Here is a 144179-nt window from a genome sequence, read left to right as displayed (position 1 = left end):
AAAGAAGAAGAAGTAGAGAGTCTGTTACATTTAGGTCGTTTAGGTCCAAGTCTGAGTTAGAAGGTAGAAAAGGGTTCCAAAGACAACCCGGTCCCACACTGTCTCCATGTCAACCCTGCCAGGCGCTTATGTATGAAAGAATGGTATCTTCAGGAGTCCAAAAAATTCTGCTGTAGGGACTTCTCTAAAGAGCTTGACAGGAAAAAGGGAAGGAAGCATTAATCAGTCATTGCCTTCTGGGAGCTCACAGTCAAAAACAGACATACAAGAACAGGACATACAGATAGAACAAAAGAATTAAGAATGTATAAAGTATTTATCCATTTACATGATGTGTAAATCAGAGGTAAAGTTGCTTTAGAAATGGATCCCCTAAGATTAATGACATAAGATTAACAAGTAGATATTAGTTATGGTAAAAGATAGATGTCAGATTGCCTTTTTTTTCTTGCTTTTTTAAAAAAAGATTTTATTTATTTATTTGACAGCGAGAGACACGGTGAGAGAGGGAACACAAGCAGGGGGAGTGGGAGAGAAAGAAGCAGGGTCCTTGCAGAGCAGGGAGCCCGATGCAGGGCTCGATCCCAGGACCCTGGGATCCTGAACTGAGCCAAAGGCAGACGCTTAATGACTGAGCCACCCAGGTGCCCCACAGATGTCAGCTTGCCTTTGAAATGGCATGGTTTGGGACAAATTTATTTTAGAGCTTGGGACAATTTTACATTAGGGGTTGGCCTATTTTTAGATCACCATTGAAGGCTGGATCAAGGAAAAGGATCCGGGGTGTTGTGAGTTGCCCGGTGTCCCTCAAAATTGTATGTGGAAGTACTCACCCAGCAGGTGTGAGTATGACTTTATTTGGAAATAAAGTCACTGCAGATGTAATCAAGTTAAGATGGGGTCATTAGGGTGGGTCCTAATCCAGTATGAATGGTGTCCTTATAGGAACAGGAAAACGTTATGGGGAGAGATTCACCCAGGGAGAGCACCATGAAAGGACAGAAGCAGAGATGCTGTGGAAACGAAGGACCGCCAGGTCTCGAAGGCCACTGCCCTAAGCTCGGGGGAGGCAGGAAAGGATTCTGCTTAGTCTTGGAGCATATCCTCGTTGACACCTTGATTTTAGACTGTAGGAAAATTAATTTCTGTAGTTTTAAGCCACCCAGTTTGTGGTACTTTATGGCAGCCCTAAAAGAGTTAATACTGGGGCGCCTGGGTGGCTCAGTGGGTTAGAGCCTCTGCCTTAGGCTCAGGTCATGATCCTAGGGTTCTGGGATCGAGCCCCGCATTGGGCTCTCTGCTCAGTGGAGATCCTGCTTCCTCCTCTCTCTCTCTCTCTTTCTGCCTGCCTCTCTGCCTACTTGTGATCTCTGTCTGTCAAATAAATAAATAAAATCTTAAAAAAAAAAAAGGTAAATACTGAAGGATGCTGAGGTAATAAGTATTGTTACTATTAATTACTTTTACTACTAAAGAGTGGGTTTTTTGTTTTTTGTTTTTTGTTTTCTGGGCAGCTACTCATAGCTTTTTTAAACCTTCAGTGTGCCTATATAAATAAAAGTCTTAGTAAATAGTTACTCTTAATAACACTATTAGAATCTATTCTGTATCTGGCAAAAAGAATTTATTTAATGTAACAACTTCTTGCTGGTCAACCTTCAAGATTTCTATTTCTTGCCTCTGACATTGCCACTTGTTTCTAGTTCAGGGATGAGGGGTCCCCATGGACCATTCTAACCTACCATTCTGATCTTGTAGCATTTCCCACTCATTTTGTATGCTGTTCGGCAGGAGTCTGTTGGATATGGTGCTATTCCTCTCTGGTGTAGTTAAAAAACAAAACAACAAACAAAACACTGTGTTTTCATGCTGCTTCCTGCATTTCCATGGCAAAGCATTTCATGTGGGTTTTCTCCCTAATTCTGACATTTTAGGAATTCTAGGTTTTTTGAGATTTTTCTCACCCTTTCATTAAAAATGCAAATGCAGGGTGGTCTCCTCCAATCAGGTCTCACAGGAGGCCCTGGAAGGGAAGCCAAGGCCCAGCTAGGAGCCTCCTAGAGTGCTTTTAATCTTTGATGCTTCTGTAACTCATTAATTCAGGAGCTCTCACTTGGTTACTACAAGATAAGCACAAAACAAAGACTACTTTTCTGTGGGGACTGAGCTCCTGGGAGTGTTGAGGCTGAATCCTAACTCTTTATCCAGAGTCACTTAGGGAGCCCTTGCTCTGGCTCCTTCCTGTGCAAGTTTTAACCACCACTTTGTTATGCAAAAATAAGGGCCCCCTCTTAGTCAAAAACAGACTGAATTTTGCTTCTAGTTCTCTCCTTCTCTTTTCAGCCTTCCTTGTCTGTCAAAATTTCCTGTTTCTTATCTTCCTGACCTCTCCAGGCAGCTGGTTTCTCTTTGGAAATCTGACAAACCAACAGTCATGAGAATTAATTTTTTCATGGAAGATGCCTTCCTGGGTGCTTTTTAACAGGGATTTTATAAAGATAACAAGGCTAAGTTTAGCGGTGGGTGGGATAGGCCTTAAGAGAAGGGGAAGATTGTTTTATTTTCTTTTGAGCAACAGAGACCTTATAATACAGTTTAGAGGTACCTCTTATTTTATTAAGACGTTTCCAGGGGATAAAACTAACAAAAAAGCTTATATTTATAGTGCACTTCTACTGTTCACACTGACGGGAGTGCGACAGTTTGAGCCATTATTAGTGTTCACAGTATTTTCGGGCTCCACCAAAAGAACATCAAGCTTCTCTCTTTCTTTTGGCATCTGCTTGGTGGCTCTGTATTTCCAAGGACTATTAAAAGAACTGATTTGTGCATTTGGTTAAGGAATTCCAAAATAACCTAGAGCTCTCATAATAAGCAGACTGCTGGCAATTTTTTTTTTTTTTTAATGAAAGGAATTATAAGATGCATGACAAATACTCTGTTAACTGGCCATTTTCAAAGTGACAAATGGAGAGGAGAGGCACCGTGGTGACAAACAGTTTTCAAAACGTTGACTTCCAGCTTCTGAGCTCTGACTTAAATTATTATTATTATTTTATTTGACAGAGAGAGAGAGATCACAAGTAGGCAGAGAGGCAGACAGAGAGAGGCGGTGGGGGGGGGTGTGCGGGGAAGCAGGCTCCCTGCTGAGCAGAGAGCCCAATGCAGGGTTCAATCCCAGGACCCTGAGATCATGACCTGAAGGAAGGCAAAGACTTTAACCCACTGAGCCACTCAGGCGCCCTCTGACCTAAATTATTAAGCAGGGTTTCAGAATATAATATAGGTTTGAATTGTGTGGGTCCATTCGTATGTGGATATTTTATACTACAGTACTGTAAACGTATTTTCTCTTCCTATGATTTTCTTAATAACATTTCTCTAGCTAACTTTATTGTAAGAATATAGTATGTAATACATACCACATATGAAATAGTGTGCGGATTGTTTGCATTATGTAAGGCTTTCAGTCAACAGTAGACTAATAGTAAATTATTTTTTTGTTTTGTTTTGTTTTCATTTAGAGAAAAAGAAACCAAACCACCCAGTGTGGAGTCCAGCACAGGACTTGAACTCATGACCCTGAGGTCAAGACCTGAATTAAGATCAAGAGTCAGATCAAGAGTCAGATGCTCAACCAACTGAGCTACCCAGGAACCCCACTATTAGTAAAGATTTTAGGGAGTCAACTTATATGTGGACTTTTGACTGTTCAGGGTTTGGTGCCCCACCTCCCCCGCTCCTACGTTGTTCACCAGTTAACTGTATATAATTTTTATTCTTCCATCACTCCTTTCTGGTAAACGCTGAAGAGTAATAGTATACAACCTCTTTCACTGGTACTTTCAAAATAATGATTTGAAAACAAAACTCACTGTTTATAACGCATGCTTACTGAGTCGCTGAATGAATTGTCTTCAGCTTCTTTATTTTTCTATATCAGCAAATGTTTATTAGTGACATTTAATTATATCTCAGACAGAGTGCTGGAGATGCAAAGATAAAATACGGTTCCTGTGTTTGAGGAGTTGACAATATGTATCAAGCTAATACGTAATTGCCACATAACTTGCAAAGCAAAATAACAAAAGTATGTATTTGTTAAAGAGGCAGCACAGCATAAAAAAAGGACCCACATGGATTTGTCAGATTGGAGAGGATCTGGCAGAAGAGAGGTCCTTGAACCTCAATACCTCTGGGTATTGAAGGAAGAGTATGAGCTCAACATGCAGACAGGAGGGGTAGAGCTGATGGAAAGGGATCGCTAGCAGAAGGAACAGTCTACCCCACAGCAACATAGTGAAAGTTGGAAAAATATTTATAAGTCATTTCGGAATGGCTGGTGCATCTGGGGAAGCTGTGAACTGTGATGCTCACAAAAGACTGATGCCCAGTCACAGGGGACTTTCCCCCTTTCCCCGCCTTACTTAGGAGTCTGTAGAAAAGGCAGAATCTCTGAAGGCTATTAGCTGAAATCTGTATAGGAGGAGACATGGATATTGGGTTTAAGAATGCTGACACTGGAGGGAGGTCGACCAATTAGGAGATCGTTTAGTGTTACGGTAAAAATGATGAAAGCCTGAGGAAAGGCAGTCAACGGGGCAGGAGAAGACAATGTAGAAATAAGAGATGTTTAAAAGGAAGAATTCAATGACTACGTGAGCCTTGGGAAACCCTGACCTTTAAAATGTGTGTGGAAGCAGATAATGAGAAGAATAGGCATATAGATAAGGCAGAAGGAACTGGCCAAGTAGCAAAAGTTGGACCAAGAAGAGGGTGGATTCCATGGTCCCTGAGCCTCAGTTTTGCACGCAGGCAGAGCAATAACGAGTACTGTCCATACATTTACTCACTTGACACGTACTTTTGGGTGTCTGTTGTGTGTCAGACTCTATCTAGGTGCTAAGGATACAGGGATGAATGAGGAAAGTCCATCCTTGCCTTCCTAGAGCTTATAATGCAACAGAGGAGACAGATAATACAGAAGTAAACACATAGATGAGCAGGAGAATTTGAAATAGCAAAGAAAGCGGGATTATGTGATGAGCATGACTGAGGGAGTGAGGGCTATTTTTGACTAAGTGATCAAGCAAGGTCTCCCTGAGAATGATGATAAGGGGTCAGCCAAGAAAAGATCTGAGGCAGAGAATTCCAGGCAGAGCATGCAGCTAGAGCAGGACTCTGCAGGGGAGACAAGCATAGAGGAAAGAAGGAAGGCTGGCGAGGCAGTGGGTAGTGTGCTAAAGTGGGTGAGTAGAAGGAGATGGGCTGGAGAAGAAGCTGGGACTCCATCAAGTAAACCTTAATGAATCCTGGTACACAACTTGGACTTTATTCTAAGTGCAATGAGAAACTCTTAAAGGATTTTAGATGTCAAAGGGACACGACCTAACTTATGTTTCTGAAAGTTCACTGTGGTGCTATGGAATCTTGGAGGCCCTTTGAGCAGTAGTCCAGATAAGAAATAATGGTGGCTTGGTCTTGGGCTTCAGCAGCACAGACAAATCAGATCGTGGATATATTTTGGAAATGGAGCTAATAGCATGAGCTGAAGGGTGATTTTGGTAAGTACCACTGGGGGGATGATGGTGATGCTCTTTTACTAAGATGGTGGAGGACTTGAGTAGGAGAGGTCAAGAGTTCTGGTTTTTGCCTGTTAAACTTGAGATGCTTATCACATGAAGATGTCAAGTAAGTAGCTGCACATACGAGTTTGGAATTCAGGGAAAGATGTAAATTTGGCAGTCTCTAGATGTATTTAAAACCACAGGATGGATGTTACTTTGGAAGGAGTGAGGCCACAAAAGAAACGAGGATCCAGGACTGAACCTGAAATAACTGAGGTTGAGCTGGGAAAAAGAATCCAACAAAGGACCCTGAGAAGGTGTTTTCTGTGACATAGGGAGAAAACCGGGATGGCGTGGTGTTGAAGCCACAAGAAGAAAGCTAACCACTGAAGGAGGAGTGATCACCTGGGTCAAATGCTGTGGAGATGTGGTACAAAATAAGAGATGTAACCCCACTGGTGACTTTGATCAAAGGCGACCCAGCAGAGTGGACAGATGAGAATCTTGATTGGAGTGAATTGAGAGAAGGAAAGACACAGAGATTGTAAGGAAAAAGAGAAATGTAATGCGGCTAATATTTACTGAGCACTACCCTGTGCTAGGCATTTCTGCATATATTATTTATAATTCTCACAACAACTCTAGAAGTTAGGTATTTTAATTTTCATTGTTTAGGTAGTTAGAAGATGAAAAGGAGGGCACCTGGGTGGCTCAGTGGGTTGGGCCTCTGCCTTTGGCTCAGGTCATGATCTCAGGGTCCTGGGATTGAGTCCTGCATCTGCCTCTCTGCTCAGCAGGGAGCCTGCTTCACCCCTCTCTCTGCCTGTCTCTCTGCCTACTTGCGATCCTTCTCTGTCAAATAAATAAATAAAAATCTAAAAAAAAAAAAAAAGATGAAAAGGATAAGCAATTTCCCTAAAGCCACATAATAGAGCTGGAATTCAAGCATAGGTCCATCTTGATGCAAGTCGTATCTTATTCCATTGCCCCACATCTGCCCCTCACTGCAAAGTAGCGGATTGCCCCATCAATGTGATTTTCTAGAGCCTAAGAATTCCTTCTCCATTTCTGGCCAGAAATATTTTTCCTGAGGCTTAGAGTGTCCTTGAAATTTCACTAACAGGGATTAAAAAAAAATCCATTCTTGAAAAATTTTCAAACTTATGTTATTAATTAAAATGTTAATAACTAAGGGAAAGGTAACATACTACAGTTTAATGTGGATTCCTATTATTTTAAGTGCCATCTAGGGGTGCCAGGGTGGCTGAGTCGTTAAGCCTCTGCCTTTGGCTTGGGTCATAATCCCAGGGTCCTGGGATTGAGCCTCTCATTGGGTTCGCTGCTCAGTGGGAAGCCTGTTTCTCCCTTTCCCACTCCCCCTGCTTATGTTCCCTCTCGCTGTCTCTCTCTCTCTGTCAAATAAATTAAAAAAATAATTTTTTTTAAAGTGTCATCTATAAGCTCATGACATCCCAATTTTTCCTCTTCAAAAACTTTCCCATGTGTTCATACCTCCACGTTGAAAAAATCAACATAACCCAAATGGTCCTCTGGACTTCCACAACCCCTCTTCCAATTTCCCACATATGAGTAAGGAAATGGTGACACCATCCAAACAGTTGTCTATTGCAGAAACCTACTAGTCATCATCTACTTCCCTCTTTGCTTCGTCCCCACATCAGATCCATCCAGCTATGCTGGTTCTGCCTTTAAGAGAGACTTTACATCTTTACATCTGTCTGCCCTTCTCCATCTTCAGCATCCTTACTGCTACCCCAACCAAAGTGGATCCCTCCTACTCCATCATCTCACTATTACCGTCAATTTCCTTCTGGCCCTTAACCCATGTTATGATCATTTGGTGTAATTTTTTTGTTTATTTATTTATTTTTTAATTTATGTCCCCTCTAGAATGTTAGTTCCCTAAGGCAGGGACTTTATTGATTAACCTTATATGTCCAGTGTTTACCATGCTGAGCATGAAGCTGGGTACATGGTAGACACTCAACAAACATATTAGTACTTGAGAAAAGGAATAACGGGTAGGTAGTTTCCTTTTGGGTGACGGGAACTCAAGGCAAAGAAACAGCCCCTGCCAACTAGCTGAAAAACAAACAAAAAAGAATCCACGGTCATCAAAGTGAGGCTCTTCAGAGTTTTGGAGGCACGGAGGTGACTGGGGCCATCTCCCTGCCACAGGCATTCCTTTCCTTCCCACTCTCAGGGTTAAGTTGTCCGTTGCAATTCTCTGACAGGGCAGGAATACACACAGCAGCTTACTGTTTGGTAGTTTACAAAGCATGCTCTGTGTGTTATTTAGATCACCTGTGAGTAAGGGCATAGGTTTTACCGCTGGGAAGGTTGAAGGATAAGAGAATATGTAGTAATTGATAAGGGCAGAAGCCCGTGTTGGGCCTGCAGCCCTGACTTTGAGCCTGCTTTGCATTCCACCCACTACACTTTTGAGTTTCTGTCAAAAGGACATCATACCTAGTTTCAAAGTACAGCAATGGTGCAAGGTCAGTGCCAGGTGAGTTGCCCAAGCATAAACCTTTCTGTCAAAAAAGGACATCTGCTGGGGTGTCTGGGTGACTCAGTGAGTTAAGCCTCTGCCTTCGGCTCAGGTCCTGATCTCAGGGTCCTGGGATCCAGCCCCACATCAGGCTCTCTGCTCTGTAGGGAGCCTGCTTCCCCTTCCCCCTCTGCCTGCCTCTCTGCCTACTTGTGATGTCTCTCTCTCTCTGTCAAATAAATTTTTTTTTTTTAAAGATTTTATTTATTTAACAGAGATCACAAGTAGGCAGAAAGGCAGGCAGAAAGAGGAGGAAGCAGGCTCCCCGCCGAGCGGAGAGCCCGATGCGGGGCTTGATCCCAGGACCCTGGGATCATGACCTGAGCCGAAGGCATTTTTAAAAATGTTTAAAAAAAGCGGGGGGGGACATCTGCTTTAGACTTTTACTTAGAATTCATCTTGCTCATCTCTGAGAACCAGGAAAAACCCCTGAAAACTGTAATGATTTATCACTTACTGAAACCTTTACGAAATAGGTAGAGCAGGTTTATTACCCTCATATTTGAGATGTTATCTGAGTCTTAGGAAGGAAAGGGCTCAAGGTTACCTATTTACAGAACATTGATTAAAATGTTCTTGGAGGAACCCTGCCTATGTTTGATTCCTGGTCTGGCTATTTATTAGCTATGTAATCTCGGGCACGTTCAGTAAGGCACTGTGCCCCGTTTCCTCATTTAAAAAATGGGGATAATAAGAACACGTACCTCATCAGGTGATTGTGAGAATCATATGTGTTACTACATGTAAAGCATCTTTTTGTAATATTTGGTATGTGGTGGGGCGCCTGGGTGGCTCAGTGGGTTAAAGCCTCTGCCCTCGGCTCAGGTCATGATCCCAGGGTCCTGGGATCGAGCCCCACATCGGGCTCTCTGCTCAGCAGGGAGCCTGCTTCCCCCTCTCTCTCTGCCTGCCTCTCTGCCTACTTGTGATCTCTCTCTGTCAAATAAATAAATAAAATCTTAAAAAAAAAATATTTGGTATGTGGTAAGTTCCTAATAAGTGATAGCTATTAAAAAGTGGCTGGGCCAGCCCTGGGGCCCAGTTTTCTGGCTCTGACTCTAGTAGTCTTCCTTTCATTAAGTTAGATAAGCAAGTTGAAATAACTTTCTTTTGGAATGCTCTTTTAAGGAACATCTGAGGCCCAGGGTGTCTTGTTTGGGTCCTTATTTAACTCACAACTGGATTGCAGAGCACAGATAGAAACTTAACAGTGCTCCATCTTATGAAACCCCTGAATAGAATGTAGCTTTGGCGGAGAGTGTGCTGAAGATCACAGTGTCAGCATAAAGAGTTGCTCTTTTTCATTTTCATTTTTTTTTCTTCTAGAATTTCAGACCTGGAGCAGATATGGCCATGCCTTTTTGTTATGACATAGACTTGGACTTATTATGTATTATCTAAGAAGAAAGCTTTCAAATTTGGACACTTAACCTGATATTTGAGGCTGCATCTATTCTTATTACCTTTTCTGTCTTTTTAGGACTGTATCATAGAATAAAAGGTTGGTATATTAGATTATATATATATATATATATATATATATATATATTTGGCCGCATTGTTCATAATGTGAAATGAAACAACAACCAAAAACCTTGAAATCAACCTTATGGCCTGTGAAGAGGGAATGATTACATGAAATTTTAAACATCCATTTTACAGAATATTAGGCAATGAAAAAGATAGAGTTACAAGCTGAAGGAAATATCTGCGGTATACTGTTAAGTGAGGAAAATCCCATCTCAGGAGCACCCAAATGGCTCAGTTGGTTAAGCATCTGCCTTCAGCTCAGGTCATGATTCTAGGATCCTGGGATCCAGCCCCAAATTGGGTTCCCTGATCAACGGGATCATGCTTCTGTCTCTCCTTCTGCCTCTTCCTCAGTGGCTCCCCCTGACTATGCTTTCTCTCTCTCTCTGTTAAATAAATAAAATCTTAAGAAGAAGAAGAAGAGAAATTTCATCTCAGATTACGTTCATAGCATGATTTTATTTTTTTTAAGAACCCTATAATTACTGTAAATGTATATCTTTCCATGAGTATGAGAGGCATGAAAATATGAGGGTGAGAGAATCTTCTGGAACAGGCTAGGACTGGCAGGGATTGTTAGCATATGCAAGAATGCAAGCTTTTTACAAAGTTACATCTTGACCTTAATTGGCACCAAGGAAGCATGCACTGATTATGAAATAAAAAGTCTAATAGGAACAGATTTTTAAAACTGTTTTTCTCTAACAGTGGCTGATTTTTACATTCACTCTCCCAAAGCCCATTGATTTTGAGGAAACCTATTGAAAAGATGTCTCGAGACATGCAACGATGAAGCTGTTTGTCCCGTTTAGTAATCAAACCTCTGACCGTGGTCTCAATAGCACAGAACTTCAACTCAACTAGTAGTATTACACCCTGTTTACAACACAATCATAGCAAACACGGGATCAGCTTGCAAGTTAAACAAACATACACTGATAGAGGATCACATACTTCCTCAATTAACCATAATTGAATAATGTTAGCTTTTTAATCCATAAAAATGATCATACTTGGATTTCACTAGAGTGCGAAGCTGGAACTATAAAATCTGAACCTCAGATATAATAAAGGTAATTGCTTTTTTCCCCACTGATATTCTGGGTTTTCTTCAAAATGTGGGTTTGATGTCATTTAAGCCATATCTGCTATTGTCACAACAGCTTATAGGTTTCAGATTAGTAAAGCCTTTGAAATATGACTCTGCTCAGCAGAAAGGAATCCGTAGCACTTGGCATAGAGATTATAATCTTTGGCCTTCCTGTGGCAAGATTTACAACTGTGACCTTAGGCTCTATTTCTTTTGGAGTGTAGTCACTTTAAGATACCGGTGATGATTGCTTTGAGTTACTAGGTCAGCGTGAATTGCCTAATATAATGTCAGATTCGTGCTTCCCGAGGGCTGGGCAGTATTAGGGACATGTAACAAAGTGAATTTTAATGTCTGCAGAAGGCAGAGCTCTGATATATGAGCCACCTCAGTAACAATGAATTTCCACGGCAAGAGATTTTAACACCAGCTCCTAACCTCTTCCATACTACCCACCCTTTATTTCATGAAGTATTATGAGCTCACTTTTCATTAGGTGACATAGTCTGAGAGTACCCAGTTAAAGAGACAAAAAGAAAAGAAAGAAAAGCAAGCTCTACCACGGGGTCAGCCTTTTCCTGGAAATGTGAAAAAGAGGGAGTTGTATCAGGGATGACGGAACGCTGAAAATAATGCCCTCCCATCCTAGGAACTCATCACTACCTAGAAGTTGAACCGAAGTCTTCCTCACACTGCAGTTTCAAAATGAATATTTTGTTTGTTTAAAATTCATATCTATATCCGAATGGCAGGCAGTGAAAGCAGTTTGAGAGTTTGGTTCTAGCTAGTCAGACGTTGACTAGTTTTTAACGGGGGAAATCCCACAGGATATTTAAAAGCGGACCTTTCTTTGGCGCTCTGCATTTAAAAACGTTGTCAACACTAGATGGCACTCTAGGGTTGCTTTTCTAGTATGTTCCTCCAGGTCCAATGTCCTTCACCATTAATTTTCCTTTAGAAAGAGCAAACATGCTCTTTAAACAAAGGTCCCTGTAGTTGCTCTGTAGTTCTGTTTTTATATTTATAGTCATGTAATCAATATGTTGGAAGAGTAATTAATTTTTAACCTCAATCCATGGGGAGATCAAATGTTAGTGGAGTTAATGGATAGAACAGGCTTCATTATTCTAAGGTAACACTAATGATAAGGCAGAGAAGAAAGCGGAGGGTTGTAAACAATTGTGCCATCAAACACGATCATAAAGTCACAGTGCAATGTGATCACAGGAGCCTGACCTATCGCCCCTCGACTTCAGCACATGGTAGTTTCTGCTTTTGTCCACTAGACTAAATTGAAATAGTCTCCTAACTAGTCTTTAAAAATATTTCCTCTTCCAGTCAGTGCTGTTGGAGTTATTACTCCAGATAATCATTCGGATTTTGTTGTCCCTGTTTTGAAAGCCTGTTGTCATTTCCCATTTCCTAGCACCTTCAAGGCCCTTTGTGATTTGAGTCCTTTACATTCCTGGAGCTTGTCAGCTTCTTAGCTCTGGGGGTGCTAAGCAATTCTTTATCCATGCCATGTTTTGCAGGGCTAGGTGCTATGTTTTTATAAGAGAGGTAGCAACCTAGTGCAGCTTCTGTAGGGCACCACATCCAGGGTCATGGAAGGTTCTGGATGGGCTCACAGGACCCATGCTGACGGACTGGAAGCCAAAAAGGACAAAGAACTCACTCTCTTTTATCCTAATTCTATCCTCCCATCACCCAACACTATCCTTGAATTTCTGAGCCTACTAACCATGGTCACAAGACAACAAGAAAGATATTATGTTGTAGGCAAGGGAGACTTGCAGCTGATTGTTGGCTCAGGTTCATCATCAGTAGACACACGACTGTTTCTTCCCCAAGTATTACTATGTTTAAACTAACCTCTCTTGTTCCTTTACCATTCTTGTACTTTCCTGACCTGACTCTGTCCATTGAAGTATTCTCTTCCTGTCTATTCATCTGGGCCAACCCAATAGGTTCACAAAACCTTCTACAACCCTCTTCTAGCATAATGAATCTCTTTTTATACGCTGAATTCCCAAATTGCTTAATTTATATGCTTATTACAATAACTTACCACAGTTAAGATTTTTGACCTTATTTTTCTCTTTTTCTAATACACGTACAAATAACAGAAAGATTTGTAAATCTCTGTATTTCCTACATTGCCTAACCAAGTGCCTCATCAAATAATTTTGATCCATAAATGTTGAATGCACTGAAATTAGATAGGATAAAACTTGATCAAGGGACCCAGAATGGATAGCTGTGTCAGGGACAGTTCATATTTTTTGGATTAATCATTAAAAAAAGAAGATTCTTGGGCGCCTGGGTGGGTCAGTCTGTTGAGCATACAACTCTTAATTTTGGCTCACGTCATGATCTCAGGGTCCTGGGATTGAGCCCCGTGTCGGGCTCCACTCTCAATGGGGTGTCTGCTTGAGGATTCTCTCTCTCTTTCTCCCTCCACCACTTCCCTAGTTCATGCTCTCTCTCTCGCTAAAATAAATAAAGAAAAAAAATTTTTTAAAGGAGACTCTTAAATGTCTTATTCCATAAAAAATACTAGTTGATAGTGGTCTTGTAGATATGTGGTAAAAGAGATTATTAGTTGCCTAACTACATCCATTCTCCCCTTCATTAAAAGAACCCTGGCATTTAGCTGGGGATATTGGGGCCAAAACTAAGGTACTAGACTTCTCAGTCACCCCTTGCATCTAGGGGTAGCTCTAAGTCTACATTCTGGCCACGTAGAGCAGTGGAAGGGTTCTGCGGACCTCTTAAAAGGGTTCTAAAAGGATGTTGACTCAGCCTTTCCTCCTTCTTTCTGTAATTCAGGAAGCCATCTAGACCACAGAGGTGACCAGGAGGATAGAAGCCATTCACTGGGATGGCAGCCAGAAAGACGGGAGCCTGGGACCCTAACAACACCTTGTAGCTTCCATACCAGCCTCAACTGTCTGTCTTCCAACTTGTTTTGTGTAAAAGAAGGAAGCTCTTATCCCATTTAAGACACAATGGTAAAAAAAAAAAAAAAAAAAAAAAAAAAAAGACACAATGGTTTGGGGGTTTTCCGAGCCCAGTCCCGATACCCACTCTAGCTTAACTGTGGATGATTGCTTTTTTGTATTCAGGAACTTGCTTGAAGTATAATAATGATCATAGGAAAAGCGGGAATTAAGGTGTTTAAAGTGAGCAGGCAAATGCAGGATGCATATTTTTCCAATTTAAAATGAAAGAAGAGGGGCGCCTGGGTGGCTCAGTGGGTTAAAGCCTCTGCCTTCGGTTCAGGTAATGATCTCAGGGTCCTGGGATGGAGCCCCACATCAGGCTCTCTGCTCAGCGGGGAGCCTGCCCCCCCACCCCCCGCCTGCCTCTCTGCCTACTTGTGATCTCTGTCAAATAAATAAATAAAATCTTAAAAAAATAAAATGAAAGAAGAAACACTTGCATATAATTTGTGTTGATTTATTATTGTAAACTTTTGAACAATTAGAATGACATGGAATTCTTCAGAAGGATAGAGACTCGTCATTGGGATTACTGTTTATGATACACATAAATGAAAGCTTAGTGTATGACCTTTGCCTACTTCTTACATCACTTTGGATCTAGATAAATTGAGATAAAAGAAGAGCTAGGTTTTAATTCCTTTGGGTACACAGTGACTCCCTTCTTTTTAGGACCAGAGGTTGACTATATTTGAATAGTAGGAGTGAGTGAGCAAGAAAAGGGGCAGGAAAAAAAAATGGAAGAAATCAACAATTGTTAAGTATCTTTAAAGATTTTTTTTTAATTTATTTATTTGACAGAGCGAGATCACAAGCAGGCAGAGAGGCAGGCAGAGAGAGAGGAGGAAGCAGGCTCCCTGCTGAGCAGAGAGCCCGATGTGGGGCTCGATCCCAGGACCCTGAGATCATGACCTGAGCCGAAGGCAGTGGCTTAACCCACTGAGCCACCCAGGCGCCTTGTTAAGTATCTTTAACCAAATAGTAGCAAAGCATATGTAATTTAAGTTTTTCATATGATAAGTTTGTATTTTATGATGATTTAAGTAACTTCTTCTCAATCTTACTTCCCTGCCCTCCACACATGTAGTGCCTTGTGGTTCCATCCTTGCTCTAACTTCTTTCCCTAGATGATCTCATCTGGCTCCATGGCTTTATACCACCAAATGTTGATGGTTTGGTTCCTCCAAGCTTCAGATGTACATATTCAAATGGCATTTCCAGTTCTTTGTCTAGAAGCCATCTTAAGTTGAAATGTCTGAAGCAGAACTCTTGGCTGACCTGTGACTCGCCCAGCTTTCACACAATAGGTGGTGACACCAGCTGTCTATTTGTGTAAGCCAAAATCTAAAAGCCTTTGTTCCCTTCCCTCCATATCCACATAGAGGTTCAAATGCATGTTTCATTCATTCTATCTGCAAAATGCATTTCAGATCTGTTTACCTATCTCTACCTCGGCTGCTTCCATCCTACTTGGAGCTCACCATGATCTCATGTCAAATGTTCTCAATAGTCGCCTTGCTTCTCTCGCTTTGCTACAATCTATTTTCACTCAGCAGCTAGCCTGATCTTTAAGAAACCTTGTTTAGGGGCTCCTGGGTGACTCAGTCAGATTAAGCGTCTGTCTTCAGCCCAGGTCATGATCTCAGGGTCCTGGGATCAGGCCCCACATCCAGCTTCCTGCTCATAGGGAAGTCTGCTTTTCTCTCTTACCTCCCCCAGCTTGTGCTTTTTCTCACTATCTCTCTCTGTCCCTCTCAAATACATAAATAAAATCTTAAGAAATAATAAAAATTTAAAAATCCTGTTTAATACCCTTTAGTTCAGCTTTCCACGGCTGTTAGAAATCTAGCTTGTTTGTTTCTTACGTTTTCAACTTTGCTTCATACCACCGTTTCCCACCTAGTCCAACAGATTACTGCCCTGTGGGTTTCCTAGGCCTCCAACAGGCCCTTTCCTGCCTCCAGAGACAGCCCTTGTGCCTGGTGTTCTCACTGCCTCGGGGGCTCCGCACCAGCCCTGCTCACTGGGGCTCATTCTCATCTTCCAGTCTCAGCTCACATTTTGCTTTCTTAGCAGGGTCTTTCCTGATTACCCTATCCCAAATAGCCATTTTAATCCTTACCTTTTATCCTATTTATTCCTTTCACAGCACTTCAAATAATTTGAAAATGATGTTTGTGTATCTATCTATACATCCATCCTTTTTCTCTCTTTTCTTTTAGTTCTTCCCTTCCTCTCTCCCTCCCTCCTTCTCTCCCTCCTTTTCTCTCTCTCCCTCTCTCTCTCTGTCTTTCTTCCTTTTTCCCTGTTTTGGAATAAATGCCCGATGGTGGCAACAATCTTGTCTAGTATATTCCCTGCTGTGTTTTCCTTCCTTAGAACAGAGCCTATTATGTCAAAGGCTCTCACAAATATTTTAAAATTGAATAAATGAAAATCCAATTTTTTCCTCTGGCAAATGGTGAGTCGTGGCAGAACTGGGATGGGAACCTGGCCCATTCTTGCTTCAAACCTTCATTCTTTTATTATAAGACCTCCTTATCAGTCAATCAGGATTGAGTTTTTCTCTGCTATTAAAACAACAACTGTTTTAGCTAAGTAAAATTGAAGCATTACAGTAATGGTTCGTTAATTTGTGTTCCCCTCTACCCGATTTTAGTCGAACTCCACAGATGCTTTAATCATATATTTTTATTTGAATTGTTTAAATAATTATTCCAACTCTCACTTCTCTTTGCTATCGTTTGTTATTCTATGTATGAAAAACCATTTCCTTTTAAAAATAATGTTGTCCATACCCTTCTGAACTAGTTAATTTTCTTTCCAACATTTTCTTTTGGGCCATGTACGTATGACCTAGCAGTAACTGCAATAATGCTGTTGTTTCAAAGGGTAGAGACCTTTTTTCTTATAAAAAAATTGAGTGTAAAAAAAAAAAAGGTCCCCTCATACAGTATGGGAATGCCTGTTTTTCTTGGTAATATTTCATTTCCTTAGCAAGACTATTTTCTTCTGCTTTCCATTGTCAGCAGACGAAAAAGATACAATTAAATCAAGGAAACCTGGCAGGGCCGATTTTGGAAAATAAAATGAATTCAGTTTCTGATTTAAACAAAGAGTAATTTATTATGTTGGAAAAACACTGCCCTGATGAGATTGAAACTCCACTTGTTTCATGTTAGCTCAGCACACCACTTCAGATCTGCATTTTTGTTTGTCTTTGTGAAGGGGCAGCGATTTCATCCCCAAACTTTGAACTCCAAAGAGGACGCGGAGTTGTTTAAGGGTCAGCTAGCAACGAGCACCCAGAACCCCCGAGCTGACTCCTGGGGCCAGATTCGCGGACTTCTCCAGGTCTGAGCCCGCTGATTCTAAGTATGGATCTCTGCAAACAGTTCCAGCAATTATGCTGGAGCAAAGGAAGTGTTGGGGTTGGATAGAGGAACTTTTATTTCATACATCAGGTGAATTCTAAGGAGATTTTTGAAATAATATTTGGATGGATCTAATAACCATAATAATAGCTCTACTTGTATAAAACCTTATTATATTATTAAAGATTTACAGCTAACATTGTGACTATAATTATCCTCATACTTTATAGGGAAGAACAATACAAGTTGAAAAGATTGAGTGACACTGAGAGTCACACAAGCAGTAGAGTCAGGCTGGACTAGGGCCCCATTGTTCCTAACATCTAGGCTGGTACTACTAAAAAGCATGAGGAAAACCAGCATCTGTTTTCCCGGCTTTTGCTTTCATATATTTCTGGATTATGCCAAACTTTGGAGCAGTTTGGGGGGTACTTTTATTCTAGTGTCTTCCACATTGAATCTTCCTGTGGAGCAAGGCAGGTTATGAATGATGATGAAGATGGTCATGATGATGATGATGATGATGATGATAAAGCCAAGCTCTCCAGAAATCCACTTATTGAGAGCTATGCATACACTGTTTCATTCCGTCCTCAAGCAATGTTATGAGGAAGTCACCACTTGCATTTCCACATTCTCCATGTGGAGACTGAGGCTTAGAAAGGTTGAGCAACTTGTCCAAAATCCCACTGTTGAGTGGTGGCAATGATTTAAACCTAGAGTGTCCGATCCCAAAGTATGTTCCCCTAACCTCTACGCTATAGAGCTAACCAGAATGAGCGGAAAAGATGGGCCCACTGGGTCACTAGGCACTTAGTTATGGCTGGATTAAGTCAGTAATACGATGTCAGCTGATTCAGGTTTCCACATGTGGCTCCTTATGTAACGGACAAAATTAGGTTGGGTGTGCTCCTGCCAAAAAGACAGTTGGAGTGAAGCAAAATAACTTGCTACAGTAAACAACCCATCTCTGTGGTGTACGTTTGCCACACGTTAAGTACAGTTCCAGTCACTTAAAACTTGTCTGTCAGCTGAAATTCTGAAAATGATCCCTTACAGAATGCTGTGTATCAGGAATGGGTGATTTATTTTTATTACCTTAGTTAAAACCCTGTATGATTTCCAAGCTGGTTTGGTTGAAATATTGCAAAAGAGAACTAGAATTTTAGAAAAGTATATTATTTTGCTGATTTTTTTTAAAGTATTTCGATTCTGCTTTGTTACACAGAACTAAGCAAATCTGTTCCTTTTTTAAAATTAAAAAATGTTTTTTTGAAGATTTTATTTATTTATTTGACACACAGAGAAAGATCACCAGTAGGCAGAGAGGCAGGCAGAGAGAGAGAGAGGGAAGCAGGCTCCCCACTGAGCAGAGAGCCCGATGCGGGACTCGATCCCAGGATCCTGAGATCATAACCTGAACCGAAGGCAGAGGCTTAACCCACCGAGCCACCCAGGTGCCCAAATCTGTTCCTTTAATTTTTGTATGAAAAGAACACAATTTCAATCTTCTATTTAGATAAAACTTGAGAAAATATTTAAATAATATCAGTTTGAAGGGACACCAAATTTTAAGTCAGGTTGGGTGAAGGCAGTGGTCCAAATGACTTTGTTTAGACCTGTTTGTATAGCTTATATCAGAAGGGGGCTATCTTTGGTGGAAGTTCAAAGTCGCAAAGGTAGAGAGATAATCTCTCAGTTAGGAGATGAGGATGAACAACCGTTTGGTCCATAAAATGGAGGCTTTTGAAGGATGCCCTAAAAGTGTCTGGCTTAGTTTAGAACTGAAGCAAGGTGGAAATTTCTGGAAGAATATACAAGAAAGTGTTAACATTGTTTACCTTTGGGAAGCAAGGATGGAGAGTGTGAGAGAGTGGTCAGAAGCGATTTCCTGATTTCTACTTTATACCTTTTTGCCTAAAAATTTTTTCCATGAGGATATATACTATAAATAAAACAAAACAAGACATCACAACATAAAGAATTGATGCAGGAACATCTAGGAATGGGTATAGGTTTTCAAGCTGGAGAACGATGTAATCAGATATATTATATAGTTTTGGCAGGCTGGTTTGGGATTAAAAGGAACAGTCAATATGGAGAGGACAGAATCAGGAGGCCAATTGTTAGAATTATCTTGGAATAAGATGTTGTGTAATGACTTTCTAAGCCAAATATAACTTGGAGACAATAATCTAAAGCCCACGTGGAGAATCTACTTCTTCCCATCATGGTATTTAAAATAAAATGATTCAAAGCAATCATAATGTTAAATTTGATACACCTGCACTAGAGGGGGTTTTATTTTCATTAACAGGTTAATTCTGTCAATAAAACAATCCGTAAATCAACATATCCCCAGAGGAAAAGTGGGAGATAGATGTATAAAAGAAAAAATGGTAAAGGATGCATATCTTTTTTCTGAATTGCAAATGAATAAAAAAGTAAGAGTAGCACATGGCACACTTTTGTGTGTAGCTTTTTTTTTTTTTATCCCTGTGAATCAACCATGCTTGGTGGTGACAGCCCTGATTTTTACCTTCTGTCATTTTAAGCATTTGTTTGCTAAACAAACAGCATTTCATTAGGCAAGACCAATTCCTGAGAGGATTACCTGAGCCCATTAGCCGCCAGACAGTCATTAATTTCTGTGACGTGTCCTGGGATGAGATCATTACTATCATCACTATTATTTTTACCAATTAAGTTCATTTTCAGAAACAGTATCTGTGTAGTTTTAACACTGGATATTTTCTTTCTGAAATATGTTTTGTTAGTATCTCTGTGACAGTGACTTCTTGCTTTCCCCACGTGTTCTCACAGACCCTTCGGCTACCACCGAAGATAATTTAAATTCTCCATGTTTTAATTCTCTTAGTCCAACAAAAAATTAGAAACAGCTTGCAAGAGTATTCTGATAGGATACTTGGGTTTCTCTGTAATTTTTCTTTATCGGGACTTCTGAAATAAAGTCTGCCGATCATGTGACTGACTTCAGACATGTGTGGCAGGACTTCACAAAGGCTCTGAATTCAGCATTTCTTGTTTACAAGAACTGTTGCCCCTGATAAAGATGGTGGTTGTTTAGTACAGTTCTACAGCAGGAGAGGCCCAGTGACTATAATGGAAATAACAGATGTCACCGAGAACATAGGGGCAAACGTCAGTGACGGTTTCAGCTGGCAGAGAGCAGTCTGTCAATTACCACTTCCAATACTTTCAGAATTAGAGACAGAAAGAAAACTCATAAGACAACTGTGAAAATTATAAACAACCAAGAAAGGTAAATGAAATTTGGCTCTTAAAAATTCCAGGCTGCCCAATAAAAGTAGGAACCGGTATTATAGGTCTCAGGGACCATGATGGGGAACACAAATGGCTTGGGGAGTCAGTGAAAAACAGTTCTGACATGTTTGGATGCCAAAGATTTTTAAAGTTGATCTCTTTTGGCCTGGTAAGATTTTATGCATTTTTGTCGTTCCAACCCAGAGGTCCAAGGATTAGTGGATGTTTTTGCCAGCCTGGAGTTCATGTGGTGAAAAGAATGTACGCATGTGACGGTGAAAAAGTGAACACATAAAGACAAAGGGCTTCTTTTCCAGAAAAGGATAAAAATTAGTTATCATTGTAGTCTGGATCCAGAGCTTCAAGATAATGTTCAGTTAGAGCTAGTTTACTTAAACATTCTGTTTATCCATCCTAAATATGTCCAGTCCCATTTCAGAATTGCTCCTTTAATGCTAACTAGTTTTCAGAATGCTTAGCCAGGTAGGGTTTTACTGCCCAGGAGAATAGGACATGAGCCCGACTCTATATTAGTCTATAAGGGGAATTACCTCTTCAGTAAAAAAAAAAAAATACAAAATAATAATAATAACAACAATAATAATAATAAAAGGATTAGGAGCCATTTGAATGTTTGAATGCTAATTTTATATGGGACTAATTAACTAATTCATATCAGTTTTTTAAAATCTATAGTTTTTATTGGTAAGAAGAGAAACACATTTATCAAAATAGATCAGAAGCACAATGGGAAAAAGGAAGGCAAAATCCTTGTTTCCAGCATTTGTTAAATATTTGCCTTGAAGCCAACACGGTAACTACTCACATGACAGGATAGTAAGTTCTATTTATGATGGGCTTTTCATTACCATAGATATGCTTTTGCAATTTTCCTAGATTTCTGCTCCCAGGTCACATGGTAAGTCAATAGTAGTTATAAACCTCTCAGCATTGTGATCAATACCTTAGGCTGACGTAATCTAGACCTCTGGTATAATTTACAACAGAGGACAGTTTGGGCAAGCCTCTGTTTTATTACTTTCAATTCACCAACTGAAATATTTCACTGGTTTATGACTGAAGTTATTTCCAATTTTTGATAGATAGGGAATTGAGATAGCCTTGAAGAAAAATGCCAACTATGAAAAGGAAAAACATTTTATGGAATTATAAGCAATAAGCATTTATTACTTTGGGGCATAATGTCTGTGTACCTATCTCCTGAAATTGTCTAAATTGTATAGTTAAACCTTGTATGTCTAGTCATCCAGATGGATTACAATATTAATGAAGTATTCCTTATCTTCCAAACACTCATCATATAACTAAAACAATACTGTACTTAGCCCAGTTTTTCCTGAATCTGAACAATCATTAACCATCCATTCGGGCAAACAAAGAACAGTAATAATCTCTAGACATGAATTGTGACTCCTGTCATTGTGCCTTTGTGAAACTTTCCTGTAGTTTAGAAAGATTGTTTTTTTTTTTTTTTAAATGTCTGTTGTATATTCTAGGTTCAAAGACTAAACAAGAAAAAAGGAAATTAGTCATTAGAGAAGTGATCAAATAAATAACAGGGAGTTTAAAGAAAGAAGAAGGGGTAGAGGTATTCTTCAGGTGTCTGGCATTAGGAGGAAAGGAGCTACCATTTTGTCACGATCTTGTCACCCTTCTCATCACCTGCCCCCACCCACCCCACACTGCCACATCAATTCTCAAGGATAAGGTGAAGTCACAGCTCTGCTTCTACCGTATAAAGCAGGTATGAGGTGGGTGGGGACAGGATTTGGAGTTAAATATCTATAAGGTCCCCCTTCAGGCTTAATTTCCCTTTTCAATCAACCACAGGTTACCTTTACATGGGCTCTTATTGTCCGATACTGAAGAAAATAATATCACAATTAATGAGCAACTACGGTGTACTAGGTACCTTTGCATATTATTTTTTTGTCTTTAAACAACTTCATGAAGGAAGTAGGGTTAGCTTATTTGAGAGAGTTTCAGTATTTTGCCCAAGATAGGTCAGAGTTTGGTTTATTTGCCTAGAAGGCTTCACTTTGGAATGTTCAAACTGTGATTTCATACTATATTACAAAGCTACAGCAATCAAAACAGTATGATATTGGATAAAAACAGACACATCAATCAGTGGAACAGAGTAGAGGGCTCAGAAATAAACCAATGCATATATGGTCAATTAATTTACAACATAGGAGCCAAGAATATACAATGGGGAAAGGACAATTTTTTCAATAAATTGTGTTGAGAAAACCAAACAGCCACATGTAAAAGAAGGAAACTGACTCCCATCTTACACCATACACAATAATTAACTCAAAATGAATTAAGGACTTGAACATAAAATCTGAAGCCATAAACTCCTAAAAGAAAACATAGGCAGTAAACTCTTTGATATAAGTTTGGCAATGATTTTTTGAGTCTTCATGCCTAAAGCAATGGCAACAAAAGCAAAAATAAGTGGGCCTACATTAAACTAAAAAGCTTCTGCACAGAGGTACCTAGGTGGCTCAGTTGATTGAGTGTCTGGTCCTTGGTTTCAGCTCAGGTCATGGTCTCAGGGTCTTGGGACTGAGCCCCATGTTGGGCTGTGTTAAGCATAGAGCCTGCTTGGGATTCTCTCTTTCTCTCTCTCTCTCCACCCTCCCCAGCTTGTGAATGCACAAGGACACACACTCTTTCTCTCTTTCAAAAACAAACAAGTTTCTGCACAGCAAAGGAAGCCACCAACAAAACAAAAAGTCAAGCTATAGAAAGAGAAAATATTTGCAAATCTTTTATTTGATAAGGGGTTAATATCCAAAATATATAAAGAATTCAACCATTCAATAGCCCCCCAACCCCCCAAAATTAAAAAAACTGCAGAGGATCTGAAAAGACATTTTCCCAAAGATAGATAGATGGCTAACAAGACACATGAAAAGATGCTCAACATCACTAATAATCAGGGAAACAAAAATCAAAACCATAATGAGATATCACCTTATGCATTAGAACAGCTGTTCTCAAAAAGACAAAAAACAAGTGTTGATAAGGATATGGAGAAAAGGAAACCCTTGTGTGTTGTTGTTGGAAATGTAAATTGGAAAACAGTATGGAGGTTCTTCAAAAAATTAAAAATAGAACTACCTTTTGATTCAGTAACTTAACTTCTGGATATCTATCTAAAAGGGAAAAAAGCCTCTAATAACTCAAAAAAGATATATACATGTTCATTGCAGTATCACACACAAAAGTCAAGATATGGAAACCACTTTAGTGCCCACTGATAGATGAATGGATAAAGAAAATGTGGTATAGATATATAATAGACTATTACTCAGCTACAAAAAAAGCAAATCTTGCCATTTGCCACAACATGGGTGGACCTTGAGGGTATCATGCTAAGTGAAGTCAGACAGAGAACAAATACCATATTATCTTATTTATATGTGGAATCTCTAAAACAAACAAACAAACAAAAAACCCCAAAACTCACAGAAACAAAAGAACAACAACAACAAAAGACCCCCATGCTCATAGATTTGGAGAACAGATTCATGGTAGCCGGAGGTGGGAGATAAGATTGGGAGAAATGGGTAAAGGAGGTCCAAAGACACAAACTTTCACTTACAAGCTGTGATGGCTCTTCAAAATAGTTTACGGATCTGAGAAATGTATAGTTAACATATGTACCAGTTGTGTAATTTTGTCTCCTCCATTAAATTCCTTGGGAGTGGGAATTCTTAGATCTCCATTACCTCGTACATGTGTTTGACATTTGTAGCTGCTCAATAAATATTAGTTGAATTAAGCGAAATACTAATCATTTCTTTCAAAAAAAACTTGTTTTTTGAACCAAATTGGGTAGGTTAATAATGTAAGACGTTTGCGAACATTTGATGTGTTTTACAGGTTGTATGTTCCTTCTCCGTGTTTCTTTAAGGATGTAATCTGCTATGTAGGTCAAAAAGAACAAAAATATAATTGATGCCTACATGGTGGAATGAAAATCCTGTAATTAAAAATTCAGAGTGGGGCACCTGGATGGCTCAGTGGGTTAAGCCTCTGCCTTCAGCTCAGGTCATGATCTCAGCATCCTGAGATCAAGCCCTGCATCGGGCTCTCTGCTCAGCAGGGAGCCCGCTCTCCCCACCTCCCTACTGCCTCTCTGTCTACTCGTGGTCTCTTTCTGTCCAATAAATAAATCTTAAAAAAAAAAAAATTCAGAGCATCAGGGTGGCTCAGTCTTACTCTTGATCCCAGGGTCGTGAATTCAAGCCCTGTGTTAGGCTCCACACTGGGCATGGAGCCTATTTAAAAAAATAATAATAAATAATCAGAGCATCAAGCAAAATTTGGTAGAGGAAGATCCTTTTATCCTTCTCCCTAGAAAGGTCCTACCCTCCCCAGGCCACTGTTCACCAACATCATGCTACATCAGTAATAACAGTATCTGTGGTGGTTTAAAGTGATCAAGGACAGGAAAATCTGGCTTCAGTTCAGCACTTATTTTAGAATCTACTAAGTGCCAGATACTAGGAATACAAAGACGAGAAGTTCTTATCCTTCAGGAGCATGGAGTCTGACTAAATTTCTTATAGAAGTGCATTTCTTGGCTGGGAGGGAATTTGGCTGTGTACAAGGAGTGAATTCTCTCATAAAGGATCAGCCCCCATGTATGTTGCAGGCACCAGTTTAATTTTGGGTCTTTTGTGAAATCAGATTGTTCCAAAGTGCCACATGATTTTTTTTTTTTTTTAAGATTTTATTTATTTATTTGACAGATCAGAAGTAGGCAGAGAGGCAGACAGAAAGAGAGAGAGGGGGAAGCAGGCTCCCTGCTGAGCAGAGAGCCCGATGTGGGGCTTGATCCCAGGACCCTGAGATCATGACCTGAGCCGAAGGCAGAGGCTTTAACCCACTGAGCCACCCAGGTGCCCCGCCACATGATTTTTAGATGACCGAAGTATCATATCTGAATTCCCTTACCATTCCAAGAATACTCACAGAGATAACCTGAAGGTATGTTCTCTAGTAGCTGGGGGCTCCTGAATGTTGGCAACCTATGTAGATAAAAGAGTAGTTTTAAGGGGCTAAGAAGGCCTCTTTCCTTCAACACCCAACTAGATATCTCTCAGCCGGCTACGGGTTTGTTTTTTTATTTTTTTAAAGGAGAATCTTTTTTTTTTTTTAATTTTATTTATTTATTTGACAGACAGAGATCACAGGTAGGCAGAGAGGCAGGCAGAGAGAGAGGAAGAAGCAGGTTCCCTGCTGAGCAGAGAGCCCGATGCGGGGCTCGATTCCAGGACCCCGGGACCCTGGGGACCACGACCTGAGCTGAAAGCAGAGGCTTTAACGCACTGAGCCACCCAGGCGCCCCCAGCTATGGCTTTTTAGCTTCATTGTTATACCTCTGGTCCAAGGCTGCAGCTTGCTGAAGAGCAGCACGCTACTAGGAGAAGACAAGTGCTCAAGCACTTGTTGAAAGACAGAGAAATGTGGGTGATTTGGCAACTTGCGGCAGACCATTCTTAGAAAGACAGATCTTCCTGAGATGCAAGGATGCAGATTCCTTTAGCTGCCCAGGAATTTACTAAGGTTCTCATATATAGATGATCTTGATGCCGCCAGATGAAATCAATCTTAGACTTCCTCTGTCATTATGTAAATGGAATAGATAATCAAGCATGACTAGCAATAACCAACTCTCAGTAACAAGATGATACATTATTTTAATTGTATGATTTATCAAAACAACAACTATTAACATACAAAGTACCATTCAGCTCGACTGCAGGTAAAGGCAGTGACAAGTATCTAATGCTTAGAAGAACCACTTACTCTCACAATCTGTCCAGATGCATTAACCTAAGGACACGTTTATAAATAGCAAACATGATTTTCACATTGCAGCTTTCTCAAGCATATGTACAGGTGTGTCGTCTTGTTGATGGGTTGTTTCCAGAAGCTCTTTCTGTTTTTGATGCATTACTCTCTGGATATTAGTAGAGGTATTGGTTTCTGCAGGGTTTTTTGTTACCCACCATTTGCAATATTTGTGCATCAGTGTCACACTTTACTCTTCTGAAACAATATTTAAATTGGATATATCTCAACCGTACAATTCCTTGTGTCTTTTGGTAAAATCCACCTCTGTCAAGGAGTATGGGTTGTAATCGCTCTCTTGCAACATCAGCCCAGCTCTACTATTGGGCTTCAGTGTAACACACCCTCTTTTGGCTTCAAGTCCTGGTGATGTAATGAGGGTGGGGTGTACTGGCAATCAGCACATTTCCTTATCACTATTTACAGCCATTGAGAACTATGCTTTTAGTAATCCAAGCCTGACATACCTTTTCTGAAATGTTCACAGTGCAGTATATTTGTGACCTAACAAAAGTTTTCTTATATCATTAAAAATAAACATTTTTATAAAAATATAATACTTTAAAAGTCTACATTGACAAAAACAGAGTATCCTGTGCCACATGCACTATACAGTAGTAAGCACAAAATCCCACAGAACAAAACTTTACAAAAGTCCTGCCCAGAATAAGTGTTCATCCAGGTGAAATGGCCAGAACTCTCAGTTGCTTTTATTTCCCCATAAAATATGTTTTGCTTCACACAAAGCATGTCCTAATGAAAAACTGGACTCCCAGAAAGTTTTATTATCTCCAGTTGTTTGTGAGGTGGGGAGCTGCCACCTGAGAAAGAGGCTAATATTTCCAGTTCATTGATCCTTTCTCTGCCCTACATGAGCCATGATAGGAAACAATGAACCTTTTAGTTAGATGTATTCTGCTTTAACAACATGCTGAGTTACCTTTAAAAACACCTATTGCAAATCACTTGTTTTCTTTTCAGAGTCGTCATAAAAAAAAAAAATAGACAAACGATCTAAATGTCCACAATCATCAGAACAGTATCATTCTCAGTTGATTTCTAAATGACAACTAAGTTTTTCATTGTGACTAAGCTATTTTATGAGAACCTTCTTAATGTCATCTATATACAATACGTAAATGTCCTTATTAATTTATAAACACATTTCATATCCTGCCATTTTGAAATGTTCACTGTGTTGTCTTTGGATATTTCTCCATTAAAAGGAATGTGATACAAAAATTTAAAAGGGAATGTTTGCCTAATAGGCAAATGACAACATCAGTAATAAAAAATACTAGTGCCCATACAACACATGAAAGTTCTTTGAAACACTTAAATTGTAAATGAATGGCTTGGTACTGGGGCTACATCTGTCCCGGACTTTACCATTTCTTCTGAATTTTCTGTGACCAAGAAGTCCTCAAAATTCATTGCCTCTGTTCCTCATATGGAATCATGTGGGATCCTGATTTTTAAAAATTTCGACCTGGAATTCAGGTTTTGGCCTGAAAGCACAGGAGCATCATCACAGCTGTGGGGTTTCTGTTGGTCACTGGCCCATGGGACAAAGCTTCTGGCTCTGATGCTCCGTCAGCTGAGAAATTTGCTAGAGTCCAGTCATTTTAAATAGCAATATAAAGTCCTAAAATAATAGTGCAATCTTGGCAAAAGCAAAAATATCTGGTGCCCTTTCAATGGCCAGGCAGTGAAAAAAAAAAAACTGAACAAAATGTAGACTATTGTTTGGCAAGTTCTGTGATGCTTCTCAGAAGGGGGCTTGTGAGGTATCCATCTGTCATGTGTCCCCCTCGCCATCAATGTTATCTTGTGATAACAACAGGGAAGGGTATGGAGCAACACATTTGACATTCACATAGGTAGCATTCACATGGACGTAGTGCTCCCCAATGAAAGTAGAGAATATTGCTGATATCCTGGAGACCAGTTCAGAAAAAGATGGGCGCAGCTCAGCTTTAGGATGCCAGCACTTGAGCATCACTTCATATCTATTTCAAAAAGGAAGAAATGCTATGAGAGACATTGTAAAGGCAAGCATTTTGGTAAAAGTCAAGAACATAGGAATGACGGAAGATTCTTTCGAAATTCCTACTTACAAGGGATCTGGGCAGTACTCGGGTTGTAGGAGCCTTCTGCCTTGCAACAAGTAAACTGTTATGTCAAAGGTATTGACATCAGGATAAGGTGGTGCTCCTCTTGTCATCAGTTCCCAGAGGAGCACGCCAAAGGACCACTAGTCAAACAATGGAAGGGAGAATCCAGGTGAGGACTGAGACCGTATGAACGTGAAAGGTGATCAGTAAGTCTTGATAACTAAATTTGGCTTAGTATATTCAATACTATTGGTTATTGGTGCAAAAATTTCCTTAAAGGCAATTAGTAAGCTGTACATTTTATGATTACACCAGAATTAGATAAGGTTTAGATTATAAAAAAATGCAAAGTTTTTTAAAAAAATATCTGAAGTCCACATGATGACTAAGATTTCATCTGTAGTTAGTATAGTACAGTTTCCAGGTTCTTATAGGGTCAAAGCATTACCATGTTTCTATCCTTCTCCTTTCCAACAGTTTCACTACAAATTTACATTACTCATAAAAGAAGAAGATGAAGAAAGCTTTCCAAGATTTAAATTTGTTAAGCTTCTGAATGAATGTGAATACTCTTTTAAGAAATGTGACCATAAACAAAAAACCCAAGAAACAAAAAAGAGATGTAACCACATCTAACTGTTGATGTTAAAAGGCAAACTCTAAGTCAGTGTAAGTAGAAATCCATATTAAAAATCAGAAGTGATAAAATTGCTAGGCAAGAAGGTTCTCTATAAAACTAATTTCAATAAAATAAATGTAATTTAAAAATGTTAAAATACAAGATTGATATAAAACAGCTGTATTAGTACTTGGTAGGAATATTGTAGGGAGACAGAGAGGTTATGTGACCTGTTAGAAATTCCCCCAATAAATGTGAATTCATACCGGGATAAACATTTAAGAGTTCCTAACTCTTGGGTCTTACTTGGTCTACTAAACTACACTAAGTATGCAATTTCTTGATTTAAAGCTACTCAGAATACACTAGGTCATGCATATTATCTCCTCCTGGACATGTGCCAAGGTGAGATGACACAAAGAGTACTTCGGCATGTGTGGGTCACCCCTGGCCAAAGACCCTGGAAATCAGCTCTTCCTTAGCAACATGTCTAGGCCACTCACAGACTAAGAACCATATGGGGCTTGAAATGAGGCCCTGAGAAAAAGGAGGTTTGGAGGGAAAGGAGAACACAGACCAGATAGGCAGATCAGGAAAATAGAACATTGAAAGGCAAGTGTAGCTTCTAGCATTCAGCCAGGAGAATAAAGCATGTCTATCTGAACAATATCACAGTCTGGAAGAAACTAGGTAGATATTGTAGTTGCTGATACAAATCTCCATTAATGGTGATTTTGTTTGCCCAAGTGCAAGAACTCTTTAAGATACAAATCTCCATTAATGGTGATTTTGTTTGCCCAAGTGCAAGAACTCTTTAAGGCCACTGACTACCTTGATTTAAATAGAGAAAATACTCTTTCCCAGGTGGGAACTAGATAACTTTGCTGTCCCCTGAAGCCTCTCAAAATCTGAGTTTCCAAAGACTGAAAATCTTTATGAGTCACTTCTGACAACTTCACTGTGTTAACCTTTAAGTTCCAGAATTTGCATTAAAATTTAAATCAGTTTAATAGGTATCTACTGATGGTTGGTGCACAGGTAGGTTACTGTCGAAGTTACTAGATGGGCCTAAGGTTGATTTAACAGGGTTAAATCACTGTCACATATAACCAACTGTCATATAGAACAGTAAGACAGAATAACAACACAGAGCAATAATAGAAAAGAGGTACAAATGCTGTGAAAAGTCGGAGATAATAGTGGGGTCCTGAGAAAGGCTTCAGAAAAAAGGCGACAATAAAGCAGATTTGGAAGAATGGGGAGCATTTGTTTTCCAAGTACACAGAATGTGAGGACAGGAAGAGTGTTCTGGATGGAGCGAATGGGACCAGTGGTGAGAGAACAATAGGTTACTCTGCTTGATGTGTGGAGGGGAGGTGCACCGGGGATGGATAAGGTTGAAACAGACCCTGTTGTGGGGGTTTCTGAGTGCTGAAAGTGGGTTAAGATGAAATGGATGAGGCGTGCAGTTGAGCTCCCTGACCTACCTGTAAATATTACACTTTAGACAAATAGGAGAAGCCCATTCACATTGGAAGATTGCTGGAGGGAGTGCTCTGAACAAGAACAGGTGAGGGGTGCTACTGCATCTTGGCAACACGGAGTCCAATGAAACTGAACTACCAAATTAGGGTATATAAGCCAGGAACAGCCATCATGTCCTTTAAGAAAAGATTATTTTATTTAATCCTTATAACAACCCTGTAATGTATTTGGTTTTGTAGATGCTTTAAGGATGAGGAAACCATAGTTTTGAGAGGCTGATTACTTGTCTGTGATTAGGTCTCCTAATCTATAGCCTAGGATGTAGGTGGGTCTAGTGGCAAATTCACAAAAACGGGGGCAGAGCTGGGTAAATTTCTGAGGAATTACAGGATTGGGCACTGTCTGGGAATCAGAGGAGGGTTGGAAGAGTCAGGGGATAGGAGTGGTGAAAGAGAGAGGCAGCTTGCAGGGAAAGCACAGTACTGCCTACAATAGCTTGGGACTGACAAGGTAGTGAAGGAAGAGAATGAGGCTGACCTAGAAGAGAGAGAGGCTGGGGGTGAGGAAGGGAGAGAAAGAAGGAGAAACAAAGAAGGGGAAAGGGAGAAGGGGAGGGAGAAAGAGAGGGAGAGGTAAGTGCACTGTGCATTAGGAATGATGGAAAGAAGTCAGTTTTCGTTTCTAAACAGGAGAGCTCTGCCATTCATGTTTACTGTGTGGATGGACCAGCCCTTCTGAATATCTGAGCACTAGCAGTGGGCTTGTCTGAAGAATCTCTGCTTAACTTTATCAAAGGTGAAGATCGAAGAAGTTATTAGGCATGAGAAACAAAGTCATAAAAAGTGATAGAAAGTGACACAGCTGAGTGTGCAAGGAATGGAGACAGCCAGCTTTGAGGACTAAAGATTGGGTAAACTGAGATAGAACACATTTTGTAAAAAACCCACAACTGATTAAAAAATGGATAAATTCATAAAATTTTATCAAATGGTAAACTGATAACATTTTCAATAAAATTTAAAACTTCTGCTCTTTGAAAGATACCAGTAAAAAAATGAAAAGGCAAGGCACAGACTAGAAAAATATATTTGCAAAAACATGTATCTGATAACAAGTGCCTGTAATCCAAAATATATAAGGAACTCTTAACAACTCGATAATAAAGAAATAAACTGGGAAAAAAATCAAATACTTAAAAAAAGTGGGGAAAGGACTTGAGCACACACTTCACTAAAGGAGACAGAAGGATGGTAAACTAGCACAAAAAAAGATGCATAATGTTATTAGTCATTTGGGAAATATGAATTGAAAAGAAAATGAGACACCACTACAGCCTACTAGAATGGCTAAAACTCCCAAACTGACAATGCCAAGTGCAGGTGAGGACGCTGAACAACTACAACTCTTACATATTACTGTTAGGAATATAAAATGATATAGGTACTGTGGAAAACAGTAGACAGTTTCTTATAAAGTTAAATACACACTTACCTTACAACCTGGTAATCCTACTTTACCCAAAAGAAATAAACCTTCATACACAAAACCTTTAAGCAAATGTTTAGCAATAGTAACTATGTATAAGAACTGCTTAAAACTGGAAAGAACGCAAATGTCCTTCAAACTGGTGAAGGGATAAACAAAATGTGGAATATCTGTACAATGGAATACCACTCAGAAGTAAAAAGGAAAGACTTACTCTGTTGTGAAAAACAGTATGGAGATTCCTCAAAAAATTAAAAATAGAAATGACTGAAAAAAACACTACCATATGATCCAGCAATCCTACTTCTGGGTACATATTCAAAGGAAATGAAATCAGCATCTTGAGATATTTTCACACGCATGTTCATAGCTACATTATTTACCATAGCCCAGAGATGGAGGCAACCCTAATGCCTATAAACAGATGAATAGAGAATATGTGGTATATACATATAATCTAATATTCTTTAGCTTAAAAAAAATCCTAAAAAAAAAAAAAATCCTGTCAGATGCTACATCAGTGGATCTTGAGAACATTATGCTAAATGAAATAAACCAGTCTCAAAAAAACAAATACCACATGACTCCACTTGTATGAGGTATCTAAGGTAGTCAACCTCTTAGAAACACATAGGCTGTCAGGAGTGGGGAAAGGGGAGTTATTCAATGGGTATAGAGTTTCAGTTTTTCAAGATGAAGAAGCTGTACAGATCGGTTGTACAACAACATGTATCTAGTTAACACTATAGCACCATACACTTAAAAATAGTTGAGATGGTCAATTTCCTCTTCTGTTCTTTGACACAATTAAAAAAAAAGGGAGAACATCTAGACACACTGATACTACTGATACAACATGGATAACTCACATGCATTATGCTAAGTGAAAGGAGACAGACTCAAAGGCTATCTACTATATGACTCCATTTATAGGACACCTAGGAAAGGTAAAACTGTAGAGACACGAAATAGACCAGTGCTTTCTAGGCCCTAGGGATAGGCTAGGGGTTGACTACAAAGGGCACTGATGGAACAGTTCTATATCTTGGCTGTGGTGGTGATGTTCACACAATTGTAGGCATTCTTCAGAACTTGATGGACCATGCATTAAAAAGTAGAGTTGGTACACTGCATAATGAGGATGCCATTAATAGAAATAAAGAAGTGAAGAACTGATAGTTGGCAGGAAAGAACTGGACTTTGAACATGGTAACTTTGTGATGCTGATGGAAACAATCCAGGAAGAGAGATTCAAAGGCAATTATAGAATGGTTGAAATGTTGAAGGAGGTTGATACATAAAGACCTCTCTCCACCCAAGGAAATTCCCGAGTGACAGTTGCATGTAGGATGTGAGAGAAAGAAGAGAAACCATCAAATCTGAAGAAAACATAACCCAGAAGCAAAAGGGAAACCAGATGGTACAGTGTCCCAGAAACCAGAGGAGGAGGACATTTTGGGAAGGAAGAGTTTGACACTGTTAAGTGCTGACATGGGGTGAAAGAGCTTGCTGATTGAACAACTGAGAAGTCAATACTGACGCTGATGGCTGCACACTGTACAAGAATGGGTATGAGAAACTGCAGAGTGACACTTCTACCTGGTTTGAATGGGCTTCAAGAGAATTTCAGATTTTAGCTGAACTCCATTTGGGCATTTGTGAGAAAGTGGACCCTTCCATAGCAGGCAAGTTTTTGCTTATAGGAAGCTCTCCACGTACAAGCTTATCACATGCTTTTGAAAATGTTCCGTGTCAACATTCAAAAGATTGTGCTATCTTGGAAATTAAAGCTAATGCAAATTTGTCCATGCAGTCAATAACCATTTGCCAAAGCAGCACTGCACGTGGATTACTCTTGTTCCCCCTTTATGTAGTACAATACAACATCTTTCAATGAGAGGGAAAGAGACATAGCACTTTGTATCTATAGAAGCCTCCATAAATTTCCAGTCAGGTATCAGAGTGACAGTTGCTGTCTGAGAAGTGCTGGCCTCTGTTGTGTGTACGTGTGTGGAGGTAGTAATGTGTGTGTGGGTTTGTCTAAAAGCTCAGAATCGCAACTCTTGCCTTAAACATTTAAGATTTCATCAGATTCTTTTTTTGTTTTGTTTTAAAAGTTTTGCTGAGATGTAATTTATGTATTATAAAACTTGCCATTTTTTAGTGTGGGTCAATGATGTGTAGTGTACTTATCTGTGCGGCAATTGTCACAATTCAGTTTTTTAAAAATATTTTAAAAAAGATTTTATTTATTTATTTGATGGAGAGATAGAGAACAAGCAGGGGTAGCAACAGGCAGGGAGAGAAGCAGGCTTCCTGCTGAGCAGGGAGCCCGATGCGAGATTTGATCCCAGGACCCTGGGATCATGACCTGAGCTGAAGGCAGCTGCTTAACTGACAGAACCACCCAGGCACCCTAAAAGATTTATTTATTTGAGAGAGAGAGAGAGAGAGTGAGAGAGAGAACTTCAAGCAGGTTCCCCGCTGAGCATGGAGTCTGAGGCCAGGCTGGATCTCATGACCCTGAGATCATTACCTGAGCCAAAAATCAAGATTTGGCTGCTTACCCGACTGAGTCACCAAGAGGGCCCCACGATTCAGTTTTTAGATCAATTCCAATATCTCAGAAAGTTCCCCATGCATGTTTTTAGTCAATCTTTGTTTGCTCTTGCCCTCAGTCCCAGGCAACCCTTGATCTATATTTTTTGTCTCTCTAGATTTGCCTCTTTCTAGAAATTTCATATAAATTGAATCATTCAATATACAAACTTTTGAGTCTGTCTTCTTTTGCTGGACCTAATAGCTTTGAGGTTTATCCATGTTGTAGCAGGCATTAGTTCTCTTATAGTGCTGAATGGTATTATTCCATTGTATAGAAATGACATGTTTTACTTACCCATTCACCAGCTGATGGACATTAGGATTGCTGCTTCTTCTTTTTTTTTTTATTATGAATACTACTATTATGAACATTCATGTTCAAGTCTTTGTGTAGGCACATGTTTCCATGTGCTTATTGCTAGCTATTCATATATCTCTTTGATAAAAGGTCTATTCGAATCTTTTGTCTATTTAAAAAATTTGAGTTATTTTGTCTTATTGAGTTGTAAGGGTCGGTCTGATTCTTAATAGCAGACAAACAGTCCGGATGGAACGTATACTCTTTGAGGACAGGTTAATTCCCCCTACCTTATACCTTCACCTGCCACCATCACTAACATGTTCTGAGCCTACCTCTTTAGCACTCATTTCTTTGATCTCTTTCGGAATCTTTCAGGATCAAAATCCCAGGTATTACACTCTAGCATGTACTATTATATTCTCTCATCAATCGTATCCACTCCAAGTCCCATCCCTCCACCATGTCCTGTAACACATTTATTAAAAACAACTCCCAGTCACTCAACTTAGTCTTTAATGTCTTCCCCACTTCCTCAGGAACTGAAACTCTGCTTTCACTCGAAGACCACAGTGTCTTTGAAACCTGCTGACTCACTGGGAGGAGGGTAGATGACTTCTTGCTTCCCAATGCCACACTCAGATCTCTGTCCCCTGTCACCTCTCAACAGCTGCCAGCCCTTTCTCTTCTGAAGTCTATGCTCTCCATTATTATTATTTTTTTGCCTACCTTGTTTGCTGATGCTGCCAGCTTACATTTTTCCCTTTTCAATTCTTATCTTCAAGGACTAAAAATTCATATTTCTCTACCTCTACACATCACAGTCCTCTTGACTTACTACGAGCAAATAGAGTAAGAATACTCTCCATCCCACTCAACACCTAGGCTCCTCAACCCACTCTAGAACTCCAAATCATTCAAATCACTCAGTTTTCAAGGCTGTTTTTGTGTACTAAGTAGCACTGGATCCTGATGAGAATACCCCATTTCTTCCTGAAACTTTCTCTTCCTCTGGCTCTCATGACAGCCTCTTCTAGGTCTCCTACCTCTCTGCTTTTCTCCTTCATTTCCTATGCATAAGTTCTCCTGAGTAATTGTTTTTGGACGCTAAAAAGTCTAGTTCCACCCATGACCTCTGCTATGGAATGAACTGTGGACCCTCTACTCCCATTGATATATTGAAACTCTAATTCCCAGAGTGAGTGATGGTATTAGGAGGTGGGGCCTCTGGGAGATAATTAATTTAGATGAAGGTGGAACCCTCCAGATGGCATTGTTGCCCTCATGAGAGGAGATACTGGAAGCTTACTCTTGCTCTTTCTCCTGCATGAGGACACAGCGCAAGCCAGGAAGCGGACTCTCGCCAGAACCTGACCATGCTGGCACCGTGATCTCACATTGCAGCCTCCAGAACTGTGAGAAATAAATGTCTATTGTTTAAGCCACCCAGTCTGTGGTGTTTTGTTATGGCAGCCCGAGTTGAATAAGATAACTAATTAGGCTGTACAAGCTGCAGAGCCACATTTCCAAATGCCTAATGGACATTTCTGCTTGGATATCTCACTCTCAAGTCAGACTCAGTATGTTCAAGCCTCAACTGGTATTTTCCCCCCCCTCATCCAGCTTTTACTCCTTTGCTTCACATATGTATTATTGCATTAGCATATAACTTTGCTAATTTTTGACTTTTACCAATTTCTTGCTATATATTGTTGTTATTACCTCTGAGATGCTTTTCCTTCCATCTCTTTTCTGTTCTACATTTTCTGTATTATTTCAAGTTCTTTTTGAAATTTCATCTGCCTGCATCTACTCCTCTCAGAACACCTTACAGAATAAAGAAAGACTACAGTATTGTCTGATTACACTTTAATGTTTCCACATGGCCAGAGAAGAAATTCCAGACTCCCTAGTTTGCTTTCCAAGAACCATGATCTAGTATGAATATATTTTTCCCAGTTTATCCTTAGAACTTCCCCCTGTGCCTTCTATTTTTGTCAAATCACCCACTGTTTACTGTTTCCTTAGAACTTTAAAAATGCATATACTTTCCTGCCCCTTGGCCTCCCCGGGATTAGTATTCATTTCACCGCCCATTCTGTCCTCCTTTAAGGCCTATACCAAGCACCACCTCCTCTATGAGCTGGAAGGGAAGGAAGGAATCTGGCTGCCCACCAGAATCTCTCCCACCCTCAGGACTCAGTGCATGCCTTTTGAAGCTTGTTCTATGCGAGGATGATCTTTGTAGATAAAAAAGGGCATGTTTCTAGATCTCTCTTTTTTTTAAAGTAGACTGCCCGCCCAACATGAGGCCTGAACTCACCACCTGACCCTGAGCCAGCCAGGCACCAAGAAGGGCACAATTCTAGCTGGGTGCAGGAATAATGCCCTCACTGCTAGGCTTGTCTCAGGTATGGTTTTCAGATTTCTCGAGGTGCATTTTAGCTGCTTCTGAGCGATGAGTGGCTGCACTAATCCCAAGTCTACTTTGTGTGACAGTTATTGACGGACATGCCTTCTCTTCGCTGCTGAGTCAAAGTTCCTGGAGGACAGACTTCAGGCCTCGTTCAGCTCTGGGCTTCCTAAGGACCTAGCATGGTGTGCTGCTAGACAAATGTTTTTTGGTAAACGAATGGATTTATGAAAACAGACTATGGGTTAGACGATCAAGGTGATTTATACTTATGAAGAAACTGAAACAAAAGGTTTCCTTTTGTGAAAAAATAAAATACCCATAAAACTACTAAGAATGTTGGGTATGATAGTAAAAGAGGAGAAGGCCAGGGATGATCAGTACATTACCACATCTGACTTGGTGGTAAACTTCTGAGTTTGCAGACTTTCTAAAGCCATCCACTTCACAGGCAGCTTGGCACCTGTTTTGTTGTGTACGCTATAGTATTCTTTATCATACATGTCTCTGGCAAGACCAAAATCAGCAACCTTGACAGTGAATTTTTCATCCAGCCTATGGAAAGGACAAAAATTATTACTGGTCGCTGAAACAGGATAATTTACAGTGATGCTGAATATCTACAGGTCAGAACAATAACTTCATATCTGAAATCCATAACTTTTGCAGAGCAATTAACACTAAATTACAACGGAATTCTTGAATGAAAATGCTCACCATTTTTATTACAAATTCAACAGGTCAAGGAAAGAGATCAATGAATGATGTGGTATAAGAAAATCCCTTTTGCTTTAATGGTAATAAAGTTGGTCCCCCCCTCCTAGCTTTCCTTGTTGCTAAATCAAGTATGCTAACTGACTCCTCCTAGCAATTGCAGATCTCTGCTTGTTATTTTACTAGTAATTCTCAGCTTCTATGGGAGAGATATGACAAAGGACTTTTACTCTACTTTTTCTTTCTCAGATGGGCTAGGTTATTACATAAAACTCATATATCCCACCACTGTGTAACAGAGAAATAGGATACGTAGTAAATCCTCTAACAAAAACAGCAAGGCTCAACAAAAACCAATTTCCGCTATCTGAGGCTATGTATCCTTTGTTTAAGCTGGCTTTTATGTAGTTACATTGACCAAAACCAAGGTAGGAAATTAATAGCACAGCTCTCTCATTCACACATACCATAAGTCATGAATCAGTGCTATGTGAGGAAAGCACTGAATCCATTACAAACTGTTGATTGTTGAGTTATACAGCCCAGGCCGCCAGACACAAATAAAGCTCTTTGTATATTCATTCCCAAATACCATTTTTGGTATGGCTTCTGCAGGCTGGCTTCAAATCCAGTCTTAGGAAGTTGCAATATGTTGGTATTTGTGTTACCAGCCCTCTCCTTTTCACTGTAAAATGCTGAAGATCAAATTCTCCCTCCCAAACACTAATGCAGTGTGAAACCACAACATTGGGGGCTACTGGTGGGAAGGGAAAAGTAAAGCAAAAGCACAGAACAGCTGTTTAAGACCCCCTCTGGAGAACTCCTTTTCAATTCTCCATTTGATAAAGCCTGAAAGCCCCGCCTACCTCCCCAGTGCTTACATATCAGATTTAAAACTGTAACGGATATAAAGGACTTTTGCATAAGAACTGAAAACATCCTCACTAGTCTTCCACAGTGGGAAACAGATTCCTCTTTGTCACTTAATTTGGACTGTGGGCCAGAGATTCTTATACTTACATACAGTTTCTTGCAGCCAAGTCTCTGTGGACAAACTTTTTGCTTGCAAGATATTTCATGCCTTTGGCTACTTGAAGACCAAAGCCAATAAGATCTTTTACAGTTGGGTTCTGCAATCAAAGGGAATAGAAAACACATTTAGCCAAGTATCTGATGATCTAGCTATGATCTCAGAATTCTGAAATGTTTATAAGAATTATTTTGTTTCAACAGTAACTTGTGCCTTGTTGAGGGCAGCAATCGTTTATTAGATATTTATTATTTGCAAAGCACCAGGCTAGATGCTTTTGTGAATTTTGGCTAATCCTTATATACTTCTGTAGGATGGACACATTTCCCCATTTTCAGATGGGGAAACGAAGTGCTTTAAAGTTATTCTGGTATGGTGGGGCCAATAGATGGAAGACCACTGCCATTGAAAAGATAGCTAATTACTCACAATTCCCAAAGGAAGGGGGCAAGCCATGCCAAGCAAGGCCACGGAAGAAAGCACCAGGGTTTGTCTAGGAAGCAGAGGGAGCAAGGGGAAAACACAGGCAAGAGGTAGTTTTGTGGTTTCTGAGGGTGGGTAAGCAGATTTAGGACTGGGTAGTTTGAATAATTTCAGCAGGTTCTGGGTTGTAGGGATTATCTGCAGTTGTCTGGTACCTGGCCCTGAAGTGATTACAACAGGTGGATAGTGTCTCAGAATGTGAGAGTTCTTTAAAGGAGGTGATTGGGGTATGGGCTCTGGATTGGTTGGTTTGCTTCTGAAAGAAGGAAGTTAAGTTGTTTACTATTTTCAGCAATTTGCTAGTTCCTGGAAGAGCAAACCCTCCAAAGTCAGCAAGGAACCAGAAGTCAGAGCATTAGAGATACATGGTTAACCTAAAATTTGTTTGGAACCACAAAAGACCCCGAATAGCCAAAGCAATTTTGAAAAAGAAAAGCAAAGCTGGAGGCATCATGATTCTGGACTTCAAGCTCTATTACAAAGCTATAGTGATTAAGATAGCATGGTACTGGCACAAAAACAGACACATAGATCAATGGAACCGAATATAAAACTCAGAAATGGACCCACAGCTATATGGTCAACCAATCTGTGACAAAGCAGAAAAGAATACCCATTGGAAAAAAGACAGTCTCTTCAACAAATGGTGTTAGGAAAACCGGACAGCCACATGCAGAAGGATGAAACCAGACCACTTTCTTTCTTTCTTTTTTTTTTTAGGTTTTATTTATTTAACAGAGAGACACAGCGAGAGAAGGAACGCAAGCAGGGCGAGTGGGCGAGGGAGAAGCAGGTTTCCCACTGAGCACGGAGCTAGATGCGGGGCGCAATCCCAGGCCCCTGCGATCATGACCTGAACCATCCAGGTGCCCCTGAATCACTTTCTTATACTATACACAAAAATAAACTCAAAATGGATAGAATACCTAAATGTGAAATAGGAAACCATCAAAATCCTAGAGGAGAACATAGGCAGCGAGCTCTTTGACTTTGGCACAGCAACTTTTTACTGATATGTCTCAGGAAGTAACAGAAACAAAAGAAAAATGAACTATTCGAACTTCATCAAGATAAAAAGCTACTATACAGCAAAGGAAACAATCAACAAAACTAAGAGGCAACCAATGGAATGGTAGAAGATATTTGCAAGTGACATATTGGATTAAGGACTGGTATCCAAAATCTATAAAGAACTTAACCAAACTCAACATCCCCACATAAATAATCCAGTTAAGAAATGGGCAGAAGACATTAGCAGACATTTTTGCAGAGAAGACATACATATGGCTAAAAGGCATATGAAAACATGCTCAACATCACTCATCATCAGGGAAATACAAATCAAAGCTACAATGAGATCCCACCTTACACCTGTTGGAACAGGTAAAATTAACAACACTGTAAACAACAGATGTTGGTGAGGATGCGGATAAAAAAGGAACCCACTTACACTGTGGGTGGGAATGCAAACTGGTGCAGCCACTCCGGGAAACAGTATGGAGGTTCCTCAAAAAGTTAAAAGTAGAACTATCCTATGACCCAGTGACTGCAATACTAGGTATTTATCCAAAATTTATTTATTATTTACTGGGTATAAGTATCTAAGGTACAAAAAATACTGATTTGAAGGGGTACATGCATCTGATGTTTACAACAGCATTATCAACAACAGCCAAATAAAGGAAAGAGCCTAAATATTCTTTTACACACACACACACACACACACACACACACACTAGAATATTACTCAGCCATTAAAAAGAATGAAATTTGCCATTTGCATTATGCAGATCTCCATGTGGATGGAATTAGAATATATTATGCTAAGTGAAAGAAGTCAGAGAAAGATAAGTACCCTATGATTTTACTCACATGAGGAATTTAAGAAATGGAACAGATGACATTAGGGCAAAAAGCTGAAGCTGATGAGAAGTGGCATATGTGGCTATGTGGCAGAAAGTGTTCCAGGCAGATGGAACAGCAAATGCACAGGTCCTGAGTTAGGAGAGTGGGTGGGAAGTTTGAAGAATACTAAGGGACTCATTTGTAATTAATTCTTCATTGTTTTGCCTTCTGGAGTTAAAACTCCATGTGGGTTGAAGCTCATTCTGCCTCTGTGCTTTGCTGTTTCTGGCACATGGTAGGGACTCAAAAATGATTAAATATACCTACCAGAGGGATGGTAGATCAAGGCAGCTTGCAGGACAGGTAAGAATCACTGTCCCTGGGAAACCCTTCTAGGTACCACTATCTTTCCACCAGGATAGGGGATCTTGAGGTACAACTAAATTAAATCAGGCCCTATATATCTGAATGGTAGAAAAAATTTACATGTGTTTCTTTAACTAAATGCTTTTAAAAAGGTTCAAAACAAGAACATTTTGGAAGACTGGCTGGCTGACAGGTAGTTTACCATTTACTAAGCTTGGTAATATACTTACATGAGTTTCATTTCTAATGAAATTTCGAAGATCTCCATGTTTCATGTATGGTAGGACCACCAGTGGAGACCCCTCACTTCGAAGGCAGATTCCCAAGAGTGAAAGAACATTTGGATGACTAAAGTCTTTCATGATGATTCCCTCAGTCAGAAATTGGGAAACTTCGCCTATGTCAGTGATTCCTGAGAAATCCAGCAGTGGAGACATTAACTTCATTATGGACCAATAAATACTTCGTCAAGTTCAGATAGGTAGAGTTACAGAAAGTAAAACCACATGGATGAATCTTGTCCTGACACCCCATCCTCAGGGTGTTTTTTTATAATACATTTGAGTAAAAGATGTCACCCTGTAATGTGTCTTCAAGTGACCCCCAAACTCTAGCAGTTAGTTTGTCTCATACAGAAAAAGAAGAGGGAAGTAGGCCAGTCCATTTCTGCTGTGGCTGTCTAGGGCAAGAGTCTGCAAACTTCTATAAAAAGCCAGAGAGTAAATATTTTTGGGCTTTGTGGGCCATATGGCCTCTGTCGCAAATACTCAACTCTTCCAGTGTAATGCAAAAGCAGCCACAGACAATTATCTATGAAACAGTCACTGGACCATAGTTTTCTGGTCCCTGGAATAGTGGGGTTTGAAGACCAATTGTCATACAGTATCTAAATAGACTTTTCTGGTATAACAGTTTCTAATCATGTCCAGATAGAGAGATCCTGAGGACCTTATCCACTAGTCAGCATTGATGAAAGGTTAATGACCTTTAATTTATTAATCTGACTAGTACGAATGTCAGTGATTTTATATATATATATATATATATATATATATATATATATATATATATACTTTTTTTTTTTAAACAAAGAAATGCATTCTGAGACCTGGAAGTCCTCAGGTATTTGGAAGAGAGATTATGTGGATGGGAGAGAGCTGAACACACACCAGGGACAGACAGGGATTTCTTGCTGTTAGAATTGTTCTGAGTACAATGAGCACTGGTACCATTTTGTGAGGCAGATTTGCTGATAATCCTTTACAGTTTATAGTTAGGTTTCATATAAACTGTCCCTTTAATTACGTTGTGGTCAGACTTCCAACAAAATCAACCATATAGAACACTGTTCAGCATAGGGACTTATGTAAAAAAGGTTGGAAAACTTCTGTCAATAACAGTTTGGAAGAAAACCTTTCACTTGTGCACCAACAGCTTATTAATTCTGATAAAAATTTGTACTATAGCTGGTTAACACTTTTCAGGCTACTGCAAATTGTAAGCAGAAATTTATCAATATACATAGAAAAAGCAAACACTGACTTGATGTGTGAGACCTGCCAGCAAAGGTGGAGCCAGGAAAATTCTAGTAGGATGAGTACATGGAGTTGTACAAGATTTATGCCTTAATTATGGCTCCAGGTCATCAATCATCTTAATATGCATTAATATCTGGAGGCATTCCCTGTTTCTTAAACAGAGTATACATTCCATTTAATGAAGATTTTCTCAATAACATCTAAAATTAAAAAAATATTCTAGCATTAAAAGAGGTAAAATATGTATATTGTATATGTAGAATACCTTATTCCCCCAAAAGGCAGATTAATGAGATATTGCCACACTTACGATTTCTCAGTTTCTGCCTACATATTTTTCTCCTGTTTGTCTTTTTTCATTTTTAAGTCTTTTTAATGAAAGTTGTGGTAAAAAAATAATTATAGTAATTCTTTTCGGTAAAATGAGTCATTACTGCAGGATGTGCCAACATGGCTCCAATAGTTTCCATAAATGTCACTTGCAAAACAAATATTATAAGCCAAACACAGTTAAATGACACTCAGTTCATCCAAGAACATCATTTCACCAAACTCTTATTTATGAGGGCTCTGAGAAATAATTTCTGAGGGAATATTTCAATAAGAATTTAGACGAACCAAATTTTCAGGATTAGACTCCTAATTCCAGCAGTAGCTGATTTTTCCACAAGAGAAAGTATAAATTAATATTTTATTATGAACTACTTAATAGTTAGTAAACCATGAAAGTGTACTCCATTGTTAAATTAAGTATCACTTACGATTCAAGGATTTCACAGCACAGTGAATTTTCTTGTCATCATTGTCCAACAAAGTCCCGTGGTATACACACCCAAAATGTCCTACATGAAAGGGAATTTTGTTTCGTTAGTGTTACATTACATTTATTTTTTATTTTTTTTTTTATTTTTTATTTTTTTTATTTTTTTTTTAAAGATTTTATTTATTTATTTGACAGAGAGAGATCACAAGTAGGCAGAGAGAGAGAGGAGGAAGCAGGCTCCCTGCCGAGCAGAGAGCCCGATGCGGGACTCGATCCCAGAACCCTGAGATCATGACCTGAGCCGAAGGCAGCGGCTTAACCCACTGAGCCACCCAGGCGCCCCTTTTTTATTTTTTTAAAAAAGATTTTTTAATTTATTTGACAGAGAGACCTCACAAGTAGGTAGAGAGGCAGGCAGAGAGAGAGAGAGAGAAAGGAAAGCAGGCTCTGTGGTGAGTAGAGAGCCCGATGCAGGACTCGATCCCAGGACCCTGAGATCATGACCTGAGCAGAAGGCAGAGGCTTAACCCACTGAGCCACCCAGGCACCCAGTATTACATTACTTTTAATTAGGCAATTATCACTTGAAAAGCCCTTTATGGTTTTTATTTCCTTCTTTTTCCTACATGGCAAAAAAATACATTGTTTCTTATATTTTTGATTAATAGTACCACTGTGTATGTTTATAAAATATGTAGATGTAAGGTATTTCACCCTAAGATATAAATAATATGCTTATTTAGTACATGGTAAAAAAATTTAGGTGATATAACTGTTACTAAAGGCTAATACAGCAAAATATTCAACCACAGTGGACACTGAACACAAGAGCAACATCTGCCTTATAAAATAAATTTATTATTTGGGGGCAGCTGGGTGGCTAAGCTGGTTATGCATCCCGACTCCTGGTTTCAGCTCAGGTCATAATCTCAGGGTCATGAGACTGAGCCGCGCATTGGGCTCTTGCTGACCGCAGAATTTGTTTACGATTCTCTCTCTCTCTCTGACCCTCCCCACTGTGCACACTTGCATGCTCTTTCTCTAAATTAAATAAATAAGTCTTTAAAAAAAAAAAAGAAATTCATTATTTTTAAGGATCAAATAATATCTTTTAAAAGTGAAAATAAAGTTTTATCCCATGAAGAAATGCAATAAAAGAAGCTCCCTCTATTCCAGTAAACTAAACTGAAATAAAAATGTCACCATTAGAAATAAGATTAGCATTATAGAATACGGATTTCCCCCATTAGTCACCGGTTAATACGTAATCCAGGTTGGCAGAAACTGAAAGCCAACTGCCCAAATGAAGCAAATTCAGTCTGAATCATTTCATCTAGTTTTCTCTGGCTTTAGCCACATCACTTTCCAATGGTAGCCTTTCATCTAGTGGTAGTAATTTTCCCCAGTGGTGCCAAACGTCTGGTAGCTGTGTAAGTCACTCATTAATTAGTTCATCCATCCAGCCAAGATTCCCTGAGTTCCTAGTATGTGAGTGTCAGGCATTAGCTTATCCTTTTAATGTAAAGATGAATAAAATAAAACCTATGCTCTTGAGGGTTCATTTTCTACTGGGAAAAACATAGAAATAATACTTAATATTTACAGAATCACTAATGGTTACTACTTCCTAAGAGAAATAATTGACATTTTAGCCCCTTTACTGATGAAAATTAAAAATTCTAATTTTATAATGTATAGAATTAGAACATAATTGGTGAGGCCACATTACCTAAAACTGGCACAATTTCTGGGATTTATAGGCTAGTAATAGAACTATATATTACTCTGATGTAAAACAGGTTAACAGTGCAACTACTATTTGGAAAAGGAAACATGCTAAGGATTAAAATCTGGAATCTGTTGTAGAAGAACGTGTGGATGCTATCACAGGAAAATGGGAAAGCTGTGTGTTCATTGAAGGCAGACTATCCCATCAGCTTCTGTTGCACCACGCTGGCAGATGCCTGCTACCTTTTGCAGCACATACAAAATAAAAGAGATCAGAGGCCATTCAGTATCAACGGCCAAAGCTTTTTAGAAAAAAAAAAAAAAAAAAGAAGAAGAACGCAGTTCATTCCCTGGCTTCTGGTTGCTTTCTTTTCCTGCTAAATATTTCCTCCAACACTGTGTATGCAAGCTGTTACTGCTGCTCTGGCTGGCTTATTACAAATATTCATCCTCTTTGTATAAAGAAATTGGAGTGCATTGTAGAGATGATATATGTTGCTTCAGATCAGGGGAATGCTATAAATTCCATCTTTTGATGTTGTCCAGCAGTGTACAAACTGCTATAAACCAGAACTTGATAGATTTAGTCACTGTCTTCAGCATAAAGAAAGACTAGAGGAAGATATGAGTAAAAATATTGGAACTTAATGATTTTCATAGACATAAACTGCACCTTCCAAGAAACTATAGTTGCCATTATGAAAAAGATGAGGAAAGGATGTGATTTATTTTTCATATGTTTAGGAGATTATCAAATTGGCTCCCTGCACAGGGGCAAATCCCCATGGATATGATTTGTAGAGCCCTCTTTCTGCAGAACAGAAATCAAGTGCACTTGTTATCACTGCCTTGTCAGCTGCTTTCACCATTGTCTAAGCTCCTAATCTGCAAAGGCAGAAGATAAAATGCTTACTGGAAAACTGTATTTAACAGAGAGTTGAGTGGAAATACTTACCTCTTCCTATGACTTCATTGAAATGCACAATCAGGCTACTTGGCCCAATCACTACGTGCTGGACTGCCTGGACCAGTTCTGGATTTAGAGCACTGAGGTCAATGTGGACAGTATTTTGCAATAATGGACTGGATATATCAGAGTCCCCACTAGTAAGCATAGGGGACAGGTCCGTCAGAGGATACTGTACTTGTCTGCATGATCCATTCTGGGATGAGTTAGGAAACTGGTCTGCAAGATAAAGCAAAGTTATTAAAAACAAAGCGAAAACTCAGTAGAGACTACAACAGGGCAACAAATTAAATTGATAATGAAGTCTGGATTTAATAATTTAAGGAATGGTAGTTTTATCATTGAATGAGGCTAGAAAAAGGCTTTACGAAAGAATTGGGTTAATAAAAATGATAATTTGGGAAAAGGTACTGGCTTACATATACAAGAGTTGGAACAAAATGTTTATAAATTTTCTTTTAAATAAACTAAGCATTAACTTTGAAACCTTGCTTATTCTCATTTCCTTAGACATTTATCTTTTAATATATAGCAAAAAGCCATGCTTGAGATTTATTTTTTAATATTCTATATTCTTAAGATTGGGAAGCAGCAAAAGTAGTTTGCTTTTGAGAGAATAGTGTTCATTAGTGGAATTAATTAGTATTGCTCAACCTCTATATGGATTTCTGGCCAAGGAAACGTATAGTATAGTGAAATTAGAAATATATAAATGGTTAAATTTTCGGAATTGAAGGCTTTTCGCATTAGTGGTAAATTCTGCCCTGCGTGTTGATGACAGCAGATATAATGGGATCTCCATTCAGAGAAGCCTAGCATTGGGTTAGTGTGCCATCCCTACTGCTTAATTGAGGGACTTGGAAAGGGATCAGCATTCTTTCTACATTGATCTTTACAACCAAAACTCTCGAAGAGCCTCAGGCAAGGTTCTCTACTATAAGATGAAGCTTTTTCATAAGAAATTATGGGGTGAAGATAAATTTCTTAGTGAGAAAGAGGGCAGAGAAGCCACCAGCTGCATTGCTCTTTCCACTGGGAATCCAAACATAACAAGGAGACGGCATCATCTCTGCAACTGATATGAAGACGGACCAGGCAGGGTGTTGAAATATATCAGTATAAAACATGGGAAGAGGCGAGAGGGTTTGGAAGGGTCCCTGTTGGCACTAAGAGATAATATAGCTTGTTTGCAAATGGCCAGGAAAATCAGAACCCGAGAGTGGGGCATAAAAAGAAAGTTGATGATACTCTATTTTTAATCCACTGAGCCACCCAGGCTCCCCCTACTCTGACTATTCTTAACCCCGTTTAAGCATTTTTAGTATTTTCCATAGTGGACAGCTTAGTTATTGTCAATTTGGCTAAAGCAGCAAATCTCAACAGTGGTTCCACAAAAGCTTTGGGGGCCACTTATAATTATAGTAACTAACTGGAGATAAGACAGATACATCCTTACAGGAAGGATGCAGAAACTCAGGTGGGCACCTGGAATGTTGGATGGGCCAGGGAAGAAATAAGCCTAGCTGGGTGCCTGGGTTCCTTTACCAGGCTCTGCTTCCATGATTGAAGGTTCAGTGTAGGAAAGGTAATGAAACTCAAGCTTCTCAGCAATGTTGAGAGAGGTTTGTTCAATAACAAGGTTGAAGGATTAAATTAGCTTTAAAAAGAATTACTTTTGAATTGTAATGATCTCAGATTAGAGCTATTAAGTGTCAAACAAAATACTAATAGATTTAAATTTCAAAGCTATAAACTGGGTTTGATTTGTTCATGTTGTTAAGGGCATGGATTTTCAAAGGCAAACGGAGACATGTGGGCAAAGACAGTATTTATATGTACCTCTATAGAACTAATATAAGCTTCAAAAATTAAGAGGCAGTGAAGGTTGAAAAAGTTAAAATATGAAGTGCCTCATTGCTCTTGTACTTGTTTTGATGACCAATTTCTAGTTTTCCAGTATCTCCAACCATCTGTGACTCATTTTATTTGTCTAATGGTAAATATTCAACCAGGGAAGGGCTTGTACCTGACTCACGTCCTGGAACTTCTAAAGATAATGAAGCAGATACAATACAGACATTTTGCTTTTACCAGGAGATTTGAAGTAAAACAATGTGAAATTCTCTGGTTAACCTGACCAGTATTAGGCCTAGTGTCTTGCAAAGCAGATGGTGCTGACCACTCCTTTTTAAATGGCATAACTGAAGGTTTTTATTGAATAAGACTCAGAATATATTCAAGTCCTAGAATGTTGGTGGGTAAAAGGCTGTGTACTGACAGCTCATTGAGAATCCTTTAAAGGGATAGTAAAGGTAGAATTTAAATGCTTGAGGATTAACAGGTTAAAAAAAAAAAGTATCAGTGTCCACTTATATTTAAATAAATATAAGGTTTGTATCTTAAAGATTCCTGGGTTGTTAAAGAGTGCTTCACAGTTCCTTAGCATTGAATTCAGATGATGAAGACCTTACCTTTGCAAAAATGATTTTAAAATTAAAATTTTTGTGAAAAGAAAACTTAAAGACTCTAAAGATCTAATGCAATATGTAAATGATTCCATTTAAAAATAAGAGCCTTATAATTCTGTGTCAAATTAAGTACTTCTTAGGCCAAAGAAGATGTAAATACTTCTTTTTTATTTTTATAAAAACTTATTAAGGCAAAACCAAAAATAAAAAACAATGCCACAACCCACTGAGGTATATGTATAGGTATTTCTTAGAACGATAAACTGAAATATACCTTCTGGAAAAGTAGCTCGGTAGTCTACAGATTCATTTGAAACCATTTCTGTAGTTGGGCTTACACTTCGGGCACTTACAAGCCTATCCAAATGAGGAGTGTGTACTCTTGCATCATAGCGAACTAATTCACTGCCCAGATCTTAAAACAGAGAGAGAGAAAGAGCTCGTTAAAGACTTGGCTATCATGGGTCCCAGTAGACCTTGACCCAGTGACAGAACTCATGGGTTTGTGGATTGCATTTAAGACAACACACATGAATTGATGGCAATTTTAAATTGTAATGACTGTTTAGTTTATGTAACTTTTTAAAGCAAATAGTAACAACAACAAAAAATGCACCTTTAATTTGCTTTCTCCTTTTCAGCCACAGGAAAAGCCCAAGTAATAATAAGACTATTAATGATATTGAGATAACACCAACAATCAATCCTGTGAAATTCTGATCTGGTTGAACAATTACTTTTCCAAGGATGGTTGAAGAAACTGCTTGCTTCCACTAAAAATGACAAATACAGAAAAACAAGAATTTAGCCATGATAAATACAAAATGTACTATACAGGTTGAATCACTCTCCTTAGACCCCAAGTACCAGCTGGTTATTAATGTTCTAGAAGTGGCATAATTGCCTTCAGAGCAGTAAGATAGTCTTAATTCTGTTTCAGTGTTCAAATAATTAAGGGCTACTGATCCCTAAAGTACTTATATGACACATAGCTGTTTGTACTTATAACTAAGTATTAGGGATGAAAAGATAAATAAAATCCAGTTTTTGATCTTGAGGAACTAAATTATAGAAAGGGAGACAAATATATAAATAAGTGATAATACAATATGAAATGCACCTTAGAAGTATGAATAATCAGTAAGAAGCAGACCACTGGACATTCATTCTATCTTGAAGGGCTGGGTAGGGAGCAGAGAAGACTTTTTACAAGAGGTAAATAATCACATGGAATAATAAAGTTGCAAAATATTTTTATTCTAGTTTTGAGACAAAGAAGAAATCTTTGAGGATCCTTCTGGCTTTAAAATGGTTTGATTTTTAGGATTTATGGCCCTTTAAAACTTCAAACTCTGATATCATGATTCAGCTTTAAATAATATTTTTATTATTTTATGATTCAGCTTTAATAATATTTTTGTATTTTATTTCATTACTCTCTCCCCTCCATTTTATAACTTTTTAGAAGGCCTCAGGAACCCTTTAAAATTAACTCATTCTTGGATAAACAAAATGTGGTCTATCCATCTGATGGAATATTACTTAGCCTTAAAAATAATGAAGTTCTGACACATACTAGAACATGTATGAACCTAAAAACATGCTTAGTAAAATAAGCCAGACACACAAGGACAAATACTATATGATTCCACTTATATGAAATATTTAGAATAGGCAAATTCATAAAGACAGAAAATAGATTAGAGGTTACCCAGGGCTGGGGAAGAGGAGAGAATATGACAGGATGGCTTAATGGTTCCAAGGTTCCTCTTTGGGGTGATGAAAAAATTTGAGAATTAGTGGTGATGGCTGAAGAATACTGTGAATGTAATTAATGTCATGGAATTGTACACTAAAAAACAGCTAACATGGCAAATTTTATGATACATATACTTTGCCATAATTTAAAAAATTAATAAGGTAATCCACTCAAAACCACTGAACTGTAGACTTTAAATGTATGAGTTGTATGGTACAACATGAAAGAAGTTAATATATAATAGTTTAAGTCTTATTTTACTTTGTTCATGCATTTGAGGTCACTGTGGAGATCAGTAGTATGTTGGCTCTGGCCTCCCAAGAAGTGTGGGGAGGGTACACTGGGATGTGCCCTTATCCCTCCTGAGAGTTACAATAAATTTTGGCAAAAGCGGGGGATGATGGAGAAGGAGTGTGGTTAGGAAGGACTTTTGAGATCTACTCTCTGAAGCTTGGGAAGGAGACAGTGCAACAAAACCTCACTAATTCTAAAATAACAACTAAGAATCGAGGCTGAGCTGATGAGCCAAAGCCAACACACAAATGAGCTTTAATGATTTATTTTAAGCCTGCAAGTGACATAATTACACTGGCATCTTTATTTACATCATGAGAGAAATGCAGGAATCCCACCTCTATATTTAGCTCGTTGTTCAACTTCAGCAGGTCATTGGGGACCTTGCATAAAACGGCTTCAGAATCTGAGTATATAGTCTCACAGCTCTTATTTCCAACCTTTAACACTTCACCTTTAACGGCTTCAGGGTCAATATCATTTCCCTGAAAGGAAAAAAGAGGTTGTTAACACTTCCCAGTTTTTCAGGAATGCCAACAATTGTGAAAGAACATAAATATAATGCAAACATAGGCCACATTGTTTGCCAAGGCATATGATTTTATGATACTTATTTTTGTGGGAATTTGGGTAGTTACAAGAGAGCATGGCCATTGTGGGGCACTAATTAGGATTCAAAGCAAATAGCTTTTTATTATTTTTTTAGATTTACAAGTAATCTCTACAGTCAACATGGGGCTCGAACTTACAACCCCGAGATCAAGAGTTGTATGCTCCACAGACTGAGTCAGCCAAGTGCCCTTACAGCTCTTCTATCAAATCCGATTTCAGAGCAAAGGAGAAATTTTTGTTCCACACCCTTCCAGCCAATGACCTCTTACGCATAATCAGCTTATTTTTTTTTTTTAAACTAGAAGAAGTTTCTTAAACATTTTATTTTTACAACTGACAATTCAGTATATGGTCTCTCTTATTATATTCAGTTATGTAAAGAATGAATCATTGAACACTACATCAAAAACTAACTGACCATAACCACCTTATTAATGTCTTTAGGGGGTATCAGTGGTTGGCAAAAAGGAAAAACTTAGAGATTCAGTTGTTCCACTAACACTGCCTCATGCAATGACACTGAACCTTGGTTTTACTTTTAGAATCGCATTGAAAGAGCTTTACAAAGTAGTGATATCTGGGGCCCATCTCCAGAGATTCTGAACTAATTGATCTATGTTAATGTATTCCTTTTGTGTTTGAGTTGGGCAGTTTCTTTTCATCCTACCTGTGAAGCTGAATCTTACATATAAGTAAATTCATTTTTACAGAAATTCCCGTGAGATGCCATATAACCCTCATTAGGATTTGAGAGCATGATTACATTATTTTGAGCACTTAGTTACATGAGGATTTAAAAAAAATGCAACTAGACATATTTAGTTAATGAAGTAAATATTAGGAATTTTAAAAATACCAATATTTTGTTGAAGAAACCAATGATTAGCCTTGGGAAAGAAGTGAAAATGTAGGCACAACTTCTCATATCAAGACTTAATGAATACAGTTGTTTATTAAAAGTTAAAAGGAGAGTATATCAAAACATATTACTATTTTTCTTATGGACAAAGAGCAGCCAGTAATAACAACAGTACTGCTACTGTGTTTTATGTGATCTTTAGTACTTGGCAAACTGCTTTTATGTACATTGTCTTACACGGATTTCAGTAGATTGGTAGGTCAGAAGTCATTCTGGGAAAAGAAGTTAAAAGAAAATACTTCTTTCTAACATGAATCCAGAGTCTAAGAAAAAAAAATGCAAAGAGACGAACCCTATCCTTCTGTTTTTTAGATATTTCTAGAGGCAGTATGTGTATGCCATTGAACCAGGTCAGCCACACACGGCAATTCAACATAAAAACACATAAATCTAACAGGTCACTTTGGGGCTCCAAATGACAACTTGTTGGTTAGGTCTGACGAGGGGTAAGGCACTCACTCACATATTGGAGGGAATTCAGGGAATGACAAAGAAAAGAGATTAAAGAGTGGCAGGGCTTGATTTATGAGGGAATGACTAAAATGTGTCTTGCTTGCTTAGATGATAACCAGGGCTGGGGGAAGGGATGAACATACTGCATTTGCCTTCCAATACTCCTCCTTTTAGGCACAGGTCTCCTTGATGTGCATAAAGGCTTCACTAAAACAAAAACAGGCCACTCCGCTAACACCGAACCCCTTTTCATTTGTGTCTAGTAGGGAACATATAAATCGTGACATACAAGTAATTACTATCAGCTTTGTATGTGTAATTGTTTTAAAAGTTTACCACCCAAGATGTCACAAAAGGGATACGGGCCATCTACTACGATATGCAGAGGGGTCTGAATCAGAAAAAAGTAAAAATAGATAGAGGGTACTTTTTTTTTTTTTTTAAAGATTTTATTTATTTATTTGACAGAAATCACAAGTAGGCAGAGAGGCAGGCAGAGAGAGAGGGAGAGGCAGGCTCCCCACTGAACAGATAGCCCGATGTGGGGCTCAATCCCAGGACCCTGAGATCATGACCTGAGCTGAAGGCGGGGGCTTTAATCCACTGAGCCACCCAGGCGCCCAGATAGAGGGTACTTTTTGTCATTTAAAATAAACATCTTTATGGAGTTGTGGGAAAAATGCATATGTTTAGAACTTTTTAAATTTACTTTTTATTTTTTAATATTAGCTATTATTAAAATAGAACATGTAAATTGGCTCAGTTCCCCAGTCATTAAAATGGCAATATACTCTTTTAAATAAAGCAGCACAGGAAAAACTTTCTGGTCTTTAATCCCCAACACAAATAGAGCAATTTAGAATTATAATTATCTCATTTTATCTTGTAAAGACAGCCCCCCTGAGGTAGGTATTATTGTCATTCCAGCTTTATGCATTGAGAACTAAGGTTCAAGAAGGGACTAGGTCATGAGGCAAATCAAATTTCATTTGATACAAAATCTACTTATCATCCACTCTGTGTTAGACACTATTCTAGTTACTGAGAATATAAAGATGAACAAGAGGTTTTTCTTTTCACTGTAATGTTAAAATAAATACTTTTCTAAAGTGAAAACTAATTACTCCTAATGTGTTATGTTAGGATGTCCCTTATTCCTTTCATCTCCAACTCTGGCCAGGTGTGACTCGGTGTTTCTATCCAGGATTCAGGCCTGGGGACCCATGTCTGTGCTGGTTACAGAACACAGTAGATGGTGGCAGTAGGTAGAATTGGAAAACAGCATAATAGCAGGAGGGATCTTACAAGATTTCAGATATTCAGGTGGCCATAAGATTGAGTCTGGGAAAGCCAGCTAAAGCAATGAGGTGCAGGTTGGTAGAGGACCCAGAGAGGCAACAGTCCAGGGAGGTCAGCAAACAGAAAGTCAGCGAGTTGGTGGTGATAGGGTCAGAAGGGGGAGATTTATACTTCCTCCAGAGGACAGGAGTCCCTCTGTTTAGAGACTAGGCAAAAGAACCTTCACAGAAGCCTTCAAAATGGAGTTCTACAGGATATTAATAAGCATTTGCAAAAATTTCCTGGTCATTTGGGAAAAGCTGCATGAACGAAAATTAAAATGGTTTCTTCACTGCCAGCTGGGGCACTGTAAAACTACTGATCTTCCTGCACCCCCCACCCCCACCCATTTTCCTGATTTAGCTCATTTTTCCAGACTGTACCTCTGAAGCATTGCTACGACCAGATACATCAATATGCTCCAAAATAACATAAATCCCCAGATCAGTGTCAGGTAGTCTTTGTTCCAGCATTACATACTGTACTTCTCTATCTTCCACAAAATATGCTCACGCACAAATGTCACATAATAAGATAATTAGGGAAAAAGGTAGGGTTTCTTTACAAATATCTAAAAATCAATTCTGCTTAAGGAATTTAGAGCTATCTCACCTAAAGAATTGTATAGATTATATACCATACGATAGAAAATTTTCTCTGTTATGAAAGGTATTTTGGTATATATTAAATGAAAGTTGATATGAAAATCTACTGTAAAGATGAGATTTGGAATCGAGAGACGTGTGAGTCCTAGTCCTGCTATTTGCTCTGTAAGACAAATCACCCAAGCTTTTTAAGCCTATGTTTACTTATCTGTAAATGGGGATAATCATTACTGGACCTCTAAACCACATGGGTCCATATGAGTCTGAAATGAAATAATATACATCAAAGTACTATGTTGACTAATCTTCCAAAAAAATGTGAGCTGCTATTGACATAAACATTGTGTCCTGGTGTGTACTCCAAAGGAGGTGTCTACTTTTGATGACCACTGTCCACAATTTGTCCTGACTAACTTGAAATCGTGGCCATAAACTACCTCCCACATCGATGGGATTTCTGGTTCATTCTGAGGGATAATTGATCCTTGGTCTCTGTTACATTTTTATTGATCCAAACTTGGCTGACCCTCTTGGTCATGGTGTACTGCTGACTGAGGCAATTCCCACAACTAGGGCTGGGGACTATCACAATCTCTTTTTAGCCAGGGAATTTCTGCAGGCATGGCTGCTTGAGGACCATGAACTCTTGGCAATAAGGAACAACTTCTCTCTAAACACATAATTCTCGGGGGCGCCTGGGTGGCTCAGTGGGTTAAGCCGCTGCCTTCGGCTCAGGTCATGATCTCAGGATCCTGGGATCGAGTCCCGCATTAGGCTCTCTGCTCAGCGGGGAGCCTGCTTCCTCCTCTCTCTCTGCCTGACTCTCTGCCTACTTGTGATCTCTCTCTGTCAAATAAGTAAATAAAATTAAAAAAAAAAAAAAAGAATAAACACATAATTCTCTCCATAGGTTTCACTGATGGAATACAAACCTACTTCACACTCATGTTTTGAACAGTAATTGGACAAGCACAACGTGAAATAAAATGGCATTTTTTCTTTTGATAAAAACAGTGCACTGCATGCCTAGAAGAGGACTTTTCTCATAAGGTTTGCTTTTGTTTCTGTCCCAAGTGAGGCAGAGGTTTTAATGTGATCAAGTTTAGAAACTGATAAAGGGTTAAATAGCTGTCACACAATCTTTTCTTACACCTTAGATTTCCTCATGTATAAAGAAAATGGACTATGGGAGATTGAATGATGATACCAAAATAATCCCCCTAAATCACCTTTTTCTCCCCAAACTGTCATTCTGTGACATGACAGATATTATACACTTGTTTGAGAAAAGAGTCACAGAGAAAAAAAGAAAGTGTTTTGTGTCTGTTTCCAGAGACTCCCTTGGGCCATGCTGGGAAGAGCACTGAAAGGCTGAGGATGATGTCAAATCATGTTTTTTTAGGTCCAACAATTTTGTAGGACATTGAATAATTGGTATCTAATTTACAGAAAAAGAAGTTTTCACTTCTATATAAGACTGTGCTTGGAAGGGTAGATAAAGGACCATTTATTTCTAATCCTTCCATCAGAGATAGAGGAAGAGAAAAATAGAGTTTATCTGGGCGTAAAAACATTTGCAAATAAACCTTTGCTTTCATCAAGAAAAACCAAATGGAATCTTTCAAATGGCAAACACAGTAATTGTTGAAAGCAAAAGGTCACAGTAGATTAGTTTTATTGAAAAAAAAAAAAAAGAAGTGATAAAAGCTCTTTCTCCTTTCCTAAAACTAATTAAAGAAGCAGATGAAAGAACTTTGCTGTGGTAAACATGCTGTTCACTGAAGCAGGCTTCCATTTAATTTCATGCTGGGCTTGCTTAATTATTGTGCAAAACACAATTCGAGGTGAGTAAACTTATATGAGTATGAACGTGTGCATGAATTTGGCTATAGATAAAATCTCGTTGAAAAAGCAGAAAAACTTTAGCAGAAATGCGTTATTACTTAGATGGAGATGATCTACAGGAACATATATCTAAACAAGAATTATCCTATTACTTTCTATTTGTTCATATTTGCATTCAGGCTATCTTTCAGGGGAAAGTTCTGAATGTCTAAAACAACATAGTGAAGGGTAAGTATTTTGCTCTTTCTAGTGACTGGGGCTACTGATAAAGTCTTGATGATTTTGGGGTTTTATTACTACTTGAAATAAAAATGACTGAAGTGACATAAGACAGCTGTATTCTAGTCTTTGTTTTGCCATGTCCCATCACTTGTCAAACCACTTAACCTCTCTGCATTTGAGTGTTCTCTGTTTGCAACAGGCTGGGTTAGAAAAGATAATTTGTTATTCTCCAATTAAATTACATTTAGAGGCTACTATATTCCTACAGTAGAGGAAATCCAGCTCCATTTAGAAATCAGTTTAGAGATGACCATACCCAGATACAAAATTCCAAGGACTACAAGGAAGTACAGAACTACAACTGATGCATTTTCTTTCTTTCTTTCTTTCTTTCTTTCTTTCTTTCTTTCTTTCAGATTTTATTTATTTATTTGAGAGAGAGATCACAAGTAGGCAGAGAGGCAGGCGGGGGGAGGAGGGGAGTAGGCCCCCCGCTGAGCAGAGAGCCCAATGCAGGGCTCTATCCCTGGACCCAGAGACCAGGACCTGAGCCAAAGGCAGAGACTTAAACCCACTGAGCCACCCAGGTGCCCCATGCATTTACTTTCAAGGTTCTTACCTTTAATCTCATAATGAACACATTTAGGTGTCCAGGGAAATGTATAACAGCAGCAGAATAATGCATTACAGGCAGGCTATTTAATAGATTGTGTCCCACTTTTGCTACTTTTTAATACACAGACAAGAAAGAATTTTTTAATGCTTCATTAAAAAGTAGTCCATAATTATACTTAACTTTTAGTCTTATGCCAAAAAGATTTGTTTTACAGAGTTTAGATATTCGCTGATGTAGTAAAGATAATGACCCAGTACAACAATTCTATTCATACAGCTATGAAGTCAATTAAGTTCAAGTTGATAATTTAAGAGGGCATTTTTATGCACTTCTTACCTTAATTTCCAGTACATTTTCATTGCCTATTGAGATCATCACTGGCTTTTCAAAAGGCTTAAACACAGGATTATGTACATAAATGAGATCAAAGTATTTGGAATGGATCCCATCTAACATGAAAAAGGCTTTGGTTTTCAGAGGGAGCTGCAGACTCAGCTGTTGCAGTGAAGGAGTTGTACAGCAGATTATCTCTGAATTAGAGCGATGTTGACATGCCTATAGTAAGACACAATTATCCACTGTAGACAGAAGATAGCTTGACAACATCAATAGCAACTTCCACATTTCACTGTTTTAGACAATCAATTAAAAATATGTAATTTTGAAAAAAAATCAGCATTTAATTTCTTAATGTTGAAGAACACATTTCTGGTAACATGAGAGATGCAAAATTATCCTAACAACACAATCTTTAAAGGAACACAGGGCTTCACTGGCCTGGAATAAGCTATTCTGATCTAATTGAAGATGGCTCTCCCTCCTCCATCAATTTTATTTTCCTTAAGATGACAGGCCAGTCAGTCACCTGGAGGGGACTGTCTCTTTGTTTATGAAACAGAAATGGCAGAGTGAGAGCTGGACTTTGTGTGGTTAGAAGTCCTTGATTCACACCATACCTCGAAAATAAGTTGTGAGAATCTAAAGCCCTTAGAAGGAGACTCAGTGTCCTCAATTAAGAATTAAGATTAAAATGTTACTCACAACGTGTGATACCACATGTTAAGAACTTTGCCAACTACTGTGCACCATACTGATGACATTATAATTAGCTATGTAGTCAGGTCATCTTATTAATGTGTTTCAAGCTATCAATTTTTGATGCCAGGTTCTGTGCAAAATACTTTATAGGCTGGTCTCATTTCATCCTCACAACAGTCCTAAGAGATAGGTACTATGATTCCCCACATTTTACAAATGAAGAAACAGCTTTTTGAGCTAATGTCAGGTCACACAACTCTGCACGGCAGAGTAGGGAACATAAATCCTAGGCCATTGGCTTAAATTCACTGCCTTAACCTTGTGCTCTATGACTTCTTACTCACTCTATATTCTATATAGGCAGATCTTTTCTTATGCTATTTTACAAAGGCTCTGCTATTATTACTTCATGTGCTTTTATCTTTCACTTCAAATCTTCCCCTTTGGAATTCTGATTTATGGAAGTTTGGAAAATGTGGCTTCCTCTCAATTGTGCTTAGACTAAACCAGCAACACAAAGTGGTACATTTGAGGTTAAATGGTTGCATTTTTTCCCCCAAGGAAAAGACAAACAAGCAACAACATCCTTAGATTTCCTTTTCTTTGACAAGTAGAGTTGTAGATAAAACAATTAGTTATGCCCACAATAGAAAAAGGACTCAGGATATACATAAAAAGCACAAGCAAAATTGGGTATTTGATATTTTCTTCTAAAAATAATTATTCTACATTTTAAAATGCATGTTATAAGCAAATAGAGAAAACAGATACATACAGACACAATGGAAACAAAGTATTAGTTTTATGTCAAATTCATATTATAATGTCAAAAGCTATTTACTATCATCTTGAAACGTGGAAATGAACAGTTTTACTGCCAACACAATAATTCTCTATTAACAATAAAAAATTTGAAAACTATACAATAAACTGCTGGCTTCTGTGCCATATTGTGAATTAATTAATATTAATTTTGTTAAGATGATGTATTTTTATTTTATTTTATTTGTTCTTTTAGTATTTTTTATTTTAAAAGATTTAGAGTTTGTTGGATTTAAAAGTTATCATAGCTGGATCGGTATATCTAAATCAGATCTGGCCAAGAGTTTTTATTTGTTTTTTCTTTTTGTTAAAGATTTATTTATTTATTTGACAGACAGAGATCACAAGTAGGCACAGAGGCAGGCAGAGAGAGAGAGGAAGGGATGCAAGCTCCCTGCTGAGCAGAGAGCCCGATGCGGGGCTTGCTCCCAGGACCCTGGGATCATGACCTGAGCTGAAGGCAGAGGCTTTAACCCACTGAGCCACCCGGCCACCCCAAGAGTTTTTATTTGTTAAATAATAAATGGGTTTATGGTCATGGTCAGCTTCAAATTCTATAAGCACCAAGAAACACAGAGTTCTTTATAAGGAACAAATTGAATTGTTCATTCTCACCTAATTCTAATATATTCTTCTATTGTGATAATACATTTGTGGTGAAAACAAGAGAAGTTTACATTTCCAGATACGTAGAGGTAAGATTTTTATCTTCTATCACTGTTTGAATCTTCCTTGGGTTATGGAACTCTTATGTTTAACATCTAGGAGGTTTTTAAAGAAATGTTTGATTACAAATGAATGAATAAAGCCAAAAGGTGTCTACATGTCATAATGGTTATGAGGGAGAAGGAAATTTAGCTATAATTTTAATAACTTGGGCTCAGCATGATTAGGTAAATAATAATTTCTCAGATTTCTAGAGAGTCACACGCCAACACCCAAAAAGGGTACCCTTATTTTGTTAATGAAAAATTGTTCTGTTTAGTTGTGGAGAAGTGATACTCTTTAAACTAATAGCAGTGGTGTTCTAACTTTATTTGTGGCCATGTGTGGGGATTGGTTTTAAAGCTCTCTACTTCATCCGGTAACTCCCTGGAGTACAACCTCGCAGGAATATGATAAAAATCTAATAATACTCTTTAGAGGTGATGCAATGTGGCTGATAGAGAAGGTCAGGAAAAATCTCATTGGAGATGACCTTATTGTTTGGTGATTTGGCTTGACATTTTTAGCCCCAAATTGGTTTTTGTAATTAAAGAACACTGTGGCCTTAGTCTTCAAGAAATATTGGATGGAGAATCTAAAAGAAAGTGCTGTAATTCAATCTATCACCTGCCCAATTGAGACCCTGCTTGAGAGGGGGCACTTAGAACTTTCATTTTTAGTTGAGTGCAAAGTCCAACTAGATTATGGTATTTTATATTAGAGAAAAACATCAACAAAAATATGAAATCCTTGTAAATAACTCCAACCTTCCTAAAGTCTAAACTAAAACTACCATTTCAATGTAATCTATATAAATTGTTAGGCCACAAGATAGGTCAATCACTTTAAGGAGGCATTCGTTTAATTTTAATCAACTTTGCAAATAAAAGAAGGGAAGGTAGAGAAATACCAAACAACATACACTCTAGGACATCAGTCTTCTAATGGTCTTTCTCATTATTTGATAACATGCTAACAAAGGGACAAGAAGAACAATAACAACACTGGGATGTAAGAGCACATGTGTGCTGCCATTTAGAAAAACAAGGATGCTGCAACAAGATTAAAGCAAAAGAGCAATGTTCTTTGGTACAATAAAAAAAGGGAGAGAAGAATTCTATGGACTGAATGTTTGTGCCCCTCCCAAAGTCACATGTTGTAACCCTAATCCTCAGCACGATGGTATTTGGAGATGGGGCCTCAGGAAGGTAATTAGGTTATAAGAATTGAGTGCTTATGGAGTTAGTGCCCTTATAAGAAGAGATTCAAGGGGCACCTAGGTGGCTCAGTGAGTTAAGCATCTGACTTTGGCTCAGGTCATGATCTCAGGGTCCTGGAACTGAGCCTCTCTTGGGCTCTCCACTTAGCAGGGATTGCTTTCCCTCTCTGCCCCTCTTTCTCCCCACCCCCCTGGTTATGTGTAGGCGTGCTCTCTTGCTTTCTCTCCTCTCTCTCTCAAATATTAACAAAAAAAATAGAAGAGACCCAAGAGAGTTTGCTTCTCTTTCTCTTTCTGCCATGTGAGGATATAATCCGAAGGTGGTCTTCTGCAAATCAGAGACCATGCCCTCACCAGACACCTGGATCTGCTGGTACCTTGATCTTACACTTCCCAACTTCCAGAACTGCGAGAAATCAATGTTTGTTGTTTAAGCCACCCAGTCTACAGTATTTCTGTTATAGCATCCTGAACTAAAACAAGGAATGACGAAGTTTCTATCTGTATCAACTATCTTTAAAAACACTGTCTCAAGTTGGTAATCATCATTTGTGTCTAGCATTGTATGAGAGTGTGTATGTGTGTGTGTGCATTTTATGTTTGCCTGAGGCAAGATAATTTTAGTTGTTTTATAAAATATACTGTTGGATCTGTGTTGCAAGGAAGGTAACTAGCAAAATTAAAAGCAAAACCCGAATGTCCTATATACCCAGAAAGCTAGTGGTAAAAGCAGGGATGCAGAGTTTCAAGCACAACCATCTCTCAAAGCACTTACCACTGTAAAGTTCCTTCTTGCTTCATGTACATTTATTCCCATCCTCAGGACACTAACTGAATGCAAGTTTTTTCCAATAGCTGTTATTGTGCTCCCACCACTGGCAAAATAAAATAGAAAAACAGTAATATTGAGAATTCCTTTCTCTACCAAGTATTTTAAGAAAGAAGTTAAATTATATCCCATGTAGTGACTGAAATTTACAGTCACAACCAAAGTCACATGGAAGTTCTGTGGTAATTATTTTTTTGGAAACAAAGTTATTGAACTTGAAAATATATTTTAAAATCTCTATTTTATAAGTTGAAGAAATGTGTTTTTCTTTTACTCAGAAAATATACAAAAGAAATATTTTTTCTCTTTTAAAAATAAATCCAAATGAAATGAACTTAATTATTATTAGACAGAATTGATGGAAACAAGGCAGACTGAACTGGGCCCAAAGAAATACTTATTCAAAGGGAGTCTGGTATAGGGGAAAGTTGCGTCCAAAGTAGGCAGAGCAAAAATACACTGAAGAGTAGAGGGAAAAAGGTAACTCCTCTTTTGGGCACTAAAGTTAGTACAGACTTGATATGTACATAATGTAATTGCATAAATACTAAGGTGTCACATTAAACTGTTGCACTGAAATCCATTTAACATGTAATAGAGTAGGATAAAAAGTTTCTTGGCATGAACCTAGCAATGATAAAATCAAATTGTACTCAGAACCTGAATGTAGTTTTCACTCCTGAATTAGAAAGGTGGCCTTTAAAAGAAATGCAACAGCATCAAAGCTAGAGATAAAACTGCAATTCCTCTTGACTATTTGACAGACAAATCATTCTTATGTTCATTATTTTCTTATACTCATCAGAAGCTTTTACTTACCTAATAAAAGATTTGGTTGGATGAATTGCATGGACAATGGGGTCTTCCTGGTAACTGAAGCTGTTCATCTCTCGGTTGGCTAAGTCAATTTTCAATTTAATAGGAAACTCAGTTGGAGTGGTTTGAGCTGGGGTATAACATTCGAGAATACTATCTGACACACTGAACAAAAAAATTAAGAAAATTGACCTTAGCTATTAGATGCACATATTTTAGAATTATATGCATAAATCAAAAGTGTATCACTCAATGGCTCCTAAATGAAAATTTCCAGATGTGTTAAGAAAAAAGTTCTTTTTTTATTTTTAAAGATTTTATTTATTTATTTGACAGAGAGAGATCACAAGTAGGCAGAGCAGCAGGCAGAGAGAGAGGGGGAAGCAGACTCCCTTTGAGCAGAGAGCCTGATGCAATGCGGGGCTGGATCCCAGCACCCTGAGATCATGACCTAAGTGGAATCATGACCTAAGCAGAATCATGACCTGAGCTGAAAGCAGAGGCTTAACCCACTGAGCCAAACAAAGGCCTCCCAAAAAGCTCTTTCTAATGTAGCCTATTTACATTTGACTGGATCCCAAACTGAACCTTGTTGTAGACAAACCATCTATGACTTCAAAACATTTGGGATTTTAAGCAATTTTTAAAGTATCTTTTTGATATTTGATTAAACTGAGTTCTTTCATCTCTAAGAATCAGAAACCTAACTTCCCTCTAGACCCAATCTCCCTCATGTTTCTCATGTCCCCAAAGTGATTTAGCCAAATTGTAAATCTTGATGGAAATGTTTAATTTACTGTCAATTATCAGAATCTCACAGCTCATAGCATAGCCAGAATACTAAGACGTAAAACTAGAGAAGGTAGATGGGAAGACAACCTTACAAAGTGGAATTAATCAACACAAGGGAAGGGTAGAAAGATCAGCAAAAAGGTAGATGGATATGGGAAGGAGGAAGTTTTGTCATTAGGGGAGTAAATAATATACATCTTGATTTTCCTCCTCACACACACAAAAAGAAAAATTTTTTCTTGATTTGTTAGGTGTAGATACTAATCCTATTTGATTGATGCAACAAAAAATAATTTACAACACCTTTTTAAAGTACATGTTTTTCCACCAATTGAAATGTGTCTAGAATTCCCACTGTTCAGGTACTTTCCATTTAAAGTTAGCAAGGTGCCACCAGTCTTAGGTCCGTAACTTGGAGAAATACTTGTTATTATAGGATCCTGAAAAGGAAATAAAAACAAAACAAAGTAACTTGTTAATTTTATGACTCTAAATAGATTAAGTAACAAATATCCTATGTTCTCAAGAATTAGTGCTTCGACTTACCACATAGGAAAATTTACTGTATTGTGCTGTCCCTCGACCATTTGCAATAATTATAGATATATTGAAGTGCTCATTCACTGCAGGACCAACTGTGCATTTCAGCCTGAAAAAAACCCCAAAGTTTAATATGTTGCAAATCCAAAGGCATTTTCTGGTTTGGCTGTTTTATGTGAAGGAACATTAACTATAAATTGTGAGCTGGCTAATCTGAATAGCAAGCAGAGTTTTGTGGTAAGCATTAGGGCTAAATATCATATATTTCCATTTCTGTACTATTACAATTCACATAGACAACACAGGAACTGTTAAACCTCATCAATACAGATTTCGCCAATAGAAAAATTCATAATAATCTAAGTTGAAACCTCTAAAATTACAGGCATAATGTTTGGGATACATAAAGAAATATTTCAATACCATATGAAACAATGGGCTAATTACAAATAAACCAAATCTCTTCATTAAAGTATGTCAACAGGTACATTTCTGTGGTTACACGTCATCTTAAAAATAGTGAAGTTGTAACAGACTTTCCACAGGATTATTTTTGAATTAATATTCTTACAGTCCTAAGAGTACATAAATGTGATTTGTTTTATTAAGCAAATTTTTAAAGAAGAGAATGAATTATGTCTTACTTTTACAGGTTCTAACACAGGAATAAGGACAAGGAATAAGGACTCACAAGGAAGATTTCTAGAAAGAATTTGTTTACCCTTTAGCCTAAACAAGTACAACATTAATTGATGTTTTGGTCTCGGTAAATGAGTACATTTAGACCTCTGTGTGATCCTGGAAGGAATTCTACAAGGCATAAAATAAACACTTGATAGAAGAGGTTCAACCATAAAGCTTGAAATGTTTGGCTGTTATTACTACTACCTGATAACTAAAAATTTCCAGATCCTCCGTTCAGTATGGGATTTACATTTGATAGAAGGCGAATGGAGAAAATGGTAGAACAAGCACACCTCTTGAGTCAGGAGAGCTGAGTCTGAAGGCCTGTTAAGTTCTCACTCTCTGGATTGCCTCTGCTAAACAACACTCCACCTCTTTTCTTTTCTTTTTAAAGATTTATTGATTTATTTGTCAGAGTGAGAGAGCACAAGCAGGGGGAGTGGCAAGCAGAGGGAGAAGTAGGCTCTCTCCTTAGCAAGGTCCCTGTTGTAGGGCTCATTCCCAGGACTCTGGGATCATGACCTGAGCCAAAGGCAGATAGATGCTCAACTGGCTGAACCACCCAGGCGCCCCTGCATTCCACCTTTCTGAACTTCAGACAATACCTTTGTAAAATCTGTATGGTATTGCTATCTTCTGGGACGAATGGCTAAATGAGATACTCTCCTTACATTACAATACCAATAAATATCAGCTGAATATAAATTTAGGTGCATCAAAAAAAGAAAGAAAGAAGTCTCAAAAATGTGACTGAGCTGCTTTACTACATTTCTGAGGTTTAGAAAGTAAATTTAGAAGAGAGGGTCTTTATTGAGCTCTTTTGCTGATTTTTATAGAAAAAGCCATTGGAGAGTCTATATTTGAAGACTTTAAAGATGGAGCAACTGCGCCCAGTACTGTTCTTTCAAATCTACCCAAACTATTTCTAAAGAAATGTTACAAAAATGGCTGAAAAATTCCCTGATGCTGCACCCTTCTTCTTTTTACCTAGATAATGTCACCTTTCTCCTTTTTAAATCCTGGTAAGTAAACAGGATTAAGAACAAAAACAGTTCTGCAAGCGAAGTTAGAGGGCCAAGGCTCTTTCTGATTCAAGATGTGGACTTTTGGGACAGTCTTTACAAGCATTCATTCTAAAATACAACCTGTTTTTTCCAACCACACCCCAGAAAAACATTTTTAGATCCTTACATATTTGTTGTGCTCTCACTTAAGGTCAAGGTGCAGCTCTCATTTCCAAGCAGAACTTTGGTTTTCTTTAAATCAAATTTATTATTTCTCCTGAATCCGAAGTCCCAGCCACATATGGTCAGCATCGTCCCTCCTTCCAAGGGTGCGCTAGTTGGGAAAACCTACAAGGACAACCGAGAACTTTAAAAAAAACTCAAGACATTATTTTTTGTTTGTGTGCAAAACAAACACAACATGTATTCTCACTGAAATTTTTCTATTCTGCCACTTTTTTTTTTAAGATTTTATCTATTTATTTGTCAGAGAGAGAGCAGAAGCACAGAGAGCAGCAGGCAGAACAGGCAGAAGGAGAAGCAGGCTCCCCACCAAGCAAGGAGCCAGATGTGGGACTTGATCCCAGAACCCTGGGATCATGACCTGAGCTGAAGGTAAATGCTTAACCAACCGAGCCACCCCGGCGTCCTTCTGCCACTGTCTTAAAAAGTGGCATTTCCACTGCAGGAAAAATGGTCACAAATTTCACAGATGCTGGAACAAATATTAAAACTATCTAAGATGTGCTGATGAAATAAGTTGTTTTCAGGAGATTCACAGATGGGAGAGAGAGCAGATTCAACCAGGGTGGAAATGAAGGGCCTTCTTGGGCCACTCTGAAATGAATTCAGCTGGTAATCTAGGGTGGAGTAGACAGTTTGAGCCCAGACTCGTACATTCTTGTAACTCTCATTATAACTCTTTCATGGGCCTCCAGTTCAAACTCTGATCAAAAATCTTTCAAGGGCCCTAGAAGTCAAGCACCAATATATGTCTCTTTCTGTGCATAAGCTGGGTGTTTGCTACAATCTTATGCTACGGTATTCCCCAACGAGAGAAGTAAAAATACCTCTTGGTATCCAGTGTTTTCACAGTTGCTTCAACAGCTATCACAATACCGGACACATAGATGGTATTCAATATATATCTACCATTCCCTCATTCATTATAAATCATCTACTACATGCCAAGCACTAACAAATGAATAAATGAATCTATTTCTTTGTACTTGTTAATTCATATTTATTACCGATCTGGGATTTCCTTTCTTTCTTTTAAATGTGGTCACCGTTTGATATATACCAGCTGGTTAGCTGACACACCCAGCTTTCAAAAAATTACATAATTTTAAATAAATACATATAATATATAATTTCTATTAGAAATAGATAATTAAAAAAACTAGAAAGAGCCCCAAATGTGATTTTTATTGTAGCAATGTTTCTAATTATCTCTCTTGGCACTATTTTACATCTCATTTCTAGGGCTAATTCTTTTCTGCCCCATGTTCAATGTTAAATAAATAGGTTCATTTTTCTATTGCAGGCTTACTTTTGGTGTGTTGAAAGTAAAATGTGAGCTCATTAATAAAATTTTAGCAACTGTGACATAAGATAGCAGTAGGTTCTTATGAAGTCTATAAGACAACTCTCCTTAGGCTAAAACTATTAAAACAAAACAAATTTCCAAGTTAAAAATAAGCTTCTCTTCAGCAGCTTTGTCACAATTGAGAAAGGAAATGCTCTTGGGGGGGAGGGGCATATTGTAAATTGTGCTGTAAAGTACAATGGTGGGAAAACATAGCATCACCATAGAGGCAACTCAAAAACCAGTAAAGGTGTTTGCTAAAGCCCAGTTAGTAAAAGTCCAAAAGTGATTCTTTTACAATTTAAAAGGGCTTTTAGCAAAATTCAAATTTGTAAACGTTTTCACTCATCCCAAGTAAACAATTGCAAATCAAAGTTTTAACTTACCCTTGCTACTAAATCCCTTTAAAGTCTTAGTTTAATGCTTTTATGATAGCTATTTTATGCATAAAATCCATTACACACTTGTGCTGTCCATGAAAACTTACCTTGTCCATGTCTAGGCAAAGGAGAACTGGTCGAGAAAAAAATGCCTGTTTATTACTATGTTAGAAATCCAGTAGGAGAGAGAGAGGCATCTAACCCTCCCGACTCTCTTCAGCCTGAGGCAGCCACACAGCTGACTTTCCCTCCTTTCAGGAGAAGATTCCCCATCCCCTAAGGCTGATGTTGGCCTGATTCTGCCGCTTAGATCCCCCCTTTCTATGTAAAAATTGAAGTCTGTCACTCTACAGACATCATCACTTTCTACAGAAGGCAAATGGATTGGGTGATTATTTGAAATGGAGATTATAAAACCTTTGCTAGTCGGTTGGTCAGGATTCAAAAGTGCAGCTCAACTTAGCTTTCCTCCCTGGGCTGAGATATTAGAGGAGGGCATTGGAACATTTCCCCCTTAGCTTATGGGGTAATGTTCACTCTTCCAGGGGAAAAGGAAGGAAGCGGTTTTGGACAACACACCCTCGGATAAACCAACAATGAGCTGGCAAACTCTGAGTTATCCTGAGGGGAGGGAAACTTTGTGGGAAGGAAATGAGTGTCCGGTATAAAGCCACAGAAGCCAGGTCTCCCACCTGTCTGGATAGGGGAGAAACAGCCACCAAAGCAACTAGCACCCTTTCACAGGTGAAAATGATTTAAATGATCACATTTTCAAAACCCACCAAGATAATACATGAGAACGCTAAAACAACAATAAACCCTCCCTGGAAAATTAGAATTTGCCTCTTAAGTAGTTAAAAAAGTTGTAAATATATTGGTGGTTGGCTGAATAACACCCCTACCCCCACTCCGCCCCATAAGATATCACTGTTGCTTCTTATCTGAGTCTTCCAATCAATTAATAAATCATTTTATTGTCTCACTGGGACTGAATTCAATCCTACAAGATACGACAATTTTATCTTAATAAATTCAGAACACATTGGAAAGTGCTCTTCCTTTTCTGAAGCATTTCTCATTGCTCTTTAAGTATGAGATCAGATAACATGTTTGAAACAAAATAATGGGCTTGCAATCCTGAAATCTCTCTTACGTGGAATTGCAAAGAATTTCAGCCACTGAACATCATGTACCTTGCAAAGTAGGTTAATTCACATTTACTGGAAAGTGAAACTGTACACTAGTTGGGTTTTGTGCCTATAGTGTTTAAGACAGATAAGAAATAGATGAATAATCTGTCTTATTTTTTTGCAGTAAGAATGCTAAATGTTACGGTCTAGTGCAGCATGAAATCTTCCTAACAACTATGAACCGAAAGGGATTTATGGACTCAGCTGCACTACTTTCCTCCTAACTGTACAGCCCAAGCCTCACTGACTTGTGCACAATGCAATGCAACCTTTTAAAATCACCAACTACAGAAAGTTAGGAAAGGTGAGAACAGAGGGAGATTTAATACTGTGAGAGATTCTCCGGTTCCAGAAAATTCTAAAATATTTGGTTGTCTTTAAAAAACCATTTTAATATGGCTTTCATAAATAACAGAAGGAAGTATATTGGTCAAATTAAATGTTCCATTTGCACAGGCTCTAAACCTTCCCTGTATTTAAAACACAAGTTTAGCTATTTTTGAAATAAAATTGTTGTGATTCAATTGAATGTATAACACCCCCCCCCACACACACACATACACACATGTACTCTCCCCATATCTCTTTCACGGAATTTCTGAGTTCAGATTTCTAGTGTCTCAAATTGCCAAGGCTGTGTTTAAAAAAGTATAAAATTGCACATGGTTTTAAAAATATACTAAACCAAAAAAAGTGTGCATACTACCACAGTATAGATTTAAGTTTTCTTACTATATTCCAATCAAGCTAAATCTTAACCACTGTGTTTCACCTAACAGAAAATGATTTAAAATCCAGTCACCCTGCACAAATCTTGCCCCAAACCGTAACTAAATGAAAACAGCCATGCACTTGGGGGGCGATTCTTGTTCTGACTTGCACACTTTGTTTACTTGGGCTTGAACCAGGCGACCAAGACCTTTAATTTGAGTCTTTCACAAGAATCATTTACTAAAGTCCAACAGTTCTATACGTGAGCAGGGAAGGTACATACTGGGTCCTCACAGGGAATTATTTTCAAGCAAAAATGCATTTGGATCGAGACATTTAAAAAATTGCCATGGAGATTTTCATAGTACCGGCTATCTGCTTAAATGAATAAGGCAGCAGAGAGTTGGAATAAGCGCGGCCACAATGCCATGACTGGGCTCACTGCTAGAAGCTGAGTTCTCCAATAGGAGGAGGCACTTTTTTCTTGTTCAGACCACACTTCCTTAATGTCTAGAAGAGTACAGCTGTACGGTATGCAGTTAATAAATATTTTTGGAATGAATTAAAGAATGAAGTGGCTCACAGAGTATAGATGTTAGCATTAGTTATCAGTTGCACCTATACTGTTCTTCCAGGAACTCTGAGAGAAGGCACATAGCCACCCATGGGTTCACTGTCCACCTGCCTCCTACACTGGCCTGTGAAGTAACCTCTAGCCTTACGTGTGATGAGACAAGGTCACCATCCATACATCAGAGAGGAAGAAATCTTCTGCCCTTGCTGCCACAGCATGGCATCCCTAGCTTGCATGGTTCAGCTTAAGAGTCTGGGTTGTGCCATGAGCAGATATCTATGTGTGGTTGAGGCTCATGTTTGGGCACCTGGTAGATTAAGTGGGTGGTGAGCAATCACTGAGTCAGATTTGGTCAGGAGGGAAAATGTCCCAGGGTGAGGAAATGGGAAGCAAAGTTGCTCAACAGCCACCACTCTTTTATTCACAAAGCACTAAGGGAGAGCAACTGGCTCAAGGAGAGAACTACTTAGTGAGCATAAAGCAAGTATTTCAGGTACAGGACTCAGGTATGTCACCCGGAAGGAAAACCTTGGAGAAGGATGGTGCTTTTGCTGATGTCTCACAGCTAAATGAAGAAACTGAATTTAGAATTTTTTTCGGTAATGGGATTTATGTTTACCAAAAAACATACATGACGGCTGACAGATTCCTACCTCATAGATTGTAGGCAGACAGATCTCCTGAGTCCATGTTCCAGTGGGGCATTCCTCCAACTGCACACATTTATCATGGCACCAGCCGCACTGCACAAAGGGAGGCGCGGAGAGACACTGACTGCAGGACTGGAAATGTTCACAGCCTAAGCCATTCAGTGGGATCTTGGTGATCTGTGAAGAAAAGTGATGGAAAGAGCTTCCAGAGGGTTTTTTTGTTTGTTCAATGAAAACTAAATACACCAAAGATACATGTAAATATAATTGTATGGAGTCTACTAGGGATAGTACCTGTGTGTGAAAATCTTGTAATAATCATTAAGTGCTTTAAACAAAAACCCAAATTCCTTCCTTCCCTCTGTTGTTAGGGCATATGTGATAATCACCACCATTACTGTCCAGGGAACACAAGGACTGTCATGCATTGTTAGAGGTTTTATTTAGTAGGGGCATTTTGCTCTGTCTGAGACAACTTTAAAATACCAAGAGAGTATAATTTAAGCGGCTGGAAAACACACCTGAACCCCTGGGAAATTCTAAGTACGTTTACATATCATTTGGCATCAAGATGCACCTCCTTCTCTCAGAGAAGAGGGATTACCGGTTGGTGTCAGATTCCAATGTACATTTCAGGACTTATCTACTTGCACTAGAGTTCTGCCCTTAGGACCGTAATTCTCATTCTGTGTGTTTTTCTCATTGAGAAATACAGGACAAAAGGAGAAATACACATTATGAAGAGCACCTCCCTTTGGTCCGATCTTTCTGAATAAAGACTTAACTTCGTTTCAGAACATCTCTGGAATAATAATAATAATCAGAGGGAGAAGAGGTGAATCCAAGACCAAGAGAGAAGTGAAAAAGGACCATATAAAGCACATTGTACATATCCACTCAGGAAAAACCTTCCTGTGGAAATAGGGCTTACCTTCTTCCCAGTGACAACCAGAGTGTAGCCATTTTGGTTTAATGGGTGCTCCACAATGGCTTCAGGAGACACAGGGTGGGAATCTAGGCGAAAATTCACATGAGGGGTTGATGATCCTGATCGAGAAACCACAACCTGAGAGACAAAACATAAATGACTTCAGTCCAACAAGCTCAGTTTAAACATAATGGAAAATGTGGATGATAATGCTAATAACAGATTAGAAGAGCTCATGGGTATTTGAACTAAAGGCCCAGTAGTTGATCTCATTGTAAATCAATACGACATCTCCTAATCTCCTGTCTTGAAGACAGTTCATCTGAACCCCAAGGCAGACTTTTGTATATGATCTTTTAATTGTGTATAGGGAAGGAGATCTTTCAGTCAATCAGCCAGCACATACAGATAAATCCTCACAATTTCATTGGGAACTGGAGGAACCAAAGCTCTCCCCAGAACAGAAGACTTCACTTATGTTACAAGGATTTCAAATAACTTTTTAAAAATTTATTCTCCTTCCCTGCCCCAATGGGCAGCTTTCCTTGATGTAATGGAACAGAGAGTGGATGGGGAGTCTGGAGGATCTGGATTTAGTTCCAGCTTTGCTACTCTTAAGCCATATTTATGGATCTTCTGAGGTCAAAATAGGCCTTCAGGTACTTTAAAATAATGTGCTGTTGTTTTTATAAACCATTGTCTAATCAGATGTTATTATGTTATTTCTTGGATTACGAAGTTCTGCTTCTTGACCTGGTTTTATAATAAGGTCTGATGGTTTTAACAATGCTTTGGAAAGAAGGTTTGATGACTTGTGTCATTCTTGCTTTCAGGTATTTCTAATTTGGGATGTTTCTCAGCTATATAATTTACATCTTCTCTAACTGCTAGAACCCAGTAATAATGATGTCCAGGGATAAAATCAGAATGACTAGGGTGCCTGGGTGGCTCAGTTGGTTAAGGTCTATCTTTGGCTCAGGTCATGATCTCAGGGTCCAGGGATCAACCCCTGCTCTTCAAGGAGTTTTCTTCTCCCTCTCCCTCTGCCCATCCCCCCAAACCCCTACTCCCCCTCTCTCAAATAAATAAATCTTTTTAAAATTTTTTAAAAAGTCAGAATGACTATCAGAGATGAACACTAAGACATTCAGAGAGTTTAGGAGTGCTCAGAAAGCATTTTATTCTTAAATAGGCAATAGGTTTATATCTATATGAGGTACAGGAGGCTGAGTAAAGCCTTGGGCTTGAAACTGCCTTTGTCCAACATTCCAAATACACTTTTATGTTTCATTGAAAGTATACTTATTTGCGATGGGTATGAAATCATGGGACAAACATGGGAATCTGTGAGATGATGATTAAATAACCATTCCCTCCACCTCAGCCTTTTCATTTGTAAAATGGGAATAAAAATTACGGGTGTAATTAAATGCTTAATACTCTAACAAACTTACACACAACATATAAATGTTTTGGGGAACTAGTTGCAAATTTTTCTTCAGCACAAGGAGTCTAGACGCTTGAAACAATTTGGGAAGATTCCCAAAGTATCTAATTTGCTCCCAGACAGTGGGTTGTTGATAGAGAAATGAACCAAACTCACATACATCCATAAAAGCTAAACATCATGACATTTTGTTCTAACACTTGTTCTATCCCAAACACTCAGCACTTTCAAAACATCTCCATTAAGCAGGGTGGCTTATATTTGCACAGAAGTTAAATGATGCATCAAAGGTCATTTGGTCAGGATGAGAAAGGATGGAAACTGTTGTTATTCCTAAATGTAGGGCCAAATAGTTATCTCTGACTTTTGTAGCCAAAGCAAAAAGAAGTTCAATTACCAGTCCTACCTCCTTGCTGGGTGCAGGTTACAAGCAAGAGTATCAGGCTATCGGACTTTTAATACCTCTATTCCAAATTATCCAGATTTCAGTTATTCAGTTTTTTAGTTTTGACTCACTTCTCGTGCTCACCACTTGTTTTTCCTATCTGCCCACCCCCATTTTTTTTTTCATATTTCCCTGATTGTTGCCAATCACTTCCAACTACGAAGGTGAAAAAAAAAATCTGCTCCTCTCACACACAAATCAAAAACAAAATCAAACCCCAGCCTCTCTAATAACTGGACTCTATTCTATGCCTTATTCTGTAGTTTTCACTTACTGAAGATTATTCATCCCTCTGAACCTTCCTATGAACATTTGCATTTTGTCTTTCTCTTGTAGCTTCCATTCTATTCAGACCTGCTACTAACAATCAACTCCTAACACTCTCCTTTTTCTCCTTTTTGTTCTCTTTAATATCATTTCCCATATTTATAATAAGCAATCCCTTCCTAATTACTAGGTCATCTTCTTTGACTTTATCAGGTATCTGAAGCCCATTCAAATGTTCATTGCCCAGAAAGGATTAACCTTTGTCTTTCTTTTCATAAAGAATCTCTTTGAATCTCTGGAACTTGGGTAGATTGATTTAACGTATTCCCTGTTGAGACTTTTTGTCTGGAGAGCACCATACATGGGGCGACTGAGCCAGTCACTGTGCTAAGAGCTTTACATGGTTTTTTGTTTACTTCTCACAATAGTCCTACAACGTAGATACTATTAGTTTTTCCATAAAGAAAATATAACAGAAGATTTCAACTAGAAAGTATAAGAGTCAGGTTTACAAGGAGCTTTATCTAATGCCAGAATCCGATTTGCTTGACCTCTTCTTAAAAACACTCAACTGCTACGCTCTTGGAGCACCAGAGTAAATACCAATAAAAAGCTTCAACTCCGAGCTCTCAAGAGTCATTCGTGAGTCAAAGCATTAAAACAAATTTCACAATGTATTTGCCTTGCCAAATACTCCTTGTTTCAGTAATCTTGGCTGCAAGTGTGCCTAAGGAGAGAGACTCCACATCTAAATAGTTTTTGATGGCACAGAGGAAATGTTACTACTAGAGCCAGTGAGTTCTACTTTTGATCACAAGCTAGGACGAGTGTGGCTTCAAGCAGAAAACGGAATGAATCAGAGAAGACAGGAAGGCTGTAGGGAAAAGTGAAATACCTGGAGTTTTAAGCAGAGGCCATATCTCAGATGGAAATACCTTTGTGTGGATCATTAGCCCTTTCTCTGCAGGGACACCTACTGCTGTAAAATGCCAAGAATGCTTTTCTATCATTAAATCCTCCCTTTATCTTATTGCTAGAATTCCAAATAATGGAGTAACCACTTTAACCTCAAAATATCCCTGTAGCAAGTTTTCTTTCTTCTTTTTTTTTTTTTTTTGTAAAGAAATTTGAAGTTCCTTTTGGTTGTCATGGAGATACTTCTAAGGACAGAACTGAATCTAGCATTTAAATTTAATTCTTAGGATAATTAGTATGAATAGAAGACTGGCAATTATCTATGACTATGTTGAGAACTAATCTTTAATGCTTAGGTCTCAAACTGCTCCCCCTCCCCAAACCCTTTTTCTTTAATGCTCCTGAACATGTAAGACTAATATATTTGGGTGTGAGGGAGTTAGGGAGGAATCCAAAGGTACTTGATTGTTGTAGCTATGATCTCAAATTATCTGGGAGAGGACATGAGGAAGAAATACATGTACAAGTAAAATAAAACCTTTGTGGCTAGGCTCTAAAAATCCATAAACCTAAATAAATTAATTTTGTGTGATATATCTTCAAAACATTAAGGCCAGATTCTTAGCCCATACACAGAGATTTATTTTTCGAATTCTTATTTATTTTATAGATTTTATTATTTATTTGTCAGAGAGAGTGGGAGAGAGTGAGTGCATGTGCACAAGGAGGGGAAACAGCAGGCAGAGGGAGAAGTAGGTTCCTCACAAGCAAAAAAAGCCCAAGTCAGGACACAATCCCAGGACCCTGGAATCATGACCTGAGGTGAAGGCATACACTTAACTGACTGAGCCAGCCTGGCATCCCGAGATTTATTTTTGGTTAAATTGTTTTAAAATTTAATTTTCCTTAAGAATGATGAATACAGTTTAACATGAGATATTTGTATGTGGCTTTCTCTCTCTCTTTTTTTTGGGGGGGGGTTTGTTTTTTTTTAAGTGCTCCATGCTGGGTCAGAATTCATGACCCTGAGATCAAGACCCAAGCCAATCAAGGGTCAGACACTTAACCGACTGAGACATTTAGGTGTCCTACTCTCCATTTTTTAAAAATACACAATTCAGTGGTTTTTGGTATTGTCACTGATTTGTGCTACTATCTCCAAAATCATTTTGGAACACTGTCATTATCTCAAACAGAAACTCAGCACCTTATAGCCACCACCTTCTTCATCTGCTCATGCCCTCCAGTCCCTTGCAACCACTAATCTACATTCTATCTCTACGGATTTTCCTATTCCAGACATTTTACACGAATGGAATCCTACAATATCTTGTCTTTTGTGACTGGCTTCTTTCACTTAGCATAATGTTTTCAAGGTTCATCATGTTGGAACATGTGTCAGTACTTCACTACTTTTTACTGCTGAATAATATTCTATTATATGGACATAACATATTTTATTTATCCATTCATTACCTGACAGACATTTGGGTTATTTCCACTGTTGTGAATACTGCTACATTGAACATTCACATGCAACTTTTTATGAGAACATATATATTTTCATTTCTCGGGTATACACCTAGGAGTAGAATTATTGGATTTTGTGTAACTCTATACCTAATCTTTTGAGGAACTGCCATGCCATTTTCCATAGGTGTGTATAATCCTACATTCCCACCAACAATGTGTGAGGGTTTTAATTTCTCCACAACTTCACTGACATTTGTTATTTTCCGTTTTCTTGATTATAACCAACCCACTGAGTGTGAAGTGATACTTTATTGTGATTTTGGTTTGTATTTCTTCGCCAAATTTTTTTTTTTAAAAAGATTTTATTTATTTGAGAGAGAGAGAATGAGAGGGAGTGAGCATGAGAGGGGGGAGGAAGGTCAGAGGTAGAAGCAGACCCCCAGCTGAGCAGGGAGCCCAACGTGGGACTCAATTCTGGGACTCTAGGATCATGACCTGAGCTGAAGGCAGTTGCTCAACCAACTGAGCCACTCAGGTGCCTCTTGCCAATATTTTCTTAAATTAAGTAAAAGGCAAGCTAACTTCTGGAGGTTCACAGTCTTCCATCCATTCCTTCTGCCCAAGATTGAGTACCTGGGTATCACCTACTTAGCTTCCCAACCAGTGTTCTGAATATCCCCTCAGAGTCAGACTGGGTTTTTGTAAAACAAAGTCCTAAAGATGCTGGAGGTGGGGAAAGGATAAAAGATGGAAAAAAAGTGGACTAGAACAATCAGTCAGAGTCAGGGTAGGATCCCTGACCCTACTGCTTTTTTGAAATCTACTGTCTTAGGCAGCACACACACTAAAATAGAAGATCAAATAAGTTTTCCTTTTGTAAGAACAGGACTTATGCAGTTCTATTTCTAGGCAAACAGAACTGAGTAGAACCTTTGACTGCATCTAGACTGATTTCTAGTTCAAAAATTAAGAAAAATAGAGAATTTCTGTTAGGAAATTTGCAATAAAAGATGATGTAAATTACTGGAGTTTGAAACTCAGTGAGAACAAAATGTGAATTGAAAGAAATGTGATAGAAGGAGATGACACCATTAATAAACAGATGGGGTTATAACTGGGCGTGACCTTACGGATCTTGGGAGTGGGTCTGCTTTTCCTATAGTTCCCAATACAAGGTTGGGCACATAGTAAGTTCTAAAGGCGTATCTATTGCCTAAATACATGAATAGCTTGAAATGAGAAGCTCACTTAAGCCTTGATGAAGGGATAAGGTTTTTAAATGTTTCAGATATTTAGATAATCTGCAGGAGTTTGATTTACATTTTCAGGAAAGGGCTTCTAATGCCTCTTGCTTCTTGCCTACTGCAATATGATGAATGTTTGTGTCCACCTAAATTCATATGTTGAAATCTTTAACCCCAGTGTGATAGTTTTAGGAGGCAGGGCCTTTGGGAGGCAATTAGGTCATAAAGGTAAGAATTCTCATAAATGAAATTAGTGGCCTTATCAAAGGAACCCCAGAGAGCTCTCTTTCCCTCTTCCATGTGAGGACATAAGAACAGCCATCTATGAACCAGGAATTGGGTTCTCACCAGAAACCAGATCTGCTTCTATCTCAATCCCGAACTTCCTAACCTCATGAACTGTGAGAAGTAAATGTTTGTTGTTTAAGCCACCCAGTGTATGGAAATTTTGTTACAGTAGCCTGAACTGGTTCAGACACCTGCTTTAGGTTTAGTATCTTCCTCAGTACGTGAGAGAAATTGGTGTTTATGTAGAAAGAAATCAGATATGAAAAGTAGAGCTATTTATTTCAATCGAGATAAACATCTAGTTTTCTGGAATGGGGGAGCGGGGGAGAAACCATGAAAAGAAATAGAAATTGCTGATTGGTACTGACAGCTCAAGAGATAAAAGTGGTACGACAAGGTACCATGTGGCAAAAGTTGAATTAAAGGAAGCTTTACTCTGTTCTTTCCTTTGTTCTTTTTGGTAAATGGGCATGAGAGCTTCTATACCAATCTGGTACTACAAAGCCCAGGTATATACAAAAAACAAAACAATTTTCCTTATTGTTGCAATACTGATGTGCATGTATGCTGAAATGATTGTGAGTCAAAATAAGTTAAAACCAGATTGAGACCTTTGTAAAAAAAAAAATGTTAAGAATCTAAAATCCAAATAAACTAGTAAATTAAAAAATTTTAAATAATTAATACTTTCAAATCAATACTCCAAATATAGTAACTATAGGATCTGTCAAGTTATACAGAGTATATCTGTTTTTGAATTTTAAAAGTTATAAAAGTTATAAAAAAACTTTTGATACACATACTTCATGTTTTATTATTTATTTATTTATTATTTAAAGATACTTATTTATTTATTTGGCAGAGAGAAACACAGTGGAAGATTAAACACAAGCTGGGGAATGGGAGAAGGAGAAACAGGCTTCCTATTGAGCGGGGAGGCTGATGCTGGGCCCAATGTAGGGCTCGATGTGGGACTCCATCCCAGGACTCTGGGATTATGATTTGAGCCCAAGGCAGACATTTAACAACTGAGCCACCCAGGTGCCCCATACTTCATGGTTTAAAATGTCTCTCTACTCTTTCAAAAAAGCACCCAAACAAGAAATCCCAATTACTCCCTATTACCAAAAAAGAAAACAAACAAAATCGTAGCATTTTCCCATGGTTTCAAATATTTATGATGTTTTAATTTTCTACACATATGACCATGTATGAGATATATTTCAAAAGCATGCATTAATTAATTGTAGACTACCCATGCATCAGGGTTGATTTTTAGTTATAGACAGACCTCTGAAATTATCACTTATAATGGTTTCTTTTTCAAACAAAAGAAGTTTCAGAATTCATGGGTATATTTTCTTCTATTTTTAAAAAGATTTATTTATTTATTTATTTTTATAAAGGATATTTACTTTGACCCACATTTTTTCATGTGTGGCAGCTATGGATCTGAACTAGACACAGTGTGTATTTTCCCCTAGACTTGATGTTCTTTAATATTTAACAAAAATATTTTATTTATTTGAGAGTGGCAGCTATGGATCTGAACTAGACACAGTGTGTATTTTCCCCTAGACTTGATGTTCTTTAATATTTAACAAAAATATTTTATTTATTTGAGAGAGAGAGACACAGTTACAGAGGGAACACAAGCAGTGGGGAGAGGGAGAGGAGCCCAATGTGGGGTTTGATCCCAGGACTGTGGGATCATGACCTGAGCTGAAGGCAAATGCTTAATGACTGAACCACCCAGGCGCCCCAAGATTTATTTATTTTAGAGAGAGAGAGAGAGAGAGAGTGCATGAGAGTGCATGTATATGCATGAGCAGGGCGAGGAGGAGAAGGAGAGGGAGAGGCAAAGAATCTCAAGCAGACTTCCTGGTAAGTGCAGAATCCAATATGGGGCTCGATTATAGGACACTTGGATCATGACCTGAGCCCAAATCAAGAGTCTGACGCTTAAGTGACTGAGCCACCCAGGGGCCCCAGATTTTCTTCTAAAGGAATATACAAAATTCACCATTCTTTAGGGATGTAAATAAATCAGTGATGTACACATTAAAAAAGAAAGGCAGATGATATTTTTATCTGACATTTTATAATGGACCAGTAAATTAGCAATCCCTAAAGGGAAATGTTTAAGTTCAAGCTTCATTTGCCTGGGTCTCTGCTGGATGCTCATAGCACTGACGAATTGGTGATCTGTGTCTACGTTCTCTAAAATATCAGTGATCCCAAAGGTAATGTATGCCACAGGCTTCCAACACAAAGATCTGACATACTATGATGGTGGTATAGGAACTGGAAGTATTTGAAGACAGGAGGTCAACAGATGAATTGATTCTTCTTAGTGGAAGTGAGTAATTATCCTCAGGTTCACTGATTACTAATATTATCCTTTAAGTAATCGTCATAAGTAATGATCACAAGCAAAGAATGTCTTTTTAGGTGATCCTTATATCCTTAACTTTCTTGCTTATGATTCAACTAGTCCAGGTAAGAGGCACAAGAGAACAAGGGTGATGAGTGGTAACAGCATCAAGGAAATGGGAAGATGGGAAAGGGGATGGGAGAAGAGCAAGGATGATGCAAAAAAACCAAGTGACAGCTGTGACAGTGCCCAGGCAGTGGCCACTGTATGCACACAAGATAGCTGCCCAATAAGTGTTTGCGGAGTTGAACTTGAAACAAGTCTTGAAAGTGCCTCCCCACCCCCAGCACACCTGATATAGGATACCATCCCTCTCCCTGGCCTGACAGTCATGCACGAATATTTTAACAGCAATGCCTTGCATCTAGAGATTAAAGGCCTTATACAAGAGATGTAAAAAAAAAATTATAATATATATCAGGCATTGTTTTTGCAAGTTGATTAGATGAGGAGCTCAGAAGGGGAGACGTGGGCAATCCCTGTGATTAGTCCTGTGATCTTCATGAGTAACTGTCTTCCCTCTCCCACGTAGCCCTGCACACAGCACTAGTGTTCCAGAGCTTTGTTCTTTTCAACATCCCCTCCCCCTTTAAAATTTGTAAGAAGCCCTGTTCTCACTGTTTACTTATACTATCCTGAATAGGACTTATCATATTATTTTACTTCAAAGCATCCCAAGAGAGTGATCATATAAATAAAAACTGGTTTTGAAATCTGCATCTATGTTGAGCTGCAGCTACAGATAAACTCTAATACATGTACACATCAGTATATTTAGATGGAATTGCACCTGTATGAGATAAGTTACACATGTTTAAATGTTAGGAACATGTCAAACATGTCTTTTCTGCCATACATAGAATGTTGTTAGCTAAACAATATAATTCTTTCTAACCAAATAACCACTGTGAAATACCTGATTCACTTTACACCCGACAGCTGGGGCTGAAGCTTGTATTCCCAGCCAGAGCTGAACATAAGCACAATAGGAAAGGCAGAAACAGCTGCAAACTCTTGAGAGAAAACATTTGCAAAGCAACTTTGACTTTAGGCTTCAGGGTAGGAAGGAAGTAAAAATCATTTTTCTGTTCCTTTTCATATATGACAGCTGTCTTTGGAAAAAAAATTATGTTCATTCTATTTCATAACAGAAACTCCACAGTATTATTAAAACACGAATTGTAGGAACTTAGTCCACAGATTTAGCACTTTATAGCAGTCAAAACATTTACAGAACTTGGTAGTACTGCTTGGCAAGCTTAAGCTGGAAGGTCTTTACTGCATGCCATGCCTGACTCCTCCCCCAACATTATTTGCTGTAAACAAACCGGATTTTAGTGATGTTGATTGTTTGATCCTTCAAGTGCCTTGAGTTTATTTACATAAAATTTAAGGGAATGGAATTCTCTTGGACAAGTGTCAGAGAAATGCATCCTATGTGGGTCTCAACAGCCCTTTGTGTGTCTTTGTCTTTTGCTATCTTGATATCAGGTACAGGTTTTTATCTCTCATACTAAAGTTTCAGGGGCTCCTGGGTGGCTCAGTGGCTAAGTGTCTGCCTTCAGCTAAGTCATGATCCTGGGGTCCAGGGATCCAATCCCATAATAGGCTCCCTGCTCAGTGGGCAGTCTGCTCCTCCCTTTCCCTCTGCCCCTCCCCTGTCTTGTGCTCTCTCTTGCTCACTCCTTCAAATAAATAAAATCCTTTTTAAAAAAATTAAACTTTAGCTCCTTAAAGGCAGGTTCTGTGTCACTACTTCCTTTGCTTTCCTTATTTGCCTAGTAGAGCAAAGTTAGTAAGTTCCCAATATATATCTGATGAATTAAGAACCATGTGGTTTAAAAAAAAAATCAGTGATATCAGCACTTCACATAAAATAAGTATCTACTTACTTATTTTCATCTTTAATGTTTCGGATGCACAGATAATGGGCATAATATAGCTTCTTTTATGAAAATGCTGGGAGACAAGAATAAAACACTTGTCACAGCATTTCTGCTACAATGAGACTGATGCACGACATAGCACTTAGGCGGTAGAATCTGTCACACAGCAGAATTTACTCAGTTATTAGAGAAATCTACCTAAAAATGGGATTTTATTACAACTTTAGAATCTGGAAATAGGCCAAGAACTTTCTGATGTAAAAGAATGTAAGACCTAAAGTGACTATAGAAAGCTTATTAATATGAAACTGAGTGGATGAGGTAATAAACAATTTAGAAAAAAAGCAAAAGAAAAGATAAAAATTCAATATAGTGAACACATTAAGAATTCAACAGATGCCAGATTCTCTCATGCCCCTTCAAATTCCTTAGAATTCTAGAGAATATTATGTCAATTAAAAACATATTGAAAATAACTGTATGTATTTTACAAGGATAACTGATACAATTATATTTCAAATACTTTAAAATGCTCATGAGTATAGCGGGGGGGACTCGATATCCAGCCTTCAGATCTTAAGGAGTTGAGACAGAACGAAATGGTTTGAGGTGGGTAAATAAGAACACTGGGCTGGGGGAGAGAGAGGAGTAGGGAGAAAGTATAATAATGAAGCAGTGGGAGGATGGGAGACCAAGTGTGGGAGCATTTAGATAACAGGATCTATATGATTAGTTTTGAGCTCGGAAGTTTTTGTTTTGTTTTGTTTTTATACTTATTTATTTGACAGACAGAGATCACAAGCAGCCAGAGAGGCAGGCAGAGAGAGAGGAGGAAGCAGGCTCCCTGCTGAACAGAGAGTCTGATGCGGGGCTCAATCCCAGGACTCTGGGATCATGACCCGAGCGGAAGGCAGAGGTTTTAACCCACTGAGCCACCCAGGCACCCCTGAACTAGGAAGGTTTTATTTAGATGTTTTATGACTTTGAAAAAAGTCCCACTGTGCCCAACTAGTACAAGAAAAGCATGATTTAAATATGGCAATAACCAGTATCCATACACCATAAACACAGTGGTAATTAAAAAAAATATGTATTATAATAGAATACAGATAGAGGATGTACAGATGGCCAAATCATAGGAAAACATCATTGTCCTCAACTGGTTTTCTAGAAGTCACTGTCTGACTAGGATGTTAATTAGATCAGATGATTTTGGAGTAAGACTCTCTCTTTAGAAGAAATTTCTAGTATTTGTAGAAAGTCAACATTTCATGGATGCTATGGTCATTGTGCATTAATCAAGAACCTACTGAAGAACACATGTTGAAAGCACTACCCAATAACTATTAAAGCAGTCAAAGAGATTCAACACAAGAACATTTTAATTTCTGCAAAGTGCTGATTCTTGTATCTAGGGAACATGATAACTGCAAGTCTGAAATGTGAATTTTTATTGTATGGAAGTATGTTGCTATCCATTAAAAGCATTTCTTAATAAAATCTGTATTTTTCCCCCCAGTATTTGAACTTCTTTGTGTCTGACTACATCGTTTTGCAGAATCAGAAGAGCTGGAGTTACAATGGGATCTTGATGATAACGTCCTTTTCTAACTCCTGCCAATATTTCTCAATGATGTGAATGTTTCTTCTCATGGAGACACACGGTTCACACAATAGCTCTCCTTTGATCCGTAGCTTCCCTTGAAATAGGAAAACATCGCCTGGAAGTGCTTTAATTGTTTCATTTTATTCCAATCATGTGATGGAAATCATGAATGGAAAATAACAACAACAAACAAAATCCCAAACCATTCTGGGGAAGAAAACTTTTAACCACATTTAAGCTGAAAGCTTCAAGAACTTAATAAAAATAGGCCATAAACTTCATAAGTCTTCATTGTTTTGTTCTTCAGTCTGTCTCTAGCTTTTACTGTGATTTTCACTTTATAATATTTCCAAATGCCTTACTACAAACAAACAAACAAAACACCAAACTAATTGCACCATACCAGGTAAAACAGACACAGCCACTCTTAGAAAGCATTTACCTGCATGAAGCGACCCTCTGACGTCCCAAGATTAGCAATGGTGAGGTCTCCTTTAATGAAGGTAGATATAGATGTTAAGAGGACTTGGTTGAATTGGCCCATGAATAAGTCAACACGCTGCAAAGCTGTGGTAAACTCCGTTCGATATTCATCACTGCGCACTTCACAGCCGGATGAATTTCTCAAAAGTGTCTGGAATAAAATATGGTCATAGAATCAATGTGAGTCCAGATGCGAACAAGCTGGTAAAAAAACTTCTCAGTGTGTCTTTTCAGAGCTTGGAGAACGGCAAGGATCGCCGTACAAATAAACAGAGTGCCCCAGACAGGGGCTAGAAATTACTCTAGTGACCTACATGGCTCCAGTACTGCTAGATGCTGCCATGTGTGTACAGATATGTTACCTGGGGTAAACCTTACTATTGCGGTTTGCACTCTGGATGAGTATGTGCATACATAAATATGGAACTCAGTGGTGCTAGTAAAAGAAAAACAAAAACAAAACAAAACTGGGCGTGAAGGTAATGCTTCTAGCAGACATGTCCAATAAGATGGATTTCAACTGGAATAAATGTTAGAGTCATACATAATACATTATATATCTTAAAATGTGTGCCTTTGTGCATTTGTGTGCAATGAGGTGGTAGGGGGGGATAGCTGATAGATAATTCACAGGGAGGCAGTAGAGCACAGACCCCAAACTCAAGTTCCCGCATCAAATCCTAGTCTTTCGTGCTTATTTACCTTACATAGTCCCTATAATCTCTCTGTGTTTGTGAAATTCAGGTTATCCATTCCACAAGTAAAATCGAGAGAATTAGAGAGATGTGCCTACCTTGAAGAGCTTTTGTAAAGGTTACATGAGCTAATATATAGAACTTTCTTACCATAGAACCCAGGACCTACAGAATACCACTGAAGTATTTGTCACCATTACAGTGAAAGGCTCAAAAGAATGTAAAAGCTGTGCACCAAATGCCATAGTTACCAACTTACAAAAAAGGCAACTGTCACTCAGTCAGGTATTTTTCTTTTAGGCTCAGCTTCATATTTTTATTTTTATTTATTTTTTATTTATTATTATTATTTTAAAAAGATTTTATTTATTTATTTGTCAGAGAGAGAGAGAAAGAGAGAGGGAGAGAGAGAGCACAAGCAGGCAGAGTGGCAGGCAGATGCAGAGAGAGAAGTAGGCTCCCCACGGAGGAAGGATCCCAATGCAGGACTCAATCCCAGGACTCTGGGATCATGACCTGAGCCGAAGGCACCAGCTTAACCAACTGAGCCACCCAGGCATCCCTCAGCTTCAGATTTTTAAAAAAATATTGTTCAGTAATATATGTCAGTTAAGCACCATGGATCTCTTCTTTCACCTTGACACCTGCCTTTCCTTCTGCTTCTCAGATTGCAACACTGAGTCCTTGAGCAGGACCATCTTGCCTGGCTATCAGTGTCAGGGGTTCTCAAGGCTCCATTCGAGGGCTGCTCCTCTCTCCTCACCCTTCACACTCTCCCTAGGCAGCCTCAGTCTCTCCTGTGATGTCTATCACTATTCAGTTGACATATACATTTGTACCTTCACCCTACACTCTCCTCTGCACTGACTGTGCATTTATCAAATTTCCTGTGAAATACAGATGTCTCAAGATGTCTCAGATGTCTCCAAGACCTCAGGCTCAACATGACCAAAGTAGAAATCACATTCTACCCCCATGCCTGAGGTGATGATGCAACACCCCCCCAGTGAATGGCTCTACCATTTCTCCAGAGGCACAAGTCATAAATCTAGGTGCCATCCCTGATTCCTCCCCAGGTACAGTCCATCACCAATTTTCATCAATTGTTCTTTCTAAATAACTCCTGGATCCATCCAGTTTTCTCTATCTCCACGCTCTGACCCTCATCCAAACCACCCCTTCTAATTCCTGAACTACTACAATGGCTTCCAAATTAGATTTGCCATATCTGATCTCATCCATTCTCTACACTGCAGGCAGATTTTTTTCCCCCAAAACACAAATCTTGTCATGTTACTCTGTTTAAAACAATGTCTTCCTTTGCTCTCAGGATAAAAGACAAAAATTTTTAACATGGCCTGGTGAGCTTAGTATCATCTGGATCCTACTGAACATTCCAAATTCATCCTCATGGTGCCCTCCTTTGCACTCAGTGCTACAGTGAGTTGGTATTCTCTCAGTTATGCCATGTGTCCTTCCATCACAGGGCCTCTGTACATGTTACTAGAGTGATCCTTCCACTATTAACTGCTATGCCTCCTTCAGATTGTAGTATGTCATCATTTCCTTAGGAGGCCTATTCTGATCTTAATATCTGGGTCAAATGCTTCTATTATCTACTGTCATAATACATTTTACTTAAGTATCATAGCACTCATAGCTGCAACTACTATTTGCTTGTGGATTACATGACTGATGTCCCTGCCATCAGAGACCATACTTTTTACCACTCTATTGTTAGTAGTAGGTGAAATATCACACATAATAATAAATATTGAGTGAATGGACAAGTAAGTGAATCAATTATGAGTAGATGAGTAGACAAGTGTGGAGATATAAACTAATATTGCTAAAGCTCTTTTTTTCTTCCAGGAATAGGTATAGTTAAGAGTTCATAATAAGAAACAAATAGAGTGTTTGGCTCCTGACTGTACTTGTAAGACATCTGGAAATTGGTAAATTTGGGGGAGAAAACAGGAGGCAAGAGGATATAATAAGGAACTGTCGTCTAACTTGGAAGAAAAAGAGAAAAAGTTTATTTTTACATATTTTTGTATGTAGTTTCAAGTTAAGGAAAATGACTTGAAGATTAGGAATTCTCTATTATCATCTTATTGTATTTATAATAATCAGAAAGCTGCCATAGTATATTTCGGACTAACTTAGTGTTGAACAACAAAGTGAAATAGAGAATTTAGGTATCTTTATGTAAAACAGCCTTACTCCTTAATATCAAAATTCTGTCACATGGAATACACAGAATATTTACTCATTATAAGTGGCAATAAATTAACAAACAAAGAGTCTCCGAGATGCTAAACTTACTCACTCTTGTAATTGATGAAATGTTCTGGTTCTAGACATTTATTTTGATATATTAATGAATGCTATTTCACTATTTAATTAGAAGCTTTTCTTCACTGAAGTACTATGGATTACTCTAAGGAGTGGCAGATAACTGAAACGGACCAGCAATTCAATGAAACGGACCAGCAATTCAATAGTAACTGATTAATTGGTAATTAAGTTTCCATTGGTGATCAATCATCCATTTGGCAGAGAAAGCCTCAGCCATGGAAGCTGCTTAAAGGAGCAAAGACCAGTTTTTAAATCAAAGACCCTCTCAAGTATCCATTTCAGAGGTGACTGCTCTTCAGGGTCAGCATTGTGATTATTTTGTTCCTTTTCTTGCTTGTTTTTATTTTTCTATGTCTAGCAGGCATCTTGGTAACTTAAAGCTTCAAATTTGACCTTGCAGAGATATGATGGATTCATTGGAACACAAAAACAATTTGCTGCATGTGGAGTAGTCATAGATTGTAAATCAGAAGCAGCTTTCTATCAACAAGAGGTCAGAAATGGTCTCATTCATCTTTTATCATCCTACCCTGTATTGTGCTTAACACACAGTAGGCATTTAATAATAGCTTCCTTAGAAATTACTCTATCTAAAGGTACCCAGAGATAAGGTACCCATCTGCCTACTCAGCTTGCTTCCTTGTCTGCTTTGCAGAACCCGGCCAGCAAAAGAATGGAGCTGAGATAGCTCTCCAAGTGCCTACAATCCTGCAAGAACTCCTGGATCTTTTTTTAAATGGAGGGAAAGTAACACAACCAAACTTCAGCCAGTTTGTGCCTTCATATGTCAGGCATAAATGTAGAACTCTGTACTGACTCAATTAATATTTATGTATATTTATTCATACTTAACTTTCAGACTTCTTCAGGAAATTAAAAGGTCTCTAAATGGTGCCTCTTCAAGGACTGATTGGATAATATCCCTACTTCTCCCCAGACAAATTCCCAAGTTTAAAATCATTGCACAGGAATAGGATCTACAGAACTGCTTGATCTTGAAAAGTTGTGCAATTTTGAGCTAAAAAACAAACATCATGTCAGGTCCAAGTGACATTTAAATTTTATAAGCCAGGGGATCCCAACCTTATACTTTTTCATTTTCTCCATAGCTGAGATCTGCAGGAGAGGGATGGGGGCAATAGCTACTAGGAGAAAGTACCATCCCAGTATTCACTGCAGGAGAAGGGACTACTCCTTGTCTCTTCCTGCTGAGAATCTTGATGAACTCAGTGATTGGGATATGGGTGGGAGGAACTAGCTTACAGAGCCCCATGCTGTCTTTGAGTTTGAATTGTGGTATTTTAACCATCAGGGAGCCTTGGTTTAAGCTCTTGGTATTGCAAAGGTACAGCATGTATAAATACGACTAAAATCAGTCTGATTCACTATATCCCTTGAAGATAATAAGCAAATGTGTTTGAGGCTCATTTGTGCAGGGAAGATGGGGTGGGTTCTCACCCTTTACACACAGTTCTTGGTGCAGCGTTTGGCATGGGGTTGGGTCCAGAAGGAAAAGCAACTATAAACCTGCTGCCAGGGGTCTCCCGGTCATTTGTGGTTCCCTCAAAGCCAGGAAGACTTCTGCTTTGAGGTAAAACTGCACATAGCTGGTGGAAGGCAGTTCTCTGGTAAAATAGCCAAGCAAGGGTCTGCAAAGGTTTCACCCCAGCACTAGTTGGGGAGTCAGACTAACTCTCTTTTTGGTAACAAAGGGAGGAAGGAGGAAGAAAAGAAGGGAAGGAGGAAATCAATCTTCACCCCGCATCTACACTGTGCCAGGCACGGAGTTGGGCGTTTTCAGGTATAAGCCGACTCACAGCCCTGTCAGGTTTTCAGTTTTCAGGAGGAAGAGACTCAGAGCACCCAAGGGTGCAGCTACAGTGGCTGGTTCACACTGGAACTGGCATCAGAACTAGAACAGTCATTAGAAGTCAGCTCTATCTGATTCTTAAGCTCATGAATTTCTTCTGCTACTGTTTACTATTCTGGGCAAAATTCCAAGAACTGTATAATTACAGTAATGGAAAGGGCCTTAGGGACCATCTTACCTCAGCCCCTCATTTTAAGTAAGAGAAACCGAAAGTCAGGGAAATTGTAACTCTCCAAGAGTTGGAATCAGTCAACAAAAAATATCAATTAGCATGTAAAAAAACCCTACAACTCTTCAAAGTTGAAAATGTAGATTTACCCATTTCTGATTCCTTTTCTGAGAGAAAAGCTGGAATTAATCCCTGTTTTCTGGATAACAGCATAAAGATGACCACTAGCATTTTGGGCTATTCTGATCAGCTTGGCTCTCAAATCTTCCTCTCTGTTACCTATTTTGGTTTGTGAACATGACTATGTTTCCATCTAGGTAATTCTAAAATTTTAGTCATCACCAACTCCCCTCTCTTGAGCATTTCTCACATCCAACTACTTAGTTGCTCAGTCCCTCTGAAATCTGGTTACAGTCCTCCAGCCGTCACCCCTGCCCCAGGCTAGCTGTTTCCTCACGGCCTTCCTGTCTCCGATCTCATCTGCCTTGAAGCAGTTATGAGCTGTCACTCCTTTCTTCAAAACCTTTAGTTGCTTCCCAAATGCCTGCAGGGAAAGTCCAAACTCCTTACTATGACATCCAGACCTCCCTCAATTTGTTTCTAAGTCTTTTTTTCCATTAAGGAGAAAGATCAAGAGGGCATGGAGGAAACTGAAGGAATCTAAGAGTGGCTATGCTGACATGAGATGATTCCTATTCTTGCATTCTTGCATTTGCTTTAGCAGCTGATGCCCCAGCTCCTGAGTTAGGGACACCCACTCCTGGCCATGTAAACCAGAAGTCTGGCTCTTTTCTAAAGTCTCTGCTTACAGGGTCTGTGTAAAGACAGAAGTAATACGTTTTATTGGGCAAGGAGAGGGGAGAAAGTGACAAAGAATAAGGCAGTTAGTATAAGGATACAGGGAGATACCATATGGCTTGAGATATTTGAGTCAGGAGGGAAAAAGAAATAAGAAAAAAATTCACTCAATACAATATATTGTTAGGCATGTACACATGTATAGGGGAACGAAAGGCAAGGGAAAGACAATTCACAATTATTGTTTATCCACTTTTCAGAGAGGGAGAGGGATATGATTGAGGTGGGACATACAGGGGACTTAAAGGCTTTGGTAATGTTCTCTTTTTTCAGCCTGATGTATTGCTCACACATACATGCACACATACTACACACGCACAGAGTACATGATTCTTTTGTATATATAACAAAAATAAAATTTAACAGAAAACAGTGAATAAAAAGGAAGTGAAAAAGTGGAAAAAGCCTGTTAAGAACTCTCCCCAGCTCAATTTCTTGACATCCTAAGCAGGTCTGAGACATTCTCATGGCTTTTCTCAATTCACAGGAGCTCGCAGTAATAATGTTAAATATCATCTGCATAGTGGGTTACAGTTTTTCAACTACATTATTCCATCTGATCCTTTAAATAAGTCTGTGAATTGGATTTGTTATGGTCATCATATTTCTACAGATGAAGAAACTAAAGTTCAAAGAGTTGTCAGTAAATATCAGAGCTTGAATCCTACTTGTTTTATTTTTTTACAAGATTTTATTTATTTATTTGACAGAAAGAGAAGGATCGTAAGTAGGCAGAGAGGCAGGCAGAGAGATAGAGGAGGAAGCAGGTTCCCTGCTGAGCTGAGAGCCAGATGTGGGGCTTGATCCCAGGACCCTGAGATCATGACCTGAGTCAAAGGCAGAGGCTTAACCCACTGAGCCACCCACGGGCCCCTTGAATCCTAGTTGTTGATTTCAAATCCTTTGTTCCTTATACTGCATTATATACTCCTACTTACAGGTTCCTACAGTATTTTGAGACAAACCCACATTCCAGGTATGGCCCAAGGCCTTGGTGGAAGAGAATGAGCATGCATACAGCACAGTGCCTACAGCACAGGGCTGGTTCTACTCACCTGGGACTTGATGATCACATGACCTTAGGCAAATCGAGTCATCTCTTTGGGTCTGAGTTTTATTTTACTTATATAACAAACATTTGTCCAGAGTATTTATAATGTATCAGACACTCTTCTAAGTACTTTACAAATATTAATTCACTGAATCCTCATAAGAATGCTAGGAGGAAACCGAGGCACTGTGTGGTTACACGATCAACAGCTGCACAGGGCAAGGACCAAACTTAGGTTGCACAGCACAAGGGTCTTCAATCCGACCCCCTCCCCCAGGTGTGACTATAAAGGAAGGGGTTGAGTGAATTGATCTCAAAGTTCTCTTTCGGTTCTGTGATGCAAGGGGTCAATGGGATGGCTTTCCAATGCTTCCCCTGGGCTTGAAATTACCTAACTGCCTTTAGCCTGCTGCTGGAATGAATGAATGCTCAGGATATTTAAGATGTCATCAGTAAACAATCAATGTCCCCCAACACCGTAGGCTACTCCAAAAGAGCCTAAACAGATTCTACATGGCTATTCCTTAAGAAATTCTGGAAAGCATTTAATTGTTGAAGGTTTATCCTTCTCTAAAATAATTCTGTGGGGGCCCTAGGGTGGCTCAACTCGTTAAGCATCAGACTCTTGATTTCTGTGCAGGCTGTAATCTCTAGGAGGTAAGATCAAGCCCTGCCTGGAGCTCTGCACTGAGCCAAAAGTCTGCTTAAGATTCTCTCTCCCTCTGCTCCCCCATCTTGCATGTGTGTGCTCTCTCTCCTCTCTCTTAAAAAAGAAATGATAATAATAGTAATTATATGAAGCCCACTCTGAAAACCAATGGTAAACACTTTTTAAAAAACCTGTTTTCTTAACTCAAGGGCTTATATACTGTCATAGAGCTAAATAATAGGAATTATCTCAAATTTGTAAGCCTTGAAACAATGATTTAGTCTTTACTTTTCCATGAGTACTTGGCAGAAATTTTTTTTTTTACCTCAGACACATACTTTTTTTATATAAAAAAAATTGAAGTGCTGATACCTCAATGTATTTGATTCAAACTGTTTTCCCTAATTAACATTATGATGCATGCAGTGAATATGCAATTACATTTAATTCAGTATAATTAAGAATGTGATATATTTAAAATAGTGATTCCTTTAATTGATCTATAGGACAGATTTAGCTCATCTATAGATAATTTAAATCAGTCTTGCAGATAGATTTTTAAAAATGTATCATTTTGTAAAATCTTTACCAGTTTATTTACACCAGCCTTTTTTCCTTCTTGCCCATGACTAAATTAATGGAAGCATTTTAATATAAACTTTATTCATAATCACCCTTTCTCCAAATTCTATTGACAAGTGATGGTTTTCTGAGGGGATATATATTTCAAAATAGATAGTTCTTCTTTGCCTAGAACTTTTTATACAGCTGACTAAAAACTGCTTTAATCTCAGGAATTCCACATAACTTACTCCCCTAAATTTCATTCATGTGCTCTCTTCTGTTTATTTAGTGAGATGGGGAGAGGTGCTGTTGAACTCACAGCAGGCAGGGGCAAGAGCTTTGAACATCAGTGTCTGGTTATGTTTCTTTCAGATATATTTAACTTCTATCAGTCTGTACTCAAATGTCTAAGATGTCAACATTGAAGCCCGATTCTCTGTAAAATGCAGAAGAGTCAGCTCTCTGAAAGAGCAGGCCCTTCTCTTTGGGGTCCTTAATGTAAGGCCAGACTGTTAGGCCGGTGTGGTCAAATGCTAAGAATGTGACTATGTTGTTTTGTGCTACAAAGTCAACTGCTTGATGTTGTGCTCAGCGGGCCGCTGAAAAGAAAGATGCTTTCTCAATACTTTCGCTGCCACGGGCTCCCCTCGATGAAGTAATCCTGCCTCACGACTTCAACAGCCACGGAGTTCTTTATAATCAGAGACCTCAAGCAGGGGAGCAAAGCTGGGGAGCAGTTAAAGAAGAGCTGATGTGTCTCCAGGAAGGGAGAAAGGGTCTCATCTCTGGCCCCGATCAATTCAGACGGCCCTGAACGTAATACAACAAGGCATCTGGCCAACCGGCTGCTGGCTCCACACTAGTGATTCATGAGGTGATAGATGCTGCCTCGTGGGGATGACCTAACTTCATAGGCCCAGCAGCATTCTCTTTTCTGAGGACTAGCCCTGTCTCTGCAACTGCCTTTAGGTCAAGTTTGAATGTGCCCTTGATGTCATTCAAACTCATCGCTTTTCTTTCCAAACTAATTCACTCTTCTAGATTCCTATTTCTTTATGGCATCAATAGCCACCCTCTCCCTTTAGGTTTCAGACACCTTTGACTTTTCCTTTTCTTTTATTGTTTATATCCACCTATCAATTCTTATAAATATTTTTATTGATTTAAAGAAAATCTCATACTTGGCCTCCTACAATCTCAATCCTACAAAGCTCAATCTGTGGGCAACCCTCCTCACTGACCAAAATCCCCAAGGCCCTAATTCCTTGATTCCAGAATCCCCTTGTTCAATTCCACTTCTATAACTTTTTAGGGTAAGGTTCCCCAAACACCTTCTTAGTTGCATCCAGAGGTAACTATCCCAGTCTAGAGAAGAGCATGGGCTCTGGAGTGGTCCTGCCCTTATCAGCTGTGCAAACTTAGAGAGGATATTTGGGACCTCCAAGCCTCACTTCTTCACTTGTGAAATAGGAAACTATACACCTATCTAATATAACTTTTTTGAGGTTTAAAAAAAAAAATGAATCCATTGCCAGAGGCAGACACACAGAATAGTAAAAATGCAAAGTACAAAGAACATCGCTGATAGATACGTTCCAAAAACAGTGATACAGGTGGTAAATGCTTTAAGATCAGGAAAAAAAATTAGTGTGGGCTTCAATAGCTAGAGAAGGCTCATGGCCAAGGCCAAAGTTGATGCAGGTCTTGACAGAAATTGGATTAGTGAAGAGGGAAGAGAGAAATACTTGGAGCAGGATGTATTTTATGTATAGTGTGTATGGATTTCTATACATGTGTACAAATGCATTTACATATAAACGAAATAAAAATACATCTATCTTCTTCTCGAGGTATCTCTGGGATTCAAAAGACAGAATTCTACAATGATAGGGGTTCTGGAATTCTAAGGGTTAAAATGTTTGCTTCTTTATCATCATTTCCTAAGGTGAATCAGATCTGAAACAGACCCAGTCCATGTGGTTTGGCTTTAGCAGGCTTCATACCTCACCTCAATCAGAGCCAGAGTGACAGGGTGATTCATAAAGAAAGTTGCTCCAAGTGAAGCACATTTTAATGCTTAGTGTATATAATTTTTCTGCTTTCTTCAATTTAGTTAATAGAAAACAAATTTTAATTTACTCACTCACTGAATTGTAAGTGCTACTCAAAGGACAGAGCACCAGTTACCTTGCACTAAGCAATACAACACAAGCAGTTCTTTCTTTAGAGTATAAGAGCCTTAGCCTGTTTATATGCTGAGCAGTCATGCTCAATAGAAACCAGGCTGATAAATGTCTTAGTGGAGAGCCAGGAGAGGTGAAAGATAGATGAAATCAGAGTTCTTCAATTGGGCCCCATTATATTATTTAAACCTATGACTATATCCTAGCCTGCCATGACTGTCCTCACCTCTTGTCCCTTCTTTCCTCCTTACCATTGTGCTGTGAGACTCTTTACTCATCTTTTCCCCTTGTTACTGACCAGATCTGTGTACCAGAAAGCTCAATCTGTGGGCAACCCTCCTCACTGACCAAAATCCCCAAGGCCCTAACCAAACTCTCTTCTATTCTTACTGCATCTACATCAAGGCCAAGCTCATTCTCTGTACTAAGAATGTATTTGGGACTCGTGAAGTGATGCCATTGTGGAGTCTAATCCTGTGGCACAATAAGGGTGTTATTGAAAAATACCTTCACTCTTGACTTCCTTAACCCACGCATTATTTTCAACCTGAAATTACAGAGTGGTGGTTTGTAGTGAGAAAAAAAATCAGTGGATTTAAAAAAGCAAACTTCATGGAGGGCACCTCTACTGGTAGGAGTGCCTGAGGAATGTCCACCAGAAGGTGTGTCCTAAAGTGCTTCATACAGACAGTAACACACACTCAAAGGGGAAGCTCTGTTGAAAGGCTCAAGAAAGCCTTAAGGAGCAGAGAAGTTACTCTACCTTTCTCCCTTTAATTGCCTGAATTATGTTTTCCCAATTTGGATTAAGCATAAAGCTCTAGAATTCCTGTCTTTTCATCCTACCTATCTTCAACTTTTCTTCTCCTCTCATTTTTCTCCTTCTTTGTTTTTTGATTCATCTTCATTCCAAACTAGTGGATGATGGAGAGAGAGAGAGAGAGAGAGTGTGTGTGTGTGTGTGTGTGTGTGTGTATTTGTCTAAGGAAGGGACTGAAACATCCTAGAATTTCTTCAATGCTAATTTAACTTTTGGAAACTCTCCAATTGTATAAGTTAGTTTTTAGAGACTTGGGGTAGAGAATGAAAAATGATTTTATCTAAAAATTATTTTTATTAATCAGCATTTTATTATTTTATTTGAAATATGAGGCTTTGTCATAACTATGTGCCCATTTGATAAACAGGTATTTTATCCAGATAAGGATAACTTTGTTAGGTACTAACATTGAAAAGTCACAGCCCATATTCTCAAGTGGCTAATGAGGAAACCAGTGAAGACATTACCACAGAATGTGGTAAGAAAGATGGTAGGAATAAGCAAAGGGTGCTACTGGAGTACTCAGGAAAGGCAGCTTACCCAGAATGGAGGGCTAAGGGAAAACGAGAGATTTCCCAGGGCCAGAAATGCCTAAGTAGAATTGTAAAGAATGGGGAGAAAAGTGCTAACCTGACAAAATGAATGTTTAAGGAAATTTGAGGCAGACTAAGTATCATGTGTTAAGGCAGAGTTATAAGAAATACTGATGGGTTCTGGGAACTAAAAGAATGATAGGTTGACACATAACTGATAAATGCACACATTGCACTTAATAACCAAAATATATAAGGAAATCATGAAACTCAGTAGCAGCAAAAAAAGAAAAAAAACAGGCAAAGAAACTGAATAGAAATTTTTCTAAAGAAAGTATGAACATGAAAAGGTGCCTAACATCACTAATTAGGGAACTACAAATCAAAACCACTATGAGATCTCACCTTATACCTATTAGAATGGGTATTATCAAAAAGACATGAGAGAACAAATGCTGGTGGGGATATTAAGGGAATCCTTGCACAGTGTGAGTGGGAATGCAAACTAGTACAGCCAGTAAACAGCATGGAGTTTCCTCAAGAAATTAAAAATAGAACTACCATATGATCCAGCAATCCCACTTCTGGGTATTTATCCAAAGGGGAAGACAAAAAGAAACAAACCATTATCTCTAGAGATATCTGTACTTCCATGTCAATTGCTGCACTATTCACAATAGCCAAGACATAGAAACAACCTAAGTATCTATCAGTGGATGAATGGATCAAGAAGATGAGGTGTGTATGTCTGTTTAGACTTAAAAAAAAAAAAAAAAAAAGGCATCCTGTGATTTGCCACAATATAAATGAACCCAGAGGGCATTATGTTAAGTGAAATAAGCCAGACAGAGAAAGACAAATATTGTATGTTATCATTTTTATGTGGAATCTAAAAGAAAATGTTGTGCTCATAGAAAGAGACAGTAGAAAACTGGTTGCCAGGGGCTAGAATCGCAGGGGGTGGGAGTGGAGAGAGCAGCCAAAATAGGGAGACATTGGTAAAAGTGCACAAATTTTCAGTTAAAAAAAAGTCTGAGGATCTAATGCATAACATGGGACCATAGTTGAATACACTATTATATAAATGAAATTTGCAAAGGGAGTTTAGAATGATAGGCTGAGGAGAGGGTGCCACTGGTGTGCCTGAGCTATCTCGTATTAGCTTACAGGGCCAGTTGTGACTGTTTCTTTCTAATTCTTGTCCAGTGACTACCTTGATAGCTTGAAATGGCTTGGTGGGGTTGTTTACACCACAGAAATTGGCAAGAACTACAGATCAGGGGCTTCTACTCCCCTTCCCCGAGAGTTAGACGTTTGCCAGCACACTAGTAGGCTTGAAGACCAGGAAATAGCCAAGGCCAGGGTAGGAAACTTCTTGAATACATACTAAAGAGTATGGATTTTACTCTGAAACCATTGGGGAGCACTCAAATCATTTTAAGGAACACAGTAACATAAATGGGTTTGCTTTCAAGAAAGATTACTTACTCCAGCAGCAGTCTGGAGACAAATAGATTGGTTGGGGAGGAGGATGGAGCCAGGGAGATCTACTTTTATCTTACTGGCATCATTTTCAACATACTAATAAAAGAAAATCTATCTGGAATGATAACATACAATTTTCTGTTTCTCCTTTGTGTATCTGCAGAAAGGGAGAAGAAGTAAAGCTTCTTAAGCTTCATATTTACTATAAATGAGTCTCGGTTTTACTCTGAAGAAGGAATTAGAAGAAGCAGGCTGAATTAAATTGTGCTAATGGAGAAGGGTGAAATAGGCTGAAAGATTCTTTGGAAATATTAAGTTCCTTGATTAAATAGGTGTTGTTATTTGCTCCCAAACCAGCAGCTGGAGAAGGTGCTTAGAAAGTCTTAAATAAGGCTGGTACACAGAATGAGAATGTCAACTTGGGTTAATAAATGAGAGAGGTTGTGTAAACTATTACTTAATCCCAGTTGAGGGTTTCCTGACCCACTGGGGAACGGGTCTGAGGTTGATAGACAAAAATAAGGTTAGAAGGAAATAGAGCATTAAACAAACAATAGTTCAGTTTAACTTTGTAATTTAGCCAGAGTTCAGAGTATAACATAAGAACCTTGCTAGTAGCAAGACAGAGAAAATGAAGCAGTGATAATATCATTATTAAAATAATTGTCCACCCATTCACTGGAACAGAGATTTTATTATATTTCTACAGTGAAAATAGAAAATTTGACTATTTCTTAGCCGGTTTCTGAATCCCCAGCATATAGAGTATTAAGTAAGGCAGTGGGAATTATAACAGCTGGTTCTAAGGGCCCAGAGAATGTAGGAAAAACTTTAATATCTAAAGCTCACAAATACTAAATTAATATTTACTTATGAAAATTTATTTGTTTACTTTTCAAATATTTCATAATCTCTTTTTTTTTAAGAGTTCATCTGCATTCACAGTATCATATAGTTTATACCACAACTACCCTGGATCCTGAAAAATACAATTTATTTTTTTAAATAAAGAGCTTTCTTATTAGGTGTGATAAAGTCCTGGTGTTTGTTTTTCTGTGATCTGTAGTTGCGCCACAAATGATGAACTTCAGATTTTCAACAGTGTCACCATACCATATACCCAGGATCACAAAAAGTACTGTTTGCTTAAAAATCAGAAATTAGTGCTTTTGTTTTCTTAGCATTTGATTCTACAAAAAGTATCTAGTTAGAAAATACCATAATAATCATCACAATTTATCACAATATATATATTTTCAATCAGGTACATATTCTGGTCTTCTTTGTACATGTCCAAAACCTGACCCTACAAGGTTAATACTATTGTTAAACTACTGCTTACATATTACTCATTATTTTGCAAATACTGACTACTAGTCTCTCTCTCTCTCTCTTTTTTTCTGATTACTATTCTTAATATTGGGCCAGTAACAGAATGGATCTTGTGTTTTGTCTGCCCAATTCTACTTGGAATCAATACCTTTGTTATGAACCTTCAGAAATCAGAATGTTTAGTTGAGATTAAGGAACACTGCCCATTTTTTTTCCGTATCAGGTCTAGAAAAACCCAACGCACTTGGTATTTTCAAATTAGAAGTATTTCTCAATTACTCTTACTAATACATTTGCTGGATCTTGTTTGCCATGATGTTGGAGCCACAAATACGTTTACATTAATGAATTATCAGATATATTATAATGAATCATCAGATATATTCTATTATACATTCCTCTTCTTTATTCACCTAATTCAGTTCCTTAAGTATTGGGATCACCTAAGTTGACCTCATATTTGCCTTTATTACTGTACTTCAGAACATTTCCACAGTCTTGGACCTTCTCATATTGTGGATATATGAAAAAAAAAAATCTCACCTCCCTATTATCTTTCCTAAGGTTTTGTATAACTTTGCCATCCCCCACCAACCTCAGACACACACTGTACTCTTATAAACAATCTCTTATATTTAAGATTTTGGTTACTTTACTGGAAAATAAATAGTCCTTTGCTATAATTATAGCCTTCAGGAAGGGGCAAACCAATGACCTCCCTGACTTGCAGGCATAGGAATGAGCCCTGAGGATTAAATGCCTCCTATTCCCTCATCTTTTCCCATGGTAGACTCCACTTCTCTTTTGACCAAACAAAAGTGAACAAAGTGAGCAAGGAAAAGGTATTTCTTTCAATTCCTCACATGTATTTTTTGCACTTGCATTTCAAATCTTCATGGATTGTGGGGATGGCAAAAACAGTGCCTTTTACAACCCAGTCATAAAAAACATTAGTAGATTTTATCAAGGGCCTTTATCCAAACCCTCAGCAGTTTAGATGGTCTCTATTTACTATGTAAATATATAGGTTTCTTTTAAAAGACAACATTTTTTTTTTTTTTCAAATAAAATCAACACTGTTGTCTGTGGTCTGCAAGGCATACACTTAAGTACAAAGAAGCAGGAAAAACTGCCTGCCCTCTAAGACCTTAAACTTATTTAGATGTTGGCATGATTAAGTATATATAAATGAACATGATTAAAATGAAAGAGAAAGGCAAAGTATCTGCAGTTAGGGATGCATTAGAACAACATAAGGCAGCACTAACTAGAGGGCATGCCCCTGTACCTTCCTTCAGTAGACACTCATGACATCCTCGTGAGTCCCGGGAGCTCTTGCCTCTCACTTTGCCCTCTAGGCCACATGATTCACATGAGAAGGAAATAGTCTAAAATGAAGAAAGCTGTACAGAGGACAGGATATAGATGCAGAAAGAGAATATGATTTGGGCCCACTTCAGCATTAGCATCACGGTCCCTTGAATTCCATCAACTTTTATAATTTTAATAGCTTCAAAGGAGCTTATTTTGTGGTTTTCTTTTTTTTTTTTTTCTTGAATTATGATTCACTTTGTCATAGGACATACTGGTAATAGGACAATCCCTTCCATCCCCAGGAAATGCAGGTCCTTCTGATGCATAGGTTCACCAGTGTTGGCCACAGGAGAAAGATGAGGGGCATAAGAAAGCAACAACCTGGACAGATAAAAGACATCTCTATGTTTCAAAGCTGATTTAAGTGATAGGCTGGGAGAGAAAGTAAGTGCTCCTACATTATGCCCTTAGCTTCTAGAAATCTACACATTATCTTCCTCATACTAAGAATTACTTAATAAAAAGGAACTTAATTCACTTAGAAATAAAAGACAAACTTTGAATACATTAACAACTTAAAAAAAAAACCAAACTTTTAAAAAAAAATTAATATCTCTGTGATAGTTCTAGCTCTTGTGATACGTTTTTCTAAGTGTAAAATAATATGCACTCATGTCCAGAATTCACTTTAAAAAGCTGGCTAAATGCAGCACCACATAGTTAAGTCCTAAAGTTCATTAAATAATGGCTATGTAGTTGCCTATGTACTAAGGACAGACAGCTTTTTCTAAAAGTTTGGGCTTTATGTAAAAGTTAACTTTTAGCCTATGTACAAGTTAACTGTCACCTCCTCAGGGTGGCCTTTTTTGACTATGCTATCAAATTAACATATTCCTCCTTATTTGCATTCACAGGCGTCCCTTTCCCCCACACTGTATTTCATGAACCATCATGATGTATTTACTGGTGTGTCTGAGTTTTTATTATCATTTCTTCCCCTGTGTGTTCACTTCATAAAGACAAGAACCATGACTAGATCATTCACCACTGTAATACCTGAAAGGTTAGGGACTCTTAACCAAGAAATCTATTCTATTCAATTTCTTCTTGAATCTTGGTTGTATGAACAACTCCATTCCCCCGTCTTTTGCTGAAGACAATGATCACAAGTTTTTGGTCATTTATGACTAGCTTCCAGAACTTGGCTTAAACTAATAAGATGAAAGAACAAGCGTGTCATGTAATTAGCTTAAAATAAATGGAAAATATTGCACATTTTACTGTCAAGATAATTTTCAGAGATATTAGTTTTTGCTATTGACTACCACTGCATTAGTGCTTGTATCTGCTTAGTGCATTAGCACTAAATACTATTGATTCACTCAGCTCACAGACCAATTTAATCTTTGCATATGTCCCGTTTGAGCACCACCTCACCTAAGTTCAGTTAGTAAGAGTGGCTGCTAGATGCAAGCGTTAATCAGATTTTGAATTTAAAACACAATTAGAAAATTTAATATCATACAAATTTACACTTTTTAGGTACATGGACATAAATTCTAGCTAATCATGAATAATCCATGTATTTTGAGAAGACAACTAAGCAAACTTAATTTTCACAAAATCAGCTTCAGAAAAGATTGCTTTCCAAATCAAAACTGACCTTAATTCACCCCTTTTACCTAGAGAATGATTTGAAATATCACCTACCATTTTAATGTCCTCTGATTGATGAACATTTTGATGATTTACCCATATAAGACAACTGAGGTCAGACTTCAGTCTGAATTCGCAGTTTTTATTTTTTGTTTTATAGTTACTATTCATAAGGCATTTCGCCTTTTTGTGAGTATCAAGAATGTGAAAAGAGCCTTTATTTTATATCATTCTGCATCTATAAGACATTTTTCTGTCCTCTTGTTGAAAAACTAGAGAATATTTTTGAAATACAGAGGGTAGACGCACTTCATCTGCTCTATGTTAGCCTAGGTCTGGGTGAAGTGCAGTAAACCTCTTCCCCAAGGCTTTTAAGATAGGAAGTCAACCCTGCTGAGAGAGTAATTCATATGCAAATGAAATAGCCCAGAACTTTTTAGTTAGAAAACATACATAATTAGCAGACTGGAATGTATTCAGGATCTTAGAATCACTTACCACATTCAGCATTATTAAAAACAAAACAAGACAAAACAAAACAAAACAACAACAAAACACCAAGGCAGTTTTAATAACTTCAAGAATAGCTGAGCCCTTGGTTTCATTCCCCTGATAAATGAGCCCTTTTACAGCCCTCCCTTGGTGGCTGGAGATGTGACATACAGCACATATCTGGGCCTTGAGTCATTCTGGACGCCATGTGCCCACTGACTCAGTATCGGTGCCAATCTATGAATAAGCTACAGCAAAAATTCCTCGTGGGTATTCTATCCAAATTTTAACAGATCCTCCTTTTTCTTATTAGAGGAGATAAGAATGCAGGATGGGATGACCACTGATAAAACAGAAGTACGAGTATAACATCCAAAATTTGATATATTATTCTGAGTAAAAAAATCCATTATTACTTAGGAAGGTTAACAGTCTTATCAAAATGCAGGATCACACATGCTTTTATTTGTTTCTAACCATGTAGTACTATGACAATGAAAATATCATGTATTAGAGTTGTCTTCCAAGTACTGTTAACACCAGCTTTTCAAAAGCCACTTTTAAACATTTTTTTGCATGAACTCTTTATTGTTTGCTACATTAATTTTACCAAGTGAATCTCCATGTAGAAAACAACTACTTATGTAAAATAACATTATACCACCTACTTCAAAAGACAGTAAGAAGAATGAATAATTAATTTAGAATGCATTCATCACATCATGAAAAAATGTAATCCACAGGTAAAGCCTACCTATATTTTTGGTGACAGTTTAAGCAATAACAGTATTTCTTTGCTGTTAGCTTATAAAAATGTCAGGCCTTTACTACTTATTCTTTCCTGGGGTGAACCTGTGAATAAGCTACCAAATCATTTAAAGAAGGATTAGCAGGAGGAAGAGAAACCCTAGAAGACATACATTAGGGGCCCACTCTGTAGCACATTTTCAATACCCTCTGGGTGTGCCCAACAATCTCAGAGAGCATTACAAAATTCTGGAAAGAAAATCATTCAAAATTCTTTTTAATAAAATAATGCAGTATGCTACTTTTCATGGGACAGTAGCATGTAATTCTAATAAGTAAGTTAGGGATCAGTGACTCCCTGAGCCTGGGTGAGAATGAAGAATTTACAGGAGGAGAGGAATCAAGTGTCAAATTAACAAATTTCTACTTAGGTTTTTTTTTTTTTTTTAAGTATATTGAATCCTTATTCCTCGAGGATTTTCTTTCTTTCAAAATTTTGCTTTGGTAGCTCTTGCATTTGGCATAAGGCCAAGGTATCTAGTGTTTAGAATGAAGAATCCTCAATAACATTTTTCCTATAGGATAACATTCTCTTGTTTCCCAGTAGAGGAAGTAAAAAAACCCTGAAGTTTGACTTCACATTTTTCATCCCTAATACAAAAATACTCTCTTGAGAGTGCTAGATTGTTTAAATAAGACATGCCAAACCAGTATAATTACATGGATGTTATTTGTAACACTGACTCCACATTCCCTGTTCAAATGGTGTGGTGTGTGGGAGATTACAGATATATGGCCTATAAAGAGTTATAAATCTTTGTTTATATTATTAAATATTATGAGACATGCCCTGAGGATGACAGATCAATAATGGTCCTTGTGGTTTCCTGATGGAAGGCTGCAATTATTTTCTTCCATTACAACTTAAATGTAACCCAATTTTACTCATCTATCATCTTTGTAATAGAAATAAAGAAACATCACGGTATGTTTATTTTTCTGCCTATTCCTATTATTCCTTGTTTGCATCTTGTTTTGATTTTGCTTTCATTCAAAATTGTTCTAGTCACTTTGCTTTCTTCCTCTGATGGCTCTGAGCGGTGACCCTTTAACTTTGGCACTCCTTGAAACGGAGATGGAAAATTACTACTTTAAGTTTCCTTTATTTTGGGAAGTGGTTGGCTACTCTTTGAATTTGAGTATAAATGATATTCAAAAACAAAGAAGCTTGATACAAACAACCTGCGAGGCTGACTTTTTCTGAAACTGCACTATCTGCAAATTCTTGAATGCACAGTATAATTTAAGTTATGGAAGCACAGTATCTTACAGTGCTATAGGTAGTTAGAATTGAAGGTTGGGGAAAGGAGCATACCTTACACCTTCCAGCTTGACTAGGGTACAATTGTTTCAGTTCTCTTTCTCTCCAGCCCAAACCACCACCACTGCCCACCTCTTTCTCTTTCTCCCCCTCTTTTTTTTTTTTAAACTATTAAGTTTTAAGAAGGACTTACACAAATTAAGTATAGTGGAGGTGGGTCACTCCTAATAGGTAGGAAGGTAACACCTTCATGAGCCATAGAACAAGAGTGTGCCCCTTCCAGAAAATTCAATAATCTAAATTTGTCTTTCTTCACGTAAGTATTCCTTACAATAATAATTTGCTATTTATTATGTGCCAAGGACTAAGTTAGAGTCTTTTGTAAACATTATTGCACTTGTTCTCCCAATGGCCCTGCATGGAGGGAAAATGTGTTCAGAGAGTTTAAACAATGCTCTTGTGACCAGAAGGGTATAAAATGGTGGAGTATACATTTGAACCCAGATCTCTTTGACTTCAGTCTTGTTCCTTTAGGCTGAGTAGTCTCCCAAAGAGCTAAATTTATGGTCACCTTATTGTGCTAGGTACTTTATATATATTATCCCCAAGTTTTACAAAACCTTAAGAAGTAGGTTTTGGTTCTGTGCATGTTACGAATGAGGAGATTGAGACTCTAAGCAGTCAAGTCATGGAGCAGAAATCACACAGCTGGTAAGTAATAAGCTGGAACTTGCATCTAGGTGCACCTGGCACCAAACTGCATGTTTCTCCCCTTCAACTGATCAATTAAGATGTTGGTGAAAATATTTTTTACTACAAGTCTACTCTTTCTTATTTTTTAAAATCCAATGCTTACATATAGAGCAAAACTTTGATATTGGAAATGCAAGAAAAAGTGTAATGTGATTAATTATATTTTCTGGTTAAATGAGAGATATTTCAACAAACCTTTTCCAAATTTCAACTCTGATTGAAAATCTTTCCAAAATGTATTAATCCACTTCTCTTATTAAGTATAATTTAGGGAAGAGGACCTTTACTGACCTAGGGATTACAATTTTTTTTTTTTTTTTTTTTTAGTCAATATTGATCTCATTTGTGGGAAACTGGGCAAAGGTGTACTGATTCTATTTTTTCCCTAGAATAACTGTCATGTTAGCAAATCCTTTATATGTATGAAACTGTTGGAGAGTCCCATCAATGTGCTTAAAATGAAATGAATTTTATTTTATTTATTTATTTTTAAGATTTTATTTATTTATTTGTCAGAGAGAATGAGCACAGGCAGAGTGGCAGACAGAGGCAGAGGGAGAAGCAGGCTCCCTGCCGAGCAAGGAGCCTGATGTGGGACTCAATCCCAGGACGCTGGGCTCATGACCAGAGCCGAAGGCAGCCGCTTAACCAACTGAACCACCCAGGCATCCCTAAAATGAAATGAATTTTAAAATTCTATCCCCAAAGAGAAAGTGATGAATTTTGTTTTTCCCCCAAATTTGGGGATTTAAAAAAGTCTCCTTATTATGGGATAGTTTCTCAACTATTTTATTTTGAATAGTTGTTTTGAATGTGCTGTTTAGGGAATACACATTAGACTAAAACAACTTCAACCAAATTCCAGTTTAGGATGTTTACAGAAGTCAAATGATGAATGACTAAAAAAAGGTGGTAAAGATATTTAAGACTAAAGACTTAGTGATTATTTGTGGGTATGTAATCTTATAATTCTAAGTGTTAGAAATCACTGTAAACATGTCCCTTAAGAATTATTTTCAAAAGCAACATAGAAAATGGTTATATTTTGAAGACCATGAATTTATTTTTATTGAACTGATACAATCAACTCTAATATTACATGAATGGGTACCTGAGGCTTAGGATAAGTTTCCAGAAACAACATCATATGCAGAATCAAGGAGTTCTGAAACACACATAACTTAGATATGAAGATGATATAGTTTGGAAACTATCAAATGACTCAAAAGAGGGTTTTAGAGATGTCATCAATATGAGAAGCTATATATGAAGAGTTTACATAGATGGGTTTCATAAAATGTGAGAGTGGGAAACCCAACCAAATATGTGATCTGAAGTAAGTAAATCGGGCCTAAATACTGGCTTGACCCTTAGAATTTAAAAGACGCCCCCCCCTTTTTTGGGCACTCTCTCTGTCTGATCCTGTGACAGAAACCCTCTGTACATGGTAGAAGCTCGGACAGGGCCAGAAAACCCTGCCATGGCTTTGCTTACACATTGAGGACCAGGCAGAAGCCTCAGCGGAAAATTACTGCTGCAGCTTTCCTTCTCTACAGAGCACACAATAGCCTCTCCATAAAGATCTGCTGGATTAAAAATGTTAATAACAAAACTACAATATATGTGTTTATTCACCAAACTTGATGCCAAAACAAAAGCTCTGTTCCAAGAAATTGTCAAAAGTGTCACCTGATATCTTCCCAAATAAAGCTGCCAAGACAAAATGGAGTCGTCTTATTGTATAGTCTTTCCAAACAGGTTTGATTTTGTAAATCATTCTGTTTTGTGTGAGTAATGGCTCTCTTGGTGCTTTCATTTCAAGATGAAGCTAGGAAATGATTGTATGCTGATTATTGGAACAATCTAGGTCTTTTTGTGAACTGGTATATGAAAACTGAGAATGTGGGTAGTCTCATTCTCAGAAGAATTTCGATCGTTACTAACCAGAGAAGATAAACAGGCAAATAAGTAGAAGAGGTTTGAAGGTATTTGTTTTTATGGAATTTGGCCAGTGCAAAACTTGGCTTCCCTTATAAGAAGGTTATGTTGGCAAGCTCCATCTTGTTTTCCACAAGAATTTTTGTGATGGAAATGATAATGGTTTCAGGTGCAGTTGGTGCATTTTGGGCATTTTTCCTGGGTGATAAAACTGACCTGAATTTCATCAGATAATCCCGCCTTTTTGTTTCTTTTGGAACACTAAAAGAGTGAAAGGGGTAGAAAAGCTCAAATGTATTTTGACAATTTCTAGAATTGATAAATACTTTTACATCAGAGTGTTGAAATGCACAAAATAATGAAATAGGATACCAATATACCCTCATACGGTAAAGTCTCTTTTTAATTTTTAACAGAACAAGATTTAGATAGTAAAGTCATGAGCTTTCTTAGAGGCCCTGGAGGAACTCCTAATAGAATCTTTTTAAACTTGTGTTTCTGATGCAATTTATTGGATACAAAAAAGTGTTTTTTCTGGAATGATATTAATATTCATTTTTTCCATAATTCCAGGTTTCTGAAAGTCTTTTTATTTCTTCTCATTCTTTTGTATTTTCTAGTGAAGAAAAGGGGCAGCCACATGAGAAATCCTGTAGCTTCTTACAGAGTTTGCAACGTAGATGACATGAATGCAGGAAGAAGTAAGTCTTAATTGGGACTTATGCATGTATATTATTTTTTATTCCTAGACTTCAGAGGGGTAAGGAGGGAAGTTATGTCTTTAGTTCACTAAAACATGAATTCATTTTCTCAGAAGTATTTTTTTAGCTTTATAAAAAGTAATTTGGGATATGCCTGGGTGGCTCAGTAGGATAAGCATCCAACTCTTGATTTAAGCTCAGGTCATTAACTCAGAATCCTGAGACTGAGACGTGTGACCGGCTCTGCACTCAGGAGTCTGCTTGAGATTCTCTCTCTCTCCCTGTGCCCCTCCCCTGCTCACATAAGCGCTCTTTCTCAAATTAAAATAAATAAACAAATAAATAAATTAAAAAAATCTTAAGCAAATGTTATTTGGAGTTTCCATTTGGGGTAGTATCACAGATATTTTAGCAAGAGTGAACCACATGTTTCTGAATTCATATGTCGTTGGTACCTTTAGCACATTATATACTTTCTTTTCATCAAAGATATGTTTAATGTCCTTTTGCTTACAATTATAACCATTATTACAGAGACTAAAGACTGCTAAAGTAGTGAGATGTGGATTTCCAAAGTCAAACCATCTTAGAAAAGCTGTATTATTTGTTTATCCAGTTAGGATCACTAGTGGTTGTTATGTTAGGTGGTGTAGCCAGGTTCACATGTTTGAATGTGGGTCCAAACCAAGGGAGCCCAAGGCTGCAGAGAATTCCTGATTTGGTGCTCTTCCTCTAGAGCCAAGTGATCCCCTGGGTATAGCTGGTAGCTTTTACTGTATCTAAAACAAAGCAACAAAGAATGTCCCTAACATTTCATGTGAAAATACACTTTCATATAGGTATAAACAAGTATTGATCAAAATACTTGTATTTATAAATATCAAATACCAACCAGGTAAAAAGTACCTAACTAGAAGGTGGTAGACACATGTCTATTCATGTAGAAAATACAAGGAAGGATTTGGGAATATAAACTTCCTCTCTAGTTTTCTAAGTTATTCAGAGAAGTGTATTAGTTCATTTAAAAATATTTTATTTACCAACATTTTAGAAGAAGTTTTTTGTTTGTTTTTAGTTTAATTTTCTTTATATAATGCCCAGAATATAAACCATTCACTTGTATATCAGTAAGTGAATGGGGCTTCATAAAGAAAAAACCTTCAAACCCACAAATTAACTTGAGCTTCTCATTTTAAATGCTGTAAAGACTACATGGGGATCTCAATAATTGTGTTTTACAGGAACTGCTATTGTGTTAAGCTTTGTGTAAATCTGACCAGAACTATTATAGCTTATATGAGAAATAAAGTTAATAAAGTGTTGACAAACATGTAAAGCCAAACTGTAAAATATTTCTTTTTTTAAAAAATTTTATTTATTTATTTGACAGACTGAGATCACAAGTAGGCAGAAAGGCAGGCAGAGAGAGAGGAGGAAGCAGGCTCCCTGCTGAGCAGAGAGCCCAATGTGGGGCTGGATCGTAGGACCCTGGGATCATGACCTGAGCTGAAGGCAGAGGCTTTAATCCACTGAGCCACCCAGGTGCCCCAATATTTCTTCTTTTAGAACCACATTAATCTTTTCTCAAGCTATGATTTTATATTTAAATCAAGATTCAAAATCTAAATTTTCTTGGAAAGAATGTACAAATATTTCAGATAAAGATCATTTACCAAGCACCAAAAAGCCCTTGATACTCTTTTCTAGACTGCTACTTATTCTGACTTATACTTTATAGTTTATAAATGGGAAATAAATGTGACTTACCCTATTAAAGCAGTGTTCATGGTTGGGTCCATAAAAATGTTGAAGACATCTCACGTTGTTTTTGTTGACAATCTTGTTGAAGAATTCATTGACATATTTGATGGGGAATGCACAGACAGCAGAGCGATTCATTGGTTCAGCTGAATCTGGCTGGCTTCGTGCAAACACTCCATAGAGAATGTCATCATTCAGGTTGGCACCTATTTGCTTAGCGAGGTGGGCCCCAGGCTTACCGACATATGCAGCTTGGAGAATATTAAAGACTTCCTCCCTTGTGGATCTCTTTCTTCTTTTTTCTGTGAGAATACACTCCAGAGGCATTTCCATGTAGGAATGCAATCCAGAGTCTACAGAACAGAACCTGATTACTCTTGTGTGAAAAGTTTGAGCGTCTAGAGTTTCTCGTTGGACAGTCAAAAAGTAAATAAAATGATTGCTTTCAAAGGCATGGACATATTTAATAGGGTAGGAATCTCTGAACTCAGGTAGAACATCAATATAAGATTGGTCTGTCAAAAACTTGAAACCATCTTGCGTTTCCTTTAGCCTTCTCACTGATATTGAATGCAGTGAATGATCTGGATGGTACGAGGAATTTATGGTATTGCCCACGAAGAAGTTGATGAACCGAGTCTTTTCAGATAACAGGACTTTGGTTCCCAGGGCACTCACCACACAGTCAGGGCACTGGCCAGGCTCTTCATCTGCCTGTGGGGAGTACATGCAATGGACTTCCGACTGTATATCAGCAGTATTGCTGCGTGGGAGGACATGTCGCTGGCAGGTCCCTCTCTGGACACTGCCACAACTAATGAGCTGGTCATCATAGTATACGTCAATAAGTAGAGCCATGTTGATGTTATCTTTCCAAACAGCGCCCGATAAATTGGCTTTGTGGCTGCAGTCCTGACATGGGGAACAATCTGGGTGTTCCAGCACGGGCCCAGTCTTGTACTCAGCAACCTTCTGAAGGTCTTTGTCATTTAAAACATAAATATAGTTAACTGCACCGAGGTAAATATGATGCTTGTGTAAAACAACATTCTGGATGGGTGTTTCTGCAGTAAAGTTGGGAAGCTGGTACTTCATGTTCACATTCATCTCAGACTTTACTAGTGCCTCTTTGCACTCCCCACAGCTCTTCTGCACCAAGGTAAACAGAAGTACAAGGATGCCAGGTGCAAGCACAGCAGGGGCCCTCATGGTGAGAAGCTTATCTGCCAAAACATGTTCAAGGCGAGAGCAGTTTAGTTGTCATTAGAAACAAAGAAGAAACTGAAAGAACCATACCAGTTAAACTATTAGAAACAAATCTTCCTAACTGGAATTTTTACATCAAGTGAAAACAAAAAACTCTAACGATTTCACATAAAGATGCATTGTGCAGATGGACATGACTCTACATAGTTTAATTTTAGACTCAAGCCATGAACAAGTAATTTTAGAGAACCATTATGAGATGCAAACAATGTTCTGTATTAAAGACAATACAGAAACTAAGTTAGACTCATTTAGCAATGAAGTCAGAAACAGCAAATTTCTTTCTTAACCCCTTGCTGTTGTTTAATGTGGTTTAATATCTGTGGTAATGACTAGGTTGATATTTAAACTTTTTTAGTTAGTCAAGTAAAAGAACTGTGGTTCAGATTCATTTATTCTAGAAATCACAGCAGGCATTGTTTCCTTGGGAGCATGTAGAATTACTAGGCTAAATTTAGCTTCCTTGTGGAAGAAAACAATCATAAATTCTAGAAGCAATATGATCACATGCTGTTTATAGGATTTTGTGTGCAGAGGAAAGGTATGGTTATAATTTGGCTATAGCTGACCTATTGTTTTGGATAGACAAATGCTTAACTTAGTGTAAGATCACTGGAAACATAAAAACAATAAGCTGAAAATGTATAACATAAAATATAATGTTCAAGACTAAAGTCTTAGAATTATTTCTCAGGGAAAAACAACATATTGCTCATTACCAAGTCAAAAGCTATTTAGTAAAAAAAAAAAAAACCCACATTATTTTAACATTCCATTGTATGCACATGGACAATATTTCTAACTAGTTATCATGAATGCATTTGTTTTTCACTTTTGAAAAACTTAAGGTACATGAGTTACAAACACTGTTAGTTCTACTTATAAAAGTTGTAGGCAGGGTGGTAGGTTAACAAGGAGAGGCCTCAGAAGGAATAGAACCAAATAGCTATTACTTTTTTCCCCTCCTTTTTTAGTGCCTAATTCTGACAAGACAAAAGGAACTTTAAAAAACTTACTAGGCATTATAACCATGCTAAAGACTAACCCTAGGTCTACAAAATCACAGCAGAATTCGCTAACAACTAGTATGTGCACAGCTCTGTATTTGCATTATGGAAATGGGGTGTGGCACTTTCAGTGAACCTACGCTGTGGTGGAGAGGCAACGCACATATGCAAATAACTATAGTACACAGCATTACAATACCCTGCATAGCACAAATCAAGAGCTAAAAGCATCAAGAGAGGGAGACACGACTTGTACTTAGAATTTCTATGATATTGAGAAATAGGGACAAGTCCACTATGTTGTGAGGTTCAGGAAAGGAAGGACAATGTTTGTTTGGCTCATCACTCTTTCCCAAGGATCTGATATAGAGGCTAGAACACTGTAGGTGTCAAATAAATATATGCTGAATAAATAAGTGAAAAAAAGGGAGCCTGGGTGGCTCAGTTGTTAAGCGTCTGCCTCCAGCTCAGGTCATGATCCCAGGGTCCTGGGATCAAGCCCTGCATTGAGCTCCCTGCTCTGCAAGAAGCCTGCTTCTCCCTCTCCCACTTTGCTGCTTTTGTTCTCTCTCTTCCTGTCACTCTCTGTCAAATATCTAAGTGAATAAAAATCTGGCAATAAGCTCAAAGTTATAGAAAAGGTTAAGTACAGTAGCCAGAACTTGAATCCAAATCTTTTTTGACTCCAAAATCAAAGATAATTTTACCCTACCAAATTGACAGGAATTGTAGACATTATTTAAAAGGTAATAGAAAAGTCAAGAATTTTGAGCTGGAGAATCATAATTGAAGTTTTACTTTAGAAAGACTGATCTGGAAGCAATGTGGCTGAGAGCAGGGTTTAGAACAGCAACAGGAAGACCAGGTAATAGGGTATTATTTAGTCCATAACCTTATTATCTATAAGGGCCAGAACCAAGATGGTATCCCCAAGAATAGAAAGGAAGCGATTAATGAGAGAATATTTGAATAAATAAGATTTGACATCTCAGTTGGTGGAGTACAAAAGAGAATGCAAAGATGACTAACAGTTATCTGGGAAAAGGGGGAATGATTTAAAAACTAGGGTAGTCAATAGGAGGAAGTTAGGCTAAAGATGGACAAATACGGTAAGTTGGTTTTAAATATGTTGAGTTTCATGTGTTATTGGGAAATGAGTGAAAACGTTCTAGTACAGGGATGACTAGTAGGTTTTACATTGTTCATCAGGAAGTAGATGCCTGAAGTAAGTGAGGAATAAGGATTTCAAGAAGACAGAGCATCTGTGCCAACCAATAGAGGCAAATGACAAGAAGGATTCTGAGGAGAAGTCTGCCCTTACTAGGAAGGTGGAGTGATCAGTCTTAGGTAAGACAATATCTGCCTGGGGTGAGACAGTGGTAAGTGGAAGTATGAGTGCTTGGTAGAGTAATTGGGACTTGGGTTGGATTAAGAATAAACTTTGCATGTTATCTACACAGAGATAATGGTTAAAATCAAGAGTAAGTTCATGGAGGGACAAGGTGAAGGAAGAAAAAAAGTTGTATGAAGGAAATCTTGGGATTACTCACTTTGGAGAAACAAATGAAGGCATCAAGGGAGGTAAGTTTAGTGAGGTGTCAAGACAGCCGATGTTGTACTGTGTCACAGAAACCAGGTGAGGGACTTGAGGAGGACTTGACTTTCAAGAGAGTAAGCTCTGTAGATTCATTAGTTGTACTGGATACTAAATTATAACGAAATGTATGGTAAGGAAGTAGAATGTTTATCAAAGGAAGGGCAAGCAAATCAGGGTCAAGAAAGATTTATTGTTTTTAAAGATTTTATTAATCTGTCTGAGAGAGAGAGAGAGAGAGAGAGAGAGAGCGCACATAAGCAGGGGTACTGGCAGAAAGAGGAAGAAGCAGGCTCTCCACTGAGTAAGTTGCTCAATGTGGGACTTGATGGCAGAACTCTGGAATCACGACCTGAGCCAAAGGCAGACACTTAACTGACTGAGCCACCCAGGCATCTCTCCAAAGTTTATTCTTAAGTTGTAGGAAAGAAATGTGTTTATTTGTAGATCTTTCTCCCACTAATATTTATTGGGTATCTACTAAGGACCAGGCATGGTGGTAGGTTCTGGGAATACAGAGATATGGTGCCTTTCTCTAGGAAGCTCAGAGTCACTTGATGGAGGAGAGATGGTTATGAGAATGCAAAAAAAGGGCAGCCAACCACATTGGAAAAGATGCTAGAGCTGAGCCTTGAAGGAGGAAGATGATGAAAGGAAATTCCAGGTAGGCAGAGCAGTTTGTAAGAAAATATACAGAGGCAGGAAAGAACATATGGCATGGTCAGAAGAACCGCAAGTAGCTGAGCCCAGAGAAATGGGGGAAACCAAGGCAAGCAAGTGGGGGAGATAAAATTTGTTGAAGCAGTATTCCAAAAGAGTTAAAAGAGGCATTACTAAGAGCCTGGAACATAAGAAAGATCATTTTCTGATACAGCAGGTGAGGAAAAGTCAGATAACTGGGCTTCAGGGCATATGATCTCAATATTATAAAAATAAATTAGGGTATATGACCACATTGAAAGTAATAGTTACAGAAGAGGTACTAGGATCTTCAGAGCAGAGAGAGAGGTTTAGAATAGCTACAACAAGGCATGCAAAAAGAGGTCAGCAAGAAATGAAAAGGATTACATAATAGCTCTGAGGTCTCCTTTAAGATACAGCACAATGTGTTGTGACTTTCTCTTCACATAGAAAGAGTTTTCATTGGACCAGAGGGCGAAGCAAAAGCAAAGTGTGTCATTAAGGTGAAGAACTGAAAGAGGTATAAGCCATATAATAATACAAATACTATAACATGTACGGAATGCTTACTATGTATGTGCTAGGCATTCTGCTAAATCCTCTGATTTACTCCTTATAAACACACTTTGAAGTAGAGAGTAGTATTATTCTCCTCTTCTGGATGAGCAAGCTTGCCAAGAGTCACACAGAACTGAATTCAATCCCACGTCTGGCTGACAAGAATCTGTCCAGGCTCTTAAATGCTTCACTAGTACTGAAGCAGCTTCCTGAGGTAAGAGAGTACACTGGAGTAGAAGTCAGATAATCAGAGCTCTGGTTCTTGCTCTTTTCCTCTCCAGCTCTAAGACTCTGGGTAACTCATTTGCCTCCAAGTCCAGGGTCCAGTCCTCACAGGATTGTTTTAAGTATCAAAAAGAAATCTCATATTTGAAAGCTTTGACCATTATATAGTGTATGCATGTATAAATGCAGAGTGTTGTACTTGCTATTTATGTATTTAATTCTCATTGTTTTGAAATGTACTAGAAAATTTTGGGGGGGTGCTTGGGTGGCTCAGTTGGTTAAGTGTCTGACTTCAGCGGACATCGTGATTCCAGAGCCCAGGGAGCCCTGCATCAGGCTCTTTGCTTGGTGGAGTCTGCTTCTCCCTCTGCTTCCCACCCTGCTCATGCTCATTCCCTCCATCTCTCTCTTTCTAATAAATAAAATCTTAAAAAAAATTTTTTTTTGGCCACAGTGCGTGGAATGACAAGGAGTATAGTGGGGGGAATGACAAAGAGTAGAAGAAAAGAAGGGTTTAAGACAAGTTGTCCTATTAGAAGATAAAAACAAATTCCAAGCAAACTGTATATATGCATCTAAAACTTCTAGAATATATTATGGGGAAAAATTAAATGAACTTCTCAATATGATATTAGCATGTCTTCTAAAATTTGGAACATTAGCCCACTACATAATTTATCACTGTATTTTCTTTAGGAAAAGTAATAAAGGAAGAAAAGAAATGAACCATTACTGCCAAAAGAAAAAAAGCATTACAATCAATTTGCATCTTAGTTGATACCCATTAATGCAGTGTAGAGGGTGAATTTTTTTTTTCTTTTAGGCTTTTTCTTTTTTTTAAAGATTTTATTTATTTATTTGACAGACAGAGATCACAAGTAGGCAGAGACGCAGGCAGAGAGAGAGGGGAAAGCAGGCTCCCTGCTGAGCAGAGAGCCCGATGTGGGGCTCGATCCCAGGACCCTGGGATCATGACCCGAGCCAAAGGCAGAGGCTTTAACCCACTGAGCCACCCAAGCACCCCTCTTTTAGGCTTTTTGAAGGAGCCTTTAAAATGATATTTTAAAAAAATCTGTACTATTATATTATGGTTTAAAAATAAGGTTCATATCTTAAAGTTGGCATATAAATCACTGACAGTACTAATTCTCAATTAATTAAGAATAGAAGAAAATGTACAAATATACTAAAGGGCTTTTTTGTTATCTCACTTGAGGCGATGGCAAGTCATAAGAAAACCAGAAGGGAAAGAGGATATTTTTTTCTGTTTTAGGAAAAAAAATTACAGAATATCCCTGGAGTTTGTTAACTCAGTCTCCCTCATCTTTTTTTTACATTTTCTTGATAGCAAACAGTGATGCCACTTTTCAAACTGAAAAATCAAAGAAAGATGAATTTTTTTAAAAAATTAAAGCAAAAAAATAGAACTAGAACCCATTGTCAACAACAGGATTTTAAATTAAAATACAGGTTTCTGTTTAATCCTCAGATAATGAGAAAATGTAAACACCCCATTTCCTTGATCATTTCAATTAATTAAGTCCCCTTCCCATTAACAAAGATATATATTGGTCAGACTAGATCTCCTCCAGGAAATAATTTTCATAAGGAATGGAGGGAAACCTTTTGGAAGTATTTATTGCTGAGAGGTATAGCCTAATGACACTGTTGGTTAAATAAGGGACAGCTAAGTGTTCAAGTGCACAAACTCAGGAGACAGACTGCGAGGTTTATATCCATTTGCTGTCTGTGAGTCCCTTCGGCAAATAACTTCTCCGAGCCTCCGTTTTCTCATCTGAGATATGGGAGTGATTATAATACTTACCTCACTGGTTGTGATGGTTACTCTGACAGCTCAATGAGCAAAGGCATGTAAACCACTAAGAGCAGCGCTTGACAGGGAGGAGGTCAATAAATGTTCTCTAGTACTCTTGTTTGTTCATATACTCAAATACACTATGTTCCAGATAGTGTGTATTGTGCTGATGATACAAAAATGAATAAAATGTTTCACAACTGTCCATGAGATCTCAGACTAGTAGAGAAGACAGACAAACAGTTTAAAACAGTTTAAACTCAGTGTGGAAAGGTCTACAGGAGTCTCTGAAGGGGAACTTCATGAGGCTAGGAGAGTCAGGCAGGCATCAATCAATCATGATCCTTTCCTCATAAGGCACTCACACCCTGAGATGTAACATGGGGGAGAACCTGAGTTTGAGTTGAGGCAGTGCAGCTGAGCAGTTGTATGCCCAAAGCCAGTCTCCCAACTACTTTGGCCTCAGCTGCTTTCTTATTTGTAAAATAATAGTGTTGATCAAGTCATGTGCTGGTGGTGCCCTCTGGCTCCCGATGTCTTATCGTGCGCATCTTTATAGCGTGAGTTCAGTGAGTTTTTCTTGGTAGCTTGAAATAGGCCATGGCTGCAGTATTTACACCACAGAAATTGGCAAGTATTACAAATCAGGACTTTTTTTCTCCCTGAAAGCATGAAGATTAAATATTTACAAGCACACTCCTAGGCTGAACTAATGACCTTCAAAATTATTTTCTAACTGTAATAATTTTCAACTCTGAGATTGTTTTTCTACAATAACATTTTACTTCAATATGTGTTGGCACATATTGCTTTTTCTTTTCTATCTATGTAATCTGCCAGATCGGGATGTGTGAGCAATTTTAATATTTATATTGGTAGTGACTCCAGAAATACTTTCACTTTTCATATATTTTTGTCTTGATACATTTATTCCTGTGATATGCCTAGATCAGGCTTTCAATATACGATGTTTTCTTTTTCCTTTTTATTTTATTTTTTTTTACTGTTTCTGTTTTTTCTTTCTTTCTGAAATAGTGCTGGCCATTTAGCCAACTTTGTGCTCCTTACTAAAAGGAACACGTAAAGATGATTCAGACAGATTGACTAATTCATTCTCTTAAAATGTTGTACACATAGCAGGTGAAACTGAATCATCCATAAAACATTTTTTATTTCTTTTCAGTTGATAGTTAAGATAATCTCACTGGCAAAATATTTCCTGGGAGTAATTAACAGAATGGCACCTTGGCCATTAAACTATTGGTATTTAGGAGTATTTCCTTTAAAGAGGATTGTTCTGTTAGCTCTGAAGATCAGCTCAGCCTAAACTTAAGACCGGTTACTCCACTCTGTCTGCCATCTATCTGCCTCTAGTTTTTTCACTAAACTACCTTACATAGGTTTTTCATTCTCCAGAAATACATTTAATTCCCTAAGAATTTATTGAGTAGCCACCTGTGACTATCACACTACTACTGTTGTCACTATTGTTCTCCTCATCAGTAAAAACCTATTACAAAGCACTTGTGTGTTAGGTTCAAGCACTGATTCCTCAGGAAAAAACACCACAGGTGTAATGGGATATATTTGTAAGAGACTCTCCAGACTTTGACAGGAGTAACTTTGCTTTTTTAGGAACTTATTTTCTTAGAAATTATAATACTTTATAATTAGATAGCACTGTAGAGTTTACAAAGGACTGTCAGTCACATCCTCACCTCTAATCTGCAAAATTATCTTACAAGGTGAGCATTATTTCCTTTCAGATGACAAAACTGAGATTCAAAGAAGATTAAAAATTATCTAAAATGTCCTAGCCAGGGGCATCTGGGTGGCTCAGTGGGTTAAGCCTCTGCCTCTCGCTCAGGTCATGGTCTCAGGGTGCTGGGATCGAGCCCGGCATTGGGCTCTCTGCTCAGTGGGGAGCCTGCTTCCCCCTCTCTCTCTGCCTACTTGTGATCTCTCTTTCTGTCAAATAAATAAATAAAATCTTTAAAAAATAAGTAAATAAAATAAAATGTCTTAACCATGCAATACAGTTCTTGTATTGTAAGTGTATTTCTAATGTTTTTAAAAAATGTATCTTGTTTATTTGAGCTGTTTTAAATTATTTCATTTCCTGAAAATAATTTTTATTCAAAAGGTATAATATTTTAGTAAATATTTGTTTTAACCAATCTAACTACTTTAACTCTCACTGTCTCTACTACTGGCAACTCTTTTGAAAACTCTCCCTCCTCTCTAATGGGGCTGTCATCACATGGCTTACCTCCCTTACCACAAGGTGAGCTTGCAAACCAAGCTGGCCTTTCAATGAACTGTTCTTTTGATGTAGAGCTTAGTGGGGATAAGCACATGACCAAAGCAAGACCAGTCAGAATCTTTTTGAGATTTAATATAGATTTAATATAATACTGAGAAGGGACCTCTCTCTTTGAAAGATCACAAGTACTAAAGATGATGTTAATTTAGAATGTCTGATGCCCAACTTTGCCATTATGTGGAGAAAGCCTGCCTGAACAGAAAACTGACCCAAAGGGCAAGAGAATCCAGACATGGAGAAAGGCAGGTTCTCCATGTTAGTGTTTGAAGATCTGTACCCACCTGGTCTTAAGCTAATAGGAACCAGTAAAATCTTTTCTTCCTTTCACTCTTCTCCCCCCGTCTCCCCTTTTGGAGATACTACAAACCTGTGAGTTCAAACACAAAGTCAAGTGCATAAAAGCAATTTTAAGTAAAATATTCAAGTAATTAGAATGAAGAACAAAGGTGGTTCCCTTACTTACTTGAATAATTGCTTTAAATATTTAATTTATTGGTTAAATTAGTTTCATCTATTAGTTAAAATTTCTGAGGTAGTATACTAGTTTCTCCCTGCTATATAATTTCAAAAAAAATTTTTTACAATAGTTACATAACATAATCTCAAGACAGAAATAATGTATCTAAGTGAAGAGGCAAGATATAAAAAGTGGAAAAATTTCAAGCCTGCTTTTAAGTATATAAAAGGGATTTATGATGATGGAAAATGGCTGAGGCCCCATATTAAGGAAATTGCAGCCATAAAAAACAGTAATAGTTAAATCTCCAGGAGGACTTGCCAGAGTGAAATCCTAAGAAAAATTCTCAGCGCTCTCTACACTTATACCAATTCTATTAACTTTAAAAGTAGGCGCAGAAAAGCGAGGTTAAGGAAAGATTAAATTTTAAAAATATTTTATTTATTTATTTGAAAGAGAGAGTGGGAGAGAGAGAAAGAATACAAGTGGGGTGAGGGGCAGAGGGAGAAGCAGACTGCCCATAGAGCAGGGAACCTGAGCTGGGGTCCAACCTTGGGACTTCAGGATCACCATCTGAGCTGAAGGCAGATGCTTAACTGACTGAGCCACGCAGGTGCCCCAGGAAAGAAGATTCTAATAGGAGATTCCTGATGGCAATTACAATACTGTATTTATAAACATTCACTGTTTATGAAGAATCATATTATATCACACAATAGTTAATGAAATATTTGTGAGGATCCACTGTATACCATACACTTATCTAGATATTGAGAATTCCAACTTTCAAAAAAGTATATAGTCTGTGGATTTGAAGACAGCAAGATAAATGCTAAAAATCTAAGTCTGTAACCTAAATTGAAAAGTGACGGAATCTACTGGGCTGTAGAGAAAGCAAATTTTAAAACATGCTTTGTTGAACATTCAATTCTTATGCCTAAAGATTTAACAGTGTTATGATCATTAAAAGAATGTCTAAACTGACTTTAGAAAGATAAAACAATTTGCCGCATCAAAATATCCCCTTTCATTTAGCCAGCTATTACTTTGACAATGGTTTTTTTCCTTTTCTTTCTTTCTTTCTTTCTTTCTCTTTCTTTCTTTCTTTTTTAGAGAGGGAGAGAGGGAGAGAGTGGAAAGAGGGGCAGAGGGAAAGGAAGAAAGAGAATCCTGGAGTAGGCTCCGTGCCCCACAATCCCACAACCTCGAGATCATGACTCGAGCTGAAATCAAGAGTTGGACACTTAACCAATGGAGCCACCCCAGATGCCTCTACTTTGACAATGATTTCTAACAGTAAGTTGGGAGGACAGAGGAAATCTTGAGGATTTTTCAGCATCCAACTACTCTTTCATATGAACACATTTAAATGATCTAAATACTCATAAGTCAGTCCTATGTCTAATATTTACAGACAAATTTGCTTGATAACATTCTTCCCAATAACTCATAACACTTTCTAGAGAAGAGGTGAGGTGCAGTGGAGAGAGTGTGGGGCTTTGTTATCAGATGGACTTTGATGTGATGTGAATCTGGGCTTAACCATTTACATATTTTATGACTAAAGTGTTATAACGTGTCAGTTGCTTTATCTAAAACATGGGGATAATGGTATATGTCTTGGGGGTTGCCCATGAGGGTTAGGGATAAATCATGAGACCATGGAATTTAATCATGCAGCATATACTGACATTCAATAAATGTAGCTACATGCTTATCTTAAGTTTTGTTTTAGCCAGTTTTTTCATGCCTTCATCAAATACGAGGAACCTGGCACAGTCTACTAGGTGAGCCCACTCCAAATACTTGGTGACTGTTTCATCACTATAATTCTCTCAGTTTAAATATTATTATTTCTTATTTTCCCATCCTTTGGCCATTTGTGGTTTTCCTCTAAACCTGTCTCAAGTTCTTGAAGTCCTTCTTAAGTTGTTCTCTAAGGCAAAGCCACGGTAAGGGTCGTCTATGCTAAGAACAAAAAGGGAACCATTACTTTACCACTTTAAAGAAGAGCAAACTTATACACCCACATAAGTTTAGCAAATAAAGATATAGTATTCCCAGTTAATTTGTATTCCCAGTTAAATTTGAATCTCAGATAAATAATGCCTAATTTTTTTAGTGTAAATATGTCCCATAAATATATTTTATGTGACAATACTAGTTATAAGCAAATGAAGAAAAATAAAGAAATAATTACCCTTTTTATTAACAAAACTCAGAATGAAAACATTTTGGCCAAAAATATTTATCTATTGCTGTAGAATAATATTTTTAAGGTTTTTGTAGCACATACATGTTGCAAAACTGCATACGATTATTTTTGTTTTTGTTGTATTATTGCAGTGTGTTTAAAACATGCTATTTTCTTTTTTTAAAGATTTTTTTTTATTTTTTATTCAAGAGACAGAGATCACAAGCAGGCAGAGAGGCAGGCAGAGAGAGAGGAAGGGAAGCAGGCTCCCTGCTGAGCAGAGAGCCCAATGTGGGGCTGAGCTGAAGGCAGAGGCTTTAACCCACTGAGCCACCCAGGCGCCCCTAAAACATGCTGTTTTCAAAATGATTACCAGAGCAAACTGTTCTTAACAGGTGATTTTTAAATATCATGTGAAGGTGTAACTATATGAAAGGGAGTAAAAAAATTTTTTTTTAATTAAAAATCAAGGGAAAGATTTGTGTGCTTGTGGATAAAAGTTATACCATGTATGGCAGCCTGTTATTGACATGAAATTTCTAAAACAAAAAATATCCTTAGATTGTATATTTTACTTATAACAAATAAGTTTAAAAATTTATTTATTGGTGGCTAGAGGGGAAAAGAAGTTAAACATGGTGCAAGAATAATTTTCATGTATTATAATTAATTAATGTTTTAGGAGCTCCTTTAAACACTGATGCTTGATTATTATACAAATATTATTTCTTTGAAAGAGACCTAAATAATGTTTTTATTCAGATTCTTATCCAATACTGCATCCCTTCTTCTTCCAATAAACATTTAAAAGCTGAAAATGATTGAATTATAGCATCAGAAAAGGCCAACTGTGCATTTTTTAGTTGTAACATATGACTGAGACCATTGTCCAACTCTGATCTGGTAAGAAAAAAGATAAAAAGAAGAGAACTTCATTATATTCTTAAGATTATCCTTCATACATTCATAATCTGTTAGTAAACATCTTTGTCCTTTTAAGAATTGTTGAAAGTATTCAAGTTCTGGGCAAGAAGAATGAATGGGCATTTGTTTTAACATTGTACATATTGTAAAAAGTCCTGTTGAGAAAATACATAGTCCTGAATGACTAGACAGGCTTTTGTCCCATTAATAAGTTGTAGGTCAGACAAGAATGTTTCATTGTCCTTGAATATGTGTACATTGAAATTTCACTGTTAAGAAAGTGCTAAGATGAAACAAACTGTGGGTTGCTGGGGGGAGGGGGTTGGGAGAAGGGGGGTAGGGTTATGGACATTGGGGAGGGTATGTGCTTTTGGGTAAATTGGAAGGGGAGATGAACCATGAGAGACTATGGACTCTGAAAAACAATCTGAGGGGTTTGAAGTGGCGGGGGGGTGGGAGGTTGGGGTACCAGGTGGTGGGTATTATAGAGGGCACAGCTTGCATGGAGCACTGGGTGTGGTGAAAAAATAATGAATACTGGTTTTCTGAAAATAAATAAATTGGAAAAAAAAATGAAAATAAATAAATTGGAAAAAAAAAAAAAGAAAGTGCTAAGATGCTTGAATCCTATAAAAGTCCTTAAAAATAACTGTCAGCCTAGTGGATAGGTGTAATTTTATAGTCCAGATTTTGTAGAAGTGCTACCAGATTTTCTTCAATTAATCCAGGAACAGCAAATAACATTAAACTACAAATTACATATGAGAAACATCTTCCCAAGTAAGTAAGTGAAAATAAAATAAGCTTAGCAACTTTTTCCAGTCATATTCAAACACAGGGTTGGAACAGGCTAAACCTGACTGAACAGTCAGAATGTGAAACACTAAAGGGAGACAAGTTAGAGAGGAAGCTGGTACATTACTCATTAATGAATCAGACATTTCCCTCCCTCAGGGAGGGAAAATGTCCTCAGCACAAGGCATGGTAAATTCCAAATGGAGGGGGGAGATGTGCTCAGAATTGGGATTATATAACTGATCAATCTCTCTGGTATTGTGTAAAGCAGAAATCAAATACTCGTGAGAAATGGTGGTGGTGAATGGACTCCATTTGCACCCTGGTGGCTGTCATGTAAAGACAAACCAGTATCCAGGGAGAGTGAGACAAGGTGAGAGGCATAGGGGTGCTAAAGGCCAGGCCTTAACCTACAAATAGGAGTTTTATCCATGTGAGAAGGTCATTACCCTATAACTCTGTTTTCACTTAGTTCTTAGTGTAAGTCTGAGTTTTATTTTGCTCACACCTGAGAACCTCTCTTGGAAATCAGAGTAGATTCTCTGCCAGGGGAATGAACTAGGGACCTTTCTCAAGGTAAATTGTCAGTATGTAATATTTTCCTTTCCAGAAATCATAAAAATACTGTGAATGGAAGGAATATCCAAACCTAGTCATATTTTATATAGATGTGGATCCCTTGGGTGAACGTAATGCAATTCTAACAGTGTTGGGAGAAAAATTAAAAGCATATAAATATCACTATGTTGAGATCAATATATAATCAGAGAATAAAAGAACTAAACAAAACTTTCTATAAAAAATACTTTCAAGGGGCACCTGTGTGGCTCCGTGGGTTAAGCCTTTGCCTTTGGCTCAGGTCATGATCTCAGGGTCCTGGGATGGAGCCCTGCATCAGGCTTTCTGCTCAGCAGGGAGCCTGCTTCCCCATCCCCCTCTGCCGGCCTCTCTGCCTACTTGTGATCTCTCTCTCTGTGAAATAAATAAATAAAATATTAAAAAAAAATACTTTCAAAGGGATAATGAATGCCAAGCAAAAGCTATCCTTGTTAAGAAAAAAAAGAAAAAAAGAACAGTACAGGGTACAGGTACGCCTGGGTGGCTCAGTTGGTTAAGCACCTGCTTTCAGTTGAAGTCATGATCTCAGGGTCCTGAGATCTGCTCAGAGGGGAGCCTACTTCTCCCCTTCTCTCTGCCCCTCCACCCTCTTGTGCTCACACTCTCTTTCTCAAATAAATCAATAAAATCTTAAAAAAAATAGAACAGTACAGAAAAACAAGTACATAAGTACAAAATCCAATTTCTAAAAGTCAGTAAATACTTTGGATCCTTGAAAAATCAATAAACTGAAAGGTTAGGACAACTTAAAGACAACTGTACTCAGGACTACATTTATATAACTGAGCAATTCAAAGAAAAATAATCCAAGGCAGTTGTGTGTGTGCATGTAGGAGGTAGGTGTGTTTGAGGGAGAGAGAAACAGAAAGAGAACAGAGAGGGCAAGACATTAAAAAAATAAAAAACTTTTCAATCCTATCAGTGTTGGTTACTGATCGACAGTCCCCGCCTTCTGTACCACTGTGCTATAAAGTGCTATAAAGACAGAAGCACATTGCTGAAGGAACACAGAAGGAAGAACAGCTAATTGTGGCAGACAGAGGTATGGTCAAGGAATACGTTAGCATGGTGATATTACTTGACCTGGGTTTTGCAGGTTAAGTTGGAGTTGCTTAGGCATAAAAAGCAGGGGACAGACAGGACACACAGCTAGGCACCGCAGGGAGAAGGTGCAGGCTGTTCAGGAAGCTGTTATTGGCGCAGAGACTATGTGGGTTGGGCTGGTTATGGATGAAACAGGAAGTTTAGGCTGGGGCCACATCATAGAAAGCCTTACACATCTTGTTGAGGATCTACAGTTTATCTGTAGTGAAAAGTCACTGGGAGGTTTTAAACAGGAGATGGAAATAAGCATAGTAATAAAAGCTATGTATTAAACAATTTTGGTGACATTGTGGTGAATGGACTGAAGTGGAAAGAATCTAGAGGCCAGAAGACATGATGGGAAGTCACTCCATCTGTCCAGACAATAGAAGATGAAGGTTTATTAATAAGAATGAAGATTCCCCAATCTGTATCTTCATCTTTTTATTTCCAGACAGTATAGAAATCCATCTCTCAAGCATCAGTTTTGTATGTCCAACAGTTATTTAAGACTAAATCTGACAAATATTAACTAAGGCCTTAATATATGGGAGGTGCTTGGGAGGGTACATCAGTAAACAAAACAAACACCCTGCTCTTGTGGAACTTACTTTCTAGCAGTTAGATCCAGACAACAAATTATACATGTGGTGTGTTACATGTTGATGAGTGTTGTGTTACTGGCAAAAAAAAAAAAAAAAAAAAAAAAGAGAGAGAGAGAGAGAGAAAGAAAACAGGGTGAAAGGTTCAGGTGCACTTAGAAGGAAGGTGGTGGGAGAGGTCTGCAGCTTTGAAAAATTGGGTAGTTGACTTTTAAGCAAAGAGTTGAAGGAGGATAGGACTTAGCCACCTGAGATGTGAAAGATAACTTTTTTTTTCTTACAGAGGCCAGACGAACCAAACTGAAAGCATGCCCACACCTGTGTGTCTGAGGCACAGCAAAGGGCCAGTAAGCCTGGACTCTCATCCAGGAGGTGAGACAAGATCAGAGAGGACAAAGAATCAGACCTTATAGGGCGTTGTAGGTCACTGTGAGACTTGGGCTTTTCCTAGAGTGAATGAAGAGCTATTGTAGGGTGTTGAGCATGGGAGTGAATAAATTTGAATGGAATCACCTTGACTGTGTATGGAAGAAGACTGGTGGTGGCAGGAGAATGGGACAGGGTAAAAATGGAGAAGTAAGATCAGTTAGGAGGCTGCTGCAGTAGTCCAGTGAGTGATGGCAGAGGCTTGGGCTAGAGAAGATGGAGTCATAAAAGGTAGCTGAATTCTGGTTATATCTGAGACAGAGCTATGAGGATTTGCTAATGGATTTGGAGATGAGGTGTGTGAGAAAAAAGGAGTCATGAATACTCCAAATATTTTTTTTTTTTGTAACAGAGAGAAGGATTTTGCCAGTTACTGGTAGGTAGAGAAGCTGATATAGAGCAAGTTTGGCAGCAATGTGTGATGATCAGGGCATGTAGTTCTGTTCATGTTTGACATACTTTTTGGGTATCCAATTGGAGATACTGAGGATGCAGTTGGATATCTGAGTCCTTGATTTAAGGAGAAAGACCTGTACTAGAAATTTAAACTGGGAAGCTGTCTGCATATTGATATTATGAAAAGCCATGAAATTGGATGAGACCACCAAGGAAAGGAGAATGTAGAGGAGGCCTGTGTGCTGGGGCACACCAAAGCTAGCAAGAAGAAGGCAAATGAGACAAACAGTCAGATGTTCTTTCTGGCACCTCCATTTACTCTCATGAAAACTTGTTCTACCACTCCATATCCTATCTCAATGTCTAACATTTCTTACTTTTCCAGGACATCATTCTTGACTCCCATTTACAGGTTTTTAAAATACGTCCATCTGCTTCCAACCCCACTGCCATCCATAGTTGAGAGCAGTGTCACTTCTTGCCTGGATTATGACAACAGCTTCCTATTTGGTGTTCCGACTCCATTCTTGTTCCTCATCATCCATTCCCCAATGTACCAGAGATATCTTTCTAAATTGACAATTTGATTATGTAACTTTGCTCTTTAAAAATAGTTTAACTCCTTAGCACTTGAGAGCCATGCACGATTTGGACTCTGCCTAACTCTCCAGCCTTGCCTCTTGCAATCGCTCCTCTCCCCCAAACCTAGGTTCTGGCCACCTTGCCCTTCTTCAAGTTGCTGAAGCAAGCCATGTGCTCTCTTGTTCAGCACACATGGGTCCCTTTTTATGGAATACTCTTGTCCTCACAATCACCTGGTTAACTTACTCTCTCCTCAAGTCTTATCATAGGTGACACTTCTTTCAGGAAGCCTTCTCTTATACCTCTCTCACCCTCTAGGAATGGATTAGAAACTGTTCCACATGCTTCCATATCAAACCTCTCTTATCTTTAGTCAGACTTTATTATGTTTTGTTGTAATTTACTTATCTGTATCTCCCACTAGACTGAAAGATCCATTTTTAGTTCCTAGCATAGTGTCATTAAATAGAACCTGGCAAGGATTTGAAGAATGGATAATGAAATGAATTAATAAAGAATGACTCTGAACAAAGACTTTGGCAGTATGGATATGATAGGGGAAAAAAGATAGATTAGAAAGATATTAAAGAGATAAAATTTATGTGACAATGATTCAACATGGATTTTGATCATAGGGGAACACTAGGAAGTCAGGGAGGTCTAAAAATGTCATAAACAAAGGTAAGGTAAAAAAAGGCAGAGAAAAGTTTTGGGGCAAAAAAAAAAAGTTCAGTTAATAACTCTGAGATATCTTTTGGTTATTCAAGTGGAAGTATCCATAAGGTAGTTAATAACATGGGCACGGTGCTCTAGAGCAGAGGGAGTTAGAGCAATTATGAACCACTGGCCTATTAGTGTAGTTGAAGTTATGGATGTAAGTGAGATCATCCATAGGCCATGTTCAGTATGCAGAAAGAAGGAATTCAAAATTTATATGTAAAGTTTAAATCTAAATTTAAATGTAAAAAGGAAAGTCTGGTATTTCAGATGCTAGAAATTTCAAAAAGAAGGAGCAATATGTAAAGGGTCAGATATTACAGAGGGTCAAGTGGGATAAAAACAGAAGTGTCCATCAGATTTGGCAATGAGGAGGTTGATGGTTATTAGAGAGAAGATATCTTCTTGGTAGTTGGGAACAGACTGCTAGAGTGGAATGAATTAAAGAATGAATGAGAGTAGAGACAATAAATAAGAAGTTATTTTAAAGAATTCTAAATTTATTTAACAGGTAAGGTAGAAGCAGGAGCGAATACTTAAGGTAATTGTATAGTAAAAATTCTATCAGGATATCCGCTTATGTGCTTTTTTTGCTTGAAGCAGCATCGAGTAAGGACTGAATGAAAAAAAGTGAGGGAGATTTTAAAAGGTGGGAAAGTTTGGTAGGAAGGGAAAAATGGAGCAAGGTGCTCTAAGATGTTGGGGAAGAATGGAATCAAGACCATAACGCTGAAAAGTCTTATCATTTGAGACATGCAGGAAGGTAATAACAGGTGATATGGAAACCATCTGGGATTCTGTTTATTCTCTAAACTATAAAGGGAGATATCACATGGAGAATGAAGAACGCCAAAGAGATTTCAAGAGCTTAAGAAAATGGTGAAAGTTTGGAATCATTGTGGGAATGAGGAAAATGGGAAATGACCAAAAGTTTGCTTGAGATGACACTCATCCTAACATAAAATGCTGATTCCAATGGTGTGTCCAAGCAGTCAGCAAGGTAGATTTGGGAATTAAATGGTTCCACAATCATGACCTTGATAGTGAATTCCTTGCAATATTTATATAACTCATCAGATCTATGGGCCTTTATTAAAGGCCAACATTTGATTATTTTTATTTCAAAACAAATTTTATTAAAATCTGCAAGGAATAATTTCAGGGAAAAGAAAAACATATGAAATAGTTACTCTGTTCTCTTTTCAATAAAGCAACAATCTGAAAATGTTAAAGAAATGAATCAGATATAGTGATCATCTAACTCTGAAAATTAAAACCCACTTAGGAATTGTGAAGGAGGCTTGATCTCAAATACCAGTCTAGTTATTCATTCAGAATCTTTAATAACATTTGGAAAGTAATTAATCAACTTATGACATAGACTCAAGGGCTGTCACATTTCATTGCTGTTAATGAAACTGTCTGGGGTTTTACCTGCACTCTTCTGGTAATTTAAAGAATACTCTCTTTTTTGTAAGCTCTTTGAAGAGCAGTAGTATGTTTAAAATCACTGAATTCTCATGTATAGATCTCAATAAAGAATCCAAGTTATGTGTTAGTAAAACTGAAATAAAATTTAAAAGTATCTTAATTTTGACATGACAGAAAGTGAATTTCTGAAAAATCCAAAATGTGTATTCATTTCTGTTAGGAAGATACTTTTTTCCCATCAACAAACTTTATTTTGGCTGCTGCTTTATATACTATTTCATACTTAATAAAAAAACAACTAGTGTAATAATATTTTAAGCCCAAAGGTTTGTTTGGGCCCTAAATGATTCTATCTCTTTCCTGTCTTTAGCTTAACTAGACGTGGTCAGAACATGAGCAAAACTTGGACAGTACAGCAGAAGCTGAAGGGATTCTACCTGGATGTGAGGCCACAGTCAGGTGACAGCTGCCTATCTATGACTCTCAGAGGAGCAAAAAGACAGAAGGTAAAGGCAGAGCCTGATATAAGCTTTCCTCAAGTTTAGCGCACGGAGTTTGTGTTTAGAACATAACATATAGTTACTACACATACTCCAGCATGAACTCTGCATAATCAAAGTCCAAGAAATAGCCTTAAGATAATAACCTGAAAGAAATATACATCCCCAGCAGATGATATTCTAATGAAGAATAGTTATGCATATAGTTTTGAGGGCTATACTTTTGATCCCCACATTAATGGATTATAATGAGCTGATGTACTAGAAAATTCTAGTTAAGAACATGGTGTAAAAAATTTGTAGGGGAGTTTGGGTGGCTCAGATGGTTAAGCATCTGCCTTTGGCTCAAGTCATGATCCCCAGGTCCTGAGATCAAGCCCCATATTGGGCTCCCAGATCAGTGGGGAGTCTGTTTCTCCCTTTCCCTCTCCCCCTGCTTGTATCTCTCTCTCTCTCTCTCTAAACTGAATAAAATCTTTTAAAAATTTTGTAAGTTTTCTTGGTTTTTCTTTTAATACTATGAATTCTATGAATATAGAATTTCATTTGTAGTGTTTGCAAGTAGCTAATGGAATGCTTAGAATATGTTTTGAACACTCAGAATAAAAGTTCCTTCTGCCTCCTGCTGAATAATGCTGCTATTCTTACTGGTATCTGAAGGTAGAATAGACTAAGAAGCCTGATCTAGGACTGGGCAGATGATAGCCTTGCTTCTCCCAGAATTAAACCATGTGATGGAGGAAGTTCAGACCTTGTTTCACCTATCACATGCTCCACCATTTTCCTGTGAGTGTCCCTTGGTTCCCCACTCAGTTTTGACTAGACTTTTTCCTATTTGGAAAGCAGCAGCCTGATTCTTAATTGTGACACAGTCTTCACCACTTGCAATGCACCCAAGCCTGTGACCTTCCAGCATATCCACCCACTTCTTCCCTCCTGTAACCTCATTGATCTAACATCCCATTAAACTTCTAAGTCTTCTCCTTCATTATCTATTTTCTCTATTTGTGGCACAAGAGCTATCATAAAAACCTTCTAAAATTGAACTACAGTTTTCCAAATGTATAAATACAAATTTGGCTGCTTATTTATCAAATTTGGCATTTGGCTGCTTATTTATCAAACTATGAGAACTTTTAATTAGCTTTAAAAATCATCTACATTTGAATATGTACGTATTGATATATGATTATTACTCATGGTTTGATTAACCATTGATATAGAAATTAAGCATGTCAAAACTATATAAATAAGTTACTCCTTATACAGTACTATCCATAAATTAAGTTTTAAAACAAGTTTAATGATGGTGTATGTACTCAGTAGACCTTCAGGTTCACCTAAAAGAACCTCTACTTAAAGACCATAATAACACAATTTTCCTTTTTCTCCCCACCAAGATATAAGAATTCACCAAATTCTGTCACCCTAATGTCATATAGAAACAACACTTGTGATCAGGAAAAGTTTTCTGAGGACAAAATGTGGGGAGTAGTTAGAAATACACACCATGGTACGAAGAAAAATCTCAATGCCCATGTTTCATTACTATGCCTTCTTCTAAATACTTTATTTCTTTTAGAGAGAAAGAGTTGCTGTCTCCATAGCCATCAATACTTTAATCATGTGCATTTCAGTGGCACTTGGAGCTACATATTTGTGCTGAGTCCATATGGGAAGTCTAGTCACCAGAAAATACACACTCATAAACAGGAAGTCTAACTACAGTAAGAAGGTGTTTTTCTCCACACAATAGAGTTCAAAGATGTGTCATCTAAGTAATCTGGAGTAAAACCCAACACCCCCATTATTGTTGAGTATCCCTCTCTTCCCTTCTACATTATGGCAACTTATGATTATAGCATTACATTTTCCAAGCCTGTTTGAACTTGCTTATAGATACAAACGACCTGCCCTATTCGCACATAGCTTTCAATCAGTAAGCATGTCAAGGTGGGAGGAAGAATGGCAGGAACAGTAAGAGGGAAAAAAATCAATTTTCAGAAAGCATATGGTAACAACTGAATATTTAATCTAATTAGCCTAGAAATGCCTTCCTATTTTCAGCACTCTTTGCAAGGCAGTTGCTTCATGGTACAGAATGAATTTCAATAAATGTCATATATTTAGTTTGATGGCTTATTTTTAAAATTTGTTGAACCAGGTCACCGACTCAGAATAGATTCATTCTAAGATATGACAGATGGATTCTGCTATTGAATAGAAAGACTGACATTAGCTGGGAAGGTCTGGGCAGAAGAAAAAGTCATTCATTTAACATTCAACAAAACATTTACTGAGTACCTACTGTGTGTTAGGATAAAATGGTAAATATTTGAACTTTATCTTTTTTTATAATAGAAAAAGAAGTGGTGCCAAAATAATTTCCTTGGGGTTAGTAAGGATTACAACTAAATACTACTTTAGGTCTTTAATAGTACTTACATTTTTCACATTGCATCAGAAAACTGCATTAGCACTCATTCAAATACTCATTCTGTTATGGTTGTGAGATTTTAGACCCAATTCAGATTTTTGAAGATGCTGTTTACTGACCCTTAGCAAAAACCAACTTCCTATTCTTCTGGAACAAAAAGGCCTTACATGGCTTCAAAGATTTCTTAGACATCAAAGAGCTTAGAGAGACATACAGTTTATGGGTAATGATTTAGGATTTAGTGAATCAAAAACACATGGATTAAATTTCCTTTAAAAGACCCTTAGGTTTAAATTTAAGAGCTAAAATGTGGGTCTAAACACACATTGGTCTTAAGAAAAGCCAAAACTTATTTTTAAAGATAGTTTGAATTGTCTTGTGGACCCAAAACTTGGCTGGATTTTCCTTTCTCACATGATTAGACTTCAAAGGAGACAACCTGCCTTCCTTTAAACAAATTTACCCCACTTCTCTCCTTTACTGCTTTGTGAAGACTACATTACAGCTGACCCTTCAACAACACAGCTAGAACTGCATGGGTCTACTTACAGAGTACTGTAAATATATTTTCTCTTTCTTATGAATTTCTTAACATTTTTTCACTTTATTGTAAGAATACAGTATATAATACATGTAACATAATATGTGTTAACTGCCTAATTTTGTTACTGGTTAAGATTTCCAGTCAACAGTAGGCTACTAGTAGTTAAGTTTTGGGGGAATCAAAAGTTATATGCAGATTCAAGGGTCAACTGTATTTCAAAGGTCTCCAGCTTTAAATATTCTTCTTGATATTTTCAATAAAATATTAAAAGTTAGAAATATCCCATGGTCTTATGGAACAATTGCAGTACTTTTCAGTTCCTTTAAGTCAATTCTTTTTTCTTACATACAACTTCAAAACTGGACTGGGATTTTAGATCCAACTATTGGAGAACACAGGATCACTTCAAAACAGGAAAAAGGCACTGATATTAGTATGTGTACTGTTTCATGATATATTATTATATTTGCATTTAAAACAGTAGGAAGATACAGTACATAATCTTCTGTTCTAACACAATGGCCTTCCAGAAGACCACTAGCCTGGACATTTCACTGAGTTTTTAGGATTTAAGGAAATAAGTTAGTGCACAACCTGTGAGCTTTCATTCCTTTGGAAAAATAGATTGCCATACTGATCTGATGGCTTCTAAAGGGCACTTGAAACCAATGCTGTACATGCTTTGAATTTCAATGGTAGAGAAATAACAACTAGTGAAGTTCGGGCAGATCAAAACAAAACAAAAGCATGGTATTCCGAAGAGGGAGTTTATCCTGAATGAGAACATGGAAATGAAATCTATGCATAAAGTGAGGATGAACTGAGGTTTCAGAAAGTGATTGCTTCATGTTAAGAATGAAAAGATTAGCCTTTAGTTCACAAATATATATAGTTTGATAAAGGTATATTGATTGATGAGTTTAGAAAAACAAATATGTGCCAATGGGTAATGAATTATCTCTCTCTCTCTCTCTCTCTCTTTTAATTGCTAAACTGATTTTCCAGGGGGAGAAAAACCTGAGAACTCTAGAAGATAAAATACAAGACAGAAGTGGCTCTGGGACTCTTTGGCCAAACATGCTGCTGAATTTAACAACACCTGACAGTGACAGAGGGGACCAATTGGCAGGTATAGCCATGGCTAAGGATTGCAAATAGGACCACCAGAAGCCAAATCTGGCACACACACTTTTTGTCTCTCTATCCTGTACAGTGTTTTAAAGGATGCTGAGTCGACATTTTAAAGTGGAGAGGTTTTTGCTTCTGAAAATTTGAAAGACACTATCATAGGGGCGCATGACACATACTGGGCTTCATGGCTACTCTGATGATGCCAAATGCTGCTTGTCTCTTGTTAGGTGGGGCTTTTTCTAAGCAGGCTGTTGGTCTCTAGTGAAATGGTTAGTTTCATTCATTTAGGTTACCTGTGGCAAATCTTTTTTTCCTTTTTTTTTTCTTAATAATCTCTATGGCCCATGAACATCTCAAACTTACAACCCTGAGATCCAGTTGCATGTTCTACTAACTGAGCCAGCCAGGCGTGCCCCTTCTTTTTTTTTTTCTTCCCCACTTTCAAATCTTGATACATGATATAGGCAGGGCACAAAGGGATAGGAAGAAAAGAAGAAGAAAATCCAACACAGTGGTTTAAAATTGGAAAGGGAAAAGAAAGGAGAGAAAGAAAGAAGTGCACAGCAAACACAGCCTGCTTACATAGACAGCAACTGTCTCTTTTGCTTTCTCCAAATATTTGCTATGCAAGGGACTGGAGACAAAGGCTGTGGGTATTACTCTCAACAAATCCTTTTGGGCTAGGCTCACAGTGTAGAAAATAAGAAGGAAAACTGAATGGAGCAATAACCTTGATCAAGGATGGCATGCAGACATGGGACCAGGTGAATGCAGAAAAATACCATGATTTTGCTTCTTCCATACACCATAAACCAAGTGATGTGGGTCACTGCTTCACTGCCACCTTTGAGACTGCAATAAACTATGGCAGGCACTGTCCAGGTACTTCCTATAAAAAGTCAGGGATTCCAAGTAGAGCTGTGTAGGCTGTGTACTGCACAATTCCAGAGACAACAAAATGAGAATGGCACTCCCAGGAAGTACAAAGTAGAAGCCCTGCTCCAGATATCCACATAGCTCATTTTCTTATCTCCTTCAGGTTCTAGTTCAAAGGCCTGACTCTACTACTGAATTTTTCAATTACCACTGTACCCTCTCTAATTCTTGACAGTTTTCAATTTGCTTCCTTGCAGCTCTCATCACCACTCACAAACACATTTTTATTTATGTATTTTATTTATTGTTTGCCTTCCTCAATATTGAACAGAGCATCAGAATCTTAAGAGATCTTAGACTGTTTTATTCTCTACTGCTTTGCCAGAGTGCTCAATAAATTACTTTGAGTGACTAAATCCTCAATCACATTCTTAAGAGTATAGGAACCTGGCTTTCTCTAGAACTTATGATTTTCTGACCACATTTCATAACTGCCCTGACCATATTCATAATAGTACTTTGTTGTATTAGAAGAAATACATTTTCTGGGCGCCTGGGTGGCTCAGTCATTAAGCATCAGCTTTTGGCTCAGGTCATGATCCTAGGGTCCTGGGACAGAACTCCCCTCCCCCCCACTGTCGGGCTCCCTGCTCACCAGGAAGCTTGCTTCTCCCTCTGCCACTCCTTTCTTGCTGTCTCTCTCTGTCAAATAAATAAATAAAATCTTTAAAAGAAAATATATTTAAATATCTTTATTCATTTTATTTGAGAGAGTGAGAGAGAGAGAGAGAACACAAGCTGGGGGAGAAATAGAGGGAAAGGGAGAAGCAGACTCCCCACTGAGCAAGGGAGCCTGATGTGGGGCTGGATCCCTGGACTCCAGGATCATGACCTGAGCCAGAGGCAGAAGCCTAACTGACTGAGCCACCCAGGTACCCCAGGAGAAATACATTTTCAAATTCTATGGATCATTATATAGTTTATATGACCCATACCCTCCTTTTTTTTTTTTTAAAGATTTTATTTGTTCTTAAGTAATTTCTATACCCAACATGGAGCTGGAACTCACAAACTCAGGATCAAAAGTCACATGCTCTACCAACAGAGCCTGTGAAGAGCCCCTAAATGGCTCATAGGCTCTTAATATGAATTCTATGGGCTCTAATAGCTACACAATTAAAGAAATTAAAAACAACATGCATAACCTACATAAATAAACTTGTGCAAATTTACACAATCATAGAAGAAATATGTATTCCTGGATATGCAATTATTAACTATTTTTTTTTCCACTGAGCTCACACCTCCTGCTACAAATGCCACACATGTGATTTTTCTCTCAATTACATTTTACAGCTTATAAAAACACTTTCTTCATTTTGTCCCTTGAAAAGCAAAGGATCTGTAGTAAGATTTTACTGGATGTTTTTATTGAAACAAATCCCAAGGGGAATATACTAAACTGTTAAACACAGCTGAAGAGATATCTGAGAATGGGCTTTCAGATAGTAGGATAGATTACAAAATTACTCACAGCTCTTAATCTGATAACAAGAGCAGAATGCCTCACACATATGAATGAAGGCTTTTTCTGGTACGCTTTACCACAAAAAGAGAAAGAACAAAAAAGAGAACTGGAGAAACAGAAGGTGAGAAAAACTCTAGAGACTAGAAATGTTACATTCATCATTATCACTAACCTAAGGATCCCTAGCTATGCTTCAGCAGAAAATGCTTCAAATAGTTAACCTTTATTGATGGCTGGTCAGAGGTGCTGTTGAGATAGTATGGAGGCTAGCCTCAAACACAATTTCCTTACCTATAGGCAGGAAAGGTTACAAAATTGATAACAGCCTTGTCTATTTTGTAAGGTTGTTGTAGTAACAGAAAGAGGATATGCTCAGAAACAGCTTGAAAATTTTAAGAGATCTTTAAGTTCCATTCTTTAATTAAAAAATTTTTTTCTATTATTTAAATGGGATGATTTCTAGTATCATTTTCAGGTTATATCCCCTTAATAATTATGGATCTTGGTTCCATTTTATATGAGTTATTTATCTGAATATCTAGATTGTAAACTCTTCAAGGGTAGAGATTTAATTTCTCCTTTTTAAAAAAATATTTCTCTAGTACCAAACACATATGATGCTGAACATACAGTTCTTAGCTATTTTTGGTGAGGCAAATGTGAGCCTGGCAGCAACTTGGTGCCAGTTAAGAAAAGGGAATCAAAGAGATCCTAAATTGACATTAGTCAGTATATTTATCATTCATTACTAAGAGGTTACTATTTATTTTGCATTGAGCAAAGCCCATGAGAAAACTGCCCTGAGGGCTCTCTGTCAAAGACACCAGTTTCAACATATACCAGAGAGGTAAAGAAGGTTAATTTCCTGGTACTTGAATTTCTTCATATTTTCTTCCCTTAAGGCAGCACAATTAGGATATTTGGTATCCCATTAACAAGCACAGCAGCCTGAGGAAAATATTAGGGATAACGGGGAAAAGAAAGCATAGCTGGCTCTGGTGAGCCTAATGACAGCAAAGGAGAAACCATGAAATTAGAGTGGAAAAATGGGGGCACAGAAGGGTTTGGAAGCAACTCTGACGTAACCAAGGGGAAGGTATGAAGTGGAAAGGGTAGAAAGATGGGAAGTGTTCTGAATGTGTTCGTGTACAGAGCCCTGTACTTTTCATGGGTGTGTCACCATAGGCACTGGTACAGTCACCTAGAGAAAGTTGTGTGTTTTCAAAGGAATAACCCTTTTGAGTTATTCACTTTGTTTTGAGATGACCACATTTGAGAAAAAGTTTATTTGAGGCTATTGTATATATCTGTAAAATGAAAAAGTTGGACTATCATTTTGAATTTTTTTTAACCAACAACTAAGAAAATTGACTTTTGAATTGTATTTCTTAGTCTAACCCACATCAAGACAAATTTTAAAAATATTGAGATTACAGTGGGACATATGCTTGTACAGTCTTAAGGAATGTATTTGTATTTCTCCTGCTTAGAAATGTGTCATTTTCCTTTTATTACAGTATTAAAAGTCACAAAAATATTATCAGCTTTCATACTGCCTTGTGTTTAATCTTGTATGTCTTTATCATTCAGATAAAACTCACACATTAATTCTGAAGGCATGGAGTACACATCTAATGTAAACATTTACTGTGATATATAAAGAACAAAGCAATCTTTCAAAAACAGTACTCAGCAGATCATCTTCTACATGCTATGAAGTCCATCATGTTAAAGTCAAAATATATTTAGATATATAATTTTAGGCTTATGCACAGTTAAGATTGAAACCTGAACAGATTTTCTAAAACACCAGTTTATTTTATAGGTACTCACACATATTTTTGGTACTACAAAAATTTCTTAGGAGTAATAAAAGTGTTACGGGTATTTTTCAGCAGTTCAAAAATCATGAACATTGAATACATCACAGACTTGCAGTATATGATTGGAACCAAAGCACCTCACTTCTGTTCTATTATGGAAGTTTACATATTAAAACAAAGCCCAATAAGCTTAGAGATAGAAAGGAAAGCTATATACATGTAAATTATCTAAGCGCCACTTAACAGTTTACATGAAAACACAATTTATGTCCCTGTAGCACAGAGAAACATGATGTACAACATTTTCAGATCATCTTCATGCAGAAAAAATGCATTAGTCAGCTATAATACTTCAGCTATAAAGGAAAATAATATTTTTCTGGATCTATTTGCATGGCAATGTCCATGTGTCTGGCTGATGAAAACGACAGAAAAAACCTCCACCCAACTCTACAAAATGTGAACAGTGTTCTTAAAATTCAGGAGAGGTTCCACACAGTCTATATTCTCTCTAATGTCAGTTTTTACAACCTCTCATATTCATTGACCATTTTAACTTGGCAATTACAGTATCCTGGTTATTTTGCCTAAGAGAGTTGACAATATTTCAATCTGCCCCAGAGCTCCTCTGAACATTAAACTGTGATAAGGTAAAAAACCACTGGGCAACAGTGAACAACCACTGGAAATCTCTCCAAATGCCAAATTAGTAAATGGCTCTTAAAACATAAAAGGTATGAAGTGGGAAACCACACTTTAGAGTAAATCCTGTATGGGCAATAGTAGGTGAAAATACTTTCACTGGTACTTAAATTATTGGCTCAATACTTGTACTAGCTAGACCGACCGACCTCTGGTTATCATCTAGTTCACCTAGTAAGATAGATGTCCTTCCCGCAGCCCCAGCAAAGAGATAAGGTAAGATTGAAAATGATGGATCACAAGCCCTGTGTATTTGCCAGAAATGTAGAATTCAGACCTTCACGAAAACACCTGCCCCTTGTTAAGATCCTCACGTATTACAGATAAAGCGGGTTGGGAACAAGGAAACCCACGGGGTTCAAATCTTGCCTGCCGCATCACCCTAGGGCAGGGTGACCAAATCCCTTTTCTAAGGGCTGAGTCAGATCACAGCCTCCAAACATGCCAGGCCATAACAGTCGTACATCACCCCTTACTCCAATGCCCCCCTCTCTCCTGAGTCCTACAGGTGGCCGTCAGCAGCAAACCCCTAAAAAGAAAAGCCCCACTCTAGTTTACACCTCTCCCCGGGCACATCCCTTCAGTTTCTGAAGCCCCTAACTCGCCCACCTCCTTAGTCGTGCCCTCTGAATAGCTCTCAGGTCCCTCTGGGGAACAAAGAGCAGAACGCTGGGGCCGAAGGGTGGGGTGCGGGGTCCGAAGCAAGCTGTAGCTTTACCTTGCGGTGTCCGAGAGCCGCGAAGTCAGTCGCGCAGAGACCACCCGCGTACTCCGCGCCTCGCTGCCGCAAGTCAGCTGTCGCCCCACATCTGGCTCGCGCCCTCCACTGGGTTCCGCATCTGGTCACAAAGCGCTCGGGGCGCTCTGGGCGGCGAGAGCGTCCGGGTCACCTGCGGCGGGGCCGAGCCGAGCGCCGGGTCCGTCAGCCGGCCGCGCTCTCTCCGCCCCTTCTCACCCGCGCGCTACCCGGCGGGTGACTCAGCCGGGCATCGGCGCGCGCGGCCCCGGGCCGTCCCGGGCGCGTCCAGGCGGGAAGCACGGCCAGGCGACCCGACCGAAGAGCTCTCCCGCCTGCCCGCCCCAGCACGTGTCGGTCTGTCTCGCGCGGGGTACTTCGCCTCGTCCGCTGGTCCTAGGACCGCTGAGGTGGGGACTGGCACCACCCAGAGGGGGAAATCGGCCCCCGCCCTTCCTGCCGCCCGCGAGCAGCGCCAGTCCCGGCGGGGGTCGCGTTTCCTCCCGCCCCTCCCCCGCCCCCGCCAAGGTGAAACTTTCTAGGTGGAGAAGTTTTCTCGCCCTGTCTGCGCGCTCTCAACTCCCCCAGCCGGGGCAGTTTGAAGTTAGCACAGCGGGAGATAAGCGAGTCCGAGTCTCCCCCTCCTGGTGCTCGCGCGGCGAGCGTCAGCAGGCGCGCAGGACGCCAGGGGCGCCTATTCCGCGCACACTCCGCACACCCCCGCGCGCTGCCAGAGGGAAGAGCGCGACGCCCAGTTCCCAGTCTCTCCCACGGCTGACTTAGCTGCTGGGCACCGGAGCAGGGTAGAGAGAGTTGGACACCACAGAGACAAGGAATTCATTGTCCGAGATGGAGGTAGGAGTGGATGGAGAATTGTCCCAATGATTTCATTATGCAAGCATTATCCCCTACTATAATAACTCAGATTTCTGGGAGGAAGAACAACACAGGAGTTTAGCCCTGAGGAAACCTCAGCTTCTTTCACTTTTTTTTTTTTTTTTAAATAGCGGAAACAGGCTGATTAAATAACTAGCCAAACAGCAATGAACAAGCAAAACAGAACAAAAGTTTAATTCTTGAGTGTTGAGATCCCATGATTTAAAAAAAAATAAAAGGTTGTGGGGGCCTGGTGAATTGTATTGGGATTGTGTCAGAATAACTTTTTTATACTTCACATGTCTGACTATCAAAATTGACATTAACCTTTGAGAGAAAATGAACTCTCAAGGGTAACAGAACCTAAGGAACAGGACTGCCTGTTAGGTCTTAACATTCTCCTTGGGCTTGTCAGACAATGGTATCTGTTATTGAGTCATGGGACAAAACACCACTTACTGTGCAAGTTCAGGAATTATTTACTACAGAATGAAAAATAGAAACATATAATAAGAATAGCTGCCTTTTTCCTAAGAGCTTACTATGTGCCAGGTACTTTCTCAGGGACTACACACAGCAATTTGAATCCTCAAATGTTATTATCTCATGACTGCCCAATTTTATGGAAAAGGATCTTTTCTATTACATAATACTAGAGCTCTACATCGAACCATTTTGCAGGTGAGGGACCTGGGTGCCTAAGAAGAGTTCCTAAGGGGATCACACAGTTGGTTAAAGAGGTGAGGTTAGAGCCCAGCTCTCAAATCCCAGTCAGGTGTTCCTCATACCGTGCCAAAAGGCCGAAGGCTGACAAGGCTAAATAAACAACACAGACCTACTGAAGATTTCCTGATATCACATGGTTATTGGTTATCTAATGATATTGGTTACATGCTTATTAAGTGCTGATTTACAGGTTGGACAGCACTGGTCATATTTATGGACAGATCATTATAGATTTGGAATTCAGTACCAGTTTTTTTAATCTTTCCAATTAAAGGTGAATAAACTAATGAATTCACATACATACTCACACACACAATTAACCATAGTTGTCCAAAGGAATGACTAGAGTGCTGTTTCTGTTTCCTGGTTTCCATAGCTATATGTTAACTGGATATTTAGGCTGCATTATATAGTTACCTTAACAGGTTTTCTGAGTTTGCATGCCATGATAAAAACATAAAAGAAAAAAACTTACAGGTAAAGTAGTAGAAAGACACAGAAGAGCCAGTACAAAATGGAAAATAGATTGTAAATCCAAATAATGTATTATATATTTTCAGCATTGAAGTTTCCTAGTTTCTAGTTTCTGACAAATTTCAATCCAATTTTGAAACTGTATTAAAAATTGTCATTTTGATTTATTAGCCATGAGTAAATATTTTATTAAAAATAACCAAGAATAGCATAATAAAATTATCTGAGTGTGTGAATATCAAATAATGAGTTTTTACATACTATGTAGACAGGTTTGATCAGGGAAAGGTGGGGCATCATTTCACATATTTGGAAATGGATAGAAACAAACACTTTGAAAAGGCAATAGGAGTTCTACAGTTTAGTTTTGGTTTTGTGGCCAACTTTAGTTGTTGCTGTTTAACTTTCCTTGGGTCATGGCATGGGTGACACACTGTATGATGAAATTCTTTCAGTATTTTCTTAACCAAACCAAACTCCGGTGGCCAACATTGTTGGCTGGCTAAGCCAGCACCTGTTGTCAACCAGATATTCCTTTGCCTGCCTCTACTCTTGGGGCTAGAGAAGAGAAGTACTTGCTTTCCCAGACTCCTTTGCAGCCAGACATGGCCCTGTGATGTCATTCTAGCAATGAAGTTAAGCTAAAGTCTGTTGGGGACTTCTGGGAAAGAGTTTAGTTTTCTAATTAAAGATATCTAATAAGCTTGTACACCTTCCTACTTCTTGCTTTCTTGATTTCATATATATAGTGCCCAGGAGAGAGCTAGCCATCTTGTGACCATGAAGAGAGAAGTTGGCTCTGATATTGCTGAGCTGCAGCACCAATGCCAGTAGACCCCTGCTTCCAGATTTCTTATTTTGTGGAAAAATACTTGTTCTGGACACTGTTAGCTGGGATTTCTGTCACCTGCAGAAATCCTTCAAAGCCTTCAAAAGTGATCTATCCCTCAAATGGGGAGCAAGACATCTCCAAGACTGAGTTTAGAATAGTGGTCACGAGTGTGGATTTTAGGGGGTGGCTGGTGGACTCAGCAGGAGAGCATGTGACTCTTGATCTCAGAGTCATGAATTCAAGTGACTCCTACTTAAATAATAGGAAAGAAAGAAATAAAAAAAAAGAGTGTGGATTTTAGAACCGGACACCTGGGATTTCAATCCCAGTTCTACTGCTTGGTGGTTGTGTAACTATAGGCTAGTGGCTTGAACTGTGCCTTATCTGCAAAACGAGAATAATAGGGTTATTGTGAGGATGAAATGAAGAACTATAAGTAAAGCACATGGAATAGTGTCTAGGGAAATATAAGTGCTCAAAAGACACGAGCTATTCTTAGCACATATTTGAGGACAACACAGTGCTAAACTATAAACAGAACCCCATCTCTTAACCCTGAAGTAGGCCTAATGGTAGCTAGCGATGGTCAAGACTGAGAAGAAGGGGGTGGTTTCCTTCTCTCTATATGTCATATCCTTTCTGATCTCCCTTTAAAATGTTAAAATTTGGATCTTAAAAGGTACTCTTTAAGTTTACTTGCTGGTACTGTATTCGAAACAAAAATGAAAGTGATCTTTTTAGAACAGGGGCTTCAGTCTACGGCCATACCATCCTGAACGCGCCCGATCTTGTCTGATCTCGGAAGCTAAGCAGGGTCGGGCCTGGTTAGTACTTGGATGGGAGAACAGGGGCTTCATGCTGGAAAACTGGAGGGCAGGAACCACAAACATGTAACAGGCCCACAGAATATTTTGTAATAGTTGGAATTGTGGTAGAACATAGGTTCTGCAGTTTGCTGTCATCTTACCATCTTCTCCTGTAACGCATCCATGCTACTTCTGATCTCGATAACACTTTTCTCCTGTAGGATTTAGGATTTGTGACTCTTACAGAGTATTAATTCTTGGATTTACTCTCTCTGCTTTTCCTCCTTCCCCAGCCCCATTGCCCCTATTATTGTGCTTGTGGAAATGTCTCCACAAAAGGACAAAAAGAATTCAGATGACAGTTCTTCAACTCATCTTTGTGGGCAAATAGAA

The 144179-nt window shown here is 38.3% G+C and overlaps 1 protein-coding gene across 1 annotated transcript; it reads right to left on the bottom strand.

Annotated features, from left to right (window-relative positions):
• Positions 1-26141: 26141 nt before the first annotated feature.
• On the bottom strand, positions 26142-140316 carry MET (MET proto-oncogene, receptor tyrosine kinase). Its single transcript, XM_044246424.1, has 21 exons — positions 140055-140316; positions 110107-111323; positions 84810-85001; positions 72366-72500; positions 71438-71611; positions 66529-66689; positions 64660-64762; positions 64417-64553; positions 63325-63486; positions 62452-62551; positions 58229-58447; positions 51621-51767; positions 49846-50002; positions 49504-49644; positions 46750-46980; positions 44065-44145; positions 41996-42177; positions 39062-39171; positions 37717-37882; positions 28430-28566; positions 26142-28321 (listed from the first exon to the last, which is right to left on the bottom strand). Exons 2-21 carry the CDS (start codon positions 111307-111309, stop codon positions 28111-28113), a joined length of 4149 nt encoding a protein of 1382 aa, XP_044102359.1. The 5' UTR covers positions 111310-111323; positions 140055-140316; the 3' UTR covers positions 26142-28110.
• Positions 140317-144179: the final 3863 nt, after the last annotated feature.

This window comes from Neovison vison, chromosome 4 (assembly GCF_020171115.1).
Source record: "Neovison vison isolate M4711 chromosome 4, ASM_NN_V1, whole genome shotgun sequence".
Lineage (NCBI taxonomy): Eukaryota > Metazoa > Chordata > Mammalia > Carnivora > Mustelidae > Neogale > Neogale vison.
Note: the sequence above shows the minus strand (reverse complement) of the source record. Positions and strands in the feature narration are given on the sequence as shown.

What these genes read in the sequence shown, in the direction of transcription:
- MET (XM_044246424.1), bottom strand. Translation starts at nt 111,309, where the DNA reads ATGAGGGCCCCTGCTGTGCTTGCACCTGGCATCCTTGTACTTCTGTTT. An exon ending in CAATGAAGTCATAGGAAGAG is followed by an intron (nt 44,146 to 46,749) that starts GTAAGTATTTCC and finishes CCTTTCATGTAG; the next exon opens with GACATTTTGGGTGTGTATAC. An exon ending in TTACCACCAAGTCAGATGTG is followed by an intron (nt 28,567 to 37,716) that starts GTAATGTACTGA and finishes TTGTTTGACTAG; the next exon opens with TGGTCCTTTGGCGTGCTCCT.